The sequence below is a fragment of the Ambystoma mexicanum genome, chromosome 10, assembly GCF_040938575.1.
Source record: "Ambystoma mexicanum isolate Mex_15411 chromosome 10, UKY_AmexF1_1, whole genome shotgun sequence".
Classification (NCBI taxonomy): Eukaryota; Metazoa; Chordata; class Amphibia; order Caudata; family Ambystomatidae; genus Ambystoma; species Ambystoma mexicanum.
This window is the reverse complement of record NC_090932.1, coordinates 616,657,115-616,801,293: the sequence shown is the minus strand read 5'-3', so window position 1 is coordinate 616,801,293 and position 144,179 is coordinate 616,657,115.

The following is a 144,179-nucleotide window of genomic DNA, read 5'->3' as shown; positions in this document are numbered from 1 at the left end:
TAGCTTTCTCAGTTTGGTTTGATACACATTTACGGTAGGACCTGAAATACATACATGGTAATTTTTTTGGTCGCAATCCGCACCATGGACTAAGTGTAATTCTTTCAAAGGGCTTTAAAAGTTCAGAATTAACAGAGGAAACCCATCGACTACAGTGTCAATCATAACATACCTACCAATATTATCCAACAGCTGACATTTAAGACCTAAGCTAAGTGACTTTCTAGCTAACATTGGGACTAGAGTCCTCCAATCGGTGAAAGGCATCACAAACCCATAACATTTGAAGATTGGCCACTTGCTTTGCTAGCAAATGTGTATCTTGAAAAATGCCCACTCCAGTTTTTAGTTGTGCAAAGGGTCAATACTCTCAGCCACTTTGTCAGGCTACCAAAACCATTAAGATTACAAGTAATACATTAAGACCCATTTGGACTGACTCTATGCAGTTATTGTATGCCTGGGGCAAGATTTACCCACTTTACCCATATGGAAACCAGTATACATCATCTATCTTAATGACGTTCATAAGTACTATTAAGGGAGCAGAAAAAGTCATATAGGGAAAAGGACCTACATACATTCTGACAAAGACCGAGATACCAGCTACAATTAGTTTGTTGTTAACTAATGGAAGCATCAAGAGTTAAAGTGTAGACTATAGGCACCCCACACATGCTCTTCCCTGAGGAGATCCAAAGTGCAGAAGAAAATATTTTTGCTGTAAACAAGTATTAATTGGATAACATATACAATAAGACCAAATGAAAAACTTTTCATTGTAAATGCCATATCATATCAAATAACATTGTATGTTTGGTGCTACTTTGCAGCTGATTATTGTTTTACTGAAAACAATTTGCTGTCACATAAAAAAAAATAGCTCGACATTACAATAGATGCACGAAAACAATATTATCAGAACTCCCTTCAATAAATAATATGATCAGTTGTATGAATTATATTAACAAATCAGGTTTTGCATCCTGTATATTAACCTTATCTAAATGTATCCTCAATTACAGCTCTACCTGGGTATTCACTGATACTGATGCAGCTAAAGTGAAGGAGCCATGCTGTGCCCCTCAAAATTGAGGGAAAACAACCTGCTGCCTCATGCTGTTATACATTATCCCCCACCATTGTCACAGGTTATTCAAGCTTAGTCCACTTTGCCCTACCTGCCACCAACTGTTCAGGGTTCCCAATTTTGTGTTTATCTAAATTTAGCAAACCCGGTTGCTTTGGGACAGTATTTCAAGTGTATTTTTTAATAAATATATATATTTGTTCGCTTCCAAACAACTTTTTTCGGCTACCTGCATAGAGAACGTTTTCCAGTGCCGGCATATGGCACACTGTCTTACGGAATACGATCAGGAACAGAGCAACAGACATTGGAACTCATTCAGGGTCCTTCATTCTTTGACCCAACAGGTTCCAACCAACCAACAACGTCATTCAATATGGGTGACAACCATCTCAAACTCAAAAAGAAGTGTTTTAGAACCAAACTTCACAGCCATTTCATAAGGGAATATTTGAAGGCTAGCATAATACCGGCCGGGCTCATAGTGCGAAATGAGCAATGCCCATTTTTGATTGACAAAGAGTACACTACCAATTTTAGTCATGTAGCTACTAAATGCAGTACGGACCTGATGGTCCTCACTATTACGACAGCCCAAATAATTAGTGCGGAAATAAAAAAAGCACTCGACATAGTGGAAGAGAAATTCAATACCAGTACTTTGATAACTAATGCCCAAAATCAACTGTGGGAAATTACAAAACAGTTTGAAGTTTTCAAGACTAACACCTTCAGCAGGAAGACAAATAAACTACAGAAAGATATCAAGGAATTCAAAACCGAGATAATCTATCCATACACAACAGATGACTACATCCAAACATTGAACAAACCTGCATCTCAAACACCACAGAGAACAGGCAATAGTAGAAGGTGGGTCACTTTTTCTGGCTCCAGTAGCAACTTGTCCTCCGATGATAATTCAGGCTACTTGTGACCGTTTTCACATAACTACCCCCTTCCTTCACCACCCCCTTTTCAGGCCGAGGCGCCCAAGGAGAAGGAGGTTGGGGCCCACCACCATAGGCATGCAGTACCAGACAAACCGGAGACGCCCACAATACCACAGGAGAGCAAACATAACACCATTTTTTGCTTTTCTTTATACATGGTTTATTGTAGCAGGAAAAATGTAATTAAGCTGTCCATTTTAGTCAAACAGAGCCATTGGAATTTTCTTAAAATTTTTTGTAGGCAATTCAATTTTTAAGTTAGGGATTGAAATCAATACTTGAGAAGCAGGAGCTAAAAGCAACTCTTAGACATCATCTAGTAAGCAGGGGGACCTCTTGAAAAAGGGGTGCTAGAACATAGCGTGATACAAACCAAACAGGAAAGAGAGAGAGAGAGAGAGAGAGAGAGAGAGAGATTGTGTGTGTGTGTGTGTGTGTGTTCATTCACCGATGGATCCCTGCCCCCTGACATCTACAAATCAATCCTCACACAAGGAATGCCATCAGAATATTACAGATACCTCCTAAATCTCTCACTAGCAACAGAAACTGTACCAAGAGCCTTCAAATCAGCAAAAAACACAAGTGGTGACGTAGAAGAGCCCTCCAACTACAGGCTGATTTTAAAAATGTCCTACCCAGCAAAACTCCTTGAAACCTACGTATACAAAGGAACCCAAGAACACGTAGAAAAACACCACTTGCTAGACCAAGCACTAGTCAGTTTCAGACCAGCAAGAGGAACAGAAACAGCACTACTATCCATCTGGGACGACCTAAAAACTAACGCGGACTCCAACACAACCTCAGCCCTGATTTTGCTCGACCTCTCCGCAGCCTTCGACACAGTTAGCCATGACACCTTAACCAAAAGACTAGAAGACTTTGGCATAACGGACATGGCACTACTCTGGATTAAATCATTCCTAGCAGACAGAACAGAAACCGTATGGATAAAACCCTTCAAACCCACCCCACAAGTTAATGACTGTGGAGTACCACAAGGGTCCTCACTATCAACACTGGACTTCAACATCTATCAGACTCCAGTAATCAGAATCTTCAAAAAATACAACATTACATGCAACAACTACACAGATGACAATCAAATCATCTACAAAATTGAAGACACTCAAACTGATCACTCAACCCTAATCGAGTGTCTGAAAGAAGTCTTTAACTGGATGAATGACAACAACTTGAAAATCAACCCAGAAAAGACAGAAATCATGATTATATCCATAAACCAAGAGAACAACACCTACATTCCTTGGCCAACGGAAATGGGAACTGCACCGACACCATCTAAGGTGGTAAAAAATCTGGGAGTGCTGATGGTCAACACCCTAACTTTAGAACCACAAATAAATGCATTCATCAAGAAATACTTCATCCTACTCCACACGGCAAGAAGAATCCTACCTTTCCTCTCCTTCACCCACAAAATTCTCACAATCATCGCCCTCATCATGTCAAGAATCGACTTTGCAAATAGCCTCTATGTCGGGATACCAGAATACCAACTGAAGAAACTACAACGGATCCAAAATACAGCAGCCAGACTGCTCCTCAAACTATCCAGAAGAGACCACATCACTCCAGCCCTAAAAACAATGCACTGGCTCCCAGTTAAACATTACATCACCTTCAAAACAATGTGCAAAAACCACAGGGCAATAAGCGGACAAGGAGCTGAATTCCTATAAAATAAAATAACAATCTACAAGCCAACGAGACTCCTCAGATCAAGCAAGGAAATCAGCCTGGAACAAAAACCACACCTTAAGAAAAAACTTGGGGGCTCTTCTTTCTCCCACCTAGCTGCAAAAACCTGGAACAACATCTCAAAAGAAATAAGAAACACCTAAGACAACCTACAATTCAGAAAACTACTAAAAACATGGCTCTTCAACACCACAGATTCAAAGTGAAAAACCGAAACAACGAAACGGGAAACACAAAAAGGATGACTAAATTTAGGATGACACTGACAACACCCAGAACCTACCAGAGACACTCTTACAACAAGAGAGACGATGCTAAGTCGAATAGGACACAAGCGACACCCATGAGGACAGAAATCAGCATCCCTAGCCAACTCCAGCCAACAACCTCACCCGCCCCATAATTGCTACCAGGTATCATACTTGTATAGAGTTGTATGAATGTTAGCACTTGCCACACTTGAACTAAGTTGTGGGCATTGGCATGGACCTTGACTATCTGGGCCAGATTTGAACAGACAGGTGTCATGTAGGTGGCCGAGGCCAAACTTCGGTAAGGTTATAAATTTGAGTGGATGTCATGTGTGAAAGGGACTGGGAGTATCGGACAGGCCAGATCAGGACAGAGACACAGAGATGCTCCAGCACCCCACCTGGACAGCATATACAGAAATTCAGCGCCTCACTTCCAGACAGCAATGCCAATTAACCAATCCACCAGCAAATTCACCCCTCTGCATACACCTCTCAAACTCAAACCAAACACAACCACGAGCCTATAACACAACACTCCGCACAAACTTCACTACACTGCAACAACACAAACCACACATAGACTTGCACAACACCACACAACGATTACCGACCGTAAAACACCCCAAGCCCAGCCAACTGACCCAACAAACTGAAGCCGCCAACAACACATCACTGCTCTCTTGCACTTTTCCAGTTTATTCCCACTAACTCACCCCTCTTCCCATTTTTTTCAGAGCCGCCAGAGCGCCAGGGGACCACTCCGGTGGTGATAGTGCGCAGTACAAATATCCAACATTAACATTAACATAACAATCCATCAATAGATGAATCCACCAATTTACCAATATCTAATTTTGCAGAAGTAGAACTGACACCTGCCCAGATCACGATACTCTCAAAAGGACTCTCCTTTGTGCCATTGACCCACAGAGACTGGTATAAAACTGTAATGGAGATACAACGTTTTCTACCCTCAGTGAGACGCCAAACTTTCTAGATATCCAAGTCACCAGTGACATTTTAACATCTGAGAAATGTATTTTGCAGGACCCTGGTAAACTCAAGAAACAAAAAATCAGACTCAACCACACTATATCAAAAGCGGAAAGAGAAGCACTGGCCGCACTATCAATCATCCAGAGTTTATTCATCAAACCAGCAGACAAAGGGGGCTGAATCATCCTTATGTCCGAAACTCAATACAAATGGTGATGTTTCTGTTAAATGACAGAGAAAGCTATAGCTTACTAAAGAAAGATCCCACAAAAGAGATTCGACAAGAAATTGCAGAAGCAGTCTCATATGCCCTACAGCGAGGTTGGATCTCAGAAAAAGAAACAGACTTTCTCAACAGTTCCCATGGACATACCCCTTGCATTTATGCATTACCCAAAATGCACAAGGATTCCCAAAATCCTCCAGGAAGGCCCATAGTGTCAGGCTTCAGATGAATATTAGAAACCATTTGTACATTCGTAGACACCTTCCAGAAACCTTTGAGTATTATGACGGATACTTATCTTAGGGACACTACTCACACCATCCAAACTTTTGAACATCTCGACTTCAATCCAAACACCTAGTTTTTGGTCACCATGGACATAAAATCCTTGTATGCATGTATCCCCAAGATTCAGCAATTGAATGTATCTGTGAACACCTAACCAACAACAACCTACAAACTCGAGTTCCCAATAACTTTATAACTGTACTTATGTCCATATCTCTGTGCAAGACCTTTTTTGTTTTGATAATCAGTTCGATCTCCAGATTAAAGGAACAGTCATGGGGACACCATTCACACCCAGTTTAGCCATCATATTTATGGCCACATATGAGAAAAATGACATCCTAACTGAACAGAACCCCTGTGGCCACACTTGAAATGCTGGCGTAGATACATTGATGATATTCTTTGCATTTGAGAGGGCAGCGAAGAGGAGCTAAAACAATTTTTCACTTGGATCAACACAAGTGATAACAATATACAGTTTACCATGGAATACAATAATCAGACAATCCATTTCCTAGATTTAATTATCAAACACCAGCAAGGAAAACTGGAATGAAGCCTATACTGGAAATGAACAGACAGAAGCCGCTTCTTCATTTCATCAGCAAATCACCCAATCCACATAAAAGAGAATCTATCACATGGACAGTTTTTGATGATACGTAGGAATTGTACATCTCTAGAGGATTTCTACAGCTATGCAACACACCAGGACATGAGACTGAGACACCAGAGTTACCCGGAAAAGCTACTCACAAATTCCTTCAAACTAGCTATTTTCACCGACAGAGAGGTACTAATAAAGCCACAGGACACAACACCGGAAGACAAATATGAACAACTTGCATGTGTTATAACCCATGGCCCACAGACATTCCAAATTAGGAAGATTATACAGAAATACTAGCCAATGGCACGTCTAAATCTACCAGAAGAATTACCTCCCCGGTTTGCATTCAAACGCGCCAGAAATATATGCAAACATATAGTCCACTCTCAATACATGAAGGTGACACCAAGAACTGGCCTTTGGAATCTACGCACCATCAAAGGCCACTATCCATGTGGCAATTGCCTGGCCTGACAATTCGCTACAAATTGGGAGCAGAACATGGATTCTACAACACATGACCAATTGCAAATCAAACCAAGTAGTTTATTGAATACAATGCCCATGTGGTTTGAAATATGTTGGTCAAACCATGAGAACTGTAAATACACAGATTTCTGAACACGGATCCAAGATCCGGTGTAAAAATCTAACTGCCCCCTTTGTGGAACACTACATAGAGGCTCGGCATACACCGGGCAACCTACTTTGGTGGGTCTTATAAAAGTGAAAGTGGGACCCAATGTATCAAGACGTCTTTTGGACCTTGAATGTCACTGGATCCATAGATTAGATACTTTTAATCATGGACTCAATGAACAATTCTTGCTCCTGGCTGTATAAATATCTTTCTCCCAGCAAGGACCCTTATAGGAACCAACCTGTCTTCATGCTAAGGCACACCTGATCCACCACATATTTTTCAGCACGCCTATTTGCCCGTGGAATTGTTCACCTTCTCTTTCCGCCCTATCGCTGTGATGCACAACATTCTTGCAGACACAACCATATTAGGGGCGTAGTTCGCATCCTATACCCTGTACATGTAAATGCGTCCCATTCCCAAGGATGCAGACACAACAGGAGCCCATGGGTGACCAGTCTGCCTTTCGGATGGTGTGGCGTCCATGACACACACACATCCAGAGTACACTCTGCCTACTGTGATCAGTCAGATCACACATGACTTGCAACTACCATCAGGCTGGTCCCCCGTGAATGTGATGTCCTTCTTTTTTGAGATACACTTGCTGGCCCAAGTTTCCAGACACTCTTCTTTCACTTACCCGCACAGCGCAGACCCCGAGTTAAACAATCGCTTTCATACTTTTACTTTGCTATCCCGTTTCCCGGGCATTAGTCACGCCTCTCAGTCTACAACCACGGCCCGCGTCTGTGTCTCCATAACAACGATGCCACCCATTGAAAGGATGAGCTCTGGCACCATGCCAAGCCCAATCACAGAGCAGCATACACGGCACCCATAGCAACCACATAAATACTTTCCTCACGATTGGTTACATTTAGACACACGCAACGTCGCTTCATCTGCATCTGCCTTTTTTCATCCTCTGGACCTGACTGATTTAACTCGCTGCCGGTACACCTTCTAATAGAGCCACATTTATTTGCAGACTAGTCTAAGCGGCCACTTTAAATTTGCACTCGATAGTTGCTGACCAGTGCCTTACTACCTTTGCCTTTTATTGTACAGATGCAGCAGGAATGGATTCTCCGCACCACAGTGCCTCTTGCATGACTTATTAGATGACAACCCACTTCGCAGATCAGTTTGCACACATATCTGCCAGATAAGATACATCACTCCCCACTTTTTATAGGAAGATTCTTTTCTATTTTAGCCAATTTATGAGCAGCATAGGGGTGTTTCGCCTCACGCTGACATATATTTACAGGGTAATGTTTGCCTTCCTTTTCAGAGCCAAATTTTTTCACCCTTCCACCATTGTGCCACATGGGGCTGCTAATTTACTTCCCAAACCCCCCCCCAGCAAACCCTGGCTATCGGCCACCACTCACCACCAGATGTTCCAATAATAAACCGCATGCAGTGGTTCCAGCTCGCCATATCAGGAGATATGGAGCTTCATTTCCTAGGGTAAGTTAATCTCTTGGTGATCTACCAGAGCAGAAACTCCCCTTTTCTGATGATTGATACTTAGCAGTAGACCAACAAGTGCTGAGTCATGCAAATACACCTATATATGTATCTTCAGGGTCCCACAACTCACGGCCTGAGGAAGGTGGCAATGGACTGGTGAACGCCGCCGAAACGTGACCATTGCTGGGTTCTCTACCTTTGGTCACAACATCTTCATCCCAACACATTTTGGTTCCATTACTATCTTATGTCACGTTGGCAGACCCAATGATTATCCACCCTTGAAAGTCCTGCTACAACAAAAGGGACATGTTGACTCAACCCCCAAGGAGATATGAACATTCACCTCCAACCATTAAACCAGTGTTGAACTTCATAAGAATTGTCCCTCTATGTTCTCTACTTGAAGAAATTATCTTTTCTTAAACGTGTTACGTTCCTAAATATTCATTAATTTACATCATAATTTATTAAGTGCCTTTAAATATTTCATGATCAATGTATGTGTGATCAATAGGAACTGTTTTCTGTTAACGACATCCAGCTTGTCCTTTGGTTTTTTATTATTTCTTCATGGGTCTCACCCCTTCGCTCCACTTTTCCCACAATTTATTTTTTTCCTTTGGTCTCTTTCTTATTTTCTGTATGAAAGAAGGTTTAATGTATCAACCATCTTTTTTTAATTAACCACAATAACATTTCTTAATATTCCATATATAGTGTATTTGAGTGCTCATGTGACACAGCGTTGGTCTAAATGTTTGGGAACTTAAATGTCCTAATATCTGATACAGCTTGGTCAAATTAATGATCAATTGTGTATTACCCTTGTTGGCAGAGGTTCTTTTGTTTATTCTTAGTCCACTTTGTATTCATGTTTTTGTCTTGAAAGGTATAGGAAAATGTAAGGCTGGACAAATTATAGAAGTCTGATTTTCTCCTTTTTTTAAATCGCTGATTTAGAATACCTTTAAAGAGTTAAAAATGAAATGTCCAGAGAAGGAACCATGGGGTTGTTAATAAAGATTGAGGTAAATAGGTGTGAAGGCTACATTGATTATAAAACACTCCAGAACAGAATAGGTACCACTGAAATTGTGCTTTCACCAAACACTACTTTACTCTTTTAGGATGCTATCGCCACCTTTACTCAGATGATCTGAATATATTTTATAAACTACTGTACTGAATACCATTTTATGGGGTGAAGGTAATACGGCAAAGATAGGCCCAACACTTCACTTCAAGGATGTGGATTAAAGAGGTTTTGATTCCCAAATTTCAAACTATATAACAAAGCATTTATTTAAGTAAAACTCTGTAAAACTATCCAAAGTAAATTTCTTCCCTCTGTTGACAGTAAACATAATGGTGCTGTAACACCTGTCATGATTATGTACACAATTACAATATGTTAAGAATGATCCTTCGAGGAGGGCAACACCAACTTTACTCATCCCACTGCCTTAGAGAGAGAGGTAGCTCAACAATTTACAAATAAGAATTACAAAAAAATCTCTTCTGGCAAAATCACATAGTGCCTGGAAGACAGACAATACAAGAAATATGTAATGTTAATTGTTTAATCAATTGTTAATTAAAATTAACTACCAAAGTCAAATTCGGCTATGCAAACAGCAGTTCTGAAAGAAAAGAAAGCGCATTATGCCGCAAGAATCTGATTGGCAAGCCCACAAAAAATAAATGTACAAAATATCAAAGCAATAAAAAATCCAACCTCTTGAAACAACAATACTGTACCCTCACAACTACTATGTAACAACATTGCAGACCACCTTAGAGCAAAAATACACTCAATCTAACTGGCCATCAAAGCATCCAGAACAACCACAAATTACACCCTCCCAGAAACCAGGACCCAATAACCACTGCAACTTTTAACCAATTCATACCAATAAGTGAGGAAATTTTGAGCAACCTACAAAAAAAACACAGCACGACCCAGCAACCGATGCTCACCGGATATCTACAATCAGCAACTCACCCATAAAACATCAGCCCTCTACACAAAACTACTAATTAACCTATCCCTGAACACAGGAATAGAATCAAAATCATACAAATCGACCTATATCAAACCACTCATAAAAAAATGAGACAGGAAAAACAGATGACCCTTCACTACAGACCAATACCAAACCTACCCTATGCGGCAAAGATCTTGTAGAATCACATCTACAAAGAACTGCTGAACCATGTAGAAACAAACTGAATACTTGAACAATCCAAAGTTTGTTTCAGACCCATTAGAGGAACCGAATCAGCACTCTTTTCCATATCGGACAACCTAAAGACAAATGAGGACAACAACACCTATCTGCCCTCATACTACTAGACATATCAGCTGCTTTCAATACAATTAAACTCTCAACACCAATCAAAAGACCGAAAGAATCTGGCATTGAAAACTCTGCACTACAATGGCTGCAATCTTTCCTCGACAACAGAACTGATAGAACCTACCTACCACAGTTCACTTCAAACGCAAAAAGCATTACCTGTGACATACAACAAGAATTAAGCATCTCCCCACTTCTCTTCAACATTTACATGTGTCTCCCATTGAACCTCATACAAACACATGGACTGATATCCTAAAACTACACAGATGACATCCATCTTATTTTCAAGATGATGACAAACAATGACCCTGTCAAAAATTCCTCAATAAATACATCACCGACATTAACACCTGGATGGCAAATAACAATCTTCAACTATACGTAACCAAAACAGAATTAAGTATAACCCCACAAGATAACAACCTAACACACACATCTCTTACCTGGCCCCCAAGTATGGGACCCAAACCTCAATCCTCACCAGTAAACACCTGGGACTACTCATGGACAACAGTCTCATCCTGGAACCACAGGTCAATGCAATGGTAAGAGAAAACATTTTCTACCACCTTCGTCTAACCAGCAGGATCCTCCCTTACCTCAAGTTTCCATGCCAAACCCTGTTTTTCATTTCCTTACTATTATAAAGAGTAGACTACACAAGTAGCCTCCATCTTGGAATGCCCAAACGCCATATCAAAAAACTACAATGCATCCAAAACACATCGGAAAGACTACTACTGAGACCAAATTGAAGAGACCACATCACCCCAGCCCTGAGAAGTCTACATTGGCTACCAGTAAAGAAATACATTTATTTCAAAGCCCTATGCATTTCCCATAGATCACCACACAGGCAAGGAGCAGAATTACTCTAAGCAAAAATCACTCAATGAACCTTAACATCTAGCACCAAACATCAAATAGAAACAAGACAATATGAGAAATCCAAACTCTGAGGAACTGCCTTCTCCATTCTCATAGCAACACTTTGCAACTCAATTCTGAAGGAAATGAGGAAAGCGGAAGGCTACCTAACTTTCCAGAAAGAACCTGGCAATTCAACGCACTGGGATGCATATGGGATGCATATGGATTAACACCTACTACACAACAATCATGCTTATGCTGAGGCTACTTCAATCCATATAACACCTAAACCACAACTGGAATCTGCATGCCTGTGCAAAGGTAAACACCCTAAAGTAAGAAAACAATGGCACCACCACACAATATCCTGAGACCACCCAATAACCTATTAACCATTTCCTTTTCTCTTTACCACCCCCACACACCCATCAGACACACCCAGGTGACAAACTGGCATCCCCGTTAAAACATTCAAAACCAAATATCACCCTCTAATCAACTCTAATGAACTCTCAAACCCAAAGAGTCTCCAACACACAACAATAGAACCACTGGACACCGCCCATCCGGAACGAACATCCACCTGAAAATAGCAAAGCACTTCCAGAAAGCCACAAGAGCACCTGGAGACCATGGAAATGGGAGTGGCGCATGGTATAAATCAACCTAATGTAACATAATATCCTTTGATTAATTGATATACACATTTCACCTGTCCAACAGTGAATTTTAAATGTATCAGCTCATTAATAGTGTAGTACAGAGACAAGATAATAATGCATCTTCAAGTATTAATAATGTTGGCACATTCCATGACCCCTTCACAGATTGCTCTTACTGGACAGGCACCAACAGCCATAGCCCATCAATCTGTAGAGTCACAGCAAGTTGAGTTTCAGACTGTCACCATCTTACCTAGTCTGTACCACATACAGCAACACAGGTCATAGGCATCTGGATGCAGGAATCTTGAACTTATGTTGAAGGTCTGAACGAACAGATTAATTGCGACTTTTTATACTAACAAGCCCTTATTTGTTGCGCCATTTGCAGATATTTCACCCTGTTTATGTCCACTCTGTACCCCTCTCTCATTGGGTTCCCATTCAATTGCCTCCTTTTCAACATGGCAGCTTCAGAAACACATTCTGGTCACATACTAGAATCATTTTTTTATTTCATGTATTTGTTTAGCACAAACATGCTAGTCCCCTCTCTTTTGTCAACTCTGAGGTGGACGATCCACTTCATGCACTTGCGCGTTCTCAATGTCACTGGGCCTAGTAAGATCGCTGTTTTGTTCTCCTCTGCCTTGTCGCACTCTGAAACACTTGTGTACGAGCGCGATACAAATAAAATATCAATCAATCAATCAATCAATCAATCAAACACACAGCAGGCACTGCACAGGACAGCTTACCATTTCGACACACATCGCGGCTCAAGGATATACGTCCTTGCATGGTGGTTTACACTGACCGCTAACATCAGTTGCGCCGGTCTGTGTTTTAGGCCTACAGTCACGTAAGTACATCCACAACCTTCCATGACTATTTCCATAGCCACACCGCTGGCTATGTGCTTCCTATAAAGACACTTACGTGGTTTTTGTATCTGTTTTTGTACGTGTTTTTTCATAACACAGAGATATGAATAAACCTCGTCCATGCGATTGCCTAATCCTCCATCACTGTTTCGAACTACACCAGACCTTTTCTACCGAAAAGGGTAAACGCGCAGAGACAGTACAGGCAGTTTCCTTACATCTTTTCCTTGCTCACACACAATTCAGCAAATGTCTCTGTGTATTCTCTTCCTATTTTCCCTCCTTTTTTCTTCTTTTATCCTCAGTTACCTCCCTTCCTGACACTTCACCTCTCTACCTTTTCCACTCTTGTTCTTTTCTCCTTCCTGACAGTGTTATTCCTTTCTGTTCCATACCAGTGGGATGACAAACCACAAATAGCAATCACAGGTTCATTCAGATGAAGTACTCATCTGGGACCCTTTGAATTTGGAAGAGCACAGTAAGTTCCCTAATAACATTCTGTGTTCACTCTGTCTTCCCAAACTGCGAAGCAATCCCCATAGGATTATATTTCCCTGAACAATTGTTTATTTTCAGAACCATGAACTTTTTCATGACTTTCCAGAAGGATTCTGCACAGTTATAACTTTTTCTGTCCTGAAGAAGGTTGGGCCTGCCACACATCAAATACGCCCACTTAGTCGAAAGTCAAAACCCTTATATATATGGGTCGACAGGCAGTTTCCCTGTATGTGTTTTGTCTATATTTATTATCTGTTTTCCTAAGCTCGTCTGGATGTTTCACATCTATTCAGAATAATTGTTGTGTTTCACATTTTTTGTTATTAATGTGTTGACACATCAGTGAAAGCTGTTTACACTCATTTGCCGCCTTTATTTTGTCATACTGTCCATGTTTTACTTTGTCCTCTTCTTTATGCCAACATTTGGCTTTGTTGGTTTGTTGTGAATTCTAACTGCTTTTCTTGAATTAAATTTGCATCTCTTTTTTACTATTGGCCTTCAACCATCTACTTTTTGATAAGCCGATAACCTTGTCTTACCCTTCAGTCTTGCGGCTTCCTTTGGAGTGGGTCTTACTCTTTGAACATGTATCTGATGATTGTTGCGTCATCGTGCCATTGGGCTGTCTGGTGTTGTTTGTACTGACTTCTTCATTTTCAACCTTTGGGTTATTCTTCACACCCCTGTCATTGACCTCATAGGTTTCGAGCTTCCACACCCCACCTTTCAGGTATGCTTCTCTCCTCAGGGAATTTCTTTTATTTGACGTGTTTTTTTTCACTAATTTAATCTTATTTTTTCATGCAACTTCTGGGACTTGGAACTTAGTGTGACTCCACACTACCATTCTGTATCTGCTTTAGGCAGAGAATAAGTGGCACTCCAGAACAGCTGTGGGAGATCAGTGGGTGCTTGCCTTGCAGAAAACTCTGCTTCCTTGACAAATATCTTCCACTCGACTCACCGTCTGTGTCATCATGTAAAGAATTTTGCCTGCTTGAGGATTGTTGGATGCATTTATGGATGGATACGATCTCAGCAACCAAATGGAAATGTATTCGTAGAGATGTTAAACTAACTGATTTGGATTTCTATCTCAGGTATCTGATGTACTGACACAGTTTATAAAATAGTGCGTTGAAACACACTGTTTATAGGCACATTAGAAAAACCCAATAAATAAATGTGCTTGGTCACCCTCTGAAATATTTAATCTTGGTACTGCTGGGGGTATAAGGTGGTTCTTTGGGGGCATATGGTCTGGATGTACTTAATGGTGAATACATTTTGACATGAACTTAATCAGATAAGAAAAACTCAACTTAGTCATTGATGCAGCTGTTAATAAAGGAGATTCACCTTTTGGACCTGAATGATAAATCACTGTCTAATAGCCACTAAATATATACAGCTTGTCTTGTGCTAAGAAGGGAGTCCTAAAGGTTAAACAAAAACATTATTTGTTGGCAAAATTTGTAGTGTTAACATTTTGTCAATGAAAGAGATAACAAATATACTAGTGTGTGTGTGGTTGCTTCTTTATTGAAAAGTATGCATGCACGGTGGATTTTTTTTTTTACTCTTGGTTGTTTTTTGTGGCGGGGACTGTTTTGTTTTGTACTCCTTCCCTCCTCTTTGTTTTTCCAAATCTGGAAAGTAAGATAACTTTCATTTATGTTCTAGCACTTAATCTGGCAGTTTGGGGACTATGTGAGAGTTGTTTTGGACTATCAGGACAATTGTTGGCGCCCGCCTACTGCTTTTTTGAGCTTGTAAATATATCAGGCTTGCTCGTAAATACCTTTGTATTTTGAACTAGTATGTGAACACTTTCGTAGGCGATTGTACATTGTGGCCATCATTCTTGCTTTGTTTGACCTTATTGCTCTTACTTTTAGCACAGATACAGAACTCGAAAATGGTTACAGATGCTTTTCATATAGCATGTTTAACCTTGTTTCATTAGAATTCAAGAACTATTTAATGGGTTTTTACAAGGAAATAAGCTCTATAACACTGTAAATTTACTCACACAGAACATGTCACTGTATGTGATAATCGCCATTTACTATTCTGATCTCCAAAACTCTTCACATTTCAGCATCATGATTTTGACCTTCACTGACGTCCACAGGCTGTATAATTTACTCAGTCCATGTGATTTTCTGTTGTAATGGTGGCGAACATAGTTGATGACTTAAAATGTGACTTTATTTGGGAAATGTGGCTATTTTTTAACATGAGAAAATCAAAAGCTTTGGATTCCACTGGAACATTTGAAAGTAGATACGTTCTTTAATTTGTCTAGTGCTACATAGTTTTGCTCGTCTGTGAATGCTACAGAACATGGTACTCAATATGTGGTCTCTTCACATTGAACCTCTTAATATGATTAAGATGAATAATATTCACAATGTAACAAACTTTCAGTGGATAATCACTTCATCTTCTCAGCATACTCCTAAAACTCTATAGAACCCATGAATTTGAAGTGGAATTTTTGATAACATTTAAGACAAATTAGTTGTTTTCTGTTAAACTTACAAATGATTATTACTGTCTGGAAAGATAACTTAAATGTATAATTTACGTTTTGTAGCATCCTCACATTCCTATACGTGATAACACTGGCGACTAGCTTTAAGTATTTCATTAAATTCAGCGAAATAATGACATTTGGAGTAGTCAATGGAGGTTGAGGTGCTTATTAAGTAATGCTGATTAAGATGAAGAAGATCAGCATAGGAAAATCCTAGACTTGGTAACATTCCTTCTCTGACAAGGAAGACAAGCTGCTCCCAACATTCCAACACTGAAGATGATATGCCATGACCCAGTGATTAAATGTCTGATGGATTCCCGGAACTAGTGGGAACAATTCTTCCCTGCTGTAGTGCACTGACTTGCAATCACAAGGGTTGCAAGTGGCTGCAAGCCAGAATGCCTTGTTGAGAAGCTGTGAAAATCCTAGAAACAGAGACACTTGGCTCAAAAGCTCAGAGAAGTGGAGAGTTGTTGTTTAAATCATTGCACTTTATTATGCAGGCAATGACATTGACATCTGGGGTTTTGATTCCAATGTAGTTAGCACCAAGAGCTATCAGGTTCCAAAAGCCACATAACATTCACAGTTGCATACTTGTGTCTCCAAAATAAGCAACAGGTATGGTTCACTAAGTTAATCCATCAATGATGCATCCTTTGCAGTGTCAAGTCCAGCCATGAGTCCTGACACTCAGAGCTTCTTCAAGACTTCAAAGGCTTTTCACTCTGCATGCTTGATTTGATGTCAAGGATCATTAATTGACCAGTGCTTGTGACAATCACTAGTTGAAGATTCCGGACTTCCTGTTACATCACGTTTCAGCCAGCAGGCACTGTGGTCTAGATGGAGGAGGATTTCCTCAATGTTTGTGTGTTCCTCCAACATTGCTGCCAAAGTGCCATGCAACGTTCTAGTTTCTCCAGAAGGGGCATGTCGAGTGAGAGTAGTTGCAGCCATGGCATCGGTATGCAGTCTACGAGAGGTATATGAGCATAGGAGACAGGAGCCATGGCCCATTGCTACTTTTTGGCAGATCGCTTGTGAGTTCAAATCCCTAGTCTCTGTATCCCGCTTCTATCACTGTTGTATTGTTTCTCACTGTTTTTCTATAAACCTTTCTGTGTTATCCCAGAGTTCAGTCCTCGTAACTCTTACATCACAAGAACCGCCTAGTTCCTGTCCCTCCAGCCCGTAATCCAGAGTACTCAGTAAATATTGGCCTGTCCTTCTAAAACCAATACTGCTTGCTCTAGGCGCTGTATGCTTACCGACGTCTTTCTTGCTTATCTCCTATTGCAGCACTCCGGTCGGCAGACATACTTATTAGAAACACGTAGAGAGCCAAGAGAGGGGCTTCTTGACCATAAACCACCATAGAAGAGCTCCATTTACTACTATATACAGACTGCAAGACTATAGGTTTTCTTTTCCTCAAGATGTTTTCCCCAGAGTTCCTGTCACCTGGGTTTTAACCTTGCAGGGAATGGCACGTGTTCCAAGGAGAGTCTTTCTGGCTTCACTGGCGCCACATCTTAAAAAGTAAGTCCATTGTGATTGCATTATAGTGAGTCTGATACTTTGGTAACATTGTATATAAGACTCCCATAAGGTTTCACTTTTTGGAACTGACAAGTGTATCCAAATGTATGTATTATTTGTACTCACATCTTGTGTCATCCTCACCAAGATACCTCATCCTAGTCCATGCATTTTGGAATACACAGTTTGTACACCTGGCGATGTGGCCTGTCTAATCAGATATTCTGGAACCCTCATCAGGCATTACTTGAAATGCTGCAGACAAAGATCTAAAATAATTCACTGAGAAATTATCTATCTGTTTGTTTAGCATTCATGAATCCTTCTCTCTTCAGCAATTTCAGATGTGCATTCTCTCTTCTGCAAATGATTTGGGCTAAGGGCTACCGATCCCTACTCAGCTTTTGACTTTGACCTGCCTGCGTGCCTGATTTGAGACAAGATTTCCATGACAGAAGGCACATTTTCCAACTTGACAATAGCCCAAATACAGGTCAGCACAGTGAACCCCCACCCACCCTACCACTTCCCTCTAGTGCTACTGCAAACACCCACTTTGAATATTTCAGGGAAAATGTTCAAATCATATAGACCTGCTTTGATCCCATTGGTTTCCATGCTAAAGTGTGCTGCTTTTGCTTCTGTTATGACAGTTATCCCCGGTGAGTTGTCTGTTTTTTTTTTTATTCTAATGATGTATAGCATGAATACATTGACCTCTTATGCTCAAAAGAAGGGGATCATTTTACAGAGATTTTTCAATAAACATTTAAACTCAAACTGGTGCCTCGCTATTATTAAATCAGTATCTCACTCTGCCTTTAGTGCTGAAAACATATCTGTACAGGTAATCTCGAATCACAATATTAGAAAAATGTGTTTAATTACGTTTAACTACTGCAGGCATGGTAACGGAACCGGTGTCACTCCGCTCAATGCTAGTCGAGTGCGTTCGAGTCATTACATTTTTTTGTAAGGTTTGTCTTTATGTAAATTGTATACTTTAGAACGGCTGGCTGCTTTGACTGGCATTTTTAATAGTGTTCTTTGTGCTCTGGGGCCAGGTAGTAATTTGTGTGGAAGTGATGTAGTGAACGAAGAAAGAACAAGTTCTCAATGTTGCTGAAATAGGTGCAAATGCAAAAGCTTTTACCCTGTTTCATCCACCAGTCGCCGCTCACAAGGACATGTCGAGACTGAGATAGACAAGGGTTACGTTCACAACGCGTTAAACTCATGTTTTGTCCTCCGGGCCCCTGTACCCCAGATGACCACAGACAACCATTTTCTTCCACTTGTTGTCCGTGCAGCGCTTTGCGCTGTTTAGTGGTTTTTAAAAAGACCGCTACAAACGCTGTGTGGCGCGTTCCACCTCCAACAAATTCAATGGTGGAAAGACTGCTATGCTGCCTTCTACCCCACAGATAGCCACTTTCTTCCACTTGCTGTCCAAGCCGCATGAGTTCATGTTATTTTGGATTGTGTTTATATATGTGAATAGTTTTTATTATGTTGACATATTTAGTAGTAAGTGAAATTTGAAACAGCACCTTGGTCAAAGGCAATGAAGTGTTAATCAGGCAGGTGGGGGCCACATTAAGGCATTCCTGCAACCTTGCTGATAGCAGAGGTCTTCAGGTCCAAACGAAATGTGTTTTTGTATATGGTGGAGAGCTCTGGGTACACTAGAGTCTTAGCAGTCTGTGAATAAGGAAGAACCATTTTACATGTTTTTAGTTGGTAAACTGGTTTACAAAGAGACCCTTTATACAGGAAATTCAATACATAAAATATATACAATATGTTAAAAGAGTAAAAAAGAAAGTAATAGACAAAAACATTTCATGATAACTCTGTCATGACAATCAATAATGTGAAGGTGACTTAAAAAAGTATGTAAAATTGTGTATTAAAGTGCATACAGCCCAGACACATTTGAACAATATGTTTTTTCTATTTCAGACCAGATGTGCTCGGCCGCTGCAGTGATCACTTCTGCCAAAGTTGGTCAGTTTGTATTTGTTTGATTCTGCAAATAAATTGTGCATAGCCCACAATATAACATTTTCCCAGATTGGCACAAGAAGTTAATAAATGCTGAGAAGTTTCCAACTCTGAATGGCATAAACAGCACATTCTCTGTTCCAGTGGAATATTTAGCCAAGCGCCAATGTGGAAAAATGTAGCGAGCAGGTTAAGACGAAGGCACATAATGAAGCGTCTTATCTGAGGGTTGTTAACTTAAGCAATATAACTAAGTGACTTAGAAAAAAGAAAACCATGCTTTGTAGACTTCTGATAGCAACCTTTGTGGGTTGATGTGTCAGGAAAAAGCAGGAGACCGAGTAACAATACCAAGTCACACAGCCGCTCTCCGTGAGACCCAACTTGGGTTGTAGATTCACTACAGGTTTAAGTGAATTAAATCATGTATCCAAAGTAATGCACTTATGCTTTAAAGAAAGAGTCTTTTGTTGTTTTTCAAAAATTGTAGTTTATCAAAGAAACAATCTCAAGATAGGCGAATCACTAATGTATTCTTAGTGAGGAAGCAGCTGTCACAACTTGTTAGAGAATCAGACTCTATGAGCCAATGCATTTCGGAAAACATTTTCCTTCATCAGGGCTAGTCTGTTATGGTGCAAGTAAATCATGTCCACAATACGATATTATCAGCGTGGCATAAAGAAACATCAAAAACACATCAATGTCATGCATCGTGTAAAATCAAAAACATACCAGGTTTCACAAGCAGGTTTCATTAATAGGTGTTATGCCGGAACGGATAGGGAAAATGAGGGAAATAAGTAAAATGAGTAAAAAGTGTGGATGAACAATACACTGCTTAACATGTTTAGGCAAAAAAAATCATTAATGGACCTTTTACCTGTGTAGTGTGGCAGGCTTTTACACATAAGTAGTAAGCAGTCATGGGGCTCAATCGAGCATTCGTGACGAGTGCCCGATGCAAGTAAGGTCACTCAGTTGCCGTCACTTCTGTGGCTGGATTCAAAAGTAAAAACCATAATCAATGGTGGTAAGTGCATGGAGAATGGAAAAGGCCCCGGTGGGCAAATGTCTTACCATGTCTCTCACGGGTGGTCAGAGATCCTTCGTACGCTGACGAGCGTAGTCTGGGGCTACCACTTTCAAACGTTGCTAAGGCAACAATGCTTTTTATAGACCGGTGACCGCCTCGAGGCCCGATCGGGCACGCGGCTGAGAAGTAATGTAGTTCCTGTGTGCGTATACTTAATGATAAATAAACCAAATATTAATCTGCCTTCATATGCTGATAATACATATTGTCATGAATATAAACACCAAAAAACTAAATAATACAAGAAAGTGACTTACATTCCAAGCGCCTTTCCGTTCCTTCAGACAATGATGGGGGTTGTCATGGAAACGCTGGTTGCCTGTACACAATCGTCCCAGGCTACATTGTGTCCAGTGTCCTGCCGTGCGAGACGTTACATTGATTTAAGCAATGCCCCTTGCTACTAACGTTGCTTCTGAATTTCGTTTCATCGAGCCTTACATACTACAGACTTTGTTGTTTATTGTCCTCGACCCATTTTTGCTTACAGTCTCCTGATTACCTGACCGCTGTTTTGGTATCCTTAGCACGGTTGTTCACTTCCTACATTCTGACCTCGGAACACTGCTTTAACCATTGTCTTGTCTTATGTCCGGATTCCTGTCTTTGCCCGCAACCTTATTTTTTACCTCGGAACACTACCTGGATTTTCTCTTCGCCTCACGTTTGGTCTTCTGCAGTTTTTGGACTGTTGTTCACCTTGGAATTCATGGATCTGACTCGAAACAATAACGCTACCATTGTTTGTTATTCACAGATTTTGGACATTAAGGAAACCACTGAACTCACGTGTGTGGACTAGAGACTGCCACCAAGCACACACAGGCATCCACATGCTGGCGGGTGTAGGTTTGATTCCTGTTTTCTTGGATTGCTACACCATTGACTATCTCCTGCTGGGAACTACCACCACCTTGCATTTCTTGTTTCTCCAGCCTGATAAGAACCTTGGGTAAAACCATTTGTTCACATTTCTGTTTCTGCTTGTGCTATTGTGTAGTGTTATCTTCCACTGCTCCTTACTTAAGACACGTGTGGTTTGTCTGCAGGATCACGCCCTGCTTGTTGCATTTAATTCATTGACTACATAAATACACACACGTGATTTGCAGTAGATTCCATTCTGTTTATTCTTGCATTGTGAATCACTATGAATCCTGAATTTGTGTCTTTCTTTGCAGCCAGCTATGTCCCCGGGCGAAAGTTCTTCTTTCAGGCAATCCTCCGTCCAAAAAGTCCCTTAGTACTTTTGGGATTTGTATTGTGGGGAAGAATTCTACACTTACATGACATGGTCAACTGCCCATAGGCACAAAACCTAGGGGTCCTCATTAGGGTCCTAACATAATGTATCCATACTAGATACTTGATCTCAGAGTATAGCTTTGTTTTTCATTTCCTTATGGGTTGAGCCAAGGTTAAAAGGTGTTACTGCAATGAAATTGCTCACATTCTCGAGTAAACTCCTTGAAAGTGATCATCGGCGGGGAGGTCCCATCAACCATGTAAGAAAAAAGAGTACGCAGGGAATTTCCATTATCTTTATCCGTCAGGAAGCAAATTGCGTTGTCAAGCAGAGTTCACAGCAAATTGCTTCAGCAGGAGCCGAATTGGAAAGGCCAAGACTAGAATGCCAGGGTATACCCTTCAGCAGATTAAGCCATGAGACATGTTCTCCAGGAAAACCAGCAAGGTGGTAAAAGTATGCCAGGGATAACACATGTCTCAGAATTCTTTAGAAGGCCTTCAAGTGAGTATCTGCCTTTGGAGGTGATGTCAGCTTTAATGGCCCATAATTTGCTCCAGGCTTTGGGAATTAAAGCATTAGCAAGAGCTACCTTGCTAGGGAGGCTACTCAGAGGAACTCGAAGGTTAGTATATGCATGAACCGCCTCAATCGTGGTATCCTTGATTTTCCATAAAAAATTACAAGCAGTTTTTTTTTGCTGGAATCTGCTATCAAGTTATTATCCCTAGAATATTTAAATAATGTCTGCAAGGTTCTCTGGAGTCCTAGTGGTGTTCTGCCCATAATGACAGTATCATCCACGTGAGATGGTGAGTACCAATGCATGGGGAAAATGAATCCAAGACTGCAAGGACTCGTGCAGCCCAAGGACATATACATTGTATAACAGGGGTACCAAAAAGCACCCCTGTTTAAGACCATAATTAATTTCTATGGAGGAGTACAATAAACCAGCATCATATAACCTCACAGAGACTGTAGTGTCTTGATAAATGTGCCTAATTAAATTATGAATAGAAGCTTCAAGTCTCCAATTCTCTAGTGTTTGCCAAAGCTTATGGCACACAACACTGTCAAATGTTCCAGTGTGATCAACCAAACATAAATATAATCTTATACTGTGGTAGCAATGAAGTCCCACTTTCAGCTCTTCCTTCTCGAGGGAACTCTACCCTTCCTCACCTTCCCTCAGAGACTCAATATTACCCATGCTCTGGTCCTCATCAGGCTAGTCTATTGCAATAGCCTCTTCCTTAATCTTCCTTCATCCACTCTGCGCCCCCTCCAGCTAACCCAGAATAGGGCAGCAAGATTTATCCTTGGCCTCAGACCAAGGGGCCTCATCTCTCCTGCCCTACAAAGCCTTCATTGGCTCACGGTCTCAGCAAATATTAAATTCAAATCCCTCTGTATCATCCACAAGGCTATCTGAGGCCGGGGACAACTCTATCTTCAATGGTTCCTGACCAAATACTCCCCTTCTAGACCGCTGCATTCATCTGGCACCAACTCCCTGTATGTGAAGCGGTTTTCTAAACAGAGAGCTTGTGGTCGGGCACTTTCCTTGGCAGGCTCCCTTCTGTGGAATAACCTCCCTCTACCTCTGCGACTTGAGCAGGACCTCCTTAAGTTCCGAAAAAGCCTGAAGACCTTTCCCTTTACCTCTTTCTTCTCCTCCTCTCTTCCCTGCTAATCATGCTTATCATACAGTAGCATGACTGATGTGCAGGGCCCTTATGTATCCTCTGGGCCCTGACCCCCCACATCTCTCACCCCAGGTGCTGTCTTATTTTCTGCACTTACTTAGACTCCCATGGGAGGTTGCACTTACATTCTTCTCTTCTTAAGCACTTCACCTCGAGCACTTCTCCATGAGCACCACAGCACCTATCACTAGCCCCCATTGTGATTTATTTAGTATTCATCCTAATTTGTTTTGTATTCATAATTCTTTGTGTATCTACCTTTCTGCAACTTCTTTGTAGGTGATACTTATTTATTGTGGGGTTTTTAAAATTTCAGAACCGGAATGATACAATGAACTAATATATTTAAATCATATTTTCTAATAATTTGATTTGAGAATGCTTGTAAAGTTTTGAGGTTTTGAGCAGTAGAGACATTGGCCCTCATTACGACCCTGGCGGAGATCCATGGTGCAATTTGCACCATGGTCCATGGCGCAGAGCTGCCAACTCCGCCATGGGGGTTGGCGGACTTACCGCCCCATTCCGACCTTGGCGGGGCGGTAAGTCCCCAATCCCCATTTACCCTTCCCCATTCCCATTTTTGCCCCATAGGGCATAATGGGAGTGGGGAAGGCGTTAATTACGCCACCGTAAATTACGGTGGCGTAATTAACGAGAGGTCCCGTAGCGCCATGGATTTTTCCGCCCGGAAAATCCGGGCGTAAAAATCACCATGGCGCTACGGAAAGTCGTAATCTGGCGGAGAGGTACGCCATGCATTACGCTGGCGTAAACCCCTCTCCGCCAGGGTCGTAATGAGGGCCATTGTGATATAATACTAATGTAGAGATGATTTTGGCGTTTGAAAGTTAAGTATTACAATTTTTCATTTTTATGGAGAACTTGCTTTGGAGCTTTGTATTCTTAAACTCATGAACTGTTTTTAAACTTGTGATCCCTACATTCTCCATCTCCTTCAAACTTGGGCTGCCCCTGCATGCGTGTTTCAAGAAGCCGTTTTGACTTGCCTATGGCTGTAAACTACTAGAGTATTGTGGGATCTCACCCAATCAATGGTAAGCCTTCAGACACTCTCCTATTGGGTCCATCCCCGATAGGGTTGTAATTTTTTTTTTTTAATATGACCTTTTGATTTGTATTCTTCTTACCATTACATATCACAGTCCTCTCGGGTTTGGAATGGTTATGTGTCTGTGTCAAGTAAAAACAAATCTATAACTAGATCTCACTACGACACTCAGTTATCAATTGCACACATCATTGAATATTTTTATACAAAGGTTGTTTCAGAGAATCACAAATTTTTTAAATGAAGGCAAATGGGCCTCATTACGAGTTTGGTGGTATCCCGGCAGTAAAACTGACAGAATACACTGGCAAACAGTAATACTCTTACCGGTACTCGGTATGCCAGAATTACCGCATATTTCAAGTGCCGGAAACGTTGGTTAATACCCAGTCCTTGGGGGGATTGCTGATATTACCGGAACCATTAACACTGGTGCCGGTAATACTGGCTATTTTTTTCCAGTGGGGTTGCAGAATTACCTCCAGCTGTTAGCTGGAAGTACTTCCAGCCACCCCACCGGCAAACTTGTTGTTTGCCAGTCTGGAAACGTGCCAGTAAACATTATTACCTGCACTGTTGCGAGTGAGTGACACTTTAATTCACACTTTACAGCACACGATTGAGGAAGAGGAGGAGTTTAGAGGGAGAAAAAAGGGTACAAATAAAGTTAGTAATTGAAGAACACGTCTCTGTGTCATTATTGTTGATTTAGTGAAATGCAAACAACATTGCAGACCACCTTAGAGCAAAAATACACTCAATCTAACTGGCCATCAAAGCATCCAGAACAACCACAAATTACACCCTCCCAGAAACCAGGACCCAATAACCACTGCAACTTTTAACCAATTCATACCAATAAGTGAGGAAATTTTGAGCAACCTACAAAAAAAACACAGCACGACCCAGCAACCGATGCTCACCGGATATCTACAATCAGCAACTCACCCATAAAACATCAGCCCTCTACACAAAACTACTAATTAACCTATCCCTGAACACAGGAATAGAATCAAAATCATACAAATCGACCTATATCAAACCACTCATAAAAAAATGAGACAGGAAAAACAGATGACCATTCACTACAGACCAATATCAAACCTACCCTATGCGGCAAAGATCTTGTAGAATCACATCTACAAAGAACTGCTGAACCATGTAGAAACAAACTGAATACTTGAACAATCCAAAGTTTGTTTCAGACCCATTAGAGGAACCGAATCAGCACTCTTTTCCATATCGGACAACCTAAAGATAAATGAGGACAACAACACCTATCTGCCCTCATACTACTAGACATATCAGCTGCTTTCAATACAATTAAACTCTCAACACCAATCAAAAGACCGAAAGAATCTGGCATTGAAAACTCTGCACTACAATGGCTGCAATCTTTCCTCGACAACAGAACTGATAGAACCTACCTACCACAGTTCACTTCAAACGCAAAAAGCATTACCTGTGACATACAACAAGAATTAAGCATCTCCCCACTTCTCTTCAACATTTACATGTGTCTCCCATTGAACCTCATACAAACACATGGACTGATATCCTAAAACTACACAGATGACATCCATCTTATTTTCAAGATGATGACAAACAATGACCCTGTCAAAAATTCCTCAATAAATACATCACCGACATTAACACCTGGATGGCAAATAACAATCTTCAACTATATGTAACCAAAACAGAATTAAGTATAACCCCACAAGATAACAACCTAACACACACATCTCTTACCTGGCCCCCAAGTATGGGACCCAAACCTCAATCCTCACCAGTAAACACCTGGGACTACTCATGGACAACAGTCTCATCCTGGAACCACAGGTCAATGCAATGGTAAGAGAAAACATTTTCTACCACCTTCGTCTAACCAGCAGGATCCTCCCTTACCTCAAGTTTCCATGCCAAACCCTGTTTTTCATTTCCTTACTATTATAAAGAGTAGACTACACAAGTAGCCTCCATCTTGGAATGCCCAAACGCCATATCAAAAAACTACAATGCATCCAAAACACATCGGAAAGACTACTACTGAGACCAAATTGAAGAGACCACATCACCCCAGCCCTGAGAAGTCTACATTGGCTACCAGTAAAGAAATACATTTATTTCAAAGCCCTATGCATTTCCCATAGATCACCACACAGGCAAGGAGCAGAATTACTCTAAGCAAAAATCACTCAATGAACCTTAACATCTAGCACCAAACATCAAATAGAAACAAGACAATATGAGAAATCCAAACTCTGAGGAACTGCCTTCTCCATTCTCATAGCAACACTTTGCAACTCAATTCTGAAGGAAATGAGGAAAGCGGAAGGCTACCTAACTTTCCAGAAAGAACCTGGCAATTCAACGCACTGGGATGCATATGGGATGCATATGGATTAACACCTACTACACAACAATCATGCTTATGCTGAGGCTACTTCAATCCATATAACACCTAAACCACAACTGGAATCTGCATGCCTGTGCAAAGGTAAACACCCTAAAGTAAGAAAACAATGGCACCACCACACAATATCCTGAGACCACCCAATAACCTATTAACCATTTCCTTTTCTCTTTACCACCCCCACACACCCATCAGACACACCCCGGTGACAAACTGGCATCCCCGTTAAAACATTCAAAACCAAATATCACCCTCTAATCAACTCTAATGAACTCTCAAACCCAAAGAGTCTCCAACACACAACAATAGAACCACTGGACACCGCCCATCCGGAACGAACATCCACCTGAAAATAGCAAAGCACTTCCAGAAAGCACACATGCACAGATGACAGTTACTCCTGATTCTACACTCACAACAGATGAGCACAACACCTGTTTTAGTCCTCCCTTCCTCACTAACCCACCCCATTTTCCGTTACAGAGCCACAAGAGCACCTGGAGACCATGGAAATGGGAGTGGCGCATGGTATAAATCAACCTAATGTAACATAATATCCTTTGATTAATTGATATACACATTTCACCTGTCCAACAGTGAATTTTAAATGTATCAGCTCATTAATAGTGTAGTACAGAGACAAGATAATAATGCATCTTCAAGTATTAATAATGTTGGCACATTCCATGACCCCTTCACAGATTGCTCTTACTGGACAGGCACCAACAGCCATAGCCCATCAATCTGTAGAGTCACAGCAAGTTGAGTTTCAGACTGTCACCATTTTACCTAGTCTGTACCACATACAGCAACACAGGACATAGGCATCTGGATGCAGGAATCTTGAACTTATGTTGAAGGTCTGAACGAACAGATTAATTGCGACTTTTTATACTAACAAGCCCTTATTTGCTGCGCCATATGCAGATATTTCACCCTGTTTATGTCCACTCTGTACCCCTCTCTCATTGGGTTCCCATTCAATTGCCTCCTTTTCAACATGGCAGCTTCAGAAACACATTCTGGTCACATACTAGAATCATTTTTTTATTTCATGTATTTGTTTAGCACAAACATGCTAGTCCCCTCTCTTTTGTCAACTCTGAGGTGGACGATCCACTTCATGCACTTGCGCGTTCTCAATGTCACTGGGCCTAGTAAGATCGCTGTTTTGTTCTCCTCTGCCTTGTCGCACTCTGAAACACTTGTGTACGAGCGCGATACAAATAAAATATCAATCAATCAATCAATCAATCAAACACACAGCAGGCACTGCACAGGACAGCTTACCATTTCGACACACATCGCGGCTCAAGGATATACGTCCTTGCATGGTGGTTTACACTGACCGCTAACATCAGTTGCGCCGGTCTGTGTTTTAGGCCTACAGTCACGTAAGTACATCCACAACCTTCCATGACTATTTCCATAGCCACACCGCTGGCTATGTACTTCCTATAAAGACGCTTACGTGGTTTTTGTATCTGTTTTTGTACGTGTTTTTTCATAACACAGAGATATGAATAAACCTCGTCCATGCGATTGCCTAATCCTCCATCACTGTTTCGAACTACACCAGACCTTTTCTACCGAAAAGGGTAAACGCGCAGAGACAGTACAGGCAGTTTCCTTACATCTTTTCCTTGCTCACACACAATTCAGCAAATGTCTCTGTGTATTCTCTTCCTATTTTCCCTCCTTTTTTCTTCTTTTATCCTCAGTTACCTCCCTTCCTGACACTTCACCTCTCTACCTTTTCCACTCTTGTTCTTTTCTCCTTCCTGACAGTGTTATTCCTTTCTGTTCCATACCAGTGGGATGACACACCACAAATAGCAATCACACGTTCATTCAGATGAAGTACTCATCTGGGACCCTTTGAATTTGGAAGAGCACAGTAAGTTCCCTAATAACATTCTGTGTTCACTCTGTCTTCCCAAACTGTGAAGCAATCCCCATAGGATTATATTTCCCTGAACAATTGTTTATTTTCAGAACCATGAACTTTTTCATGACTTTCCAGAAGGATTCTGCACAGTTATAACTTTTTCTGTCCTGAAGAAGGTTGGGCCTGCCACACATCAAATACGCCCACTTAGTCGAAAGTCAAAACCCTTATATATATGGGTCGACAGGCAGTTTCCCTGTATGTGTTTTGTCTATATTTATTATCTGTTTTCCTAAGCTCGTCTGGATGTTTCACATCTATTCAGAATAATTGTTGTGTTTCACATTTTTTGTTATTAATGTGTTGACACATCAGTGAAAGCTGTTTACACTCATTTGCCGCCTTTATTTTGTCATACTGTCCATGTTTTACTTTGTCCTCTTCTTTATGCCAACATTTGGCTTTGTTGGTTTGTTGTGAATTCTAACTGCTTTTCTTGAATTAAATTTGCATCTCTTTTTTACTATTGGCCTTCAACCATCTACTTTTTGATAAACCGATAACCTTGTCTTACCCTTCAGTCTTGCGGCTTCCTTTGGAGTGGGTCTTACTCTTTGAACATGTATCTGATGATTGTTGCGTCATCGTGCCATTGGGCTGTCTGGTGTTGTTTGTACTGACTTCTTCATTTTCAACCTTTGGGTTATTCTTCACACCCCTGTCATTGACCTCATAGGTTTCGAGCTTCCACACCCCACCTTTCAGGTATGCTTCTCTCCTCAGGGAATTTCTTTTATTTGACGTGTTTTTTTTCACTAATTTAATCTTGTTTTTTCATGCAACTTCTGGGACTTGGAACTTAGTGTGACTCCACACTACCATTCTGTATCTGCTTTAGGCAGAGAATAAGTGGCACTCCAGAACAGCTGTGGGAGATCAGTGGGTGCTTGCCTTGCAGAAAACTCTGCTTCCTTGACAAATATCTTCCACTCGACTCACCGTCTGTGTCATCATGTAAAGAATTTTGCCTGCTTGAGGATTGTTGGATGCATTTATGGATGGATACGATCTCAGCAACCAAATGGAAATGTATTCGTAGAGATGTTAAACTAACTGATTTGGATTTCTATCTCAGGTATCTGATGTACTGACACAGTTTATAAAATAGTGCGTTGAAACACACTGTTTATAGGCACATTAGAAAAACCCAATAAATAAATGTGCTTGGTCACCCTCTGAAATATTTAATCTTGGTACTGCTGGGGGTATAAGGTGGTTCTTTGGGGGCATATGGTCTGGATGTACTTAATGGTGAATACATTTTGACATGAACTTAATCAGATAAGAAAAACTCAACTTAGTCATTGATGCAGCTGTTAATAAAGGAGATTCACCTTTTGGACCTGAATGATAAATCACTGTCTAATAGCCACTAAATATATACAGCTTGTCTTGTGCTAAGAAGGGAGTCCTAAAGGTTAAACAAAAACATTATTTGTTGGCAAAATTTGTAGTGTTAACATTTTGTCAATGAAAGAGATAACAAATATACTAGTGTGTGTGTGGTTGCTTCTTTATTGAAAAGTATGCATGCACGGTGGATTTTTTTTTTTACTCTTGGTTGTTTTTTGTGGCGGGGACTGTTTTGTTTTGTACTCCTTCCCTCCTCTTTGTTTTTCCAAATCTGGAAAGTAAGATAACTTTCATTTATGTTCTAGCACTTAATCTGGCAGTTTGGGGACTATGTGAGAGTTGTTTTGGACTATCAGGACAATTGTTGGCGCCCACCTACTGCTTTTTTGAGCTTGTAAATATATCAGGCTTGCTCGTAAATACTTTTGTATTTTGAACTAGTATGTGAACACTTTCGTAGGCGATTGTACATTGTGGCCATCATTCTTGCTTTGTTTGACCTTATTGCTCTTACTTTTAGCACAGATACAGAACTCGAAAATGGTTACAGATGCTTTTCATATAGCATGTTTAACCTTGTTTCATTAGAATTCAAGAACTATTTAATGGGTTTTTACAAGGAAATAAGCTCTATAACACTGTAAATTTACTCACACAGAACATGTCACTGTATGTGATAATCGCCATTTACTATTCTGATCTCCAAAACTCTTCACATTTCAGCATCATGATTTTGACCTTCACTGACGTCCACAGGCTGTATAATTTACTCAGTCCATGTGATTTTCTGTTGTAATGGTGGCGAACATAGTTGATGACTTAAAATGTGACTTTATTTGGGAAATGTGGCTATTTTTTAACATGAGAAAATCAAAAGCTTTGGATTCCACTGGAACATTTGAAAGTAGATACGTTCTTTAATTTGTCTAGTGCTACATAGTTTTGCTCGTCTGTGAATGCTACAGAACATGGTACTCAATATGTGGTCTCTTCACATTGAACCTCTTAATATGATTAAGATGAATAATATTCACAATGTAACAAACTTTCAGTGGATAATCACTTCATCTTCTCAGCATACTCCTAAAACTCTATAGAACCCATGAATTTGAAGTGGAATTTTTGATAACATTTAAGACAAATTAGTTGTTTTCTGTTAAACTTACAAATGATTATTACTGTCTGGAAAGATAACTTAAATGTATAATTTACGTTTTGTAGCATCCTCACATTCCTATACGTGATAACACTGGCGACTAGCTTTAAGTATTTCATTAAATTCAGCGAAATAATGACATTTGGAGTAGTCAATGGAGGTTGAGGTGCTTATTAAGTAATGCTGATTAAGATGAAGAAGATCAGCATAGGAAAATCCTAGACTTGGTAACATTCCTTCTCTGACAAGGAAGACAAGCTGCTCCCAACATTCCAACACTGAAGATGATATGCCATGACCCAGTGATTAAATGTCTGATGGATTCCCGGAACTAGTGGGAACAATTCTTCCCTGCTGTAGTGCACTGACTTGCAATCACAAGGGTTGCAAGTGGCTGCAAGCCAGAATGCCTTGTTGAGAAGCTGTGAAAATCCTAGAAACAGAGACACTTGGCTCAAAAGCTCAGAGAAGTGGAGAGTTGTTGTTTAAATCATTGCACTTTATTATGCAGGCAATGACATTGACATCTGGGGTTTTGATTCCAATGTAGTTAGCACCAAGAGCTATCAGGTTCCAAAAGCCACATAACATTCACAGTTGCATACTTGTGTCTCCAAAATAAGCAACAGGTATGGTTCACTAAGTTAATCCATCAATGATGCATCCTTTGCAGTGTCAAGTCCAGCCATGAGTCCTGACACTCAGAGCTTCTTCAAGACTTCAAAGGCTTTTCACTCTGCATGCTTGATTTGATGTCAAGGATCATTAATTGACCAGTGCTTGTGACAATCACTAGTTGAAGATTCCGGACTTCCTGTTACATCACGTTTCAGCCAGCAGGCACTGTGGTCTAGATGGAGGAGGATTTCCTCAATGTTTGTGTGTTCCTCCAACATTGCTGCCAAAGTGCCATGCAACGTTCTAGTTTCTCCAGAAGGGGCATGTCGAGTGAGAGTAGTTGCAGCCATGGCATCGGTATGCAGTCTACGAGAGGTATATGAGCATAGGAGACAGGAGCCATGGCCCATTGCTACTTTTTGGCAGATCGCTTGTGAGTTCAAATCCCTAGTCTCTGTATCCCGCTTCTATCACTGTTGTATTGTTTCTCACTGTTTTTCTATAAACCTTTCTGTGTTATCCCAGAGTTCAGTCCTCGTAACTCTTACATCACAAGAACCGCCTAGTTCCTGTCCCTCCAGCCCGTAATCCAGAGTACTCAGTAAATATTGGCCTGTCCTTCTAAAACCAATACTGCTTGCTCTAGGCGCTGTATGCTTACCGACGTCTTTCTTGCTTATCTCCTATTGCAGCACTCCGGTCGGCAGACATACTTATTAGAAACACGTAGAGAGCCAAGAGAGGGGCTTCTTGACCATAAACCACCATAGAAGAGCTCCATTTACTACTATATACAGACTGCAAGACTATAGGTTTTCTTTTCCTCAAGATGTTTTCCCCAGAGTTCCTGTCACCTGGGTTTTAACCTTGCAGGGAATGGCACGTGTTCCAAGGAGAGTCTTTCTGGCTTCACTGGCGCCACATCTTAAAAAGTAAGTCCATTGTGATTGCATTATAGTGAGTCTGATACTTTGGTAACATTGTATATAAGACTCCCATAAGGTTTCACTTTTTGGAACTGACAAGTGTATCCAAATGTATGTATTATTTGTACTCACATCTTGTGTCATCCTCACCAAGATACCTCATCCTAGTCCATGCATTTTGGAATACACAGTTTGTACACCTGGCGATGTGGCCTGTCTAATCAGATATTCTGGAACCCTCATCAGGCATTACTTGAAATGCTGCAGACAAAGATCTAAAATAATTCACTGAGAAATTATCTATCTGTTTGTTTAGCATTCATGAATCCTTCTCTCTTCAGCAATTTCAGATGTGCATTCTCTCTTCTGCAAATGATTTGGGCTAAGGGCTACCGATCCCTACTCAGCTTTTGACTTTGACCTGCCTGCGTGCCTGATTTGAGACAAGATTTCCATGACAGAAGGCACATTTTCCAACTTGACAATAGCCCAAATACAGGTCAGCACAGTGAACCCCCACCCACCCTACCACTTCCCTCTAGTGCTACTGCAAACACCCACTTTGAATATTTCAGGGAAAATGTTCAAATCATATAGACCTGCTTTGATCCCATTGGTTTCCATGCTAAAGTTTGCTGCTTTTGCTTCTGTTATGACAGTTATCCCCGGTGAGTTGTCTGTTTTTTTTTTTATTCTAATGATGTATAGCATGAATACATTGACCTCTTATGCTCAAAAGAAGGGGATCATTTTACAGAGATTTTTCAATAAACATTTAAACTCAAACTGGTGCCTCGCTATTATTAAATCAGTATCTCACTCTGCCTTTAGTGCTGAAAACATATCTGTACAGGTAATCTCGAATCACAATATTAGAAAAATGTGTTTAATTACGTTTAACTACTGCAGGCATGGTAACGGAACCGGTGTCACTCCGCTCAATGCTAGTCGAGTGCGTTCGAGTCATTACATTTTTTTGTAAGGTTTGTCTTTATGTAAATTGTATACTTTAGAACGGCTGGCTGCTTTGACTGGCATTTTTAATAGTGTTCTATGTGCTCTGGGGCCAGGTAGTAATTTGTGTGGAAGTGATGTAGTGAACGAAGAAAGAACAAGTTCTCAATGTTGCTGAAATAGGTGCAAATGCAAAAGCTTTTACCCTGTTTCATCCACCAGTCGCCGCTCACAAGGACATGTCGAGACTGAGATAGACAAGGGTTACGTTCACAACGCGTTAAACTCATGTTTTGTCCTCCGGGCCCCTGTACCCCAGATGACCACAGACAACCATTTTCTTCCACTAGTTGTCCGTGCAGCGCTTTGCGCTGTTTAGTGGTTTTTAAAAAGACCGCTACAAACGCTTTGAGGCGCGTTCCACCTCCAACAAATTCAATGGTGGAAAGACTGCTATGCTGCCTTCTACCCCACAGATAGCCACTTTCTTCCACTTGCTGTCCAAGCCGCATGAGTTAATGTTATTTTGGATTGTGTTTATATATGTGAATAGTTTTTATTATGTTGACATATTTAGTAGTAAGTGAAATTTGAAACAGCACCTTGGTCAAAGGCAATGAAGTGTTAATCAGGCAGGTGGGGGCCACATTAAGGCATTCCTGCAACCTTGCTGATAGCAGAGGTCTTCAGGTCCAAACGAAATGTGTTTTTGTATATGGTGGAGAGCTCTGGGTACACTAGAGTCTTAGCAGTCTGTGAATAAGGAAGAACCATTTTACATGTTTTTAGTTGGTAAACTGGTTTACAAAGAGACCCTTTATACAGGAAATTCAATACATAAAATATATACAATATGTTAAAAGAGTAAAAAAGAAAGTAATAGACAAAAACATTTCATGATAACTCTGTCATGACAATCAATAATGTGAAGGTGACTTAAAAAAGTATGTAAAATTGTGTATTAAAGTGCATACAGCCCAGACACATTTGAACAATATGTTTTTTCTATTTCAGACCAGATGTGCTAGGCCGCTGCAGTGATCACTTCTGCCAAAGTTGGTCAGTTTGTATTTGTTTGATTCTGCAAATAAATTGTGCATAGCCCACAATATAACATTTTCTCAGATTGGCACAAGAAGTTAATAAATGCTGAGAAGTTTCCAACTCTGAATGGCATAAACAGCACATTCTCTGTTCCAGTGGAATATTTAGCCAAGCGCCAATGTGGAAAAATGTAGCGAGCAGGTTAAGACGAAGGCACATAATGAAGCGTCTTATCTGAGGGTTGTTAACTTAAGCAATATAACTAAGTGACTTAGAAAAAAGAAAACCATGCTTTGTAGACTTCTGATAGCAACCTTTGTGGGTTGATGTGTCAGGAAAAAGCAGGAGACCGAGTAACAATACCAAGTCACACAGCCGCTCTCCGTGAGACCCAACTTGGGTTGTAGATTCACTACAGGTTTAAGTGAATTAAATCATGTATCCAAAGTAATGCACTTATGCTTTAAAGAAAGAGTCTTTTGTTGTTTTTCAAAAATTGTAGTTTATCAAAGAAACAATCTCAAGATAGGCGAATCACTAATGTATTCTTAGTGAGGAAGCAGCTGTCACAACTTGTTAGAGAATCAGACTCTATGAGCCAATGCATTTCGGAAAACATTTTCCTTCATCAGGGCTAGTCTGTTATGGTGCAAGTAAATCATGTCCACAATACGATATTATCAGCGTGGCATAAAGAAACATCAAAAACACATCAATGTCATGCATCGTGTAAAATCAAAAACATACCAGGTTTCACAAGCAGGTTTCATTAGTAGGTGTTATGCCGGAACGGATAGGGAAAATGAGGGAAATAAGTAAAATGAGTAAAAAGTGTGGATGAACAATACACTGCTTAACATGTTTAGGCAAAAAAAATCATTAATGGACCTTTTACCTGTGTAGTGTGGCAGGCTTTTACACATAAACACATAAGTAGTAAGCAGTCATGGGGCTCAATCGAGCATTCGTGATGAGTGCCCGATGCAAGTAAGGTCACTCAGTTGCCGTCACTTCTGTGGCTGGATTCAAAAGTAAAAACCATAATCAATGGTGGTAAGTGCATGGAGAATGGAAAAGGCCCCGGTGGGCAAATGTCTTACCATGTCTCTCACGGGTGGTCAGAGATCCTTCGTACGCTGACGAGCGTAGTCTGGGGCTACCACTTTCAAACGTTGCTAAGGCAACAATGCTTTTTATAGACCGGTGACCGCCTCGAGACCCGATCGGGCACGCGGCTGAGAAGTAATTTAGTTCCTGTGTGCGTATACTTAATGATAAATAAACCAAATATTAATCTGCCTTCATATGCTGATAATACATATTGTCATGAATATAAACACCAAAAAACTAAATAATACAAGAAAGTGACTTACATTCCAAGCGCCTTTCCGTTCCTTCAGACAATGATGGGGGTTGTCATGGAAACGCTGGTTGCCTGTACACAATCGTCCCAGGCTACATTGTGTCCAGTGTCCTGCCGTGCGAGACGTTACATTGATTTAAGCAATGCCCCTTGCTACTAACGTTGCTTCTGAATTTCGTTTCATCGAGCCTTACATACTACAGACTTTGTTGTTTATTGTCCTCGACCCATTTTTGCTTACAGACTCCTGATTACCTGACCGCTGTTTTGGTATCCTTAGCACGGTTGTTCACTTCCTACATTCTGACCTCGGAACACTGCTTTAACCATTGTCTTGTCTTATGTCCGGATTCCTGTCTTTGCCCGCAACCTTATTTTTTACCTCGGAACGCTACCTGGATTTTCTCTTCGCCTCACGTTTGGTCTTCTCCAGTTTTTGGACTGTTGTTCACCTTGGAATTCATGGATCTGACTCGAAACAATAACGCTACCATTGTTTGTTATTCACAGATTTTGGACATTAAGGAAACCACTGAACTCACGTGTGTGGACTAGAGACTGCCACCAAGCACACACAGGCATCCACATGCTGGCGGGTGTAGGTTTGATTCCTGTTTTCTTGGATTGCTACACCATTGACTATCTCCTGCTGGGAACTACCACCACCTTGCATTTCTTGTTTCTCCAGCCTGATAAGAACCTTGGGTAAAACCATTTGTTCACATTTCTGTTTCTGCTTGTGCTATTGTGTAGTGTTATCTTCCACTGCTCCTTACTTAAGACACGTGTGGTTTGTCTGCAGGATCACGCCCTGCTTGTTGCATTTAATTCATTGACTACATAAATACACACACGTGAGTTGCAGTAGATTCCATTCTGTTTATTCTTGCATTGTGAATCACTATGAATCCTGAATTTGTGTCTTTCTTTGCAGCCAGCAGTGTCCCCGGGCGAAAGTTCTTCTTTCAGGCAATCCTCCGTCCAAAAAGTCCCTTAGTACTTTTGGGATTTGTATTGTGGGGAAGAATTCTACACTTACATGACATGGTCAACTGCCCATAGGCACAAAACCTAGGGGTCCTCATTAGGGTCCTAACATAATGTATCCATACTAGATACTTGATCTCAGAGTATAGCTTTGTTTTTCATTTCCTTATGGGTTGAGCCAAGGTTAAAAGGTGTTACTGCAATGAAATTGCTCACATTCTCGAGTAAACTCCTTGAAAGTGATCATCGGCGGGGAGGTCCCATCAACCATGTAAGAAAAAAGAGTACGCAGGGAATTTCCATTATCTTTATCCGTCAGGAAGCAAATTGCGTTGTCAAGCAGAGTTCACAGCAAATTGCTTCAGCAGGAGCCGAATTGGAAAGGCCAAGACTAGAATGCCAGGGTATACCCTTCAGCAGATTAAGCCATGAGACATGTTCTCCAGGAAAACCAGCAAGGTGGTAAAAGTATGCCAGGGATAACACATGTCTCAGAATTCTTTAGAAGGCCTTCAAGTGAGTATCTGCCTTTGGAGGTGATGTCAGCTTTAATGGCCCATAATTTGCTCCAGGCTTTGGGAATTAAAGCATTAGCAAGAGCTACCTTGTTAGGGAGGCTACTCGGAGGAACTCGAAGGTTAGTATATGCATGAACCGCCTCAATCGTGGTATCCTTGATTTTCCATAAAAAATTACAAGCAGTTTTTTTTTGCTGGAATCTGCTATCAAGTTATTATCCCTAGAATATTTAAATAATGTCTGCAAGGTTCTCTGGAGTCCTAGTGGTGTTCTGCCCATAATGACAGTATCATCCACGTGAGATGGTGAGTACCAATGCATGGGGAAAATGAATCCAAGACTGCAAGGACTCGTGCAGCCCAAGGACATATACATTGTATAACAGGGGTACCAAAAAGCACCCCTGTTTAAGACCATAATTAATTTCTATGGAGGAGTACAATAAACCAGCATCATATAACCTCACAGAGACTGTAGTGTCTTGATAAATGTGCCTAATTAAATTATGAATAGAAGCTTCAAGTCTCCAATTCTCTAGTGTTTGCCAAAGCTTATGGCACACAACACTGTCAAATGTTCCAGTGTGATCAACAAAACATAAATATAATCTTATACTGTGGTAGCAATGAAGTCCCACTTTCAGCTCTTCCTTCTCGAGGGAACTCTACCCTTCCTCACCTTCCCTCAGAGACTCAATATTACCCATGCTCTGGTCCTCATCAGGCTAGTCTATTGCAATAGCCTCTTCCTTAATCTTCCTTCATCCACTCTGCGCCCCCTCCAGCTAACCCAGAATAGGGCAGCAAGATTTATCCTTGGCCTCAGACCAAGGGGCCTCATCTCTCCTGCCCTACAAAGCCTTCATTGGCTCACGGTCTCAGCAAATATTAAATTCAAATCCCTCTGTATCATCCACAAGGCTATCTGAGGCCGGGGACAACTCTATCTTCAATGGTTCCTGACCAAATACTCCCCTTCTAGACCGCTGCATTCATCTGGCACCAACTCCCTGTATGTGAAGCGGTTTTCTAAACAGAGAGCTTGTGGTCGGGCACTTTCCTTGGCAGGCTCCCTTCTGTGGAATAACCTCCCTCTACCTCTGCGACTTGAGCAGGACCTCCTTAAGTTCCGAAAAAGCCTAAAGACCTTTCCCTTTACCTCTTTCTTCTCCTCCTCTCTTCCCTGCTAATCATGCTTGTCATACAGTAGCATGACTGATGTGCAGGGCCCTTATGTATCCTCTGGGCCCTGACCCCCCACATCTCTCACCCCAGGTGCTGTCTTATTTTCTGCACTTACTTAGACTTCCATGGGAGGTTGCACTTACATTCTTCTCTTCTTAAGCACTTCACCTCGAGCACTTCTCCATGAGCACCACAGCACCTATCACTAGCCCCCATTGTGATTTATTTAGTATTCATCCTAATTTGTTTTGTATTCATAATTCTTTGTGTATCTACCTTTCTGCAACTTCTTTGTAGGTGATACTTATTTATTGTGGGGTTTTTAAAATTTCAGAACCAGAATGATACAATGAACTAATATATTTAAATCATATTTTCTAATAATTTGATTTGAGAATGCTTGTAAAGTTTTGAGGTTTTGAGCAGTAGAGACATTGGCCCTCATTACGACCCTGGCGGAGATCCATGGTGCAATTTGCACCATGGTCCATGGCGCAGAGCTGCCAACTCCGCCATGGGGGTTGGCGGACTTACCGCCCCATTCCGACCTTGGCGGGGCGGTAAGTCCCCAATCCCCATTTACCCTTCCCCATTCCCATTTTTGCCCCATAGGGCATAATGGGAGTGGGGAAGGCGTTAATTACGCCACCGTAAATTACGGTGGCGTAATTAACGAGAGGTCCCGTAGCGCCATGGATTTTTCCGCCCGGAAAATCCGGGCGTAAAAATCACCATGGCGCTACGGAAAGTCGTAATCTGGCGGAGAGGTACGCCATGCATTACGCTGGCGTAAACCCCTCTCCGCCAGGGTCGTAATGAGGGCCATTGTGATATAATACTAATGTAGAGATGATTTTGGCGTTTGAAAGTTAAGTATTACAATTTTTCATTTTTATGGAGAACTTGCTTTGGAGCTTTGTATTCTTAAACTCATGAACTGTTTTTAAACTTGTGATCCCTACATTCTCCATCTCCTTCAAACTTGGGCTGCCCCTGCATGCGTGTTTCAAGAAGCCGTTTTGACTTGCCTATGGCTGTAAACTACTAGAGTATTGTGGGATCTCACCCAATCAATGGTAAGCCTTCAGACACTCTCCTATTGGGTCCATCCCCGATAGGGTTGTAATTTTTTTTTTTAATATGACCTTTTGATTTGTATTCTTCTTACCATTACATATCACAGTCCTCTCGGGTTTGGAATGGTTATGTGTCTGTGTCAAGTAAAAACAAATCTATAACTAGATCTCACTACGACACTCAGTTATCAATTGCACACATCATTGAATATTTTTATACAAAGGTTGTTTCAGAGAATCACAAATTTTTTAAATGAAGGCAAATGGGCCTCATTACGAGTTTGGTGGTATCCCGGCAGTAAAACTGACAGAATACACTGGCAAACAGTAATACTCTTACCGGTACTCGGTATGCCAGAATTACCGCATATTTCAAGTGCCGGAAACGTTGGTTAATACCCAGTCCTTGGGGGGATTGCTGATATTACCGGCACCATTAACACTGGTGCCGGTAATACTGGCTATTTTTTTCCAGTGGGGTGGCAGAATTACCTCCAGCTGTTAGCTGGAAGTACTTCCAGCCACCCCACCGGCAAACTTGTTGTTTGCCAGTCTGGAAACGTGCCAGTAAACATTATTACCTGCACTGTTGCGAGTGAGTGACACTTTAATTCACACTTTACAGCACACGATTGAGGAAGAGGAGGAGTTTAGAGGGTGAAAAAAGGGTACAAATAAAGTTAGTAATTGAAGAACACGTCTCTGTGTCATTATTGTTGATTTAGTGAAATGCAAAGTGATCCTAACAACTGACGACGAGGAGCATAAACCTGTGGTTGCGTGCAGCAGCACTCTGCTGTGATCTGGTGTGGCTCGGAAGAGAGCCGTCCTTTTAAGTCTTCCACACGTCCTGGTGAGAACAACTGGCTCCCTGCGCTTCAGCGTCCTTGTCAGCATGAAAGGCTGCAACATGGATTTTGTGCTGCGGCGCATATGCAGCAGCCAGCAAGAACTGGCACTGTTGTCTGGTGAGTGAATCTGTGGCTCATGGGACAAACGTGAAGGCGATGGAGCAGTCCGCTCTCGCCTAATTCAAAGGAACCACCGAGGGAAGTCCACACACCATAGTGTGCATGTCATTGAGTGTGTGAGTTGAACTACAGAACCCGGTGCGGCTGCTGATGTCAGGATGCTTAGGAAGGGCAGCCCTAATAGAATTTTACTGCATTGCTGGAAAAAAAGAGAGAAATATATAAATCAGAGAATATGGCATCCAGACATGAAGACTGTGAGAAAAGTGGAGAAAAAAACAATGTTTATCTCCCTAAATCACTAATGACACTGAGCTATTTGCCACAAATTGCAAAATAATGAAATTATCAAACATTCAACGCAAAGTCCTAGAAAGAAACCTGAGCTACATCACCATGGTTGATCAGGAAAATTACCTGGAACCACCACAACAGAACAATGCAGGTGTGGCTTTTCTAAGGAAACCATGCCCATTCAACCTCCAACCACAGCAAGACAAGGGTCTGTGATGGCCTGAGTGGGTCGAGGAGTTTGATGACTTCATCAGAGATGCTGGCGAACAGAACTCACCTGTCCTGAAAGACATTTTCATGAATCTTGCTGTTAAGGAAATCAAGGGCATCATCAAGACGATCCCAGCTAGTGAAAGGACCACTTATGATGACCTGGTAGCGTTGTTGAACAAAAAAACTTTTTGAAACTAACAGGGACTATGAAAGATATGTGTTCAATCAGTATCAACAGTCCACGCATGAAATGTTTGAGGAGTTTATCGCCTGCCTCTGCAATTGTCCGATGACGAGGCAGTTCACCTTTATGTCATTGAGGGTTGTGTGTTATCCACGCTAAGGAAACCACTCCTGAAGAAGCCCCTGACCATTGATGAGGTCATAGAAATGGCATGGGTGCAAGAAAGGGCTGAGCTTCAGGCGAATGCCATGGAAATGCCAAAGAATAGAGATGACAACAAAGAGACGGTAGCAGAATTTTTGACACCCAGGAACCTGGATCGAGGGTCAGGAATGAACCAACCCGGAATGAGAGGCGCATAGAAGGATGGATTCATAGAAGGCTGCATGGGCCCCTACATCCAGATACTATGCTACTGCTGTGGCCAGCTATTCCCACACTCCGGCACATGCCCGGCTGTCAGCCAACGTTGTTCGAGGTGTGGCAGAGAGAGCCATTTCCACAATGTCGGGAAGGTAGACCATTGCTGCCTGGACGATAACCTCAAGCAATGTGCAAGAGCTGGCACCCACCAATGAGGCCAAACCCTCAGCAATAGTGGGGACATGCACCATCCTACACGTAGATGCTGAGGCGACTAATTAGAGCCATGAAACAGGGCCAGGACTATGGGGAACCCCCGTGTGAGGAGCTCCTGTCACAGATGGGTTACTACCGAGAGCAATATGGAGGACCATGTGATCCATACTATGATTATGGTGAATACTTACAAGAGCCATACCCTGACTACACTGACAAATTTGTAAACCTGATGCAAGGCGAAGAAGAGGGTGCCAAGGCCTCAAAAGTTATGGTCAACATTGGGGAGCAACACATTGCTTCCTGATAGACACAGCGCCAGTCAGCATAATGGGAGAGCAGGAATTCCTGAAAATGGGTGACAAAAGGGAGCTAACCCGACCCAACATATTCATCTTCCAGTGGGAATCCAGAACTCTAATGACATTCCGAGGACAATTCCGGAGGACCCTCAATCAAAACGGGAAAACAACTGAGACGGTTATCCATGTACTCAGAAGCCCAGTAAACGAGAAGTGCCTGCCTAGCTATCGCAAAGTTAAGGCCCTGGGACTGATCGACATTCACTACAAAGACAGCAAAGTAGTCTGGTGCGGTGCAGAGCCGCCCAAGAACCTGAATCATCCCCTGCATGACTGGCAGGCCGATGGGGAAGGAAGCAATCAAACAGGCATTTCCATAGCATTTCCAAGGGCTAGGAAAATGAAAAGGCACACTGGTCCGGCTACACATTAATGAAAACGTGAGACATGTCCCACAGCACCCTAGGAGAGTAGGGTTTCATCTGCAGGAGGCAGTGCCCTGGAATTACAACAATTAATGAACAATGGGATTATTGAAAGGGCGACTGGTCCCACACCATGTATCTCGCCACTTGTGGTGGTACCTAAAGAGGGAAACACGATCAGACTCTGCATGAACATGTGAATCCCCAACACGGCTGTAGAGAGGTTAACACACCCAGGAGCAAAGATGGAACACTTGATTGTCTGACTAAACTGCGCTAATAAATTCTCAAATCTAGACTTCAACCAGGGGTATAATCAGTTGGACCTCCACCCTGATTCAAGGACCATTACAAACATCACCACTCCCAAAGGGTTATTCTGCTACCGGCACCTCGACTTTGGGGTTCATCAGCTATGGAAATCTTTCAGGAGGCCATCTGACAGTTAGTGATCCCAGTTTAAGTCAGCATTCAACTACTCAGATGATATCCTAATATATGGGACATCACAAGAGGAACATGACCAGGCCATTCTGAGCAAGGCTGAGCTTACTTTGAACTATGAGAAGTGCAATATCAGCAAGGACAAATTGCGCTTCTATGGGAATATTTTTTCAGGACAAGGCAGGCATGCAACCCAACCCAGAAAAGGTTTGCACCATCACTGAGCTCCCGGCACCTACCAAAATGACAGAAGTGAGATCATTTTTGGGGATGGCTGGGTATCGCACCCGATACCTGAGGAGATACGCAATGACCACTGAGCCGCTAAGGAGACTGTTGAAGAAGGAGGAGCCATTTCAGTGGTCACACGAATGTCAAAAGTTATTTGACACTATCAAAAGGGAGCTGGAGTGAGCAACCTATCTAGCGTATTTGAACCTGACATGGCATACAGAAATTGTTGTAGCCACCAGTCCCATAGAATTAGGAGCCATACTAGCACAATGCAAACTACCTGAGACACTGGCTAGTTTTGTTGCGGCCTATGCCAGTCGAGCACTATCACAAACTGAATGTGCGTACTCGCAAGCAGAAAAGGAAAGCTTGGCCGCAGTATGGTTATGCAAGTACTTCCACCATATAGTTATTAGAATGAAGTTTACGCTCGTAACGGACCATCAAGCACTCCTCTCAATCCAAGAACGAAGATGCCACTGAGGATTGAGAGGTGGGGTATCCACCTACAGGAATCTGATTACGATATTGTCCACAGACCAGGAGGTGACAACAACCCTGCAGATTACATATCTCGACTCCTGGACCTGCAACGACAGTTGGCGAGAGAAGGCGATGTTGAGTACCTCCGGTACATCACTTTGCAAGCCATGCCACCAACCCTGACGGTAGACGAATTGGCACAAGAGTCATGTGATGACCCGTCTATCAGCATAGCCAAGGAACTCACCAACACCAGCAAATGGAGGGATTACAAACGTCAGTTCTCGTGTCAGAATGATGCCAACAGGCAGATTATTGAAAGGATTGCAAAAGTTTGAACTGAACTCGCTGTGTCGGAACATGGAGTACCACTGAGGGGATGTTGGATTTTAGTACCATCCAACCTGCAAAGATGCCTAGTGTTGCTGTTGTGGGACGCTGGGGGGTGGAGACTACCAAAAAAATGCTCATGCAATCAGTGTGGTTTCCATTTATGGATGTCATGGTAGAAGAAGAGGTCAGGAAATGTTTCCCATGTCAATGCACAACAAAGTTGGACCCACCACTCCTGCTACAAGCAAAAGTCATATATGAGAAGGTGTGGTACAAAGGGCAGTGGACTTCTACGGACCACGAGAAACAGGAGTCTATGCATTAGTAATCATGGGTGAATTTTCGGGCTTCCTGTTCGAGAAGAAGATCATCTCCACAGAATTCACCCAGGTGATGGGGGGTGGTCAATGAGGTCTTCAGCGAATGGTGCATCCCCAGCACTGTGAAAACAGACAATGGACCTCCCTTCAATGGCCAGGATTTCCATAACTTTGCAAGACATCTAGGGTTCACACAACAGAAAATAATGCTGTTCTGGCCCCAAAAGAATGGCATGGCAGACCACTTTATGTCATCCATAAAGAGGACATTACAGAAAGCAAAGCTAGAAGGAATGTCAATGCAACAAGCGCTAAGCCAAATGCTGCGGCACTATCGCAATATGCCACCCCCTTCGACAGGGGTACTGTCTGGTGATTTAATGAGGGTTTTTCAGGGAAAAACGACACTACCACAAGTGGAAGGAGGGAACCAAGCCCTGACAGGAGAACCAGCAATCCTCAAAGCTGAGATACGTGATAAAGATGCCAGGGGCAAGGGACAAGCCAAGGTGCGAACCAATTGGGCGTGAACGGCAAAAATGAAAGTCTTTAATGAAGGTGACAATGTCCTAGTGAAGCAACGGCTGCAAAGAAAGACTGACTCGAGATATGAGAGCACTGTGATGTGGTTGACAGGCATTAAAGAGACAATGTTCACTGCAACAAAAGCCAAAAAAGAGGTAACAAGAAAAAGCATTGTTCATCAAGCACGTGTACCAGCCAGCGAGGATGACACCATAGAAAAGAATGAGGGAGTAAGAGAAGCACAGGAAGAGAAGGAGAGAGAAATCAAAGATGTGACGCAAGGAGATTCAATATACCTGGGGCCCAATCTGAGAGAAGTGAAGTGGTCGACCAAAGAGCGACGTCAAAAGGCCCAGCAGATTCACTGAGGAAATATGAGATGGATGTAAGGAGATATGTTTGGGGGAGGTGTTACGAGGGAGTGACACATGTAAGAGCGTGCCCCTTTAAAGTCAAGGCACTCCATTGAGGAAGAGGAGGAGTTTAGGAGGAGAAAAAGGGGTACGCATAAAGTCAGCAATTGAACAACACGTCTCTGTGTCCTTATTCTCGGCTTGGTGAAAGGCTGACTGATCCTAACAGGCATGTTCATTCCGGACTGGCACAAATGTAATTAAGTCGAAAATGTTGGTTTTCATCGGCAGCATCTTGATTAGCATCACAGCATTTGCACTGCTTCTCGTTAGTGTTGTTTGTCGCATATGAGGGTACGACACAAATAAGCAGCATCGTACCATTTTCAGAACATTTCTTTGTGCAGGTCTTCATTCCCTGAAACATTAATACCAGCAAAACGTCGAAGGGTTGCTCGTGGCTTCCTCGGTTCTGCAAATGTCAGAAAGAATGTATTGGTTGGCATTTAGGTCTCATCTCAGAGAACAGCTGCATTTGATGTCACCTGGCCCGCCGCCAAAGAAACAAAGCTGCCAGTTAATGCAGAGCTGTCAATATTCCACGTAATATACACCTGATTAAGTAATTGGGTAGGAGATAGCATTTAATCAAGGTCGTGGAAACAGAGAGAAATAATTGAGATTAGTAATCAGGTAAATGCAGGGGGAATATCTCAGGAATAATTCATGTCGACTTGATGAGACGGTGAGTCACCGTATCATATGGAACAGGAATGTTTCATGTCGGCACTCCTCATTATAACTGTGCTCATCTCTGTCATGTTCAGTGTCCCCATGCGATGAGACTCTGCCCCTGCCTTGCTTCTGCTCAGATTGACTATTTAAATGCTCTAGCACTGCTTTTGCTTGCTGAATTTTCTACAGAAAGAACCCATCAGCAGTGAGCATTTCAACACCAATTATATGAAAATGTTCAGATGTGATTTTGAACATAAAGCATTTATAATAGGAACCCCTAAAACGATCAGGGGGCTCATTAATAAAATACGTGCCCCTTCCGCAAACGGCACTTTGTTGGACACCCATTGATGATAATGTTTTACTCTATTGCCTGTACAGCGCTCGGTTGTGCTGAGCTAGGCATGCGCCGCTATAAAACATATAATAATAATAATAATAATAATAATAATAATAATAATAATAATAATAATAATAAGTATTATTATTATTATTATTATTATTATTATTATTATTATTATTAATAATAATATTATTATTATGAATATTATTATTGTTATTGAGCAGCGAAGTGAGGCATCTTCTGTAACTAAAAAAAAGTGTACCACAAACTTTGTAGGTGGACTTTCTCGAGGCCTGGGGGATTCTCAAATACACACATGAGTTGGCATACATGCATACACTTCTAGGAAGTCCCCCACCAAAGAGTGCAGTTACATACTGCACCACCCACCCACACTGGGGTCCCTGATTCTCTTTCAATCTGCACTCAGCTTTCAGTGTGGCTAATGTCCTAGGCATGGCACTCAGATGCCATCTGCAGCAGTAATTGTTTTAGGAACATTTTTATTTTATTTTTTATTTTATTGTACATTTAGTTAACTTAAACTTTAAACACATTTTAATACATAAAATACAGTCCAATACAATACATTGAAATTTAGATACTGTAATGTAACCGTTGGATAAAGTAGTAAAAAACAAATAAAATAAGAAGAAGGCAAAGGGCTTTAAAAGAAGTATAGGGGAGTGCTAAAGGGGAAAAGCAATTACTAAGCGTTCCATAGTTAGGGAATCTTCTCGAAATGTGGGTGGGTCTGTGAGAGGTTTTCCAAGTGGTACTACTCCAAGCAACAAGTGGGTGGTAGATCTCTTTCCTCGGCTGGGGCCTCCCTCTGCAACAGCCTCCCTGCCTCACTGAAACTTGAGGAGAACCATCTCTGGTTCCGGAAGTACCTCAAAACCTTTCACTTTGCTTCTGCTTTTTCTCCTCTTCTCCCTTGCTGAATCCCTTGCTGAACCTGCACTGGTTAGCTGGCCACCCTCTGTTCTCGGGCCCAGGTCCCCTCCACCGCCAGTCACACACACCTGCACTGCCTTCCTGGCAACCCCCTGCACTTAGGACTGTCTCTGTATCCCTACAGTCCCACTGCCAGCACTTGACACCTGATGTCTGCACTTAACCTCGCACTTGCCACCAGCTGGCCGTACTTTACTTACTGTTATTATTCTTATCCCATATACTGCACTTCTCCCCCTCCCCCTCTCCTTCGCACTTTTTCACCCTTCCCCTTTCCCATGCACTTGCGCGATCTGAATGACCCCTGGCCTTGTAGGATCGCTGTCTGACTTCCCTCTGTTCCCCCTCCCTTTGCTTGTCGCGCTTTGAAACACTTGTGTATAGGCGCGTTATAAATGCCATATCATATCATATCTTATCATATCATATCATACTTTGATGTGTTTTAGAGAGAGAGTTAAAACATTAAGGCAGCAGTGTTCCAAATATGGTAGGCTGCAGAAACTAATACCATTGATGTAGCACTGTTGATGTTGGACCAGATTTGGTCCGTTTCTATGCAATCGATATTTGATACAGCGTGTGAATAGCCCCTGAGATAGTGGGATTTTAGTACTTGGCATGAGGTCAGGACGTGTCATTGAGCATCTGTTTATTTTTTGCATAAACAACAGTTTCGCTCCTCGAGTGGAGTTCCTGACCATGCACCAGTTAGTTCTCTGGTGGGGAGTAGATTTAATCTGAGGCACAGAGTAAATTGTTTCAGTTCAGTTGAGTTATATCTCATTAGGTAGCAGCAAGGGGTATTGGCTAAACAACTCTGATGCGAGTATGCCCTATATCTAGAGGTCGAGTTTAACTTATCGACATTGCAGCTCTTATCATGGCCCTTTGCCTAAACTTTCAAAATTGGGTTTCCCCACTAGCATGGCCAAAGCTAGGTTTAGTAGATTAGCCATTTCAAAGGCGTCCTGGCGAAGTTCAATCAAATAATTGTTTTTGTGTCCTGACAGCATCTTTTTGCATAATAGCTTCAGAATGTGATTTGTGTTGTAATACGTTGGCATAAGTTTGATATAAAGGAGTAGGCTCTGTATCCCCAAGTAGTGATAAGTGAACATTGACCGTATTCGATTCATATCGCCTGAACTGGAACGGAAGATGGGAGGTTAATGATGGTTTAGAGGATTTTTGCCTCTATTTTGTCTAGGCCTTCAATGAGGCAATATGGAAGAGCTGATAGTCCATTTGTTATATTCAGGACTATACTGGTATGGTAGATCTCCAGTAGAGCTTGAACATTATGCCCTCCGCTTTTAACAATACATTGTTTTACCACCATCAATTTTTTCCATGCCTTAATCAGGGTGGCATCCATATAATAGTTCAGTGTGTGGTCAGGTTTTATCGAAAAGCCCAAATATTTATATTCCATCACCGTTTCCAGGTTTTGGCTGCCGAGCCTCTAGGGCATTGGTGGGTTCCTACTGGTTTTGCCCATTAAGTGCATGATTTTTGTTTTCCCTGTGATTATTTGCATTTTATTTTTTCTTGCATAATCCATAAGGGCATTTATGGAACGGTGGCGTTCAATTGAGGTCTTGTCTAAAAGGATTGTATCGTTTGCGTATGTGATGCAGGCAATTAGTAGCAATATAGCACATAGCCTTCTGGTGCACCTGATGCAGCCTATGTGCACTGGGGATGTGCGCCCTCGATTTGGACAATCAAGACCCAGACCCTGAAGGGCTCCTCTGTGTTCACTCTTAATTCAATGAATTATGCGTTGGAGGTTGTATCCATGTTCTGGGGCATGATATGGGTCTTTGTTCCCAACTGACTCTAGGAGGAGTTAACTCACTAAAATGCAGCTTCTATATTTTTCTTATGTTTACCTTCCATTGGATCATACATTGTAGTTAGACTGGTATGGTACTTGCATACCTGCCCTCTCTTCCTTTAGAATTGGACCTACATGTGTTTGTGAAAGCGTTGCAAGAGAGGCTATAACTAACAACACAGGGAACCCCTTCCTGTCTTTAGAACACTTGCAGAAGACCTAGGCAAATGGAAGACTCTCGGGTGCTGTTTCTGGATTCCTAATTTTCTAGCCTACCAGTCTTTCTTTTCAAAAGGCGGCACAATGTTTGAAGGAGATCTTCCCGTTTTTACCATGGGTTTTTTACGTAGTGCATAAACGTTTTATGTTATCTTTGAAATTCTTAGACCTGACCCATTTTATTTTTTGCTATTTCAGTGGGACTGTCTGCCCTGCCTTCTGTGGCATGTGCGCGTGTGTGCGTGCGTGTTTGTGTATGTGTGTGTGCACAAGCACGTTCATGTGTGTGTGCGGGTTTGTGTATGCATTGTTGTTGTGGTTGTTGAGACCTGGCAAGCTGCAAAGACCACTTTGGTTTAATGAAAACCTTTTACACCAACTGAACTCTTCTTTGTGTAATTTGCTCAGATGGACTTCTGTAAGGCAATAGAACAGGATACCAGAGAGATGCACTCCATTAGTGCTATTTCCCTGAATATAGTGGTGGGGTATAGTCCGTGTGTTCAAGTACTTGCCCAATACATGCAAACTGTCACACTCACCTGTGTCTCTGCAGGAGCAATGGTAACCACCTCCTTGTCCCGAGTACTCAGTCCCCCTGATTCGGCCTGGAAGATGTGTCTGTCAAGTAAAGAGATGCACACTAAGATCTGGAATAACTAGACCCCTTGAGCTCCCTCCCTTTCGCCTTGGGATGTGATGAGATTTCTTCCCTAAGGCTCACCTTTGCTCTTAGTTGGATGCACTCTCCATCCTGCTCTCCGCAGGGGCCCAGTTGTCTTGGCAGGATTTTGTAGCCTTCCTCATGTAGGTATGATGGATATGTCTATTAAGCCAAAGTTCAAGGTGCGACACTGTTCCGACTTCACAGCGTGTGCTGAATAGTCCAAATGCCAGTTACTTCACTAGCAGAGGTTCCCGAATGGACTCAGGTAAGTGCGCCTCACTATAAACGTAGTGCTAGGATTCAAATTTGTACAGTTTTATAATTCTGTTCTTAACTGTCTTTCAGATGCTGCCAAGTGCTGTAAACAGCAGAAGGTACATTGGGTAAGTAAGCGCAGCGGGATGCAATTCGAAGGTCCGATGAGTATGCGCGGCATTGCTGATTCGCGAGCACCGAGTAATGTTCCTCTTGTCTTTTGCAGGAGCCTTCTGATGAGTCGGTGAGTATGTGCGGGGGTTGCTGATTCGCAAGCACTGAGTAATGTTCTTCTTGTCTTTTGCAGGTGCTGGAGAAGTTGTAAACCTCAAGTCAGAACAAAGAGTGCTACTCAGTGAATGCGTGAGGAAGTATCCGGAGCAGATAAACCCAGGAGCTGAAGCACGTGGACAGATCAGGAGCACGGTGAGTGTATTGCTTATGCAGCCTACAGAAAGCAACACGAAGCGCTGGAGAAACCTGGGGCGTGGCTTATATAGCCAGCCATACCCAAACACTAGAGTGCACATGAGTTTTCATATACTTCCTTTTTGGCAACAGGAAGTGGTTAAGCAATGAGCACGAAGTGACTAAAATATAAACAGGAAACAACCATGCAAGGCTAACTAGAGGAAGCCTACCCACTAGAGGTGTTTGTGTGTCTCTGCCAGGCCTGCCAAGCTCTTAACCACCTTGTCCCGACTACATACCCGGCATTCATGACACAAACATTCGAGCTGTGGTTTAGCTGTATATAGGGATTCTACATCCATTGTGACAAGAATCATTTCAGTGGAACAGGCAATTGTGTGATTTTTATCATTTTCCTTGAGTTCTTGACATAGCTTGGCATCAGTTCAACAAATGGTTTAAGGAAAAACTCAACATATACTGATAATGGCTCAAGTAAGGAGCTTATTGCAGAGACAATAGATCTTCCCGGTGGGTCTGCTTCATTCTTATGGATTTTTGGTAAGATGTAGAAAGCTGCCCTTTTTGGATGAGTTTTATTGAGGAAGCGTCTTTCACCCTCACTAATCCATTCTTCATTTGAAGCGTGGTCAATTGGGCTTTTTATTTCTTCCTGCAATCTTGTGGTCGGATCTTGTATTAAGATTTTATAGGAATTTGTGTCACTCAGGAGTCTCTGACATTCTTTGTCTTAATTGGTGGTTTGCATGATGACTACCCCCACCCTTGTCGGCAGGTTTTATAGTGATACCATCTGTATCACATAGTTTCTTTAAGCTGTTTCTTTCTGCTCTTGTCAGATTATCTGGTTTGAGCATTTTTTTTTATGGCATGTAGAACTTCTTTTGTGACTTTGTTCTCAAATGCCATAATCTCAGGGGGACAGGCATATGTGGGGACGGGGGGTTAAAGGTAGATTTTATCTTCAAACCTGTTATGTTGGCCATATCTCCATTTGTAATCCCTGTTCCTCGTTCCGGATTCTCCTTTTTTGGCAGGAATACTTCAAATAATGTTTTAAACGTATATTTAAAAAAAAACAGTGGAGTTCCAATTCAATAGTGAAAGGGTCTGCTTTGGTGGTAGGAACAAAGGACTGGCCCTTTGACAGGATTTGTAATTCTATTGGGTTAAGTACCATGGAGGATAAATTGACAATGGGTATTTCATCTTTGATAACTACTGGTTCTGATACCACTGCTGAGTTCTCATTCCAGGTCCCTGGCCATAACGTCCTTGATTTTGTCTTGGACGGCCTCTCTGGTTGTCTCGATAAAAACCCCTCTGTTGTTTTGGTCCTCTTCCACCTGTGCCTGCTGTACCCTGATTATCCACTGATGGATCTGAACCGCTCGATGAGCCAGAAGTGTTGCAAAAAGTGCCAAATCTATTGTTTCTCCTATAGTTGGTCAGTACTGCTTGGTTTGGAAAGAACCCTGCTTTTAGGTATGGATATGTGTTTTCTTCCACATAATTTGCCACATACTTCTGTAGCTTGAAAACTTTGCAATCAACATTGATTTTTTAAAATTATTGAATTTCTTCTTCCAGGTCTTCTAACTGCTTTTTTGCATTTTGGATGATTTGGCTTTTCAAAAAAGCTTTTTCCAAGACGGCCAACTCGTCTCCTTGTTTTTTTGTTTCCTCTTCAGCTGTTTCTATTATAAGGATGATCCAATCCCGAGAACATTTGTTGCCAACCCCACTAAAGTTCTTTTGGAATTTGGGGTTGTCAACAAATATTCTCGGGATATTTTTTACTTGGAGTCCCTCAGGGATAATCGCTGCTTTAAGGGACTCCAACATAAATCTGCCGTGGAGGTCAGTTCTTGTTAATTTTTTCATTTTTTGTGTAATTTTCTCAATGTCATCTACTCCTCCACTAATGGGAGCTGCCGCTATGGCATCTGCCAACAGTGCTGGCGTTCCTAGGAGCTTACGGTATGCTCATATGTAAACAGAAAAATATTTATGCTTTCCATTATTAAGGGGCTATAAAGTTACCCAAAATGTAGTGATTGCCCTACAGCCACGGGCTGAACTCAAAATGCAAAAAAGAAAACAAGGGGTACCTGTGATAAGTCCCTAGTCCTACAGGTCAAGAAACAATAATAATGTTGAGGGTTTTGGACTAGTAGACGGGATGAGAGGACACACGAATATTTTTATAACTTGGTTTCTGTTTCCAAGCCTTTCATTTTTCAAAAAAAAACTTTACTTAAAACAATTATTAAACAAGTTTATAATAATACATTGTGGCTCATTCACTATCAATCATTCACATTCATACTCTCTTCAACACACTGTCACAGATACTATCAAAAATTGGTTTATACATATCGGGTAACAGTCTTTTTTGCAAATCCCCCCCATCATGCATGCCTACACGGATTCCACATCTAGCTTGATTCCCTTTTCGGATAATCGCATCTTGATTTCCTCCCAGAATTTTCCCACCTCCGCTCAAAACATGTGGGTTATCCCGGCATCCACCTCCCCGCATTTGGGGCATTTTTGTACTTCTGTTTTCCCAAATCTGGCTATCACTCTGGGGGTCAAGAACGCCCTGTGGGTGACATATAACTGAATCTGATGCAGTGTTGCGTTCCTAGACAACTTTTTATGGTATCTCAGGGTGCTTTCCCACTGCTCGTCTTGCATGGGTATTCCCGCTTCCTCCTCCCAATTCCGTTTCAATTGGGGCGGCCCCTTACTTACTCTAGACATCATCAGTTTGTAAATCCGAGATATTTCGGCCCTCCCTCAGAGATATCATACATTGATTCTATGGCCGTGTCAGGTTGTTCTGCTAGCGCTATTTCAGACCACGTTTCCTTCGCCCATTTAATTATTCTATTGTGTGTGATATATTGTCCCGTATGTATCCCAGTTTCGTCCACTATCGTTTGAAAGTCCAATGCCTCCCCATCCTGCCATATATCTGTTAAGTTCAATTCAGCAATCCCACTAAGTCATTGCCTCGTCTGGGATGCCCAAGGGAAGCCCTTATTTATGTATTTTTACGACAAGATATACTCTGGATGATAAACCCTTATATAACGCCCCTCTCTTTGAATCCCCCTGACCTCACTGAGCCAAGAAGTAGGTTTGTTTTGCAATTTAAAAGGTTTATTGGAATAATTAAACAATATATATATATCACACTTTTATAATAAATTAATATTTGATATCACACTTAAGAATATGACGGTGATCAACAATGGATAATATGACAATTGTATGCTTATTTAATTACTGAGGAGTTGGTATAGGAAGGAAAAGGTAACTGAGAATGCTTTTATGGTTTCAAGGAAAAATAATGATGGAAAGAAAATGCAGTACAGAAATAACTGATAGGGTTTCACAAGAGATAATATGTTCACTTTTCCCCTGGTGGCAATTCACTCCCCCCTATGCAAGATAAGGAGATGGAAGTGAAGCACACGGTTTTCAGGAATACAATCACAATACAAAGTTCCAGTTCCCCCCAGCGAGTTTAGAGGAAAACAGGTATGATTTTAAAGCAGGCAAATCCTTTTAAATGTGGTGGCAATGAAGGGAAAAATATGAAAAATGATTTTAATTCCCTGTTGGAGGTTCAGGGTAGGTGATAGCTATTTAAGATTAGTTCAAGTCACACTGGCAATGCTCAATGAGGGATTAGCAGGTTGAAAATGAATTTTAGCAGTTCAAGCAAAAGACGGCTATCTTTCACAGGAGCTAATTTTTCAATTTTCTGCAATTTTTCCTAATGCGTCGAGCGCGATTACGGAATAACTATAAGGAATAGAAAGTCAGTCTTAGGCTTGTTGGAAAGCTTAGAATCTTAGCTTTAAAATGAAAGTTAAATCTCGTTCCTAGCGCCTACGATTCCAAAGATACGGACGGTTTTATGAAGGTAGTTTTTCAGAAATGAAATAATGATTCAAAATGGCAAAATCACAATTTTACAGGTTTAAAATCGGAGAAGGGACACACAATTCTATGATGCAGTTATAGACAGTTTAAAATGGTTTGAATCAGATTATTTTAGTCTAAGAGATTGGTTCTGGCACAGTTCTAGCTGAGTACTCACACTATCAATTTGAAATAGGCCGTCAAGGTCTGATCAGGTTTGGACTGGACTCCTGGCGGGTGGTTCTGAAGTCACAGCTCTCTGGGTCAGCTCTGCTCTGCACTTCACAGTGGTTTGGTCTGGGTCTCTCTGGTTCTGGTCTCTCTGGATACAGCACGGCTTTCTTTGTCTGCTACCGGTTCTGGATACAGCTCTGCTTTCTGGGTCTGGATATGGTTCTGGCCCAAGGTTCTAGCCAGAATCAAACAGCTCGCCTGGCTGTTGAATAGTTTGGTTGCAAAAGATTTGGAGGCCTGCTGAAGAGGACTCAGCTTGTGGATGGGCCCCTGCTTTAAGTTCTGGCTTGGTTCTAGATCTATCTGGAGTTGAGTTCTGGATTTTGAAGTCGTCCAGCAAAATGCTTCGCAAGAAAATGAAAAGTGAATGTCTTGCCTGTCCAAAGCAGTCTCTTTTTATGTGTTTTGAAAGTGGGTGGGTCAGCTCATTCTGCATGCCCAACCCTCTCATGATTTGATAGGTCAAGGATTCTCTGATTTGAGAAGGGATAGTGTGCCAGAGTGAGTCAGAGTCTTACAATCTATTGAAGAAACGCCCCTTTGCTTTTACTTAAAAATTAATTTTTCATAACTAACAGGTTTCCCAGATACACACGTCGTTGAAATTACATACACATATCACTGATTAATTTAAGGTACACTCTCGCCCAACTCTGATCTTTCTAAGAGCTTGGGTTAAGAAATGACAATATTTATTCGCTTTTGGTAGCTTTAGCAACATTGGTTTTTCATCAAATCTTTACACAGATCTGTACCCTCTCCCTGAGCATATTACAGTAATTTACTATGTCTCTATCCTAAACACAGTGTCTGCAATATTAATAAATAGCGGGGTTCGGTCCCAGAACACCGCACAAGTGGAGTTTGGTCTCAGATCATGAGGGCATTTTCCATATTAAGGACCCCCAAATTGTACATTTCTGTGAGCTTAATACAGGATTTTATAAGCAATTTAACTTAAACATATATTTGCTATAATATGAAAACACAATCCAGTCTGGCCCGCCCCCAGAAGCTTGGTGAGTCATAGATCACAGGCCTTTCCATCTTCCAGAAGACTTGTTTACAGTCCACACCCAAAATCAGCATACCCCATTCAATTGACAGGGTCTATTGTGTTGTGTCCTGCAGGCTGCAGGGGAAACTCCTCCCTCTCAATCAACAGGGCCATGTGATATCCTGGGCTGTTGTGTGTGTCTCTGAGGTGTTAATGGTTCTCAGCAAAAGCAAGTCTTTTGAACTTTTAATTACATAAGACCCCCTTCTGTTCACTGCACAGTTCTGCAAGACAGCTCTCCTGTCAGGATTTATAGAGCGCCAGTGCCGGTCAGTGTCCAATGCCGGTACTGCACCTATTTTTGACAGCTGTCTTGAATTAATACATTTCAAAAAGAAAGGATTTTACTTGATATTATATGATCCTTGCTTGACATGGCATTGATGTGGATCTGCAGTAGAGTAAAGTAAAACACTCAACCATAGGTGCATTTTTATTTGGTGGTTTCGAGCCCATGATCTTAGCAATTTTTGACATTAATAAAAACGGATTTTGAACAGAACCATCTTTCTTTCCCCTGGTGGGTGGCCGGTCAGGGGACCATTTTGGTGTGCACAAAACTGTGCGGTTCTCCTGGATTCTGGCGCAAATGTTGGCTTTTCCGCCATCTTGGATTTCCTAAACCCACAGCACCAAATGTTTCAGCATAATAACTTGAACGTGGGTCAAGACACCCAACATATCTCCCAAGGTTTCTAGGCCCACCGGCTCCCAGTGTTTGCGGATCCCTTTCCTTAGTTGCTCATCCATCCCATTTAGCACCACAAGTGGTGCTTGCGGGGAGCATGGGGCTTGGTTTCCTAATGCCAGGCACACCTTGTGCCATATCTTCCAGCCCAGTTCCAGCAATTCCGATCGCCCATACATCTCTGATTTGGGTAGCCATATCAGTTTTTTTAGGAAGTAGGGGTCGCATTCGCTCCCCAGCAATCTAGATTCTGCTTCCGACAACCACCTAGCAACATATTGCAGTTGCCCTGCCAAGTGGTGTATCTCAAAGTTTGGTAAGTTTATGCCCCTTTGTCATACATATTTTGTAACTTCCATAGGGACACTCTGTTTCTGGAGTTATGCCACAGGAAGCCTCTGCATATACTCTGGAGTCTGGTAAAAAAGTGCCTGGGCAACATGTGCGGGATATTTACAAAGAAATGTAGTAACATAGGCAGGACCACCATCTTGAGTGAGGCCGCCCTCCCTACCATGGCAAGGGGGAGCTTCACCCAAAACCCCATGCTGTTCTTGATTCCTTCTACCGCCCTTTCTGTGTTATGTTTGTGCACATCTGTGATCGTGTGGTAAATGTTAATTCCCAGGTATCTGAATGTTTTGGTCTGCCAGGCTATCTGCAGGATAGGTAGGTTCTCCTGTGGGATTCCTCTGTACCTTCCCAGGGGGAACATGCATGATTTTTTGGGGTTCACTGCTATACACGAGAGAATCGCGTAGCACCCCATCACCTCCAAAATGCATTGCAAGTTCTCCTCTGGGTACCATAAGTATAGCAACGTATCATCCGCATACAATGATATTAAGTGCGGTCCCCCCCTTATGTAGACCCCTATTTCTTCGCACTGCTATCTCAGGCAGATCGCTAGTGGTTCCAGAGCAAGGATGTACAGCATCAGGGACGAGGGGCAACCCTGTCTTGTACCCCTGCTAAGTTGCCATTTATTCAAACTTATCACTCCCATTTTAACCCTGGCTGTTGGGGAGCTATACACCATTCTCACCCACCTCAGGTACCCCGGCCCCCATCCCGTATTCCTTCAAGGCCGCCATCATCCAAGGCCACATCACAGAATCAAAGGCTTTAACTGCATCTAGCAAGACTATTGCTATTTCACTTGGGTCACCCTCTGCCTGTTCTATAATGTGGTGGAGCCTCCTATGGTTATCGGATATGCTTCTGCCTGGAACACATCCGGTTTGGTCGGGGTATATGAGTTTATTTATTATCCGTTTGAGTCTATTTGCCAACACAGACGTGAGGATCTTGCTGTCTTGGTATAGCATGGATATAGTTCTATATAACTCACAATCTGTGCTTGGCTTGTCGGGTTTGAGGAGTGGGACTATAACTGCCTCTCTCAGGGATTCCGGCAGCCTCCCTTTCTCGAAGGCCTTGTTTAACATTGCCAGTAGCGGGGGGAGCACTTCTTGCCTATACGTTTTATAAAATTTGCTGGGGAGCCTGTCTGTCCCAGGAGCCTTGCTAGTAGGCAAGTGTATAACCACTGTCTATAATTCCTCTATTGTGATATCACTGTCTTCCTCGCTCAATTTAGGTAACCCTATGTCTTGCAGCGGCTCCTGGGTCTCATGCTCTCCTGTCTCTCCTGCATCTTCGTAGAGGTGTTTGTAGAATCTAAGGAAACCCTTGTTCACTCCCTCATGAGTGTTCCAGACTTGACCCACTTCTCCCACTATCTCTCTGATTGCTGCTCTTGGGGTCTCATTCTTGTATAACCATGCAAGCAGCCTTCCTGGTTTGTCTCCCCCCACGTGTTGTCTTTCAATTTTTTTTTTGTAATTCAGATTGCATAGCCTCTCCCAGAGCCCACCACATGCCAGTTGTAATTGGCTCACCCGTTCGGCATCCTCCTGTGAAGTGCTCCCCTTGTACATAATTGCCTCCAGTTCCTTTTCTGTCTTCTGTAACTCTCACACTAACCCCGCTTGAAGCCCTCTGGATTTAGATATGGCCACCCCCCTTACTACCACCTTAAAGGCCTCCCACAGGGTGCCCTCTGACTCCACGCTTCCAGTGTTATTTTCGAAGTACCCAATTATCTCCTCCCTTATATCTTGTCAGAATACAGTGTCCTTCAATGCCTCAGCTCTAAGCCTCCATGTTGGAATCCTGGCCCTGGGATGCTGATGTTGCCATGCCAGGACCAGGGAGGAGTGGTTCGATAATATTCTCGCCCTATATTCTGAGCCAGTTATCTCTCCGGCAAGTTCTGGGGTAGTGAACATGTAGTCCAGTCTCGAGTATAGATTGTGTGGGGCGGCATAGTGTGAGTAGTGCCTATCATTCGGGTGTTGTTGCCTTCATATGTTTACGAGCCCAAAGTCTCTCAGCAGGGCTTGTAGAATTTTCGCGGCGGGGCTGGGCTTATCTTGTTTCGTATCTGATATATCCATTTTGGGGTTCAGCGTGCAGTTGCAGTCCCCTCCCCATTTAATCATGCCTCCTATGTAGCGACTGATTTTGCTATATAATGTCTTGAAGTAGGCAACTGTGTCTTGGTTAAGGGCATATGTGTTTATGATTCTCAGTTCTTTGTTCTCTAGCAGCCCCCGAATCACTACCATCCTCCCTTCTGACTCCACCGTGGCCTGCAGCATCTGGAAGGGCATATGTGGTGCCACCCAAATGATTACTCCCCTAGCATATGCCGAGTACGTTGCTCCTATGGTGCTCCCTTTCCACTTTTTTTTTTCACTATCTCTTGTTTCTCTTTGGTGAGGTGGGTTTCTTGCAATAAAGCTATATTTACTTTTTGCCATCTCAGGTACATCATTAACTTATTTCTCTTCAGGTAGCTATTATGTCCTCTGACGTTCCAAGTTACTAATTTAAGGTCTCCAATTGTCATCCATTACCTGTCCCTTCTCCGTCCCTCTTTGTCCTTCACTCCAGGTTATTTGGCTCTGATCAAGCGCAAAGGCGCGTGGGTGCAAGCTCGTTCCCTAACAACTACCACTACAAGCTTCCCAACTCCCCCCCGCCTCTCTCCCTTCCCAGCCCCAACTGTGGCCGAGATGTTTCTTTTGTCTGGGAATTCAACTTGACCACCTCGATATTACTATTATTTTCATTTATTTTTAGAGCAGAACAATTATGTAAATACCTTGGGGTTGAGTCAGAATTCAGATTTTCATTAATTTTATGACACAGCTTCAACAAGATTTTCATGGTAAACAAAATTGTTATCATGAACGACTGAACTGCTGCATAAGAGTCTGCAAGAAGCAACCATTCCTCTAGTGAAGCTGCAGATTCTGAAGGTAGGAAAAGGTTAGGCAAAGCAGATGACCTATTGGGGTCTTTGGAAATATTAACCATCATTGGTGATGTAATTCAGCAGATGCCAATGATTCCTAAGGCTGTGTCAGAGAATTTTCAACAGTCGTTGCAATGTTGTCCTTGAACGAATCCCACAGCTCTAACAGGGAATTGTTATCAATATCCCTCAAGTTAGAGCTCTCCTCCATTCTTACGTTATCGGGTGGGAGAGTCACATTTAATATTGTCATGACTTTGCCTGCAGTATTGCTTGCTTCACCAAATGGATCACTGTCTTGCTTTGAAAAAACGAGGTGATCTTTCCTTTAATGCTTCATTTAGACATAGGTATGTTTGCATTTACAGGATTTTCGGTGATCTATCCCACCAGTGAGTTTGTCCCTGGTTGTGGCTGTTTTTTGGCAGGTAATGGGGCCACCCTACCTTTGCGAAGACTGTATTAGATTTAGGTGGCATTATTGCAGAGTCAAGTTCAGACAGTTACTTAAAATCACCACAGTGATAAATAACTGAATCACAATAAAATGGAAACAAGATAAATTAAGTAAATGTGACTTCCCAGCCACAGTGCTCAGTGTGACAACACTCAACAGGCACTCCACCAGTACATGTGCACCAGTGCGTGCAGGAGCCTGTTTTATGCCGTTTCCGGGTCTGTGGGTTGGGACTGATTGAGACGACCAATGGAATGAATGGGTATCGTCGTTGGTCCAATGAATTAGTTGCTGCACTTCAATGTAGAGAAAGAAAGCAACAGCCCACAGTAAAGATAAGGATTTAGCACATGAGGAAACCAGTGTCTCATACTGCGTGACAGCACTCATCAGGCACTCCCCCAGTGCGTGCCATTCCATTGACTGAGTCAGAGAAATCTGGCTCACTCATCAATTTTGGGTAATTACTAACATAGATAGTTTTATTCTTTCACTTACAGCCAGGAACCATCACTGCTACAGGCCACTAGTCACCAGACCAATTTGAAACCTAAGAACATTCTGGAACTCTTCACTGGGCCTTCCATTAGATGTGTCCCACATCCTGCTGTGACAATAAGCCATTTGTTTCATACTTAGTCCTTTCTCTGGGTATATGTCCAGTTACAGCATCATATGATGACTTCCTGTCCAGCATTTCCTGAGTGGTGTGGGCATTCCTTCCACCATGATGACTTCTGCTCTCTAAAGAGTAATCCATTTTTAGAACAAGAACTCACTAGTTCAAGCAACTGCATGGGCTAAAACTTCCCTGGCTCAATTTCTTGCTTAACAGCAACTTTCTAGTCCTGTCACATGTGCATGCTCAAAGTTTGCTGAAAATAAGTAACAGCAATGGCAAACCTTTAATGATGCATCAAATCCCTAGAGAATCAGCAAGAAAAGAAAGAAAAGTAATTATAAGGGCTTTAAGTGTGATGATGTAGATAGGGGTGTAGATAGGGGTGTGTGGCCTAGATTACATGCTTATTTGATCACTCATTTACTGTCATTTCGAGCCTTTTGGTTTTGATCCTTTGACCTATAACCGAATAAACATTGCAAGGACAATATTGTCTGACCTGACTGAAATCACAGTGTGTGAGGGCATAGACAATCTGCCCTAGAGAAGAAGATGGAAACATGAATATCTTTTCAAGTAGCATCCTGGTCAGAGAGCACAGAAGGAACATAGATGGACAAGAACCACATATAGTGGCACATGAAGGATACAAGTGGGTGACGGTGAAGGGTAGACTGGCAAAGAATGGGCACATGTGAAAGGTTAATCATCAGCTCTACCTCAGAAAAAACACTGGCAACACCCACCATGGCATGCAAATCACCCAAAGACCCATGCACGCTACACGCCTGCAAAGAAGGCACTCAAACTATATACTCAGACCCTACACCAACCAGCATACACCCCAGTACTTCAAAACTGCAAACAGACTTACTGACAACATGCAGCTGTTCCCTCACCCCTCAACACACCACACACCCTGATTGAGACAGTCCTAGGAAGTGTGCACGGTTTCCAGGGTGTACTTGCAACTCACACAGGGAGAACAGATGACAAGCTGTGGGGAGTGGACGACCATACACATGAATGGGTCCCCAATGATGGCATGCAATTTTCACTCACTGATGGTGGCAGATGACATGAAAAAGAAATCAAAACCAAAGAACATGTAACATACCCTGGTGCAGATAACTAACAAAATCAAACACTATAAGAAAAGTGTCCACATTGTGTAACACAGAACCAGTCAGTAACAGGGACACACGTACATATTTGTCTAACCCCACATGCATGAAGTGTGACAAACATTTTGAGTGGTATTAATGCACACAAGAGGCCACAATGATCATCCATAGTCTATGTCAGTAAGTGCTGCAGCAGAGGTGAATGACACATGAGAATCAATATGTGTGGCACATGTTGAACTGAACAGTGGCATGTCTGGGAAGGTCATGGAAGAGTAGAAGGGAGTGGATTGTGAAGTGGCACAAGTGAGAAGTGTGCACAAGGAGTACTCCTGCAGGGCACGGTAGGAAACATGTGGACAGCAGGAGTTGAAGGGTGGCAGTGAAGACACATCATCATGGTTGGTCATGCAGATGCACTGTGAATGCATGCCATCAATCAGTACGTACATCCAGACTCAAAGAAACATTGCCAGTGGGTAAAGTGTGTATAGTGCCGTCCATTCACCTCCAATTATGGAATCAATGATCTAAGTGCACCCACACAAATAATGCACACGCATAGAAGTGTAACTGCACATACACCCACATGCATGTGTACAGACACATCTCTGCCCAGACATTCCCAAAGACACAAGGTTAAGCCACTGATATGTCAAGATGTGTACTGCATGCAAATACCACGGAGATCAATAACACAGGCAAACATGCAAGACATAGCACATGTTTACATGCTGAGTGAGCTGGCATGATGTAATTCCATAATCACCTCCAACAGGAACTTTGCCTCTAAATGTGTGAGAGGAAGGCCAGTGGCTGGCAGAGGGCATGGGGACCAGGGCTGCAAATGTGTGCAGGGGGAACCTCCAATGGAGTGCAGTCACTGCATGATTCTGTAGCACTGCAAAATCATGGGACAATACATTTTAACAGCTGTATTTCACAATCATGCATGAAGCACATATGCGTTAGATTTACTTCACCCAATGTTACCTGCACCAATGTTCCTTCTAATTATTTTTCTCCATGTTTGGAACTGGTTGGCTGTTGTGCGCACATTATTTTCCATCTGCGTTACTGACTAATGAGGTAAGCCACTTTGTGAGCATGTGTATTTAGTGAACTACCATTGCAGAAGAGTTTGAAAAGGAATGTCTTCTTCCGAGCCACTGCAATTCTTGACAAATCTTACAACACTTTTTCCAAACACATAGGCTAAAATAAAATATTGCATAGGTGATTATACAGAAAAATCATCAACCAGTCCAAGACTTCAACATCTGTCACAGTACCTTGCAAACCTCTTATGCCACTGGTAAATCACACATGAGTACTACAAAACACAAATATCTCTTGTCATAACTGATGTGGCTGTCAAGAAATTCAGAAAGAATACAAAATTTGCCGATGGATTAATGGCAATTAAATGAAATGTGTCAAAAACATGTTGATAGGATTTAAAGTGCCACTTTAATGAAGTAATTCAAGGGCCAGGACAACACGCATCTAATAATTTGTGGAAGGATGATAATTACATCAGAATGACTGCACCTCAGAATATGATGATCATAAATTCCTGCGCCTCTGCTTACTATCCACATTATGTTCTTCTGTGGGTAGTTAGAACACCAGCCTACTGCTAAGAGACATACGCACCATCAATTTTTACTCCCTAATGAATGAAAATGTGCCTAACAAAGATGAGAAACAATGAACATATCGCTGTTTCACCCTTCTGCACCATAGCCTAGACAAAATTAAACAAGAGCCTTACTGAGGTTTATTATGGAGCCTTGCTGAAGAATATATATGCCTTTTACGTTAATAGCATCAATTCATCAGAGATACAACTGATTGAGTGCCTTCCTCAGTAACTATGGATCCCTCTTTTGTAATTCTTTGGTATCAGTTAAATAAGATGGAGGGGGATGCTAGAGACGATATACATAACACATGGTTATATTGTAAAGCCCTTGGCAGCTGAGCATAGAAAGAAAAATAAGGTGCTGTTGTCTAGACAGGTACTAGACTTTCCTATCCTTTAGCAAACAAGCAACATATTTCCTTCAGTGTGCTGCCGAAACGTATGACCAGGTTTTTAAAAGTGGTGCTTTGTTCATCATCTCCAAGGAGTGATGACCTGTGCTCTTCCACCCAAAGCCTTCCCCAGCAACTGTACTAGCCTCCAGTACTAGTTGAAAGAGCACTGCAAAAAGTGAGGGATTGTAGTAGTGAACACTCACTGGGATATTTGCAGACCCACAATACTTTGTAAGCAAGGCATATTTATTTCCTCAACATATTATGTGCATTTTAAGAATGTCAGGACTCTGCATGTACACAATTATTTTGCAGTGCATACAAGATTGTTTGCAGCATACCCCATCCTTATATCATTGTGTAGGATTATGCAGTGGTCAGTGAAACCATTTTTATATAGCAGCGAGTTGTCATATAATGTGTGAAGGTCTATAACCAAAGGAACTCTGAACATGATGCAGATTGTGTGAAAATCATTCTCCTGTCTGAATATCCAGTGTTGTGATACTACAGACAAGTAATCCCAGGCATAGTCCAAACCCATTATCCATTGTAGGCAAAGAAAATGATATTGCAATGTTGCTCTCCACTTATAGGGTAGTGTTAGTGATGCCAAAGTAGGACACGCCGAGCATCACATTTGTCTTCTCAAAATCCTAAGAGGGCAAATTAATATTTGATTTTAATAATGCGTTAACTTGCAAGGGGGCCGCTTCAAAGCACTTGCGTGACATATGTACAAAGAAGAGGAAGTATGGGATAACGTTACACATCCAAGTAGCCTACTTACATACAGTCATTATCCAATATTTGAGCTAGTAGTTCGATTGTATAGTGTGGGTGACGCTTTTGGTAAAACACAATGAGTAACAGAAAGGCTGGCACGTGAATGTTATTCATATTACAACAAACATAAAACATGTGGGTGTAGGTACACGTCTGCTAACCTTTCACAGAGCCAAGAGAGGAAGAGTCAGGGTTGTTTGGTATGTATCATAATGTGTTCTGGGGCAGAAGTTAGAGTCATAAGGTAAAAGTGTGGTAGAGTCAAGTTTAGGAGTCATGGGTGACGAGTGAATGTTATTAGTTAATGGGTGCAGGCATATCTTGGTTAGATCCTACTGTTCATAGAGACAGTTTTTCTTATTAGTTTTTAACCTCTTGTGTGTGTATTTTGCTGTTAGAGATTTTAGGTGCTTACGGTCACCCTTGCATAATTGTGTAATGCAAATGAGCAGAATATGAAGACTAGTTGCTTATTTTAAGAGAAAGAATATTTCAGGTAATTACTGTGGCTTGTGCCTTATTAAATCTTTTTGAATAGGTGAGAATTGTCTGTGTGCGCTGCTAAAAACCTTCTGAGCGGCACCCAGAAGGAAGTTGGGCAAGGGCACATGCGCACAGTTTAGAGGGAACATTGACCTGCACATGCCCTCCTGTTTCCCATGATGCAACCATAGCAGTTGACGTCACTGTGCATGGCTGTTTCTCCACAACTGCATCCATCATTCCCCTGAGAGTGCAACTGCACATGTCAAGGAACCCCAAAAAATAAAACTGAATAAAATCCACCTTGGAAAGGGAAAAACAAAAAAAAACACACATCGGGCCAGGGGGAATAGAATAAACCACCAATATGTGCCCATGCAGAATCAAGGGGAAGAAAACAAATATGAATAAACTCTGCTCATGGACAACAAAAAAATAGAAAAAAGTCCATCAGGGACGGTGGGGGGGAATCCACCCTGGAGGCGGTAGGGTGCATATCAATGTGGACCAAAAATTAGACGAAAATACAAATGAAAATAACCCTCCATGGGGTCATGGACCTCATGGCAACAGTGGGCAAGGAAGATGGTATGTGCTGGGATCCCTATCCTGCAGTTGATCTTCAGGAGGACGTGGTGTTGGAGCCACACCACGTATTGTCAAAATCTGGTCTACACTGGCCATGGCCTGCTGTGACACAGTTGAATGCACCAGCAGAGTGAGGTTGTTGAGGTCTCCATGCATTCCCTCATGGAAGGCTGCATAGTCTGTATTCATGCTGACCTGTGATGCATTGAGTTGCTGGAGAGAGTCTCCCTGAAGGTATCCATCTCCTCATGGATCAGTGTCCTAGTGGCTGAGAGTTTTTCATAGATAGCAGTCCTCATGGTGAACATTTCATGTCTCAGGACTTCAGATCAGCCCGTCAGCCCTTAATGTTCACCTCCATGCACAGTCTGTGTGAACGGCATGAGGACCGCATGGCCTGCAGCTGTTTCTCTACCCCGGGCCGCTGGCGGGGCCATGGACTTGGCCATTTTATCCATCCTCTCAGATATCTTGCCCAACACATTCCCATGTCGGAGGGCAGCAGGCAACATCTGCTGCTCCCATTCTATCTCCCACTCTGTCTCCCCACGCTGCACATGTCCCCCACGTGTGCAGGGTCCACGATATCCAGATGCAAGGTTCCATGCCCATTGCTGTGGTGCCCCTGTTGTTGGCTTCAGCCCTTCCCTGGACATCAGCCCGAGGACCTGAAGCCAAATCATGGGAGTGTGACCTTCCAGCCATAACCAACGCAGACAGGGGACAACCACTGACTGGCCTTGTAAAGCCAGCTGCCCCACTCTAGACTCACGTGCCCCAACTGATCTGCCCATTTGACCACTCACATTTGCCCTCTTTGAGGTATGCACATCAGGTTCAGCATCAACGTCAGGATAGTCCGAAGAGTGTGCAGCATGACTCAGGATGGACTGGTGCACCAGGTGGTTCTCACGACCTACCACACCACATCCCCCTAACTCTTCCTCAACTGCAACTGGTGCATTCTCCCCTCATATGGATAGAGAAAGTCTTACTGATCCATGTTCAAAGAGATAACAATGCACTTATGCTTCAAGGTGCACTCTAACAAGAAATGGCAGGACACGCACACATCAGACATTGTGCATTCACACACCTGGTCCAGTAAGCAACAGATGCATGGATTTGCTGACAAGTGACCCCCCCAACCCATCATGCCAATGCCAGCAGTGGGCACATTGACATTCAACAGTGGTGTGAACGCAAAATGAGGGGCAATTCAACTGTCAAGTTGCCACAAATAACAGGGTAAAAGTAATGCACATGTGACATTTGAGTGTTAAATTACATCACATGGGAATAGCCAGACATCCATATCCACAGAAAACATCACGGTCAACACATGACACACTAATAAGGTCTTGGACAGGGAATTGGAGACAATCAGGACCTGCATGAAGGCATGGAAAGGGAAGAAGCCCATGAGTACGGACATCCGAAAGTGTGTCTTCTAGTCAAGGTCCTTGAAGTGCATAGAGACAGAGATTGCATTGGGCAATGTAAACAAGGTCCACTGATCCACAAGAGAGTGAGGGGGGTGGCCCGATGGAGTGGGGCCAGAATGTGGGAGGGTAAGTGGGAGCATGCATCAGAATGAGTAGGCTCTCTGTGTCCCTGGAATTGAGTCAATGTGTATGTGGTCTGTGGATACTTATGCAACTACACTCTGGGAACACAAGAAGGTGCGTTGACAGACAGCTCAGATATGCATCGTGACATGGAAACCCATAGGAGCAGGTGACAAATGGAACATGTAACTCTGCATGACATGGCGTGAATGTAAAACTGTGCATACATGCACTTGTCTAGCAGTGCAGGGTGACACACAACAAGAATGTAGCACTCAGCAGTACATGCAGGTGCCACATGGTACACATGTTCTGGAGTAGGAGCCTGTGTGGGGTTGGGTGTCCTGTCACACAGACTTGTGACACAAATGGCATACACGCAGTGTACTCCCAGTTTGATGGCCATTTGGCATGAGTCTGTACTTCACAGGACATGCTTTACCCATGGCTCTCATACAAATGCAGCCAGATGGGCCATTACAAAAATGATGAGGGTGATGCATGACTGGCTTAATACAGGAAGCGTAATGACGGACACTCACCTGATGCGTCCTCAGAATTCTCCAGGCCTCTCACACCTTACACCTCCTCAAGAAGGATGAATTGGCTTGTGGCTTCTTCATACAGTGTCAGCTGCTCCTCCTCTGCTGAACCCCCTCCGGTTGCCAGTGCACTCAGAGTGTGCTTGGTGTGATGGGTGAGATCATTCCAGTGCTTCTGAACCTATTCAACAGTGTGCATCTCCACCCCTAAGGCATTTATCTGGTCCGTGACACACTGCCAATGCACCATATGTTGTGCAGCTGTATGTGTGCTCCCCGCATACACGCACATGTCATGATGGTGATCAGTCATGTAGTCAATGAGGATCTGGTGCTCCTCAGCAGTGAAGTTTGTGTTCCTCTACGGGCCAATGTCCTGTGTCGTGTCTTGGGATTGAGCCTGTTCCTGCTGTGTAGGGCATCTCTTTCTGCCATGAGTGGCACGGGGTGTTGGTGCTGCCCCTGTCTGGCTGGAACTAGGTTGGCATTCAGGTGGCTGCCATGCCCTCCTGGGGCTGGAAAAGATGTCTCCACACCACGTCCCTGATCCCCTGGGGATGGGGCAGGTGTTAGAAAAATCGGGGGGTGGGCGGCACTACTGGATGTTACAGGTATGTATTCAATAGAAAGTAGTACTGGCATACAGGATGATAAACTGATATGTCTAGTTGAGTAGGGTAAAGTTCAGGTGCAGCTGAGAAGATCTCGAGGCCACTCGGGATCCAGAATACAAAGGCACAGAACACACCCTGGACGTTGCCGACCAGGAACCCAATGCTGCACTCCTCACGGAATAATATCCCAGGTTAAATATCTCAACTTAAAAGGGGGGGTCCGTTACTCTCTGCCCCCCTCCTGCCCCCTAACACCAATATTCACAATGACATTTTGTTTTAATTTGTCCTACTTATTTGTCCTTTGTAGTCTCAAAATCCTCCTGGTCACCTCGTGACAGGCATATTTACACTGGAATGAGAACATTGCTTAATTACAGTAGGATCCGTGCTGCTGCGGCTTCCTTCGCAACACCGCTCATTGAACGGCTGTATGCCCACGCCAACATGGCACCCGTGGCGCCAACGCGTTTTCGTGGCATCCTTAACGACCACCATATTAGTGATCATTTTTGAGCGACCCGTCTTGGTGACGGGCCTTTGTGGATACATTCTCCTCGCGGATATCAAGTAAGTTCCACTGACACTTATCCTGTTACGGCCTCAGATACGGACACGTAATTGTGCCCAGACTTGCATTTAACAGCCGCGAGCACTAGTATATTTCATTACCTATACCTGCTATAGTTGTCACATGTGTACGAATAAGATTTTAACGTTAGACTTTAGGGGCTTTGGTCTCACTACCTCATTTCTGATAATAATCCGTTTGTATACCACTTTGAGGTTGTTAAACTGGTTCACAATGGGTTCCTCTACCGGCTCTGACTCGGGCTTTCCCTCCTTCTCTTGCAGATGCCTGAAAGGGGTTTGCATTCCGCCACTACTCCTCTGTGGTCTGGTTGTTAGGAGAGATCCAGACCCGACAATACTTATGAGTCCTGTCCTCCGGAATAATTAGGTTATTGCATCTGTTAGCTAATCGCTTATTTTGAACTTTTGTGCAATACACTCATTGATTAGTTTATTTTAATTATTCTTAGGACCCAACGACAGAATTTATCACAAATATATCATGAAATATGAGCACATCCAGCCCTGAAGATGGATTAATGTAATCCAAAACGCGTTGGCACCAAACATCACCTACGAGTGGTTTTTTATGTTGAAAACTCCAAAAAGTTATTACCAATGATGTAATTGTGATATAACTTTATACATTCTTTTGATTGACCTGGTTTGGTTTACCCGAACATCTCTACAGCTCAAATTGTATCATTGTTGTTTTTGAATCACTGTCTTGTGACAGTCTTTACTGTCTATACACTGCACTGCACTGTAGAGTTAACAGTGCAATACAGAGAGACTTTTATATATAAACACTTGCGTTCTCTGTTTAACCTGTCTTGAGTCAGTTTGGTTGATTTCCTCTCTTTACTCCAGCAGGCAGACAGAAATATTGAAAGATGATTATACTTTAATGACTATGAAATTATGATTAATTTATGAGCACATGCGTATAGTGCTCGCCACAAACTTACAACTTTACTGCCTCAACTATTAGGGATGACTGACTCAATGGAGTAACGGATCCCCCCTTTTCAGTTGAGATATTTGACCTGGGATATTATCCTGTGAGGAGTGTAGCATTGGGTTCCTGGTCGGCAACGACCAGGTTGTGTTCTGTGCTGGGGCAGGTGTTCCCACAACACGTCCCTTACCCGCTAGGGCTCAGGCAGATGTGTCATCACCAAATGCCCACTCGGACCCTGTCTGTCCCCTTTCCCTCGTGGGGCCTTTCCACTCATGTCACAGGTGTAAGGGATGAATGGAAGGAATGCCAAGTTATTGTCTGGGGCAAAATGAGTACGAGAACAGTCTACGTGATGTACGACGTAGATGTGTGGTACAGCAAGGCTAAAATTTGCCCCAAAATGGAAAAATAAGCAGTACCCTTTTTGCAGTGGCACCCAAAAACACAAAAAGTGTATATGCGACCCGCCGGAAAGCTTCCGATAATTAAAAAAGTGGTACATGAAATGCAGTGGTACTCAAAAACAGAAAAAGCGCTTAATGGGTGTGGCGTACGCACCAATGCAAAATGAGGTATGTGATATGCAATGGCACACACAAATAGAAACATTGCGTATGCAACAACCACAGGCTTTAAAATGGTGATTGAAAATATGCAAATATGCGCAGAGGCATAACACCCTGCCCCCAAAAAAAGGTACGCTACCTCAAGGGAACGGATTGTGTGGCACCCCAAAATGTGCATAACCAACACTACTCCATTTTCGTTCCTTCACGTGCACAGCCAGTGATGCTTACACACACTTATGTATCCCCGTCAATGCCTTGAACAGCGTAGGCATGCTGTGTGCAGCCCGTGTCATGTAATCTACGAGCTGAGGGCCTTTAGTATGTTTTCAACTGCCGTTATAGTGAGACACGGCAGAGCCACTCTCCTGCCTCCATGCCAGTTTGCCTGCCTCTCCTGCCCTGAGCTGCCTCCCACGTTGTCATCTGCTGCTGGAAGTCCTATGCATGTGCCTGCTGCCCATGTGCACTGCGTTGTGAGTTCCTGTCATCCTGCCATTACCTGTGCTATCTGTCTCCAGCCCTATGACCACCTCAGCTGCTGTTCCGGACTCCCACCTCAGCGTACCACCACCACTGCTCCATGGCCCATCTCCAGGACAACCTTACTCACCCACACCTGCCTCGGTTTTGCCATGTCCGCACCATCTTCCTGAGTCCAGAGTGGCAATCCCTTGGCAGCGAGGCAGAGGGCTGTCAACGTCAGCTACAAATAAGTTGGCATCCTGGTGTAAATGGTCCTGGGGACTTATGAAGTCCTCTTTGACCCAGCGAAGCAACGCAGCAAGGAAGGACGTCACCGGATCTGGGAGGACAAAATGGCTGCCATCAATGTGGAGGGGGTGGCAGTCTGCTGCTTCAAGACCGTCCCCAAGCACTGGGAGGACTTCAAATCCAGGACCCACGCCAAGGCCCTGTGCGCCATGAAGCACAATGCAACCGTGGAGTTGCACCATGTGCACAGATTCAGGCTCTCCACAAACAACATGCAGGTCCTGACCAGGTTCTACCCAGCACTGAATGCCCATGTCTGCGAGTGAAATCAACGTCTGGAGTCTGCTGGTGAGTGGGCATATGGTGAAATGCCCAATGGGACATGTGTATGATTGTTTGTATGTTAACCCTTGTGTTGGCTACATGTATTTATCAGCGTTCAACAGCAGCATGCAGTCCTTGGGCCATGCACCCCATGTGTGAGGTGGCTGTGGATCGAACATGCACTGATGTTTGCAGTGTGTATCATACAGTTGAGCCAATCATGCAGATGCCATGTCACTAGTGGATGAGATGTGCTTGGATGCCAAGTGTGCCAGATGAGTATGTGGTGGCCATGTCATGTGCATGCATGATGTCCATGTTGTTGTGCCGACATAGGTACTGTGTGACTATTAATCCCACATGTTTGGAGATGACACATGCATTTGGATGTTTGGCGTTGTAACATTGCAGCATTGGTTTTGCCGGGACTCTGATGTGATTGGTCATAGCGCTGCTTGTGCACTCAGAGTTAAAGTGTTTGCATGCCATGTGTATGGGCCTGGGGCTATGGCATGCCAATGTGTGGCTGTGCTATTGAGGCATGTATGTGTTTCATGCGCACCCGACGGGTTGTGACAGAAGCATGTTGTTTGTTGCGATTGTGTGGAGAGGCGCCCATACAGGTGTTTGCATGGCCATGCTCGGTGCAGTGCAATTATGGAAGGCTACTGGTTGTCAGGATTCCACTGTGTGTCTTGTCCACAATGTGTCAACGACAGTGGGCTTGCACATCAGTGCTTCCATGTATTTTGTGTTTGTGCATCCTACCAGGTTTATCCCTACCGACCCTTGTGTCCCGGTGGCAAGTCTCCCATGGATGTGCATCAGGTTGCATTTGTGTCACCTTCACTTTCCCATTGGTACATGTCATTCATCTTGGTTTGTGTCTGTGCAATGCCCACATTTTGCAGCCTTTACATGTGCATGTGTCATGACTGAGGTTTGCATCGTGCTTGGGTTGTTGTGTCTGTTCGGATGTCCATTGAATGTCCTTGTGTGGGGTTGTGGAATTTGTTGGTTGTGCCTTTGACTAATCGTGTTCCTGTGAATGCTGTGTCTGCCGCACCAGCTTCAACTCAGTGCAATGATGTTGCTGTTCTGTTTCTCCTTTACCACAGTTGCTGATGTAGAGGGTGGAAGCGGTGCTGTGGGGCATGGATGCGGGGAACCTTCCACCAGACAAAGGGGCAGGCCCAAGCCACTCTCCTATGAGAGCTCATCTCCATGGAGCGATGTGGCTGAGGTAGCACCTGTTACTTCGGGCGTGGCTGCTAGGGGTAAGACCATGGAGGTGAATGTGGGGACTCCTCAGCAGCGGTGGGACAGGGTGATGGAACACAGGGGCCATCCATGGCAGAAGACAACCTGGAGGCATCCAGTTTAATGGAGGGAGAGGTGGAGGAGGTGGCCGAGGCAGCACAGCCCATGGGGTCAGGTGAGTGTGTTGAGGAGGGAGTGCATGCTGCAACCCTGTCCCAGGGGCATGGGGTTTTGCAGGCCACTGACTAGATGCCTGTGCAAAATACTGTCCCTGGGCCATTTGATGCAGCAGTGCACTCCTTCCACGATGCCCACACCCAGACCATCATCCCATTGCTGGCTGGTGTGTCTTTCAGGGATTGTGTGCTACTCCTGCTGTCGGGCCTGACGAGACGCACTGTAGTCATGCGTGATGTTGGCCAAGCTGGTCACGACCTGCTTGCCCATCATCAAAATGAGCTGTACCATGTTGTGGCCTTGCTGGCAGCAGGCCTGTTACCTCCCCCTCGGCTTCCTCCTTTGTACACCAGTCGTACTCTGGGGTGCCTTCGGGACCACATACCAGCACGGCCCCCTGTGCACCCGTCCCATCCCCAACGCCCTGTCTGGTGGAGCTTGTATCCCTGCCCAAGGTGGAAGTCACAGGTACGGCAGCAGAGGTGGTTACCATGCCTACCCAGGCACCGACAGGGAGGCAGGCAATGGGGGGACAACAGGCACCTCAGAGCAGTGCAAGTGCTGTATGCCCCCATCTGGTCAGAGTGCGTACCAATGCAGTGTGCACAGGGTTCAGCAGCTGCAGGGGGCAACTAGGAGGAGGCAGAGTGTTGCAGGGCAATCCACCCCAAGGAGGCAGGCGGTTACTTCAAAGCAGGAGGACCATGTGGCAGCGCTTAACGCTATAAAAACAAAAGGCTGAGTGTGACCACTCAATACGCCAGGCGCTCACAAAATGCTCTGGCAATGAAGTTGCAGTGTTTGTCATATATTTTTCATTAATAGCTTAAATTATGAAATTAGTCCATGAGTGCTTTAGTTTAAATGCTCAAATTGATTTTTAATCAGTATTCCAGTAGGCAACAGCATTCTCAGCAGCGTTAACTCATAAGCCGATGCATTTCAGAAAATGTTTCCATCGTCAGGGCTGAGCTCTTTGTAATAATAACACATAGATTGCAAATAAAGGGTACATCCACATGGTAATGTGTGCAATATGTATATGACATTCAATGCAAACAGTATATATACAGTAATTAAGACCATGGGACAAGAAAACAATGTGAAAAACAAAGTAAAATAACCAAAAAATAAACAAAAACACAGACAACGTTATATTTTCTGTAATTCTACACTCATGCTGGTGAAAGTCCAAAAAAGATTATCTAAATACCTTAGCTGATGGGGCTGTTTATCTGAAAATGTAATGGTATGAGTCAGAACTGTGTGCAATGTAAAATGTAGTTACTTAAGAGTCAAGGTGTATACGGGTACGATCCTGATTGAAAATGTGCTAACGCCTTTGTGAAATAATAACAGTGGTAGGCTACATACTCCAAAACTCTTAGACCACCTGTATAGGCCTATAACACAGTGAGCAGTAGAATATAACTGGTATGGTGTATCTGCGCTCTGCCTAAAAAGTCTAATAATCAAGAATTACTATTCATTGGTTCTTCAAGTAACATTATGAGATTATGTTGCTTTATTGGTATCCTAATTTGGTGTTCAGCCGACACGTGTTTCGACCCTTTGGGTCGTCCTTAAGGCTGGCATTCAATACACAATTAACATATTCCAATAGAGAAATAATAATGGACAAAGTATAAGTAATAATACAAAATGATAAACAAATTGGTGTTATCACCACCCATGTCAAAATATGAAAAGTGAATTGTAAAACAAATGCAAAAAGGATATGATTAAACAAAAAAATATATAATTACATCACATGATTACATCCCCATAATGAGGTTATAGCACATAGTTACATACCCGTAATTAAGTTGTCCATGGAGGGTATTACAGGAGCGGGAAAACAAAGACACAGATATAGCAATATTGCTTCATAAGTTAATAGATGACTCACTCTGTGAGAGGATGTTTCGAAAAAATAGTGCTAGGTGACTATTGATTACATTAATACTCTAGTGAGTGTTCAACCTTGATTAACCATGCGCAGCCTGATAGCGCCAAAGAATTGGAAAAGGATGGAAATCTGAGTGAAATGCCAAAAGTGCTCTTCAATAAGTGATGAGCTTGTAGATACGAAGCAGTGATTTCCACCTAGAAAAGGTTGCTATATCATATCCCAAATCATCAGTGATCAACACTAATCTTGAATAAAGAATTGGTGATGCAAGTAAAAAATAGATGAATTGCCACACCAACTTTCACTCACCCATTTGTTCTCTATAAGCAAAATGTTGACCTATTGGGTAAGTTTGGGTAAAATATTAATACCTTGGGGGTGAATTTTTTAGTATTGATGAATAATGTACAGTAACATACCGTGTCAAGGTTAGCACGTTGTTTTGTAGCATATGAGTCTTAGTATCTCATTCTCATCATCGAAGAATCGTATGAGGTTAGAAAACGTATTTGAATCTGTGCAGGAATACCAAACACAGATATCATTAAAGAGATGCTTTTGATAGTAGGCTGCTTCATAACTACGTGCAAAAAACATGGTATCAAATATCTAATAGTAGTACGTACCCTAATCCTAATGGCTGTGTCCAGATGATTGAAAAGGGTATGGATAATGAGTTGCCCAGTATTACCTTACAAATGTCTGTTATTAACAGGTTCAATACCTATATGGGATAACCAAAATAACATATTATTGATAGTGTCACCAGAAATAGAAGCACACTTGAGGCCTACAAAACAGGGGTTAGCCACCTCAGTGAACTTACCTATTTCTTCAGCATTTTCGTGTTCAAAATACTCCTTGGCGGTTTGCGGGTGTGTAATATACGAGCGCCATTAGTATAGTCCTCCTGGTGCATCTCCTTAGCGTGTGAGGTGTCACGTGCCCAAAGACGTCAGTGCGCGCGGCGTCACACACATCTTACTAGTGACATTGTATGTTTACATATGATTCACACATGCGCAATGGGGATTATAACAAGTTATTTAAATATCCTCATTCTAAAAGATAATTGAATAGTATCCATCCAATACATGTTTAAGGATACTTGCAACAATGTAGTTCTTAACTTAAATTGCTTTTAAATATGTAAATACATTCACAAAACGTATAAAGTTGCAACACACTATTTATCACTTTGTAAACCATAATGCGATGAGTAGAAACGTTTTGAATTCTAGCTGGTAAGTTCATATGTATTTAAATACAGTTCACACATAAATTTGAGGTGATGGCACCAATTATGTGTAACATTAAACTCTGAGTTAATATATTGGTAACCTTAACAAGGTGCTTCTGTTATACTGCCAATCTGATATTGATCGCAATTGAGAATTTCATTAAGTATGACGAAATAAAAAGAGCACAAGTGTGCGTGATGTAAATTGGTATTGGAACAACAATTTCATTCAGTTGAAAGAGTATTGATAGCGTAATCAGAAAAACAGAGTATTTCCGAATGTTATTATCTAACCCAGTCCAATGCGAAGAAGAAGCTAGTGAAATAATGGATGTACTTTCAGGGGGCTGGCTCGGGTAGTGTTGGAGGTGAATGGAGCTGGTGGGTGGTGTCCGGGCTTCAGGGGGCTTCCTGGGGTAGTGTCAGAGGTGAGTGGGGCTGGTGGGTGGTGCCTGGCCTTGAGGGGGCTGACTAGAAGTAGTTTTGGAGGAGATGGTAATGTGGGGAGAGGAGTGTACTGTCAGGGGGCTGGCTAGTGTAGTGTCAGAGGTGAGGGGCCTAGTGGGCGGTGTCTGAACTTGAGAGGGCTGCCTGGGGTAGTGTCAGAAGTGAGGGGGGCTAGTGGGTGGTGTCTGGCCTTGAGGGGGCTGACTAGGAGTAGTGTTGGAGGAGATGGCAATGTGGGGAGGGGAGTGTACTGTCAGGGGGCTGAATGGGGTAGTGTTGGAGGTGAGGGGGCTGATGGGTGGTGTCTGGACTTGAGGGGGCTGCCTGGGGGTAGTGTTAGAGGTGAGAGGGCTGGTGGGTGGTGTCTGTACTTGAAGGGGCTGCCTGGGGTGGTGTCGGAGGTGAGGGGGGCTGGTGGGTTGTGTCTGGAATTGAGGGGGCTGCCTCGGGTAGTGTCAGAGGTGAGGGGGGCTGCTGGGTGGTGTCTGGTCTTGAAGGGGGTGCCTGGGGTGGTGTTTGAGGTAAGGGGGGCTGGTGGGTGGTGTCTGGACTTGAAGGGGCGGCCTACGGTGGTGTCGGAGGTGAGGGGGGATGGTGGGTGGTGTCTGGAAATGAGGGGGCTGCCTGGGGTAGTGTCAGAGATGAGGGGGCTGGTGGGTGGTGTCTGGACTTGAAGGGTCTGCCTGGGGTGGTGTTGGAGGTGAGGGGGGCTGGTGGGGGGTGTCTGGATTTGAGGGGGCTGCCTTGCAGTAGTGTCAGAGGTGAAGGCAGTGTGGGGAGTGGACTGTAGTGTCGGGGGCTGGCTGGGATAGTGTCAGAGGTGAGGGGGGCTGGTGTGTGGTGTCTGGACTTTAGGGGAATACCTGGCGGTAATGTCAGAGGTGAGGGCAGTGTGGGGAGGGGAATTTACATTCAGGAGGCTGGCTTGGGTAGTGTCGGAGGTGAGCGGGACTGGTGCATGGTGTCTGGACTTGTGGGGGCTGCCTGGGGTAGGGTCAGAGGTGAGGGGGGCTGATATGTGGTGTCTGGACTTGAAGGGGCTGCCTACGGTGGTGTCCGAGGTGAGGGGGGATGGTGGGTGGTGTGTGGACTTGAGGGGGCTACCTGGGGTAGTGTCCGAGGTGAGGGGGCTGGTGTCTGGACTTGAGAGAGGTGCCTGGGGTGGTGTCGTAGGTGAGGGGGGCTGGTGGATGGTGCCTTGACTTGAAGGATTGATGTGCAGTAGGCCTATATGCCGCCAGTTTGGGTGCCTAGGGTGTTAAGCGATGGACTCGCAGTTTTGCAGGGGTGCCGCCTTGATTTACGGAGGAGCCCGCACGTTTTCATAGGAGTTGCAGCCTAGACTTACGAGGTAGCTCTCGTGTTTTTTCACAGGAGGTTCTGCGTTGACTTATGTGGAAGGCTGCACGTTTTCGCAGGGGTGCTGCCTCGATTTAGGAAGAAGGCCACATGCATTCACAGAGCTGCAGCCACGCTTTGTGAGGAAGCTCTCACATTTTTGCTGGGGGTGTTCCGCATTGACTTACGTGGAAGGCCACACGTTTCCGCAGGGGTGCTGTCTCGACTGTTTTTTGCCTTGCGTGGGGGCGTGTTGTGGGTATTCCTTGCGCAGCTCATTTTGAATGGCTGGTCGGCTAGATATGCAAGTTTGGATCCATGAATACTCAGAGCACGCAGATTTATTTATGAGCGCAGGCTCGTGCAGTGTAATTCTCTTTGCGTGGCCCTTGTAGGATTAATGAACTCTTTTCCATGAAATGGGTCCATAGCGTTTTTGGTACTGCTCTTGAGCAATACGTGGATATCTGCAGATGACTGTGATGCCATTTCTGTGCAACTATTATTTTTCTGAAACAGAATTAGAGTGGAACCCTTTGTATAGCCCACTAGCACACTTTAGTTCCGACTAACAACATCTGGCCTTTAGCTTACTTGCTAAGACATTATAGCTGTTGCTAATTGTGCCTAATCATATACATATCAGGGGGTGATCTGGGATTGTGGTCAGGTGTTGAGCTGGGCTACCAGGAGGTTTCACCGTCAATATTTCAGTATGAGCAACCCAATCCTAGTTACTATTCACCTAGGGACCTGGTACAGTCTGACTTGTTGGAGCCCATACAACATCGATTTGGCCCTTTGTCTGAAAGGTGCACATCAGTCTTTGACACCTGCAGATGCTATATTTCCATAGGTTTCTACATGGCCAAAGATCTTCTGCTATACCAGAATCATTTCAAAGTTCCCATAGCCGGCCATGATGATGCACATCTTCTCATTCTTATGGCTTATCTGGTCTGGAAGTCTGGCAACGAGGCACAGGTAAAATCCCACTCTAGAGCTGTGCCATTAACTTTGAGCTGGAACAAAACTTCTCTTGTTGTCGAGCTGAGAGCTGTACTCATTCTGAGCTGACCCATGTTGGCATCTGTGTTCATGAGTTGTGCCCTAGTAATATTCCTTGTTGCTCGCTGTAGGTGAGCTAAACGATAACTGCTGGACCCATGTGCAGACAACCTTACCTTTGTTGTGTTGGGATGTGGGTGTATGTCTGGTAGACCCCTTCCCTCACCATAAATTATTACACCACATTTGGTCAAGTGTTAGCAATGAAAAGGCAGTTGGTTTTTATTGTTACAGATATGGTTATGGAAACATAAAAAATATTTGCATATCAGTAATCATATATTACTTTTGGGAACCGGGTTCTGAGGTTACCCCCTCAGGCCTGTGCCGCCTTCTTTGACCCACGACTTGTGGTCACTGTATGGTGTCCTGGTTTTCTTTACATTGTTCTTCTCCCTTTTTCTAGGGTGGGAGGGGTTGCAGAAAAGAAAAGGAGAGAGACGCTGAGTACACAGCAAACTCTCTAGCTGTTTGAGTCCCTGTGCAGGGTCCACAAACAAGCTTGTATCTTTCTGAGCTGAAACAGCTCCTTATGTAGGACCCAGGGCTGCCCCTGGGTCTTTGTAGTGTGTTTGTGGGAGCTGTAAAGCCAGCCCCCAGTCCAGCTTGCTGCCAACTGTCTGAGCCCCTGGGGGGCTCCTCTTTGTTGTTCCCCTGCCTGGCTGACCTTGCTTCCCCAAGGTGCTTAGCACCCATTCGTTATTGTGGAAGGGTGAGGTGTTCTTTCACACCTCACCCTTCCTGCACTTAGGAGGGTGGAGACTGCTTGTCTCCTTGCTGGAGGATGAGAGAGGGGAGCTGTGCCCTGGGGTATGGTGCTGCCCCTCTCTGGGGCCTGCTACCATGAGGCAGCAGTAACCCGGCCTCGCTTGGGGAGGCCCTGCAGCATTGCCCATCACTAAGGGACTGGCCCCTATACATGCTCCATGTTGCAAGGACTGTATTTGTTCCATCCAATACCTTATCAGAAAGTTCTCTCTTCCCCCTCCCTTAACCCCGCCCTTGGCAATAATAGTTGCTACTGCAGTTCTAGTCGTATTCTGTAGGTCATAGCTTAACATACGAACAGGGAAGTACAGGTACACATGTCACCCTTCTGTAATCAACAAATTGACTACCAATCAAAGAGATGGTTCATAGAGCAATGACATTGAGGTAGAATGTACAACAGCAAAACAATGTTTTATTTTACCTATAGTGGAGCCTATTGACATAAATGTCATTCACCTGTCCCCAATTAAGTGTGTGAGAGGAATAGGTATTTATGGGCATTTTTGAGAAATGAGACGCGTTTCCTTTTTTTCTGTGCGACTGAGAACAGAAAGGTTTCTGACTTCCTGTTAATGGTTAAATGTGTGTTAAAGTCTCATCCAACGGCACCCCAATATACTTTCCTCCATTTACACTAGCAGTATTACCTCCCTTGCTCCCAACCATATAATGTGCTCACTGAGGATCGACTTTTCATGGCCCTTGTTTCCTGCGCTGCTCTGCAGGAATTCTCCATAGTGCTGCTTACGCAATGGCATATTTTGAATATGGCTTTACTGGCCCTGCAGCACAGTACAAGGAATAAGGCATAACTGAGCGCTCTGACATGTTTCTGCCAGCGCGTCCATCATGCTTGCAGCCGCGCTGCTTCCATGCTACAGAGAAACAAAATACGATTGAAAAATTGACCGTCAGAACCATGGATTGAATAGACTCATTAAGTTATCGCTATGCAAGTAAATGGGAGAAATGTGATCAAGTATGCAGCCCGCCCCAAATTACTGCTTGACTGTAATAGTTAAGTACAGATTTTTTCTGGACGCTATCATACATAGCCTAATAGATCAATGAGCTGACGTCTTATATTGGCTTAATGTGCATGCCTTGTAGGTTCAAATATGTGACATTGCTAATAGATGTTATGCAGGAGCGATAGAAATCTACACATTTTTTGGCACAGCAAGTAGTCGAAATGCAGGCGTTCTGCAAAAACATGTGCATAGGCACCCACCAGGGTCTTCGTGAGACGGCGTGGGCCGTTGCTTTGAAAATTGACGCCCAACAAACGCAACAAACATTTCTAAATTGATCAATATTGAGAAAAAAACGGAGTGCTAAAACGCCAAGAAAATCGAGCTGCCTGCCACTGCGGGCCTGCGTTTTCCCTAAATGCACTGTATACAACATGTGTATGGCTGACTCGTTCTCTGCCACCACTGAAGACGTACACACTGAAAGCCTGCATTCTTGCTTAGGTAATTACTAGGTAAATAAACATGTTTTATTAGCTACTGTTCTTTGTCACCCCGGAGGATGCTATGGAGTGGTTGGATGCACACAACTGCCCTCAGGAGTCAGATGTTCAGACGGCCGGTGGAAAATAAAGGACGAGATAAGTAACGCTGTAGGCCCGGTCGGGCCATGAACATTGGGACTAGATTATAGTCACTGAACTCGCTTAAGAACATGCGCGCGTCAGGGGTTATGAAACGTGGTCCTTGCGCGGACATGGTTGCGAAGTTGTGGAGCCGCCTGAAGCCACCCTTTACACCCCCTTTTTGTGTTTAGTTTAGTCACTGTTAGTAGGGTGACACCCTGTCGGGTTCTCTATTTGGGTTACCAAGGAGGACCGAACACAGGGATGCCTGAGATCCAGGGATGGAGCTGGGCAGTGGTTGGGGGTAGGGGTTTGGGGGGGAGTTTTAGTTTTTGTATGAGCCTGAGGGTGGAACCGGGAGTGGGGGTTCGCAAAGTGGGGAGGGATTGCCTTGGATGGGGGGAGGAAACTACTGATAGGCCATGGGAGACCTTAGGATACTAACGTGGAACGTTAGGGGGCTTAACAGCTACCTTAAGCGAAATAAAGTCATGTTGTATCTCAAGAGGCAGAAGATAGACGTAGCCCTGCTACAGGAGACACATCTAAAGCGAGAGAAACTGGAGCTGGTAGGGAGGAAGTGGAAGGGAACAGTGGTAGGATCAACGTACTCCGCCTATGCCAGAGGAGTGCTGGTGTGGGTGGCGCCACACGTCCCATTCAAGCTAATTGAGGAGGTTGTGGGGGAGGATGGGAGGTTGGTTATGGTGAGGGGGCTGGTAGAGAACAAAGTAGTGTGCATTGTAAATACATACGCGCCTAACCAGGAAACGGCGACATATTTTAGGACGCTGTGCACCAAGCTCAGTGTTGGGATGGGGGGCACGGTGATATGGGGTGGTGACTTTAATTGCGTGTTGAACCCCAAGAAGGATAGGTCGGATGACAAGATGGCTGGGCCCGGTCCGGCGGCTAGGGTATTGCAGACGCTGCTGGCGAATTTTGGCCTAGTTGATGTGTGGAGAGCGAAACACCCGAGCGCGAGACAATACTCGCACTATTCGGCTCCGCATCTACTGCACACGAGGCTTGACTACTTTTTCACCACGCCAGACATAGTCGCGGAGTGCGACCATATAGAATACAGGGCGAGGGTCCTCTCTGACCACTCACCCCTGGTCATGCGATGGCAACTGTATCCCCCACGAGCGCGTATACCAACATGGCGCCTAAGGGCGGAGGCGCTCAAAGACCCCGCCTTCAGAGAGGATATCAGGGAAGAGATAATTGCTTATTTTGAGGTGAATAAAGGGAGCGTTAAGTCGGCTGGCACCTTATGGGAGGCCTTTAAGGTTGTAATGCGGGGGATCGCCATTGCGAAGTCTAAGGGATTGATGGGGGGAGTCCTGGCGGATTTGCATAGAGCTGAGACCGCGCTGGAGGAGGAGTTGAAAGGTGGTGGGACAGATGCAGAGGCGGTCTCTAAATTGCAGCAAGAGTGTGCGGAACATTGGGACAGGCTCTGTAATTTGAATTATAGAAAGTATACTGAGAGACTGCATGCGGGGGGAGATAAAACGGGCCGACTCTTGGCTTGGCTGTACAAGAGTGAGACCCCACGATCCCCGATCAGAATGGTAACCAATGAAAAGGGGGAGGAGGTAGACACCCAAGAAGGCGTGAACAGGGCATTCGTGGAATACTATAAGGTCCTATACGAAGATTGCGAGGGGGGCAGCCAGGAGGAGATAGACGAAGTGCTGGAAGATGTAGGCTTGCCCAAGGTCAGCGATGAGGAGCGAGAGGAGCTGGATGCTCCGATCACCCTGGAAGAGCTGAAGGAGATTGTGAGACAGTTGCCCACTAGTAAGACCCCAGGGGCAGATGGGTTCCCCAGTGAATTTTATAAAGTTTATGCAGAGGAAGTGCTCCCGCCCATGTTGGAAATGCTCAACGAAGCGTACGAGATGGGATGGTTGCCGGAGTCACTTAGGGAGGCGATTATAATACCGCTCCCCAAGCCAAATAAACCGGGACATGATTGTGGCTCCTACAGGCCCCTGTCGATGTTGAACCAAGATAGTAAGATCCTGACAGCTGTCCTGGCTACTAGAATGCGTAGAGTGATCGGCAAGTTGATCCACCCTGACCAGACGGGCTATGTCCCTAATAGGAACATCACTCACAACCACAGGCGCCTCCACAGGGTGGTCGAGTGGGGTGGTGGTGAGGACGGCGAAATGGCGATAGTAGCATTGGACGCGGTTAAGGCGTTCGACTCTGTTCGATGGCCTTGGCTGCTAGCGGCTCTGAAAGGGTACGGGATGGGACCAGGTTATGTTAGGTGGGCCGAGATGTTATACAGTGCACCACTGGCCAGGGTCCGTACGGGCGCAGTGGTGTCAGAGAGATGGCAGTTGGGCAGAGGCACTAGACAAGGGTGTCCTTGGTCCCCTATGTTGTACATCCTGGCCCTAGAACCCTTGGCGATTTACCTCCGGCAGCAATATGACCCGGTCGGCATCGAGGTAGGAGGAGAGTGTCACCTTATATCCCTGTATGCGGATGATATGCTGTTATACCTAAGATACCCAGAAGAAAATTTGCAGTATGTCTTAGAGGTGATGGGGAGGTACGCCTGGTTGTCCGGTATAGCGGTGAACCCTCAGAAATCCACTCTATTTCCGCTGGGGGGCTATGTGGGGACTCCAGTGGAGAGGTTGCCAGTGTTGCAGATCCCGTGGGCGACGAGATCCTTTAGATACTTGGGGATTGATGTGTATCATACGACCGTGGAAGAGCACAAGTATAACACTGAACTTGCTGTGGGGAAGATCGAGAAATGTATGAGGTTCTGGGAAAGATTGCCACTAGCGATGATGGGCCGAGGAGCCATGCTTAAAATGGTGGTGCTGCCCAGGCTTCTGCATTATTTTAACAACATCCCCTACATGATTCCTAAGAAGTTTTTTGTGAGGCTACACAGTGTTTGCAGAGAATTCCTGTGGCACGGCATGCGCAACAGAGTCGCACTGTGGAAGCTGCAGAACTTCTATGAGAAGGGCGGAATCAAGCTGCCGAACTTTGAGGCATATTATGTAGCAGCGCAGCTACAATATGTGTCCAGGTGGCTCTCTGATGAAGAGACCCCTGAACACAGGCTGTTTGGGAGGGATTGCTCCCCTTTTTACTTGAGAGAGGTGATCTGGGTGGCTAATGCATGCATGAGGGAGCGGCCTAGTATGCTAGCTTTGGGACGGAACATGTGGAAACGGGCCTGCCGGATGATGGGCAACCCTCTGCCGTGTGTATTGCAGTTCCCATTGGTCGCACTGGCGAGGGGAGATGGGCAGCTCAGGGCAACCATTCGGATATACTGGGAGTCAGTGGGGTTGGTCACCATGGGAGATATTTGGCAGGATGGGATCATCTTGGAGTTCGAAGAATTAGAGGCAGGGTCGGGACTGCACAGGGGTCAATATATGACATATCACAGGATAGTGCAGGAGATCCGGAATAAGTGGCCCGAAACTACCCTGGCCGATGAACCGGATGCCCCGGTGGAGATACTATATGACACATCGGAGGGCGGGCACGAGGTCTCTAGGTTGTATGAGATGTTGATGATGAAGGCTGGGAGCGATTTAGGGCACTTGAGACTGGAATGGGAAACGGAGATGGGGGCCCCGATGACAGATGGGTTGTGGGAGCGAGCCCTTGGGTATCATAAAAAAGTATCGAGAAATGCCAGGTTCAAGCAAATACAGCTTTATATAACGCACAGAGCATACCTGACCCCTTTGAGAATATCCAAATTTCGGGGTGTTGGACGCCAGGCGTGCCCCAAGTGCGACGAGGAGAATGCAGACATGATACACATGTTTTGGGCGTGCCCAGTAATTGCAAGCTATTGGGGCGAAGTGGCGCAGAAGCTGGCAGGAAAGGGTGTCACACTCAAAGTGGATTCAGCTTGGGCCTGCTTACTGGGGGGATATCCCAGAGCGCGTAAACTTAGACATGTCGATAAATTGAAAGATCTGGCTTATGTGCTTGCTAAACGTAGGATTGCCATGGGTTGGAAGGAGTGTCATAAACCACGAACGGAGGTCTGGTGGAGGGATCTCCAAAAATGGGCGGAGGCCGAGACGGCTGTGTGGCGAGATGCCAGTATCGCAGGGGAGGACGAGGAAATGTGCTCTCTTGCGGCATGGAAACTGTTGATAGCTGAACTGTTTGGAACGGGGTCAGCTTCAATTGACTCTGAGAGTGCTGACGCCCCCTCGCCCACAGCGGATACCAATGGCGAACACCATACAGGCTCATAGGGGGGAGGGATGGGGATTGCAGTGTTGTTTGTTGTTAAATGTGTTTATCTATGTTCAAGTTGTAATGTTGTGTGGTTTATATATATAAAATAAAAATATATTTAAAAAAAAAAAAAAACATGTTTTATTATTATTAATGTGTTACAGTTCATTACAAACTATTCACATAATATAAAAAAGAATCATGTAAACCAAATTAAAATTAGAACAGATTAAAATTAAAACAGCGAAGAAACACACTACACGCATACATTTCAAGTAAACAACAGAGAAATATATCCTAAACGTAAAGATACAATAGGTCCTTCTCAATGCATATCATTGTTTGTAGAATAGGCGAGCAGGCCATGGTAATTTCTTCGGGAAACGGGACTTAGATATTTAGTATAATGATATGCTTTTCTCGCTGCACCTTTTATCGTGTTTTTCAAAATAAAGTCGGCTAAGCTAGTGACTATTCTTTCCTGGGATGTAGACAGAGAGCATGCCAGGCACCGCATGGGCTCCGTTTTAGCTGCTCTGTGAAGCTTTCCCGGTTAAAATGAAAGATGCTGACATGTGTCAGGTCGGATTTTCTCAGTGAAGCGAAATGAGCTTCGAACCTCACAATGCAATGATGTAAGGGTTGCTCGAGGGCAGGGTCATCAAAAAATACTTACCATTTTATATATATTGCCCTGCCCATTGTTGCTGGTGTTTTTTGAGTCTCCAAGATTCTCCAATTAAAAGTCTCGCTCTGCCTCAAAGGGACTGCTGTTCTTTTGTTTCCTATTGTGAGCACGGGCAGAGCAGGGTGGGCCTCGTTGCCTCACAGCTTGCTGCTGCGTCTATCTTCAGTCTGACACATTCCTGCAAAACCCCTAAGCTAATACTGTGCAATGCATCTGAAGAAACTGAAAAGCCAGTGCTGGAGAGCGTCCAAAGCGCCTGAAAAATGCAAATCCGTTTTTTTTTCACTTTCTCCTGAAAGACATTGTGCTTTATTATGTGGCTTAGATAATTCACGAGTCTGAATTTTTAAGCAAAACCCGATCTTAAGAAATATCAAACCATGGTAAAACATGGTGAAAAATGTCTGCTCTTTTAAATGTATGATTTGTTTTAGTCGCATGAATTTCAACGGTCATGACTTGTCATCATCTTTCTACATGCATCGTTATGCAATGATATGATATGGCATTTATAACGCGAGTATACACAAGTGTTTCAATCACACCCACCTATGTGTCATATTAATATAATTATGGCTACTGTAGAAATAAGTGTGTTGTCTTAAAGATTATGGATGGCTGTAGTGATCATGCTTGATGATTGCACCCAGTTTTTAATTTGCGGGGGTGTTTGCCAGGGCTCAGCCCTGACATTTATTTTTGAGCCGTGGCACTTATTGTCTCAGACTCACTTTAACTATGCGGTGGTAATAGTTAGTGCATCCATCAACCACAATGAGCATGTGCGACGGGGGCGTGGCTAGTGGCAATGAAGTGAGGGCAGCTGTCTGCGCAGCTCCAGCATGATCCTGCTACATCAATACTTGGACAAGCCCGATTTCACACAAAATCACAAGAAAGTGGGGTCTGATGCTGTGGGGACCAGCGCCGCATGCAGGGTGACTTTGAAACATGACACATGTAGGAGTACGGATCAATTGAAGATTGCTGCAAGAAGGCCCAAGATGGCAGCCGCTGTGTCTCGATGATCTGTCACCGAGGCAGAGACTTAACGGCTCTCTATTGACAGGCGAGTGTAGTGTTGAAGTGGACCAGAAGGCGGCAAAGTCAGCACGATGCAGCCCGTGCGACCGAGAACCTGGGAGCAGTGCGGGAGAGCTTGAGGTGGAAGTCGGCCGAGGGTGCCAGCCTGTTCGCACCGGTGTTGACCTGCGAGCTGTGGCTGCCAGCACACCACTTTGTGGTGCACCGTGAAGGCCTGGAACACCTGGCAAGTGAGTGGTTGGTGCCCGGGGGCATGGGGCAGGCATGCAGCAGCAGCGCAACCCCATAGTCCTGGATATCCATTCTTGGCTAGCCTGGGGCATGCCGTCAGCCTGGAGATGGCGGGGTCACCCTGGGCAACACAGTGCTAGCAGTATTGGGCAATGTAGATGGCCTGTTCTCCCCTGCTAGTGACCACACCGCATTTACGATAATTAATGATACTGGTCACACCAGGTGACAGCTGGTGACATTCACGCAATATACACACGTGGATTGGGGTGAAAGTGGAGGGTAACATTGGCGGCCGGCACCACTGTGGCCCGAGGGACAGCGTGGCTACATGAGCACTGGATTACTGCGCTGTTGGAGGGGTGAACTCGGCAATACCGATGAGAAGGCAAATGAAGGGAGAATCGAGCGGCACTGGGCCTACATAGCTGGATTTGACCTGGTCGGTCCAGCTAGGCCTGATAGAAGTGTGTGCAAGGTGTGTGGGCTGTGTCCGTTCTGGGCACTGAGGCACACTGAAAACGCCCTGAGGACAAGACAAAAATACAGAAGTACTGGGGCTGGAGGAGCGTTGCTGGCATCCTCCCTTGCTGGAGGTGGTGAAGACAGAGGGGGGAACAGTCCACCATTAACAGACCAGATGGGCTGGGTGACTCAGGCTGCTGATGGACATACCCCATACAAGCCTCCTCGAGACGGAACGCACACTACCCAGACAGGTAGCCACCCGCAAGATGTGAGGGCAGGAAGGGACGGCGCAGCACCAAAAGGAAGACATGGAAGAGTTCTTCCTGCAAGTTCCTGGTTGTGTTCCTGGAATTTGAACACAACCAGAGGCACTCTGTTGTGACACCCACGCCATTCTTCAAATCCAGATGCCTGATAAGAGTCTTAAGGAAAAGGCCAGACAGACTGGTATAGAAGCCTACGTGCGCAAAGAGGAAAATAACACAGCACAGCGGGGAAACCCGGAGGAAATGGCTGCACCATTGTAGGTGACCCTGCAAGAAGAAGGCCCTATCCTGGCAGGTAGTATATAAAAGAAGGTGTAAAACATGACGCACAATATATCCACAGGAATTGCACCTACACGTAAATCCGTATATTCCTTTAAAACATGTCTTTATTTAATTCATTATAACACTCTTAAAATGATCATATTACATAAAATTCATCATCCAACACACAAGATATAAAACATATAAAAAGACTCAACTTTACAACACATAACAATCCCAAAAAATCGGGTTAAATCTGCTAATTTTTACATTGACTCCGTGTGGGACTCCACACTGAAGAAATTTCTTTTCAATATCAGTTTTATTAGTATTTCCTCAATAACCCATTATTATTGAGGAAATACTATTGAGGAAATACTAATAAAACTGATATTGAAAAGAAATTTCTTCAGTGTGGAGTCCCACACGGAGTCAATGTAAAAATTAGCAGATTTAACCCGATTTTTTGGGATTGTTATGTGTTGTAAAGTTGAGTCTTTTTATATGTTTTATATCTTGTGTGTTGGATGATGAATTTTATGTAATATGATCATTTTAAGAGTGTTATAATGAATTAAATAAAGACATGTTTTAAAGGAATATACGGATTTACGTGTAGGTGCAATTCCTGTGGATATATTGTGCGTCATGTTTTACACCTTCTTTTATATACTACCAGTCTTATCCATGTGGTAAGGAGTGTGTTTTGTGATCCATTAATGCATGGTTTTTGCCGTTTGAGAAAAATATGGCCCTATCCTGGCAGCAATAGCCACGCTGAAGACAACATTAGAGCAGAACATTGAGGCGGTTATAACAGATGTTGGTCTACTGCACCAGGATGTGCTTGCATTGGCATACTGCTTGGGCACTCTGGATATAAGAGTGCAGGACAATACGACCAACATTGCCAGCAACCAGACCTAGGTGGTTGGCATATGAGTGATGATCCTAGAACAGTCAGCAGAAGATGCAGAGGGGAGAGTATGCAGGAACAATGTCAGAATATTAGGGCTCCCGCAGGGAGAGGATGGCAGAGAGCAGCGCTTTGGTATAAAGCGCTAGATAAGCCTAATAAATACAAATACAAATACAAATCCTACATCTTATGTTGAGACCATGCTCCAGTAGGAAGTGGGCCCAGGCACACTGATGCAGGGGTTCACTGTTGAGAGAGCACATCTCTGAGGCCCGTCATAGAGAAGATTATGAACTACAAGGACATTTGAGCCTTCTACAGAGAAGGAGGAACTATACCCAGGGGATTGTGGGATGTTTCAACCCACTGGTCCAGGCCCTGTAACATTACTGTGCATTGCTGGCAGCAGAAACATCGGAAATGGCACTGGAAAGCATGCTGCTCGCTAAAAATCACCCAAAATTGCGCAGTAAAAATCTGAAAAATAGGCCGCCATCCACTTTTGCCTATCTCAGTGAACACAAGAGACCACTGCCAAAACCCAGTATTGGGCTACCCACAAGTAGCCTGAAACCACTTGAAAAAGCAATGCTGATGGCCAAAACAAGCACAGAGCTGTTTGGAAATCCATTTTCTTGATTGTAAAATTTGCAAAGATCTTGGCTCACAAACCATCCAAAATATCCAACCACCTTGTTGGGTGTTAGACAGTATTCTTCTGCAAGAATCCACACAATTACAATGGCCCTCATTACGACCCTGGCGGAGAGGGGTTTACGCCAGCGTAATGCATGGCGTACCTCTCCACCAGATTAGGACTTTCCGTAGCGCCATGGCGATTTTTACGCCCGGATTTTCCGGGCGGAAAAATCCATGGCGCTACGGGTCCCCTCGTTAATTACGCCACCGTATTCTACGGTGGCGTAATTAACGCCTTCCCCACTCCCATTATACCCTATGGGGCAAAAATGGGAATGGGGAAGGGTAAATGGGGATTGGGGACTTACCGCCCCGCCAAGGTCGGAATGGGGCGGTAAGTCCGCCAACCCCCATGGCGGAGTTGGCAGCTCTGCGCCATGGTCCATGGTGCAAATTGCACCATGGACCTCCGCCAGGGTCGTAATGAGGGCCAATGTCAGCAAGAATCATATGTTATCAGAGCAAAATCCACTTTTAAAGATACTTGATGGAAAGACATCTGTCAAAAATGGGTGCAGTACCATTACTCACCTCCGACAGGCGCTGGCGATTTCTAAATCTGACAGGAGAAACTTGTGTTTTCAAAGCTAAACATGTCAAAGAAGGGATTTCCATCAAATGCATAGAGTGCCACACATTGATTTTCATGTTGAAAAAGACTGGAATTAAAGATATGTTTGCTTATTTTAAATGTATAAATGTAATGTTTTCACAAGGAACTATGTTACAATTGACCATAAGGTAACCTGATTTAGCTAAAACTTCCAAGAGGCTTTCTTCCCCTGAGAACCTCCCACCTTGTTCATTCTCACCAAAAGGAGAAGATTTCGCATTGGCATGTTAATCAGAAGGGGAGGAGATTTCCTCTGCCGCCCGGAGAAAGAAACAATGCGTTCCTTGAACTATATAGAAAATGCTAATTCGGGTGTGACTGACAACAACTGCTCTGGCAGGAAGGCAAGCCATGTGACCCTCTGACTTAGCCCAGCTTTTGAGGCGGGCCAGACTGAAAATGTGTGGATTGAAGTTGAAGTAAATGTATGTTTTAGAAAAATGCTTATAGCAAATTGTACTGAACTGACAAAAATATGATACTTATAGGTTGTTAAAATGAAAAATTTGCTCACAGTTTAAAACTAATCTGAAATCTGTGCAATGTTCTGAGACTGAACCCCAGAAATTATTCATATTCCAGCCAGTGTGTTTATGTTAGGAACATGAACAATTTCAGGAATATGCCCAGATGGTATGTGTATGCATGTATAAAAATTGGTGCAGAATTAACTTTGAGAAACCCACTAAAAGTGCGAAAAAGTTTTTTATGAACTAAAGCTCGCAGGAAGATGAGAGTTGGACAGCAATAAACCTTAAGCAATTTGTCATGTAATTATGTATTATTAACAAGTTGTGCATCTTGGGAATATGTTTTTGGGGGAAATAGATTTCCTAAGTAAAAGCAAAGGGGAGGGATTTCCTTGGGAACATAAATACAGTGTCACTCTGACGCATGTGATACACTGCTCCTGTCTCAAATCAGGAGAGGGGAAATTCTCTGACCTCTCAGATCCTTAGAGGGTTGGGCATAGATAATCAGCCTCCCCACCCACTTTGAAAATGGATAAATAGGGACTGCTGAGGACAGACAGGACACACACACTTTCCACTCATCAACTGATTTCTTGGCGAAGCACCCTGCAGGAAGACATAGATCCAGAATCCAGACTCTAGATCTTTGAAGCAGAAAGGCCCAACCCAAAAGCTGAACTCTTCTCAGCTGGCCTTCAGAATCTTAAGCAACCTGATTCTAACCCCTAAACTTCCAAGGGGCCCACAAAATCCAACAGCCTGGCTGAGCTGTTTTGCTGTTCTAGCTAAGAACCCTGTGCTAGAACTAAGATCCAGACCCGTAGAGCAGAGCTGTAACCCAGAACCCGTCAGATCCAGTCCAAGAGGCCGCGCAGACCAGAGTGCCTTGCTGAGAGCAGAGTCCAGGTGCCCTGAATCCTGTCTGGTGGTGAGTGAAGTCCAAACCTTTGACCAGATCTTTGACAGGCTCATTCATTCCAAAGCCATAGGAGTGAGTATTTAGCCTAGAACTGTCCATAGCCATCTCTCAGTTTAAAGTAATCCAATTCAATCCATTTCAACCTATCCAGAACTGCAATTTAGAATCTTGTGTCCATCCTGAATTCTTCTCATTATATAGTCTGTGATCATTGTAGCGATAATCATCTGTGCGCTGATATTTTCTGAAGAAAGTCAAGTGTCCTGGCGCACAACAATCAGAGTGGAAGGCGCCCTGTTCTGGTGGTTGTGCCGTTGGGTATCTTGTACTTTCATAGCTCCTTAGTATAAGTCCATCTTGGTTCCTAATCTTTAAAGCGCATCTTTCATTTTGAATCTGTTTCTGAAAAATCTACCTTCACAAAAACTTCTGTAACATTTGAACCATATGTCCTAGAAACTAAATTTAAATGTCATTTTGAAGCCCAGACATTCGAATTCCTTATGGGTTTTCCGTAATCGTGTTTCCCTCATGAGGAAAAGTTGCTGCGACTTCGCATTTGGCTCAATTTCACCACATGTAAAAATAACTATTTCTTGATTTCAACTTCTGAATTTCGTTTTCCATCTGCTAATCATTCTATAATCATTGATAGTGTTGACCTGAACCAATCCAAAGCAACTCTCACTAGTTCTGAATCCCATTTAGCAAATTAAAATCATTTTAGCATTTTTCCCATTCAATTCATATTACATTTAAAAGCATTTTGACCTGTTTAAAATCAGCCCTGTTTCTCTCTGCTTGCTGGGTGGAAGTGAGATTGAAACTGTAATTGTTGATTGTTATTCCTGATCCCTGTGTGCCCTCATTCCATATCTTCATATTGCATGTTGGGGGGAGTGAGTAGTAACAGGGGAAAGAGTGATCATATTGTCTTTTGATTGAAGTCATATCAAGTTTTATTTCTGTGTTGCATTTCTTCCTATCATTGCAATTTCTTGAACCACAGAAAGTGTTCTCTGCTAGATTATTCTTCCTATTCCTACTCCTAATTGATTAAAGAGGTTGTTGATATTGTAATATTACCCATTGCTGATCATTGTTTATATTCATAAGTGTGATATTCAGATATTATTCATATTCATAAAAGTGTAATCTATCTATTGTTCAATTCTTCAAATAAATCTTCTAATTTGCAAAACAAACCTATTTCTTAGATCAGTGAGACCGGGGGAATTCAAAGAGAGGGGCGTTATATAAGGGTACATCATCCAGAATTAAACAAACTTTTGACATAAAAATATATAAATAAGGGTTTCCAGTGGGCATCCCATACTAGGCATTGACTTAGTTGGAGTGCTGGATTGAAATCATTTACAGATTGGGGGCTTGCGGCCGGGATTTCTAAATTAGAGCTACCACTTGTGCAGCTTAACACAGTGTGCTAACTAATAGGATACATAAATCCTGTTGGGCTAACACACTGTGTTACACTGTAAAGGCACCCCTCAAAAGGGAATGCTCTAAGGAAACGGTCTGTTTCGCAAAATAAAATAAAAACCTTCTGTAAGTCAGGAAGGCAATTAATATTTCCAAAATGGCGACATTGGTAGACATCAAGATAGCTGGAGAACACCTTTTACATAAGTTATTTGTGAGAGGTGAGTGGACTGAGAAGGACCATAATGTGTGCTTGCAGGCAATCATACAACAGATCACTGCAACAGGGTTAGATATCTGGAGAGATCAGGGTCCCTTACATGTGGCCCTGAGTGAAGTATATATGGCCCCTAAGGCCAAGGATGAACAAAATAAGATTGCCAAGATAGCGGCATATTTATATTTATCTATGGGAGCCATACAGGACAAATATGCTGAAGGCCAAGATCTGGCAAGTAGGCAACTGATGGCATCAGAAAAGGCCCAATCTGATCTGCACTCTTCTGAGCAGAAGCTGCAGAGGAGCCAGGAGTCAGAAAATGAAAGCAGGCAGTATATAGTTAAAATAAAAAGAGGACATGGGTATCCTGCAACAGGAAAAGGCAGACCAGGATACCATAATTCTGGCCTTGCAGAAGGAGTACCAAAAAGGTTTGGACTCTCTACTGCAGAGCCAGAAAAAGCTGGAGCAACAACTTGATTTCAACAGGACATGCACAGAGCAGGTAGTCACCCTGCAAAGCCACCTAGATAGAGAGAAGGCAGAGCGCAACCAATTAATTCGGAAAGACCTGGACACCCAGGCAGAGTTTGATGAAGAGCGCCAGAAAGCTGGTGCCCTTCAAAGACGGACGACCTGGCGGCACAGAGGCAGGCTCTTGCTCAGGAAAGGGACACCTTAGGCCAGGAAGTATGTCACTTAAAAGGGAAACTGGAAGAAAATCACCTGGCCCTCCAGGGACTGGGTGACCTCCAAAAAGAGCATGATAGATTGTTAGAGCACACCAGGAGGGTGGAAGATGCTCTGGCAAGAAAGGTGCAGGCCAGTAGGGATGGGACTCGGGAGGTAACCCTCCTGAAGCAAAGACTGGCCCAGTACTCAAAAGCAGCCCAGGAAGCACAGAGAGAAAACAAGGCTCTCTGTGAGAATAATGACAAGCTCCACAGGCAGGCAGCCATGCAAGAGAGACTGATAGAGACTAGTAAGGCCTTGATTGAGGAACAGAAAGCTCAGGTTCTTTCATGGCAACAGGGAGCTGGTAGAGATGAGGTTTGCTGGGAAAGGGAAACACCTGAGCATAACCTTAGGAACCATAGTACCAGAAGCCTTCATCTCTCCCAGTCCCTGGACTCTGTCACCCCCATGTCCACTGGCGCACATGAGAGCCCAGGGCCACGGGGATGCCAGATTACTATCCAGTCAGAAGTATGGGGCTCATAGGCCAGCACCTCCCAGGAATGGATGGGCAGTCACCTGGGTATGGGTACCCAAGCACTGTGAAATTTAGTGGGGAACCCCATGAGAGTAGGCCCACTAAGGGCATCTTGAAAACCTCTGCCCAGTTAGGACAGTGGGGGGGTACCCATCAAATCCTGGGAGCAAGGAGGAATCAGAAGACTCCTCTGAGCGCCCCAGGACACAGGAGACTAGGTCCCCACATTCTGCCAGCCATTCCCAGGCTCGCAGAATCCGGGAGAAACTAGAAGATCAGACGGGCACCTCTGGGAGCAGTGCCTCTGAGTCAGAGGATGAATGGACCAGGGTTACCCGAACTAAGAAGGCCAATAAGGCAAAACAGGGCCTTGCTTAAGGACCCCTTAAAACAGATCAAGGCCATAAGGAGCGTCCTTATCATAAGAACGCTAAGTATTCTGTTTGGGAGCACTTAGAGCTATTTGAGCAGATGATGGAAACTTTCCATTTTAAAGATAGCAGTAGCTGCATTCAGTATGTGAAATGGATATTCTCACCAGAATACTCCAGTTTCTTTGCGGGGCTGGAGGACCAAAATCATTCAAGATGCTCCACATATAGGGCGGCCATCTGGAAGCATTTTCCTGTTCACAGAAATCCCCAAGAGGCTCACAAGGCAGCCTACAACTTACAATGTGGGGAGGATCAGGCCCCACAAGAATGTGTGCAGGAGTTAAAACGTGCCTTTGCGCAGACTACCAGAAGGGTGCGCAAAGACAGCCGAGAATTTGTTAATACTTTTTTCCATGCTCTACCAAAATACATCATGACCCAGCTAGTGAGAGATTTTCATGAGAAAAGATCGCTAGATTGGGTAATTGAACAGGCCACCCGGATCTATGAGGTGCAAAAGCCCATAGACAACACAAATACTCAAAAAGGCTCCAAAACAACCAACCCCCCTGCTGCTGCTATGGTGGCAGAGGTAAAGGTTGCCCCCATTTTAGATATGGAGATGGGGGGGCCTAAAAACTTGCCTGCACAACAGAATAATTCCAAGCCCAGAAGGCCCTTGGGCCAGTCACAGACAGGGAGCCAAGGAGGTAGTCCCACCAATGGGATCCCTCACTCCCCTGACTATGTAAGTACCCGCTACAAGGGGAACAGACCCATCCTGGGTTATGTGTGGACTTGTCCAGCCCAAGGGGGGATCCAACCAGGCACCTAACCAAGGGAACTTCCCTCCTAACTTCTCCCAGAAGGGCAGAAACTCCCCAAATCCTGGACAGAACTTCTTCCCCAGGTATCCACAAAATTTTCAACCCCAAAGTCATCCATCTTTCTTTCCCCAATTTCCTGAGCCCAGACAATCTAATCCGGGAGAGGGGAGGCCAAGGGTGGAGGGTTACCCATATCTTCCCAACCCGGGGTATTACCAGAGAAGGGATAGCTACCCTTCCCGGGATCAGCCCAGGGGAGAAAACAGAACCCTGTATCAGCCTGAGCGGGTTTCACAGCTAGAGCACAAGGTCTAAAATATGGCACAGGATCTGGGTCACGTGCTGAGGGCTCAGCAGAACACTCAGATGGGCATGCCGGCACAGAATGCCTCCAACTCTGGACCTGGTGCTCCAGAACAATGACGAGGGCAGCATCCCGACAACTCACCGGTTCCCAGGGAGGAGGCACAAGGGGAAGGGGGGTGTGAAGCCTTGGAGGAAGCTTCCTTCCCCACTTGTAAAAAGCCCCTGGAAACCCAGGAACCGGAAACGAAATCTCCTGCCCCTGAAAGCCTGCCACCCAAGGAGCAGAGGAGGGGTAGGAGAAACAAAGGACCCAAACAGACCCATTTTGTGGAGGGGGTACAGATCTTCCAATTTGAAGGAGAGGGGTCCTCAGAGGATTCTGGGAAAAGGATCTTCTCCTTCAGTGATGGGGGAACTCCTCCCAAGGAAAAATTGGTCCCAAAGGATTCAAAACCAGACTGGGTAGATGTGGGGACTGAGCTAGCACTGCCCATCATCCAACCCTAGAACCAACAGCATGAACATCTTCTGGTTCAAACCCATCCTGCCTCCAAAAAGGGGGGGGAGTGGCCCAGAACCGGAACCAGGGGAACTCAAAACTCCTCCCATATCTAGTTGCCACATTTCTTTCAGATTCCCTAGACTCCTCACAGAATTCTGCCCAAATATCTTCTCTCTCAAGGTCCAAAACTAAAAAACTAGCCCACCCGTGGTCCAAAAATCTGCATTGTCTGTGCCCCCTTGAAGAGAAGGCGGGAAGATACTATGTCCCGGGTCAAGTACAGAGGCAGGGTACAATTTTGGCACTGGTGGACACTGGATCCCAAGCTACCTTCTGTCCAAAAAGGCCTTTGATGAACTGAATTGAGGAAGGGGGAGAATTACCAAATTCCTCTCACCTCTCTTCCTGGACAACTTCAGAACTTTGACGGGAAGGAAATTCCCGTCGAGGGGACTGCAGATTTGGACATTAAAATTGGACGACACAAGGTGAAGCACCCGGTCATAGTTGTGACTTCAGAGGGCACCCCTTGTTTACTAGGGAATGACCTCCTGAGAAGGTTGTCACCCCTAATAGACTGTGTAAACAAGGTCTTCTGGACCCAGACTAGCCGACCAATAAAATTGAAACCGAGTGTCAACCATGGTAGTTAAATGGCACATGCCACATGGATGAACAAAAATCTGACACAAAAAATCCACAATCAGACATTCCTACTCCTATAGTTCAGAAGATGTGAAATCAGCTCAGAGCCTGGCTGATATTCAACAAATTGGAGAGCAGTTGTTCATCCCTGTTCAGTTAAATGAAGAGAAGGACTCTGTTCTCGCCCGAGTGTGTGTGAACAAAGGTAAGAGCTTCATCAGCGAAGCCATGTTCCGCCAACTCCCAAAAGATCCAACCATTCCCACATTTAGACTGATAGACAAATGGGAAACGGATCTGGAAACACCCAACTCCAAACATCTCCTGCCAAGCAGGTGTATGCTCAAAATCTCCCTAGGCAACAAGAACATAGTTCATAATTGTTGGATCGTGTGGTGTGAGACGTCACTGCCGCCTTTTACTTAGGCAGTGTTATTCTCAATCGCTTTGCCAATAGTTTAGACCTAATAAACTTCAAAGCTTGGTCCCGATTAGCCGATAAGCCCATGGGCTTTGATGATCCAGAGAAAGCATTTAGGTCAGCTCAACTGCTGCCTTATGCAATTGAAATTCAGATTGGAGAGGAAGTCACCATCCCAGAAAGGACCCGACAATTTTCCCTGGAAGTGAAAGTTAAAAGAGGACAGAAATTGAAAAACCCTGATGCTTATATTCATCTAAATGCTTCTCTTCAACAGCAAGGGTTGGGGGTAAACCCAACGCCATTAGTCAACATAAAATATGACACCATTCCAATAGAGGTGGATAACAGCGACTTAAAAAGTTTCACTCTAGCCGCAGGCATCATTATTGGAATGGCGGTTGATGACCAACATTTTTCCATTGATTTAGGAAATGAACTGTTAGGACCAATCCCCAAGGACTGTTTTGACAGTGACAGTGATGACAACACAATACCAGACAGGATCTTTACCCGGCATGGGGGGAACTTCCTGGTGTACACTTCCTGCCCTTATGGTAAGGAAGATGTGACTTGTGACTTCAGAAGGGATGAGGTGATTTTCCAGGTCCGTGAGGACTACCTTCTCCACCTGAAGCCACCAGTCCAAATCAGCACTTTGACCAGGGACTTCTCCACCAAGTTGGAGGTGGCCGCTCAGATAGGAAACCAGAAGTCTTTCCAGGCTTCAGGCAGATGGTTGAAGAGAGAGTCAACCTAGCTGATGTCTGTGAGACTCTGGAGGAGAAGCAAAAGTTGAAACAAGTTTTCTTGGACTTTCAAGATCTCTTTGCAGTGGACTCATATGACTGTGGTCGCACCGACATCCACACAACCACAATTCCCATGGACCCTGGCATGACTCCAGTGTTTGTGAAGCAATGTTGCTTGCCTCTCACATCAATGGAGTCCCTTACTGAAATAATTAAGAACCTTGAATCCCGTGGGATAATCCGTCCAGTCCACAGCACCATCAATAATCCAGTGCTGGGGATATTGAAGCCAAACGGTCAGTGGATACTCTGTGCTGACTTTAGGGAGCTCAACAAACGGGTCCATACTTTCCGATGGCCACTTCCCTACATTGACCAAGGGCTGGCCGAGATCCATGGGTCACAGGTATTCACTGCAATAGACCTGACCAATGGATACTGGACTGTACCTGTCAGTAGAGAGTACCAGTACAAGCTGGCCTTTACCTTTGGGGGCCAGAAGTACACATGGACCTGGACTCCCTTCGGATACATCAACTCCGGCAATGAGTTAAACATTTTTCTACATAAGACCATGCCCAACCTGGGTAAAAGGGGTAACCTGGCTTATATAGATGATGTTCTCATCAAAAGCTCAACTGTGGAGGAGCACATAGCGGAGATCCGTTATGTTCTGACACAGTTGAGGGCCACTGGAGCAAAACTTTCCTTCCAAAAGGCACAGTGGTGTAGAACCTGTGTGAATTTCTTGGGCCATGAGATTACTCCTCAGGGTCTCTGTCCCCAGGAAAAGAAAGTGGAAGCCCTCCAGAAATTGAAAGACCCCACAACTCTGCGGGAACTCAGGAGCCTCCTTGGACTGAGTAACTACAGTAGAAAGTTCATTGAGGGCTACGCAGAGATCACAAGACCCCTGATTCATCTTTTGAAGGGGGGTTCACGTGGGAGTGGGGTCCAGAACAAGCCGAGGCAGGAAGACAACTCAAAAGATGCCTCTCACAAGCGCCTTTCCTAGCTTACCCTGTCAGAAACAAGTTCTTCTTCTTGGAGACAGGGTTCTCTAATACATGCTTGACTGCAGTATTATACCAAAAGCATGACAAGGTCAATAAAGTAATCTCCTATGCAAATAAAACGTTATCCTCTGTGGAGGTAAAATTCAACGATTGTGAGAAGGCACTCCTGGGAATGGTGTGGGCATTCAAGAATTACCGCCCGTTTATCCAGGGGGAACACATCATAGTGGAGACTCCACACCAGCCTCTGCAATATCTCCAAAGTGACAGAATCTGGGCCGGTAATGTGAGTAATTCCCAAATTACTTCCTGGATTCTGTCAATGCAAGGCTTTACTGTGGAGGTCAGATATGACCAAAACAAGAAGAGTCCCCTCGCGCAAGTTCTGGCTGACTTGCATGATTGTGCCAGAGAAAACTGTCTCAAGGACAAGAGTCTAAAAATCAAGGAAAACATGGAGGCATACCTGTATTCCCCACACAAAGTCTTTGAAGAAGACAAGTGTGAGGGAATGCCCACTGTCTATGTGGATGGATGCTCTTACCATGTTGACAACAACGGGGAAAAAGAACTTGTGGCCGGCGTAGGGAATGCATGGGTGAATGAGTCCCCAGAACCCTCAGCTGGGTACAAGATTGGTCCCCGAAGTAGTCAAGTGGCAGAGGTGATGGCTGTACATCAAGCCATCCTCACTGATGTCCAACATCAACTCCACGAACTGGTCATAATCACTGATTCGGATTATGTACGGAATGGGTTTGTGGAGCACCTGGTTAACTGGAAAACCAGAGACATGTTATGTGCTAACAACAAACCATTGAAACATGGGACATTAATTCAAAATATTGATGATCTGGTCAGCTCAAATGGGATGACCGTCTACTGGAAAAAGATCAAGGGTCATTCCAAAGTGGAGGGACCAGACAAAACTGGAAATCCAGGTCACTGCTATCACTAGGTCCCAGACACATGCTCACAATGACCTCTCAACTGCACAATGGAGTAAGGAGACCCCAGATGCTGATTTGATTAAAGCTCAAAAAGGGGATCCAATAAATGGTAAGTTTTATCAACACATTGAGGACCCTGAGAACTATCCCCTGACGGATACTGATTATATAGGGAAAGAGGACCTCAGTGTGTTGATGAAATGTCCAAAGATGTTCCGAATCCAAGACGGTTTGTTGGTAAGGAGATCCCTAGCTGGCCATGATCAGTGGGTGGTTCCTACCTTATTCCGAAGCCTGATGTTAAGTCACGCCCATGATGCGGCCACAGCCGGTCATAGGGGGTTTCATACAACACTTGAAATCTTAAGAGAGGTTGCATACTGGCCACACCTGGGCAGGATCTCAACCAATACTTCAAAGGGTGTCTTGTGTGTGCACAACTTCAGCCAACATCCCTCACACACAGTGTGCCTCTCCAAAAGAGGGGGATGACACTGCCATGGTCAGATTTGCAAGTCGACTTTTTCGGGCCCGTGGTTCGCTCCTCTAGAGGAAACAAGTACAAGTTGACCGTGACATGCTTGTTTACTAAATGGGTGGAATGTCTCCTGGCGCCAAACTGCAAGGCAGAAACAGCAGCTGCCCTGATGATCAACCACATATTTTAGCGTTCTGGACGACTCCAAAGGATTGAGTCAGACAGAGGTAGCCATTTCACCAGCGAAGTAATGACAAAGATGTGGGAGATACTTGGAGTTAAAGTGAAGCTACATATTGCATACCTGCCAGCCTCTAGTGGTGCAGTAGAGAGATATAATAGAACAATTGTGAGCATATTAAAAAAGTTTGTGGCAGATTCTGGGCCAAGTTGGGATATTTGATTACCTCTTGTCCTAATGGCCATCATCTGCAACTAAAATGTCACCGTTTGAGCTGATGACTGGACGCAGGATGGTGCTTCCCCATCATCTGCTCTACAGAACCCAAGAGCAGACATTTATCAATGCCTCCACAACCCATGAGTATGTGTCACAATCCCTGCCCTAAGCCTGGATAGCCAGGCCAGGTGGGCTACTTCTACCCCCATCAGGCCCTCAAGGGCCTTGACATTTGCCCCCAGACTCTCTTGGAGTCAGTCCTGGCGCCTTTGGCGCCATGCTCATATGCTAGAGCAGTAATTAGGTCCATAAGGGCATTGCGCAACAACATGGATGCCTCCACATGGCTCAGTTCTTAAACTGAACCATGCGGTCTAGCATTTTGGGTGTGACAGGCCCAGTGATACCTGGGATGCCTGAAGGCTATATAAACCACACCCGAACTCTAGTACACGCTTTGTGTTACTTTGTGTTCCAGCAACGTGACGCTCATCGTGTTCTGCAGCATCTTCGAACCTCGAAAAGTCTGCACCTGCAAAACAAAGGGACATCGTTATTTTCAGCAACTTACCTGAGATTTCACCGCAGACGGCAATCAGCATCCAAGGAACAGCAAGCTTCTTGGATCTTCGAACCTGCAAAAAGATTGAAAAGAGACATTACACATTTACATCAGAGCCGACAACTTACCTCTCAAGTCGCCCATCGGCCAGCACTGCTTAGGAGCCTCTTGCTTCGGTGAACGCAGCGACCAACGGGAAAAAAAGACAACAGGTTAGCAGAAGCATGGCACCATAGCGCTACGTATAGCGCCCACTTACCGCATCGAGGCACTCCCGAAACATCATCACTTGCCGGTGAGCCCAAATCCAGCCAACGGCCCACAGCGGACTCTCGCACACCTAATGGGAGAGAAAAGATGTCATTAGTTCAAAGAAAGACTTACAGAATAACAGTAATAAGACCTACCTGAGAGACTCAAAGCGGCAGCATCAGTGAAGTAACTCGATTGCAATTGCCCACAGAGGACAACGCGCCCCTGCCAAGAAGGCAGGACGGAGAGCTCGCCAAAGCCCAAAACAAGGTGAGGAAAGGCCCGGGGAGGCGCTGCGGGCATACCGGGTGTTGGGTGGTTATTTCCACAGTTGCTCAATCTTGAACATTGCCCACCTGTTTTCCAGAAAGAACTCCCCGCTGATAATACCCGGGAGCGACCGAGAAGGGCACCAGGGTTCCGGCAGCTGGGTGGCGTCCCCGTGGATACCAGGTGAGCGTAACAGTATGTTGAAAACCTAAAAAAACACCTTCAACATGCTTTTGACTATGCTCAGCGAAATCTAGAAAGATCAGCCGATAGCATGAAGACCCACTATGACTTAAAGACTACCAGAAAGGAATACAATGTAGGAGACCGGGTCTACTTATACAATTTCCAAAGGAACCAGGCCAAACAGCAAAACTTTCTGCCTACCTGGAGGGGTCCTTTTGAAATTGTAGACAAAATCTCACCAGTCGGCTACAAAATCCGCATCCTCAAAGGCAGTTCGGCAAAGGGGGAAGATAAGTGGGTCCATATTAATCAACTAACGTGTTGCCATCCTAGGCACACTCTGCAGCGACTGGAGGAGTCTTCTGGAACCCCAGAGAGGGCCACTCCAGATCCATAAAATTCCAACTCTGAAATATTCCACATATCACCTATAAAATACAATAATAAAAATGTCTCCTGATTTATAAAAAGTATATGTCCACCCCACTAAATCAATAGTGGTGGGGAAATGTATACAAATATGTTTTTGCTTTGTCATCCTAGGATAACCTATAGGAGAGAGAGATAAACCATGGAGACTAACCAAGGAGGATTACCCGGGGACCGGGTGGAAAGATCGAGTGGCCCAGGGTATCGCTCAATACTCACATCAGGACTGGCGAGGAGATCCGATCGATCCACCCCTGATGGAGGAAAAGATGCTGAACTTGCCATTTGTGGAATCAGAAGAGATGAGGCTGACATCCCAGTTTGAGAGCTTCCATTGATGGACTTTCAATGCTAATCGCAAGAGGGGGGCTTGTGGGATGTTTCAACCCACTGGTCCAGGCCCTGCAACATTACTGTGCATTGCTGGCAGCAGAAACATCAGAAATGGCCACTGGAAAGCACGCTGCTCGCTAAAAATCACCCAAAATTGCGCAGTAAAAATCTGAAAAATAGGCTATAGGCATCCACTTTTGCCTATCTCAGTGAACACAGGAGACCACTGCCAAAACCCACTATTGGGCTACCCACAAGTAGCCTGAAACCACTTGAAAAAGCAATGCTGATTGCCAAAAGAAACCCAGAGCTGTTTGGAAATCCATTGGGCCTCATTACGAGTCCGGCGTTAACCGAGGCGGTAAAACCGCCTGGTTAACGCCGGACTCGTATTACCATTCCGCCTCCGTGATTCCCGGAATTACCGGGGCATCACAACCCCGGTTTACCGGGAATCACGGAGGCGGAATGGTGTAAATCCCCATTCCCATTGAGTCCTATGGGACTCAATGGGAATCGGGATCATGGAAACACCGGCAGCATCTTGTAATGCTGCCGGTGTTTCCTCGTCCGCCTGTAGGCGGGCGGTGTTAAACCCGCCAGGACAGACCTGGCGGGAACATCACCTCCCGCCTGCAGGGGTCGTGATCAGGCGGTCCGGAAACAACGGTGGCGGCGGGTTTACCGCCACCGCTATTTCCGGACCGCCACGGTCGTAATGAGGCCCATTGTCTTGATTGTAAAATCTGCAAAGATCTTGGCTCACAAACCACCCAAAATATCCAACCTCCTTGTTGGGTGTTCCACAGTACTTTACTGCAAGAATCCACACAATTACAACGTCAGCAAGAATCATATGTTATCAGAGCAAAATCCACTTTTAAAGATACTTGATGGAAAGACATCTGTCAAAAATGGGTGCAGTACCATTACTCGCCCCCGACAAGCGCTGGCGATCTCTAAATCTGACAGGAGAAACTTGTGTTTTCAAAGCTAAACATGTCAAAGAAGGGATTTCCATCAAATGCATATAGAGTGCCACACATTGATTTTCATGTTGAAAAAGACTGGAATTAAAGATATGTTTGCTTATTTTAAATTTATAAATGTAATGTTTTCACAAGGAACTAGGTTACAATTAACCATAAGGTAACATGATTTAGCTAAAACTTCCAAGAGGCTTTCTTCCCCTGAGAACCTCCGACCTTGTTCATTCCCACCAAAAGGAGAGGATTTCTGTTATAACCAAGTCAAATTGTAAAGATATGCACCAATCACCTCCACAAGTTATCCACAAGTGTCAAGATAAGAAATCCTACCTGCTCTTCAACTGCAACTGCTTGTAGATTGGGGAGGTCTACCCCGGTGCCTTTCCACCGTGCAGAGGAATAACGCACTGTGTGAAAACACCGGGGAAACCCTCAAGGGGAAGAAAACCCCAAAGATCGATTTAGTTGAGAGTAGGATGTGGAGAACTCAGATGGGGGTCTTCCGGGGAAAGCTGGTCGAAGTCGAGTCGTCCTTGGATGGGAAGAGTCTTTCAGGTCCCGGAATTTAGCTATAATGAAAAAGGACTGTTGGTCTGGGGAAATGAAGAAGAAACAGGTAAGTAGCAAAACTATGGGAAATCCTATCCTTGGAGTCTAGAAGAGGAACAATCTATTGTTGATTGGAGTCCAATGGTGGGAGAGAGTGGGTATCTAATATGGGAAGATAAGCTTTTAATCAAGTTGATGTCCGAAATAAAAAAGGTTAGAACAGTTATAAGGCAGTCTTTGTACCGGAATCCTGACTGACTGGAGGAAAGAGAGGTAAGGGAAATATTCCCGCGATCGGGTAGGAGTGGTGGTTAGATCGTTGAAGTTCATACCAACCGGCGTAACTGGAGTTGCTAAATAAGCGGAAAAAACAGAAGGGTAAATGTGTTTTGGGAAATACTGAAATTGGGAGGAAAAAGGAGGAAAAAGGGGGAGGAAGATATGTTTGCCTAAGCGACGTGGAGCTTGCGAGTGTGACGATCACAGACTTCCTGAAAGAACGAACAGGGATAGTTTATCGAGGTGTGTGTGTTCCTAAGAGTGGGAAAAAGAAGTTAGAAGTCTGAATTCAAGGATAGCGAGTTCGTAGGATTCTAGGATAATCTACTAGCGATACTCACGGAGCGTAGAATCTGAAAACAGAAGCAACGCGAAGCCGTCCAGCTTCTGGTGCCGGAAATACTTTCCCGTCACAAATGGGCGGAGTCAGTTCAATCACCTTCCGAACCTCTAGACTGACATCCGGTAGTATAGCGGCCATTTTCGGGGTAGTATTCTGGATGTTTGCTATGTGACGCCAATGGCTCCATAAGGAAATGCGGCGAACAATCCCGTAAGAGGGAGAGTTCGTAACAGTATGCCCCCTTTTATAGGAGGCAAACCCTGGAAAAAAAGCCTGTATCAGACGAGGGGCATGCACCGCCGATGCAGGTTCCCAGGATCTTTCCGCTGGCGAGTAACCCTTCCAGTCCACCAAATATTGTAAGGTTCCATGCCTATAGCGAGAATTACAGATTCCCGGAACTTCGTATTCGGGATCCATCATCCTTTAGGATCGGTAGAGGTTTCCTGACCGTGTGTGGATGGAAATTGTTTCAGAGGTCAGGCTTCAGTTGAGAGACATGAAACGTCGGATGGATGCGTTTCCATGAGTTCGGTAGTTGTAATTGGAAGGCTGCCGGACCTTGTTGTTTAATCACCCGAAAAGGACCAAAGAACTTGGGTGAAAATTTAGAGCAGACTAATCTCCTAGGGAGGAATTTGTTTGATAATCACACTTGGTCACCTACGTGAATCAATGGGGCAGAAGTTCGGTGTTTGTCTGCTTGTTTTTTACTACTACCTTGTGTTTATTGTAGGGCCTCTTTGACTTCCTTTTGTCCTTCTTGTATGGTCTTTACCATACTGTCAATGTTGGGAATGGAGGATGAAATGGGGCCCATGGTTGGAAACAATGTAGGGTGGAATCCGTAGGTACATAAAAAAGGACTGTACCGGGTAGATGAATGGGTGGTGTTGTTGTAGGCGGATTCTGCTAAGGGTAGAAGTCCTTTCCAATTATCCTGTGCGGCTGAAATGTAACACCGGAGGTAACCCTCCAGTGTTTGGTCGAGATGTTCTGTCTGCCCATTTGCCTGTGGATGGAAACCGGAACTTAAGGCTCTGGAGATCCCTAAAATATGGCACAGTTGTTTCCATTACTTTGAGGTGTACTGTGGACCCCGGACGGAAATGATCAATTCCGGAAGACGATGTAGAGATAATATACGGTCCAAAAATACACAAGCCATGACCGATGCAGAAGGGATTGCCGGCAGAGGAATGAAGTGAGCCATCTTGGTGAGAGAGTCCACAGTAACCATGATGGTATTACATCCTTCTGAAATGGGCAAGTAGACTACGAAATCCGTTGAGATGATTTGCCACGGTCTTGTCGGTATTCGTGTACTGACTAGTTTCCCACTGTGTGCTTGTCTGGAACATTTAGTTTGAAGACAGATGGTACATGAAGAGATATAGTTCCGGATATCTGATATGATAGTAGGCCACCAGTACTGTCTCTGAATTAGGTCTAAGGTTCCTGCGAAGCCCCTATGACCTGCACACTTTGTATCATGATAAAGACGTAGTACTTCCTTCTGTAGGGCCTCGTCTGGTATAAAGACCTTGTTCTCTTTACATAAGGACCTCAGTGGGTTGTCAGGTGATACTTTGTTACTTGTTCCCGGTGTGAGGCTTCCCAATGTTTAGTTGTTTCTTCAATCTTATGCAGGAGGTTCTGTACAACGGGGACACAAATTGTTTTGGGGAAAATAGGTTCGGGATGGAATGGTGTATCTCCCACAGGGTCTCTTCGAGATAAAGCGTCAGCCTTTAAATTGGTTCTGCCAGGGATAAAAGAAAAAGTGATACGAAACGGAGAAAAAAAATGAGCCCACCTGGCCTGACGGCTGTTGCACGTTTGAGCATATTGTAATATGCGTAGGTAGTGGTGGTCAGTCCTAACCTCTATGGGGAATCGAGCTCCCAACAAGAAATGTCTCCACTCTTCAAAGGCGCGTTTTATGGCCAATAGTTCTTTTTCCAACACTGTATACTTGATCTCCGCCGGTGACAGTATCTGAAATAAATAAGCCACTGGTTGTTCAGTGTTGTTGGTCCCCGGTTGTAGGAGAACGGCTCCCAGTGCCTGATGGGATGCATCTGATTCAACTATGAATCTTTTTTGTTGGTCTGGCATGATCAATATTAGCGCCTTTGCAAATAACTTCTTTAGTTGATCAAAAGAGTGTTGTCCCTCAGAGGTCCATAGGAACGGAATGCGTTTTTTAAGGAGATGTGTTAAGGCATGAGTAAGGGAGGAAAAATGGGGGATAAATCGTCTGTAACAATTTGCAAATCCCAAGAATCTTTGAATGTCTTTGACGGATTTAGGAGTTGGCCCCTCGGTGATGGCAGAGATTTTGGAGGGATCCATCGAAATACCTTCTTCTGACAATACGTATCCCAGGTAGGTTATAGACGTTTTATGGAATTCACATTTCTTGATTTTGCAAAAGAGATGATTTTGTTGGAGACGGGAAAAAACTTCTTGAACGTGGGAAACATGTTCAGCCAATGAAAAAGAAAAAACCAGTATGTCATCGAGGTAGACAATTCCATAGTGTAGGGATATATCGGCAAATATGTGGTCCATAAACCGTTGGAAGACGGCCGGGGCGTTGGATAATCCGAACGGCATAACTCTGTATTGGTAGTATCCAAACGGAGTACGGAAGGCCGTTTTCCACTCATCTCCCGTTTTTATACGGATTAAGTGATACGCTCCGCACAAATCAAGTTTAGTATAGAGGTTCGACCTTCGAACTGCTTCCAAGATATCCGGAATGAGGGGCATCGGATATTTGTCCGGCACAGTGATCTTGTTTAACCCTCGATAATCAATGCACGGACGGAGCTCCGTAGTGTTTTTCTAGGGAATGAAGAAGAGGGAAGCCGCTGCCGGGGATGTTGATTCCGTAATAAGACCGTTTTGGAGATGTGTTCGTAAATATTACTTTAGCACTTCTTTCTCCTTAGCAGAGAGAATGTACATGCGTCCGAATGGAAGAGGAGTGTTTGGTATCAGTTCGATAGCACAATCGTCCCTTCGATGTGGGGGTAACTCAGAATACTTGCCATGAGAAAACACTGACTGAAACCATTGCTATTCTGTGGGTAGAGTGGTGACTTGATTTAGCAGAGCACTCCTAAGACCTGAACCATCAGTACCTCGGTTCCCATTGGATTGAATAGAGATCTTATTTAGGCAATGTCAGACACAAGTTTCTGAGCTCAAGAATAGGGTACCTGCTTCCAATTGATATACGGATTGTGTCTTTTTAACCAGGGTAGACCTAGAATGATGGGGTAATGCACAGTCCGTATTATATCAAACTCTAGGGGTTCTTGATGGGAGGCAACAGTCATGATGAGGGAAGCCGTTTGGTTCTTGATGGGACCGGAAATTAAAGGATTTTCGTCCACACTTTCTACTGGGACGGATACGGTCTTTGGATTTCTGGGAACGCAATATCTTTGGGCCTAAGAATCATCAATAAAGTTTCCTGCGGCTCCACAGTCTACTAATGCAGGCACGTTTTCTAATCGGGAGTTTTCCCAGGAGAGGGATACTCCTAAAAAAACCATCCCGTTGTTGGTTGGTTGAGTTTGGGATTCAGAAAAAGCACTAAGGAGGGAACTGTTTGTAGACATTGTACCCTGCACCGTTGTTCCCCTTACGGCCGGGCACTGGCATTTCCCGCCTTCTTAGTGGGAACTAAAAAGCACTCTTTGACTGTATGTGTACTGGCTCTGCAATACATACAGAGTCCAAGAGATTTACGTCTAAAGCATTCCTCTGGGGATAGAGGACCGCGAGTGGCTCCTACCTGCATAGGTTCCTCTGATGACACCGTCTTACTGGAAGTTGTATGTCCTTCCAGTGGTGGTCGATAGTGTTTCCCTTTTCTCTTCTCACAATTCCTTTCCTGGAGTCTATAATCCACTTGCATGACCAATGAGATGAATTTGCTCATATTATAGGGACGAGGTACTCGTGAGACCTTGTCTTTTAATTCTTAAGATAAGCCTCTCCGAAAAATGGTTATCTGAGCATCATCCACCCAGGTGATATCAGCTGCCATCTGCTTAAAACGGGTTATATATGATAAGATATCTAGGGAACCTTATTTGAGGTCTAATAAATGCTCTTGGGCGGCTATAGTGACTTCTTGTCTTCCAAACATGTTTTTTATGCTGTTGCAAAAGGCGGGGTAGGAATCCTATATCGGGTTACTTTTTGTCACTAATGGAGTTGCCCAAGCTAAGGCGGCTCCAGTCATTTGGGAGATCATATGACCTACTTTGTCCCTGTCGGTTGGGAAGAAAGCTGCATTGAAAGCAAACTGGACGGTGCAGGATTTGAGAAATTCTTTTACCTGATGGGGATTGCCATCAAACCTGCCAGAGGGGAGAGGACCCGGAGGGACCTCCGAGCTTTGAGCAGACCGACCAACCTGATTCTTTAAGGACAGGTTTTCCTGTTTAAGAAATTGGACTTCAGCCGATAGGTTTTGCATGGCTGCCACTAGTTGTTGGACTTGCTGTTCCATTTCGTATCTTGGCTACCTGTGTAAGGAGGTGAGCTGTGCATATCTGTAATATCGGGCGTTGCTTGCTGTTATAACCCAGTCAAATTGTAAAGATATGCACCAATCACCTCCACAAGTTATCCACAAGTGTCAAGATAAGAAATCCTACCTGCTCTTCAACTGCAACTGCTTGTAGATTGGGGAGGTCTACCCGGCGCCTTTGCACCGTGCAGAGGAATAACGCACTGTGTGAAAACACTGGGGAAACCCTCAAGGGGAAGAAAACCCCGAAGATGGAGTTCGTTGAGAGTAGGATGTGGAGAACTCAGACGGGCATCTTCCGGGGAAAGCTTGTCGAAGTCGAGTTGTCCCTGGGATGGGAAGAGTCTTTCAGGTCCGGAATTTAGCTATAATGAGAAAGGACCGTTAGTCTGGGGAAATGAAGAAGAAAAAGGTAAGTAGCTAAACCATGGGAAATCCTACCCTTGAAGTCTAGAAGAGGTAGAATGTATTGTTGATTGGAGTCCAATGGTAGGAGAGAGCAGGTATCTAATATGGGAAGATAAGCTTTTAATCAAGTTGATGTCCGAAATAAAAAAGGTTAGAATAGTTATAAGGCAGGTCTTCATACCAGAATCCTGACTGGCTGGAGGAAAGAGAGGTACGGGAAATAGTCCCGCGATCGGGTAGGAGTGGTGGTTAGATTGTTGAAGTTCGTACCAGCCGGCGTAACTGGAGTTGCTAAATAAGCGGAAGAAACAGAAGGGTAAATGTGTTTTGGGAAATACTGAAATCGGGAGGAAAAATGGGGAGGAAGATATGTTTACCTAAGCGACGTGGAGCTTTTGAGTGTGATGGATCACAGACTTCATGAAAGAACGAACCGGGATAGTTTATCGAGGTGTGTGTGTTCCTAAGAGTGGGAAAAATAAGTTAGAAGTCTGAATTGAAGGACAGTGAGTTCGTAGGATTCTAGGATAACCTAGTAGCGATACTCACGGAGCGTAGGCTCTGAAAACAGAAGCAATGCGAAGCCGTCCTGCTTCTGGTGCCGGAAATACTTTCCCATCGCAAATGGGCAGAGTCAGTTCAATCGCCTTCAGAACCTCTAGACTGACATCCGGTAGTATAGCGGCCATGTTGGGGTAGCATTCTGGATGTTTGCTATGTGACACCAACAGCGCCATAAGGAAATGTGGCGAACAATCCCGTGAGAGGGAGAGTTCGTAACAATTTTGCATTGGCATGTTAATCAGAAGGGGCGGAGATTTCCTCTGCTGCCCGGAAAAAGAAACAATGGGTTCCTTGAACTGAATAGAAAATGCTAATTCGGGTGTGACTGATAACAACTGCTCTGGCAGGAAGGCAAGCCATGTGACCCTCTGACTCAGCCCAGCTTTGGAGGCGGGCCAGACTGAAAATGTGGATTGAAGTTGAAGTAAATGTATGTTTTAGAAAAATGCTTATAGCAAATTGTACTGAACTGACAAAAATATGAAACTTATAGGTTGTTAAAATGAAAAATTCCTCACAGTTTAAAACTAATCTGGAATCTGTGCGATGTTCTGAGACTGAACCCCGGAAATTATTTATATTCCAGCCAGTGTGTTTATGTTAGGAACATGAAACATTTCAGGAATATGCCCAGATGGGATGTGTATGCATGTATAAAAATTGGTGCAGAGCTAACATTGAGAAACCCACCAAAAGTGCAAAAAAGTTGTCATTTATGAACTAAAGCTCGCAGGAAGATGAGAATTGGACAGCAATGTACCTTAAGCAATCGGTCATGTAATTATGTATTATTAAAAAGTTGTGCATCTTGGAAATATGTTTTTCGGGGAAAATAGATTTCCTAAGTAAAAGCAAAGGGGGGGGGGGTTTCCTTGGGACCATAAACACAGTGTCACTCTGACACATGTGACACACTGCTCCTGTCTCATGAGAGGGGAAATTCTCGGACCTATCAGATCCTTAGAGGGTTGGGCATAGATAATCAACCTCCCCACCCACTTTGGAAATGGATAAATAGGGACTGCTGAGGACAGACAAGACACACACACTTTCCACTCATCAACTGATTTCTTGGCGAAGCACCCTGCAGGAAGATCCAGGCTCCAGACATAGATCCAGAATCCAGACTCTAGAACTTTGAAGCAGAAAGCCCAACCCAAAAGCTGAACTCTTCTCAGCTGGCCTTCAGAATCTTAAGCATCCTGATTCTAACCCCTAAACTTCCAAGGGGCCCACAAAATCCAACAGCCTGGCTGAGCTGTTTTGCTGTTCTAGCTAAGAATCCTGTGCTAGAACGAAGATCCAGACCTGTAGAGCAAGCTGCAACCCAGAACCCATCAGATCCAGTCCAAGAGGCCGCGCAGACCAGAGTGCTTTGCTGAGAGCAGAGTCCAGGTGCCCTGAATCCTGTCTGGTGGCGAGTGAAGTCCAAACCTTTGACCAGATCTTTGAAAGGCCCATTCATTCCAAAGCCATAGGAGTGAGTATTTAGTCTAGAACTGTCCATAGTCATCTCTCAGTTAAAGTAATCCTATTCAATCCATTTCAACCTATCCAGAACTGCATTATAGAATCTTGTGTCCATCCTGAATTCTTCTCATTATATAGTCTGTGATCATTTTAGCGATAATCATCTGTGCGCTGATATTTTCTAAAGAAAGTCAAGTGTCCTGGCGCACAACAATCAGAGTGGAAGGCGCCCTGTTCAGGTGGTTGTCCCATTGGGTATCTTGTACTTTCAATGCTCCTTAGTATAAGTCCATCTTGGTTCCTAATCTTTAAAGCGCATCTTTCATTTTGAATCTTGACTCAGTGTCTGAAAAATCTACCTTCACAAATACCTCTGTAACTTTTGAATCGTACGTCCTAGAAACGAAATTTACATGTCATTTTGAAGCTAACATCCTCAGATTTCAAACAAACCCAGACATTCCAATTCCTTTTGGTTTTTCCATAATTGCCTTTCCTGCACGTGGAAAAGTTGCTGCTATTTTGTATTTGGCTCAATTTCACCACATGTAAAAATAGCTATTTCTTGATTTCAACTTCTGGATTTCGTTTTCCATCTGCTAATCATTCTATAATCATTGATAGTGTTGACCTGAACCAATCCAAAGCAACTCTCACTAGTTCTGAATCCCATTTAGTGAATTAAAATCTTTTAAACATTTTTCCCAATCAATTCATATTACATATAAAACCATTTGGACCTGTTTAAAATCAGCCCTGTTTCTCTCTGCTTGCTAGGGGAAAGTGGGATTGAAACTGCAATTGTTGATTGTCATTCCTGATACCTGTGTGCCCTCATTACATATCTTCATATTGCATTTTGGGGGTAGTGAGTAGTAACAGGGGAAAGAGTGATCAAATTGGGCCTCATTATAACTCGCCCGGTATGGAAACAACAGTGGCGGTAAACCCGCCGCCACCGTTGTTTCCATGCCGGGCTTTCACAACTCCTGCAGGCGGAGGTGTCAAACCCACCAGGTCTGACCTGGCGGGTTTAACACCGCCCACCTGCAGGCGGAGGTGGAAACACCGGCACCATGACGAGATGGTGCCGGTGTTTCCATGATCCCCATCCCCATTGAGTCCTATGGGACTCAATGGGAATGGGGATTAACACCATTCTGCCTCCGGAATTCCCGTGACACCGGGGTTGTAATGCCACGGTAATTCCGGGAGTCATGGAGGCGGAATGGTAATAAGAGTCCGGCGGTAACCAGGCGGTTTTACCACCTCGGTTACCGCCGGACTCGTAATGAGGCCCTTTGTCTTTTGATTGAAGTCATATCAAGTTTTATTTCTGTATTGCATTTCTTCCTATCATTGAAATTTCTTGAACCGCACCAAGTATTCTCTGCTAGATTATTCTTCTACTCCTACTCCTAATTGATTAAAGAGGTTGTTGGTATTGTAATATTACCCATTGCTGATCATTGTTTATATTCATAAGTGTGATATTCAGATATTATTCATATTCATAAAAGTGTAATCTATCAATTGTTCAATTCTTCAAATAAATCTTCTAATTTGCAAAACAAACCTATTTCTTGGTTCAGTGAGATCAGGGGAATTAAAAGAGATGGGCGTTACATAAGGGTACAGCATCCAGAAAAAACAAACTTTTGACATAAAAATATATAAATAAGGGTTTCCATTGGGCATCCCATACTAGGGATTGACTTAGTTGAAGTGCTGGATTGAAATCACTTACAGGATCTTCAAAGCTGGCAATCTATTCAGATTACACTGTGCTAGTCCAACGGCACAGAGCAATGTTTGGGCTGACTAAGGAGCGTATGAGATGAGAAAACATGCGCTACATGTTGGTTTATCCGGCCAAATTGAAGGTTTTGCATAATGAAAGGTCTCCCTTTCTGAAAATACTGTGGCGGCACACTCCTGGATCGATGACCAGGGGATACCGCAGCTCCTGAGCAGGAACAACATCGCGTCCTAGCGTGGTGGCAGGGGAGCAGCCTTTGGTTTTTCTTTCCTTTTCTTCACCCTACAGTCTTGCTGCAAAGGCTGGAAAATATGAGAAAGAACGGGGGAGAATGCAGAACTGAGTCACCGACCCTATATGGGCACCCAGATGGCCACTGCAGAAGCGATTGTCACAAACCGTAGTTGTACTTTAGGGTGCCAGTTTTGAGGTGTCAAACTACTCTACGTCGCCCGAAGGTGAGGAGGTGGGGACGAGAGAGGCAACTGGGCCTGAGCAGACGATTTACTGCTGGGCTGTTTGGTTTGGTTGGTAGTTATTTGGTTGTTTTTACAGTTGTTGGGGTTTGGGGGATGGAGGGGCGGTAGGGGGAGGAGAGAGGGAGATGTAAGTGATTTCAAACCAGCACTCCACCTAAGTCAATGCCTAGCATGTGATGCACAGCTGGAACCCTTAATTATATATTTATGTCTATAAGTTCTTTTATTTCTGAATGATGTACCCTTATATCACACCCCTCTCTTTGAATCCCCCCAGTGTCACTGAACCAGGAAGCAGGCTGTTTCGCAAAGTTAAAAAATGTATTTTATGAACTTGAACAATATATATATCACACTATTTAATATTTATACAATGATCAGCGTTGGAGTGATGTTACAATCAACAATCTCTTTAATCAGAAGAAGTATGGATAAGAAAAATCATGCAGCACAGAAAAAAACTTTGTGTGGGTTCAGTCAAATGCAATGTCACTCTTTCCCCCTGCACACTACTCAATTTCCCCCAATATGCAATATAGAGATGGAAGGGGAGAACACATGTTTCAGGAAATACACACTCAACAAATACAGTTTCAATCCCAATTTCCCCCCAGCGAGCATAGAGAGAAACAGGAATGATTTCAAACAGGTCAAATGCTTTTGAATGTGCTTTCGAATGAATGGGAAAAAAACACTGAAAAATTGATTTTATTCCGAAATTGGGTTCAAAACTAGTGGGAGCCGCTTTGTATAGTTTCAGGTAAACACTAGCAATGATGATTCAATAACTAGAAGATAGAAAACTGAATTCTGAGGTCAAATGCAAAGAATAGCTATTTTACACGTGAGGAAATTGAGCCAAACGAAGAATTTGCGGCAACTTTTTCAGCGTGCGAGAAACGCAATTGCGGCAGAACTATAAGGAGTTGCGGTATTACATTCATCTGAAAGCTGAGAATGTTAGGTTCAATTTGACACTTAATTTTCGTTTCTAGCATGCACGGTTCAGAAGCTATGATGGTTTAGTAGAGGTCGATTTTTCTCAGAAAGAGTCAAATTTGCAAATGAAAGATGCGCTTTGAGAATTACAAACAGGATTTTCTTTACACTAGGGAGTATATGAAGCCACAAGCTACACGACAGCACAGCCACCAACCCAGTGACGCCTCCAGGTGCTTTCTACCTGCAGAGACGCTTGTCTTTCTTCAGAAATTATATTAGCGCAAAGATGATATTATCACTACAATTATCAAAGGACTACATGGATAAGGGAAAGATTCAGGAAAACAAAAGAGATTTTCTACAATGCAATTCTGGATATGATAGAATGGTTTGGATAGGATTACTTAAGGATAGGATACTGGCTATGGACAATTCTTTGCTATAGATACAACTATGGTTTGGAAAAGGCCTGGTCAAAGATCTGGTCAGAGGTTTTGGACTGGAATTCTGCTAGCCCACCGGACAGGATTCAGGCACTCGGTTCTGCACTCAGCATGGCACTCTGGACACTGCAAAGCCGCTCGACTGGATCTGACGGGTTGGTTCTGGATTGCAGCTATCAGTATATAGCTCTGCTGGTTTGGATCTCTGGGTTCTAGCAGGAGTTCTTGGCAAGAAAGTAGAAACAGCACAGCCAGGCTGTTCTTTTTTGTTGTGCCCCTTGGAGGTCTGGGGTTAAAATCAGGTTTCAAGATTTTAAAGGACAAGCTGAGAAGGGTTCAGCTTTGGAATTGGGCCTTCTCTGCTTTCAAAGTTCTGGAGTCTTGGATCAGGGTTCTCCTGCAGAGTGCTTCACCAGTAAATCAGTTGATGGATGAATCTGTGTGTGTCTCTAGGTCCTAAACTGTCCCTATTTATGTATTTCCCAAAGGGGTGGTTAGGCTGAATTATACTAAGCACACCCTCTAGGAATACTATTGGTTAGGATCTGTCCTCTCTCCTGATTTGAGAAGGGACACATGGTTTCATGATGATGCGGCATTTTACAATCCAGGGAGTACCTCTCCTTTGTTTCTGTACAGTAAGTCACACTTTTGGTTGGCTATCCAGTGTCAGATCTGTACACAATTTTCTACATATACGCGCATGACATCTGGGCATAATACTGTGAAGTTTCATTTTTCTAGCATCATCACAATTGCTACAAAATCTAATGATCTGTAGTCCTGTCTCTGAACATAGCACAGAGTTCAGAGTAGTTTTAAACTGTGGGCAGAATGTTCATGTTAACAACCAATAATTTAAGATTTTTACAATTTTTTCACAGTTCTCTATGAGTCTTTTTCAAAAAGATATTTCCTTGTGGTTTACGATACACATATCTGTCTGGTCCCGCCTCCATGGTTTTGTTGGGTCCAGAGCACTCCTGGCCTCTTCCTGCTGGCAGTTGGTTTCTGTTGACACCCCAACTTGCATTTCCTTTCAGTCCAGGAAGCCTATTGTCTCTCTCTCCCAGAGAAGCAGAGCAAAATCCCCTCCTCCTTTCATTAACATCTAAATGACAGTTCCTGGGCAGAGAGCAAAAGGAAGGCACCCTTTGTTGGAGCAAACTGTGGAATGTGCTTTGAAGTCCTCTGTGGCCAACATCAGTTCACTTTAAAACACTGTTTAAAATTGTCTTTTCGAAATAAACTTTACATTTTCAACAAATATACTCACAGATCTCTTAATTCCAGTCTTTTTTAAAACATAGAGATTGCATAGTAGCAACCTATATTGCTTTTGATGGCAAATCTCTTCTTTTCCACAATTTGATTTTAAGACACAAGTTTTAAACTGCCAGTATAAGTAAATGACAGCTTTGACACAGGCGGTGAGCGGTACTGCGCCCATATCTGACATATTTTCCCAGAGAAGCACCTTTTTTGAATGTGGATTTTCTTGTGATGAAATGTTCTTCTCCTGACATCGTGCTTATGGGGATTCCTCAAACAAGGTGATGGTTAACACCCAACAAGGATGTTGGATCTTTTCTGGTGTTTGGAAACAATTATTTTGCAATTTCAACAGCCAACGAAAAACAGATTTTAGAGCACTTCTGGGTTTTCCTGGCACTGAAGCACTGCCTTTTCAGGTATTTCCATTTCACTCTGTGGACAGCCCAATGACAGGTTTTGGCAGTGGGGTCTCCTGTTCTACCACTGACACAGGCAAAGTAGATTTGGCAGCCTATTATTCCAGTTCCCCTGCGCACTTCTCAGAGATTTTTAGCGCGCATATGGCTTTTCGGCTGCCATTCTGTTGTTTTTGATGAAAGCAGCACACAGTGATGTGGCAGGGCAGAGCCTAGTGGGTCAGAACATCCCACAGAGAGGAGGGAGTACAAACAGCTGGGGCAGGTGGGAAGGTTGTGGTTGGGGCCTATTGGGGAGGGGGAGGGGCAGGGGAGGGGAGAGGGTGAAAGTGCAAGAAGGTCAGGTGTTAGCAGACAAGTGGAACCATACACATTGGGTGTTCGAAGAGGAAGGCATAACAGTGAAAGGTAACAAAGATTGGAATTGGCAAGGGGGAGTGCAGACACACAAAGAGCTCTTCAGCAGACTGTTAGGGGATGTGAATGAAAGGGCCCGAATGTGCGCAGCTTTGGCAGGGCCTAGGGGAGTGAACATAATCACCTGGAATGTGAGAGGCCTCATTAACTATGTTAAGAGATTGCAAGTACGTACATACCTGGCTAGGAAGGGCATTCAAATAGCACTGTTGCAAGAAACACACCTGACTGCAGACAGACAGGTCACCCTGGCTAGAAAGTGGGAAGGCAAGCTATACGGCTCGCCTTTCTCACATATGCAAGGGTGTCCTTGTTTGGATCACCTCGACGGCCCCCTTCCAACTGTTGGAGTTAAAAAGGACGATGAGGGGCAAATGGTGGTTGTGTGTGGACTGTGGGAAAGCAGGAAAATCTGTGTTGTAAACACCTACGTGCCAAATTACGATGCCACAGTGTTTTTCAGGTCATTATACTCGAGGTTGACCATGTATTGAGAGGTGACATGGTTGTGGGGAGGAGATTTTAATTGAACCCTTAACCCGGTATTAGACAAATCAGACACCAAACACACGAAACCAGCACCACCGACCAAGACTCAGAATGTGAGACTGGTGGACCTATGGCGAGTGAGGCACAGGGAAGAGCAGGCCACTCACACTTCTCGGCTCCTCACACAGTTCACACGCGGATAGATTACATTTTCACAAGAGAAGAAAGGCTGGGTGACTTTGTGCATATAGAATATGAGGCCAGAACACTATCTGACCATGCCCAACTGATAGCAACATGGCAGAACATGGGCTCAAGACCCCGGATACCTACCTGGCACCTGAGGGTGGAAGACCTGTAAAATGAGTTGTTTAATGACTACCTGAGGATCCAGATAGCAGAGTACTTTAGTATTAGCACAGACAGCGAAGCGAAGATGAGTACAGTATGGGACACATTTAAGGTGGTCACGCGGGGAAAGGCGATAGGTAAAATGGGAGGCCTAAGAGCAGATGTACTAAACACCCTGGGAGACATTGAGAATATCAAGTGCAGCAAAAATTGTGGGAGTGTTGCCTGCTGTATAAGGGCGGGTGACAGAACGGAGTCAAAAATGTGTGGGAGCATGGGAAAGACTGGGACGCTTTGACTATGCAAAATAAACTCAAAAACTGCATGGAGAGGGGGACAAACCGGGGATACTGCTAGCATAGCTATGCAGGCAGGAAGAACCAAGAGACGGGATTAACGCCATTACTGATGTACAAAGGGAGTTAGTCAGAATGCAGGAAGGGATAAACAAGGTGTTTTTTAGATTCTACAAAACCCTGTACACGGACGAGACGACAGAAAAGGGTGAGGACATAGAGGAGGCCTTAGGAGAAATAGACCTACCAAAGCTGTGAGAAGACCAGGTGGACACACTAGACACCCCACTGACACTAGAGGAAATCAGTGAAGTGATAAGAGAGCTCCCGACCTCCAAGACCCCAGGACCGGATGGACTCCCAGGAGAGTTTTACAAAACATACGCGGGAATACTGGTGCCCAGATTGCTCCAGGTTTATACAGAGGCATACAAGCTGGGAGTACTACCCAGCAGCCTACCGGAAGCCACTATCATACCAATCCTTAAACCGGGTAAATCACTGCAGTGCTGCACATTGTACAGGCCCCTCTCAATGGTTAACCAAGACTGCAAAATCCTACCAGCAGTGTTGGCAAACAGACTGAGGAGAGTTATAGGGGACCAAGTGCACGCAGATCAAACTGGGTATGTCCCAGGCAGAATAACAAATGGAATATGCAGAAATTACACCACATCATAGACAGCACTGATCATATGACGGGTCAGAGTGCAGGGGCCTCATTAGATCCAGTTAAGGCCTTTGATTCGGTCCGCTGGGGCTGAATGCTTGCGGCCCTGGTGCACTTCAGAATTTGCAATGTTTTCTTGAGATGGGTAAAGCTGATCTACATGGCGCCCGGGGTCTATCTGAAGACATGCAGACAGATCTCTGAGGTATGGGAAGCATAGAAGAGCTGTATATTCTAGCAATGGAGCCACTGGCTGTGTTCAACTGGAAGGATTATGGGGAGGCGGGGATAAAGCTAGATGGAGTAATCTCCCTGTACGCCGATGACATGCTGCTGTATGTAAAGAGGCCAGATGACAACTTACCGCACTTGTTGGATTTCATTGACCAGTTCGCTTAGCTATCAGGTTGAACAGGGAGAAGTCCTGCCTGTTCCCGCTAGCAGGGCTTAGAGACCTTGACAAATAGCGTCTGCCTCGACTGGGACTTCGGTGGGAGACAAATAAAATGTGCTTTCTAGGCATTAACGTGTGGCACGACCCAGTGGCATCACACAAGAAAAATATGCAAACAGCCATGGATAACTTGGCCGTATCCATGAAGTTTTGGAAGAGGCTGCCCCTGGGACTATTGGGAAGAGTGGCCCTCTTGAAGATGCTCATACTCCCCCAGCCTCCTGTATTATTTTACCAATGTCCCTTATAACATACCTGCAATCTTCTTTCAGAGGCTAAACACGTTGGTGAGCAACTTCTTGTGGGAGGGAGGGAGAAACAGAATTGCTTTGAGCATTTTAGAGAGAGTCTATGCTGCGGGTGGGATGAAAGTACCCCAATTCAAGTGCTACTACCTGGTGGGCAGCTACAACATGTGGTGCTCTGGCTGGGGGATGAAGCTTCACAGGAAACTTTGCTATTACAACTGTTGCAGAAGCAATATTTTTTGAAGGAACTCCTAGGTGACTCAGATCCTTGCTCGGTGCATTTTCTTCTGGTGGGAATCATGGGTGAACTGCTAGGGGCACTGGTGCAATATAGAAGACACTGGGAGGACAAGGGGACAGCTGCGATTGGGGACCTAGTAAGAGAAGATAAAATAATAGCTTTCCACGCCATAGTCAGCAAATATGGTATACATGAAGGGCAATTCCTGCAATACTTAGGCATGGCCAAGAGAATTGGGGAAAGATGGCTTGGTCCGCAGAGTAAAGTGGGGACCAATGAGAAATTAGACACCATGAGTGACATGTCAAAAGGAGGATATAGGGTCTCTGACTAGATGATTTGTTCCTGGGCAGGTTGGGTGCATCAGAGCTGAAGGTTGGAGAAAGACATAGGGAGAGCATGTACAGATGTGGAATGGGTAAGGGCATGGCTCTAAACCCAGGGATGTCATTTAGGGGTTGCTCGAGGTTGCAACTTCGACCTCTGCGGTCTCCCTTGCGACCTCTGTGGTCACCCTTGTGACCTGTAGAAAACAAATAGAAAAAAAAGGTTTTTGTTGTATTGCAAGCTCATGGGCTGTGGCTCTTTAGTTCTAGAGTGGCTGGCTTTCTTGTTAAAGCCCCTTAAAAAAGAAGAAAAGAAGTGACTCAAGTCTAACACTTTCAGCACTGACCCTAAATAAGAAGGATTAGGAATACCAAATAATGTGTCTTTCTGGAATTCTATACAATAATTGCTAGACTCATTAAAGGTTTATTTCAGGCACACTTCAGGGGGTGAGTCACTGATTTAGTCTGTTGTTAAACGCCTCTACTTAGCCTTTCATCCTTGTGAGGTCGACAAATGAGTACCAACACAGGTTGGGTGATATTGGGTGTATATTTTTTCTATATAAAGCGCTTAAGCGTAAGTGCTATATAATAACACATCATTATCATTTGGTCATGGACGTCTGCTTGCATTCACAGTAATTTGGTAATATGGGCCTATACACACTGATCTTAATGATAAATATGGCGATCCATTCTTGCATGAAATGTACATCACATTATAGTGATATCGTAACCATATTTTTTGTAGTGTACAATGCTATGTGATAGCACTTCCTGTTTTGTCAACGGGTAGAAGGTCTCATTACATCGCATCCCGCGATATCACTTCGGTGTGGGGTCAAATGACATCACTTCCTGTGATGCCACCAGGGGTCAAGGGTCATGTGATGTCACTTCCGCTACCCCTGGCATTTTGGTGAATTGACGTCCCTATATAAACCAAGCCAGTATCAAGAAACACCAGGTTCAAACTCACCCAATTGTATGTCACTTACAGAGTCTATATAACTCCACACAGGGTGTCTATCATGGTGAAACAGGTTGACCAGGCCTGTCCGAGATGCACACAGGAGAGGGTGGACCTGATACACATGTTTTGTGCGTGCCCGATGATACAGACATTTTGGGGGGATGTAGCGGGGAGGGTGGCACGGGGCAGCATCCAGATACAGATGTCGCCCGAGATTATTGTCTATTGGGATTGTTCCCCAAGAAAGGGAGACCAAAATGAAGGATCTGGTTTGTGTATTAGCAAAATGAAGAATTGCCATGGCATGGAAATCATCTGAAGGCCCTAAACTAGATGCCTGGTGGGCAGATCTAAGGCAATGGTCACTAGCGGAGCCATCTCGTGCAGGAAAAAATATCCACTCAACACAAAGCCCAGCCCACTCCAGAAAGTCCACCTCATCGCTTCCCACCTAAACACCTCTCTCAAACACCCCTCTTCGTCTTCAGAGATGTTACTGAGCTGGAGGTTTCCAATCTTCTTAAACATATCAAACCCTCAACCTGCAAGGGAGATATCTGTCCCCGTACCATCATCAAACAATGCACTGACTCACTCACTCCCATCATCACAGCATTCATCAATGCCTCATTCTCTTCCAGAATCATGCCACAAAACCTAAAAGAAGCTTGGGTTTGCCCGCTGATAAAGAAACCCTCCTTAGATCCCACCTGCCCCAACAGCTACCGCCCCATCACTACTGTCCACTTCCTCCTTGGATAAAGTCGCCCACATCCAAATTCAACAATTCCTGGAAGCCAATGCCATCGTAGGCAGAGGACAATCAGGCTTCCGCAAAGGCCATGGTACAGAGACCGCCCTCTTAGATCTAAAGAACCAAATAACAAAAATAATGGACACAAGCAAGCATGCTCTCCTGCTCCTCCTCGATATCTCTGCCGCGTTTGATCTTGTTGACCATAACAAATTCACCTCACACCTCACCAATGCCGCCCATTTCTCTGACAAAGCCACATCCTGGATAACCTCATTCCTTGAAGGAAGGGCCATGAAGGTCTACTCTGACCTAGCCAACACAGACCCCACCTCCATCAATTGCGGAGTCTCTCAGGGTTCCTGTACAATCCCCACTCTCTACAATCTGTTTACCAAACCTCTGTTTGACCTACTGGATGCGCTCAGCATAGCTCAAACTAACTATGCCGACGACACTCAGATGCTCCTCCCCCTTACTGGCGACTATGATCTTGATGCCAAAGCCCTACTCCAAATATACTCCACCACACAATCCTGGATGGCAATCAACGGCCTCAGTTTAAACAGAGACAAAACAGAAATCATCATCCTGGGACCCAAGGAAATTCTAGCCAAGCTCAGTTCTAAATTCTCCCACTTCATCATAGACCACACTAAAATAGCAGTTTCCACCTCAGTAAAGACCCTCGGAGTCTATTTAGACTCTACACTCTCCATGACCAAACAGGTCACCACCATCTCTTCTGCTTCTGCCCACACCTCTAAACTTATCACGGCAATAAAACCTTTTCTAACCACTCATAATTGCCTCTCCATAGCCAGAGCCACAATCGGAGCCAGATTAGACTACTGTAACGCCCTCCTGGCAGGCACCTCCTCTAAAAACATCAACAGGCTACAAATAACACAAAACAATGCACTACGTGCTGCCCTTCACATTCCCAAAGGGGACCACATATTCCAGGCCAGATGCCAAGCCCACTGGCTCCCAGTCAAGGAAAGGATCAACCTTAAAATTCTCACCCTCACACACAAATGCATCAATCACTCAGCCCCTTCCTACCTCTCAGATACTATATTCAGAAACAACCCCACACACCCTACCAGAAGCCACAATGCCAACCAACTCTGGGTCCCATCCATAAAAAGAGCGAATGCAGGAGGCATCAGCTTCCCATACATAGCTCCCAAGCTCTGGAATGCACTGCCCCATGCTCTTAGAGATGAACCCTCTATAATGGTTTGCCGCAATTCCCTCAAAACTACACTATCTGTATAAACCTAGTACACACCTTCTCGACTACATACACACACTTTACACCTACACATACAACATTCCCGCTTTGTACCTCAAATTGAACTGTAATTGCCAATTTCTATGTAACTTAAATTTCTATGTAAACTACTAATTTCTATGTAATTTCAAAGATTTCTTGCAACCAGACACGCTGATGTGTAACAATGCCACGATGCCCTCGGGCTGATGTGCGCTTTAGAAATATAAATAAATAAATAAATAATAAATCTGTATAGTATAAAGCACTGAAGAAGGGAATGCATGAAGGGAATTAGGGCATCGAGGCCTGGAACACGCTGGTACAGAGCATGTTCAACCCTGGAAAGATGAGTCTTAGAGGATGTATGTACCCGGGAGGAGGTTGATTCAGGAGCTGGGAGTTACTGACGTGATAGGGGAACATGCAGATCGGTTGTCAGGAATTGCTGTGGAGGTTGTTGATCTGCCGGAAAGCTGAGATTGGGGTGTAACAATAACCCCCCCAGGGGGAACACCTGGACTAATATATGTCTGTATTGCTGGAATGACATGGGTAAGCTTGTCTGTGTTTGTTTGTTTGTTTGTTGAATAAATAAAAACATGTTTAAAAAATGAGCATGTGCAAGCTATAGTGTAACCCCAAATATGTCCACTGTGTGGGGAGCAGCTATGGTTGGTGGAAGCAGTGGGTTGGAACTGCTCACCCATAGTATTGCAGGAGTGCTAGAAAATATGTGGGCCCAGGCACTTCTTTTTTTAAAGAAATTAAGAACAGATTACACCCCTATCTTCTAGGGAAAGGAAGGGAAAAATAAGCGCAAATATCTCTTTTCCATCCTTTTTAATGTCCATCATCAATGATACAGAGGCAGTTAGGCATGCAACCTATCAAATGTATACAATGTCTGATCAAAGGCTGCCTTGAACAAACTGCTGTAAGAATTCTGATTTTCCATACATACGTTACAGAAGTCATAATTCTATTAAAGACATAGAGGCAAAGGATTATGCTTTCTCTCAACTTTACTGTTCGAGCAGCATCATCAAAAAACACAATAACAATGACATACAAATGTGAAAAACTACAAGTCCCATATGTTTATAGTCTTTTGTAGTTGATATGTTATTGGACTTTCAAACATGTGACTTTAACCACCAATCATCGTAGTCCATCCCTATAAATCCAGTCCAACATTTTGACTAATCCTCTTTCTTTGTCTGGTCTCTTCTGAACCGTATCATCCCAACCAGTCGACACTCTAAACTAATCTCTTGCACAACATCATGATCCTGTTGCTTTGTTATCCACCGTAGAACCTGAAACACAAATCATATTTCAGACTTCTGTCCCAAGGGAGGGTAATCGACATGAGCAACACCATTCAAGATTCACTTTTAAAAACATATGATCGTAACATCATAATCATCACAGAAGATATAGCATTAATGAATCATGACATTGATTACTGGGTGGGATAATCCTTCACCTCTGTGTCTTTAATAGAATTATGTCTTTCTGTAACGTATGTATCGAAAATCTGAATTCCTTGTCAAGACACAGAGGCTTGTATTATGCTTGTTTAAAGCTTACTTACCACCAACGTTGCCACTTTTTCCACTGGCTTGAAATAAAATGTTGTATACGTTGATTCTTTTGACCAGTCTGCTGACTTCATAACTTCTTCCAGTCTGGCCACTGCCTGAAAGGCCTTAGAGGCCATTGCTCCTCTCACTGAGTGTGCTCCATACCAATCTGTATCTAATCCCGCCTGAGACATAACCCACCTAATCCATCTAGCTAGCATGACTGACGCCATGGCCCTGACTATAAATAACTGAGTCACCCCCAGGAGTCTCATTTCCCTGGTCATGGATTCGTAGGTTGAAATGCATCTCACTGGGCATAGCTAATTTGTCTGATAACGCCTACCTTGTCAGCTGGCCGTTATATACCCATGATAAGAACACTCTCAGCACTTTGTCTACGTTCCATACCTGATCATATTTTTGTCTTGGGTCTAATTTTTCTAACCACTTTCAAAAGTCTGCAAATTACAGGATGTTCTCCCACTGTTATCCCTTCTATTCTCGGGTGCCCCACAGAAATAGCTGAGCGGGCTATGTTGATCGTCCTGTATGCTACAGCCATGCACCCAAGAATCTAGGCACTGGCCGCAACCAACACAGCATAATAAGGCCATGCACCCAAGAATCTGGCCGCTGGCCACAACCACCACATCAAAACTTGCCCTGGACTTCCCAATTCAAATGACATCTGCAGACATCGAAATGGACCGCCAACCCTATTTTTCACCTATGCCAATATCCCCATATCATCTAGATTCCATTCCCCTACCCTGACCAAGCCCTCTTGTAGTCACTGAATAACCCCAAATGTGTTTCTCAAACTGCCTGCCCAACACTTATTAATACAATGGTTGTAGCCAGTGGACAGATTCTTGGGGACATGGCCAAATAACCCCAAATGTGGTTCTCAAGCTGTCCACCCAAGCCCTCTTTCAGTCACCGAATAATCCAAGCTGTCCGCTCAAACCCTCTTTCACTACCAAATAACCCCAAATGTGTTTCTGAAGCTGCCCAAGACTCTGGCCGAGGCACCCACACGCTCCTCTTCCGTCTGAACAAAGAGCCCCATATCATCTTTTTTTCTCTCCCCCACCCTTCCCAACCCCTCTTTCCGACACCAAATGACCCAAAATGTTTTTCCAGACTTTTTCCCCAATGCGCTGTCTGTGGTCAGTTGTGGCTGTCCGTGGATACAACATGGCAGGTGTTTCGGAAATTATGATGCACAGCACGCTTTTCAGCATCCAATCAGCGGGCGAGTCTGATGTCTGCGGACATCACATCGGCTCCTAGGTCAATCGGCTGCCAGTCCACGGAGCAAACAGGGAAGTGAGTCCACAGACCGAACCCAGATATCACTAATTTATTTCAACCTACTTTTGACCCGTTTTAAAGAAAACTACTGGATAGATTTACACAAAATTTACAAAAGCATGCTTGTGGGACCAAGCCACCGCTCCTGCCGCAAATTCGGTGAAAATCCGTGAAGCGGTTTGCACAGTAGACATGAGCAAAACATGATTTCCATTGCGTCAATGGAAAAAAACACGTTTTTGGGACCCCTCTACAACTTTGCCCCCCTTAATGGAACCTCACCAAACTTGGCCAAAAAATTCAGACGGGCCATATACATTTTTGACAAAGTTTCATAAGGATTCATCCAGGGAGAGCAAAGTTATAAGCCACCCAAAAAGCACTCTTCCTATGAGTTGAGCAAGTTAACCATAATTACAGGTCCACTACCACTATATTACAGAGCCTGGGCTAGCAGCCATGTAGTTATGGTTAAGTTGCTCATCTCATAGGAGGAGCACTTTTTGGACAGCTTATAACATTGCTTCCCCTGGACCAATCCTTGCCAAACTTTGGAAATAAGGTATATGGCCCACTTTGAATTATATTGACAAGTTTGGTGAGGTTCCGTGAAGGGGGGGCAAAGTAGTAGGGGGGGGCCCAAAACCTTTTTTCCATAGAAGCAATGGAAAGAAATGTGCTCACACCTACAGCCCAAACCGCTGGATGGATATTCACCAAATTTGTGGCAGGAGCGGCGGCTTGGTCCCGAAAGTTTGCCTTAGTAAATTTGGTGGAAATCCGTTCAGTCATTTTTTTAAAACAGGCAAAATGTAGCTCCCAAAATATTAGAGATACACTCCGTGAACAGGACTCTGATTGCCCCTGGTGGGCCATGTGATGTCTGTGGACAGCCAATGTGCCCGCTGGTTGGCTTGAGGAAAGCGTGATGTGCGTCATATTCTCCCAAAACACCCTAAAGTTGTATCCGTAGATATATGTGGATAGCGCGGTGGCGAACAGGGCTGGGAAACATATTTTGGGGCATTCAGTGTTGGGAAGGGAGGCTGTGAAGTGTGGGGGAGTGAAAGATGGTGGATATGATGTATTTGGTTTGGTGGAAGAAGACCGTGGGGTGTCCACGGCAGTCCACGGACACTGCGGTCGTCTGCGAACAGGGCGTTGGGCATGCAGGTTATCTGGTGACTGCAGGCAGGCTTCTTTAGGATAGGGGAGTGGAATGTAGATGATATGAGGATGTTTGTATAGGCTATACTATGCTGCAGTGGTTGTGGCCAGGCCCTAGACTCTTGGGTGTATTGCCTCTGGCCTCTGGCCATGCACCCAAGAGTCTACCCACTGGCTGCAAGTACTGTAATGGTATGTGACAGAGTACTGAATATAAATACTAGTATGTGGGTTAAGCTGGACAGTTTCGGTAACTACACTGACTCAATACCTACTACTAAAGACTTAAAACAGGGCTGTAGACTGGCTCTAATTCTCTTTAACCAGTTTATGTCGGACATCCCTTCAGCCTATTAAACAACAAGAGCTTTTCCACCGAGACTGGTCGGTACAGCTGTGGGTCATCTGCTATATACAGATGACCTTATTCTGCTTGATCAAACCAAAGTTGGCCTGCAAATACAGCTGGACGCCATCTCAAAATACCTAAACAGTAATGATCTAAAGGTGAATGTCTCGAAGTCAAGAACTCTCACCTTGGGAGGGAAAACAGCAAATAAACATCGGGAAAGGAAAGATGGTACTTCAAAGGAGAAACCATTCCTGAAGTCGCAAGCATTGTTTACCTGGGGATTACTATTAATAATAGCAAAATGGAGGCGCTGCAAGAACTGAGCCTCAGAACAAAAATGCGAAATTTAACTTCGCAGGGGAGAATCATCCTCAGAAAACACTGCAAGTTCACATTACAACTGATAATGGACTTTTACAACATCAAGGTCGTCCCCATCATAACTTATGGCTCAGAGTCCACTGTTTTGATATCTATGGACCTATGGCTGAAGTCAAAGGGGATGTATTGGTGAATATTACTGGGTCTCCCCTTATGTACCCCAAAGGACCTTATTCGTGAAGAGCTAGGCTTGACCTCTCTTTTGCCATAGTACAATGGAAAATCCTTGCATTCTTTAGGAAATGCATGATAAATATTTCGAGAAGAGGTTTTAAGTTACTACATCACATCTTATGTAAAGAGTGCAAACACAACCTGAACATCTGGAAAAGTAATTGTCTGGCTGTTCTATCGGAAGTTAGTGTCTCAGTTGAAGTACTAAAAACTAATACTTCCAGAGTTAAACATAAATTGTTAGACCTGGATTGGATATACACAAGAGAAAATGTAAGTACTTTAAAACTGTATGGTCATAAAAACTCAGTCCGTAGAACTAGAGGAAAAATGAGACAATACTTGACAAATTTCTCTGCAGACTTCGGAGAATGGAATTTATGAGACTCAGAATGAACTTAATGCCGGCGAAAGAGATAATGGAAGCAAGAAAAATGAAGACCTTGAGGGATCTTACCTGCAGGTGGTGCGATGAGCAAAAGGAGACCCTGAAACATCTGATTAGGCAATGCCTGGGCTTCACCATGAAGAGAAATAGATGGATGGGCAGATTTGTTGGAAAATTCATAACAAGATCATAGTATGACTGGTGGTCTGAGATTTTAGAAGGTGAAAACACTACATTGGTGCTATCTGTGCTGGGTTTTTTGAGAGAAATGTTTGAAAACATAGACAAGGCAAACAAGCCCACCAAGACATGAAATTAACTTCTTGAACTGAAATAGGTCTACTAAGAGATGAAACAAATATTTTGAAATGAATTAAGAAGAGAATGGTTAATTATTCTCGATCTTTCTTTTCGGCCTATATTTTTAGGTTCAGTTTCATCATCATATGAACTTTAAACAAATGTCTTAAAGTGGGCTGGGATGTGACATGGTTTGCTTTTATCTTACGTGTTTCTTTTAAACTTTTTTGTACAAGCTAAAGGTTTTTGTTGCATTGTAAAACCAGATGCTTAATAAAAAAATAAAAAAATAAAAGTATGTGTACAGAAGTGAACAGGGCCTCGGTGGCTGGTTTAGGAGTGTGGGTTGTGGTCACTGGCCAGATTCTTTGGTGCATGGCTGCATTATGCTGTGGTGGTTGTGGTCAGCCACTAGACCCTTGGGTGCATGGTTGGAGGCCATGCACCTAAGAATTGGCACATTGACTGCAAGTAGTGAATAGTATGTGTACAGAAGTGGGCAGAGCCTTGGGCGGCTGGGTTATGCATGTGGGTTGTGGTCACTGGCCAGATTCTTGGGTTCGTGGGTGTATTACGCTGTGGTGGTTGTGGCCTGCCCCTAGACTCTTGGGTCCATAGGCAGAGGCCATACACCCAAGAGTCTGCTCATTGGTTGCAAGTACTGCAATAGTATGTGTACAGAAGTGGACAGGGCCTCTGGCGGCTGGCTTATATGTGTGGGATGTGGCCAATGGCCAGATTTTTGGGTGCATGGCTGCATTATGCTGTGGAAGTCGCGTTTGAAGTCGCTGTTATGCTGCAGAGCAAGCTGAAGGAAGTATTCTTCACGTGGACTTAAATGAGGATTTGCATGGACTTGGGTAGCCACGCCCCCTCCTCCCAGAATCCACAAAAAGGGACGGCTGCGCGCTTCTGCATGCGCACTTCCAGGAAGTTGTTTTTGAAGTCGTTGTTACGCTGCAGAGCAAGCTGGAGAAGTATACCTCACGTGGACTTATACGAGGATTTGCCTGGTGAAGTACTTGGTATGCAACAAGGATCTAAAGAAACACTGTTTGGACCATTGGATTCATTTAGAAGATATATTTACAAATATAGTCCCTAAATACTCTGTTTTATAATTATTTTTAGGGTAGCCCTGCCCCCTCTTCCCAAAATCCACAAAAAGGGAAAGCTGCGCGCTTCTGCGTGCGTGTTTCCAGGAAGTTGCTTTTGAAGTCGTTGTTACGCTGTTAAGCGGTTCAGCGTAACGGAACGCAACCTGAAAAAAACGTCAATAACCTTGTGAAGGAGTTTAAACTTAGCCCGTTAAAACTTGGGTGTGTAGTGTGGATGCGCTGTAATAATCAAGTATAAGGTATAAAGGTGAGTTGCATAGGCCCTTGTGAGAACTTGGGATTTGCCTAAGGTGCTCACCCCCGCCTGTAATGCTGCTGTGAAAGGATTTGTTAATGACATTACCATTGAAGTAGGGTGTGTAAGTTCTAAGTTGTTTGATGATGTTCTTCGTAGTAACTTACAGAAAAAAATAATGAAAGTCCCGGATAACCTGCATAAGGTGGGTGATGTTGGAAATGTACGAGTAAAAGGTGATGCATATGAAAACAAAGAGATATTGATAAAAGATGCTAAACTTCAGGAAGTGAGCAAAGCTGACCGTAAGATCAGAACCTTAAAACATACTAGCACATCTGATAGTGAAAAAATAGTTGGTGATAGCGATGTACCGCCATATACAAATGTGCTGTCAAGTATAATAACGCAAAGTGAATCTAAATCTATGAATACGGAGATACGAGCTCAAATACACACTATTGATGTGAATGGTTTAGATCTAGTTGAAACGACAACAGATATGAAGCGTGATGATCTAGATGAATGTGCCATTGAGTTTCTTGGCGGTGTGACAGATATGTCTTTCTCTAATGTAGCATCCATGCCGTCTATCCAAATGAAAACCTCGCCCATTCCAAATATAAAGATATTGCCACCTGACATCCACACAACGAATCAGCGGAAATGGGAAAAGGGAACTGATCAAAAGGAACAGGGTGTGTCTAATTCTCAATTATTACATCACAACAAGGTGGTGCAAAATATTGGGACAAAAGTAAAAGTCGATATTAGTAAGTGCGCAAATGTGTGGCATGATAAAGACAGCATGTCATCAGATGAGTTGTTTTGTGCATTTGAAAATCTATTTTCTACCCTTATTGCGAAATGTGAACGTTTTGAAAGTGAAATAGACGTTCAAACATTACTGGTATTTAAAAACTTGAAAGAAAATAGAAAAAAGTATGTAGTACTAGTATGTCTGAAGATGACTTTGGAACAGAAGTCAACAAAGATAAAACAGATGTCATCTTGTTAAGTAATAAACTGAATCCCTTGGGTAAAAACACGCGAAAACAGGTAAGGAAAGGTCTTACCCAAAAGAAATTACAACCACAGATCAACCATGCATTTATGTACAGTCATAAGAACAAACTGCGCAAAAATGCGACAAAATTATTAAAAGTTGCATCAGTGAAAACTGTTGATAATATGGTGAAGGGTGACCCTGTAACATTGATAAATACGGTAACTACAGATTGTAAGAAACCTGCATTTGAACATAATGAAAAAACCAGGAAATTCCCAGAACATCATGAGTGTATTATTATAGATCCCAGTATTCAGAATACCACCGTTAGTGATAGCATGCAATCGAAAGTGGCAAATTCGCCAGAGGCCATGCACCCAAGAGTCTGGCCACTGGTTGCAAGTACTGCAATGACTGCAATAGTATGTGTACAGAAGTGGACAGGGTCTGTGGTGGTTGTGGCCAGCCACTAGACTCTTGGCTACATGGCTGGAGGCGGCTAGATTTTGTGTGTGAGTTGCGGTCACTGGCCAGATTCTTGGGTGACTGGGTGTATTATGCTGTGATGGTTGTGGCCTGTTCCTATGATTTTTGGGTACATGAGAGTCTGTCCACTGCTTGCCGGAACTGTATGTGAACAGAAGTGGACAGGGTCTCTGGTGGCTGGTTTATGTGTGTGGGTTGTGGATACTGGCTAGATTCATAGGTGAATGAAGGCCGTAGGCCGTAGGCCATGCACACAAGAGTCTAGGGGCTGGTTACAACCACCACAGCATAATACAGCCATGTACCCAAGAATGTGCACACTGGCATAAGCATTGCACAAACGTGTATAGAAATGCAATTTGTCCATTACAAAGAGGCATAACACAAATAAGCGTATACTCACTGTACATATTTTTGAGGCATACTTTTTGGAACACAGTGACAGAATACCCATTGAAGTGGAAATAGCACATTTCAATATTGTGCCTCTGCGGACACACATTTTGTTTGTTGCATGTGGAAATGCAGGAGAAATATTTCTTTCATTGTCTGTGATAAACCAAAAAACAAAACCTGTTAGGGGAGGTACTTCATAATGTCGTATTGTACGATTTTTGAGACATTCATGTACTTTGTGGACCCTCATAATTAGTACCTTACAAGTACTATGCGTTAAACAAGTGTACTATGCAATGTGTTCACTTCCTGTGTTTGGTTGCATAATCATTGGGTCTGAGGGAAAAAAAATCGATACAGAATTAAAACAAAACCCTAGAACATTTATTTGATGTTACGTGTCACACTATGTTTCCTTGACGTGTGCAGTACTTACAGGAATGTTTAAGGTGCACTTCTATGTGGTTTTGCTGTTACAAGCACTGTTGCAGTAGGAGGAATTGAAATGGAATATGTGTTTTGCTTTTCAGAAGTGGGGGTGGTATGGTTGCAGTTAGATACCAGTTGGCGTATTTTCACTGTTTATCCGTTTCCACTTATTAACACTATCCGTTTATACAGATTGATTCCTGTTGGTGTCTTGTAAGTACTGTACTATTCAAAAATAATATTGCAGTATTGTGGGGGCAGTTAGATACCTATTGGTGTATTCTTACTCTCGTAAGTTTCACAGTACTAGAGGGTATCTTTTGAAGCAGTTTCATTTTTGAAGGTGGATTTTACCAGTTTGACTGCTGGAAGTAACATTGTAGTACTGTTGGTGAACTGAGATACCAGTTGGTCTATTCTGCCTGTTGATACTTCACAAGGCTTGGAGGTCATCTTCAGAAGAACTTTCATTGTTGCAGGTGGATTTTAACTTTTGTAGTAATGGGAAATAATATTGCAGTATTATGGTTGCAGTTAGATACCAGTTGGCGTATGCTAACTGTTCACAGTTTAACAGTTTTGCAGGGTATGTTTTGAAGCACCTTCAATCCTGTTGACGGATTTAAGTTTTCCACTATTGCCAAGTGACATTGTTGTATTATGGGTGCAGTTAGATGGCAGTTGACATGTCCATTGCAGTGGTATGGGCACAGTTAGAGAGCAGTTGGCTTATTCTAACAGTATTACAGGTAATGAGGACAGTTTGTAGACCCTCATACTCAGTACTTTTTAAGTACTATGGGTGAAACAATATTAGTGTTTGTTTTCCAGGGTTGTTGTTTCTGTGTGTATAATCATTGGGTCATTGGGGAAAAAACTGTACAGCAGTTGAAATGATGTACTCACGGGCCAGTTGGTGTATGCTAAATTGTTATAGTTTCACAGGGTAGAAGGGTATTTTTCCTTTACAGTTACATACCTGTTGGTGGCTATTGGGCAGTAGGCTATGCTATTTCTATAGGTCAGTGAGTACATTTTGGTTTCAGGAATATTAAGTAGTCATTTGCTAGATTTGCTGGTAATCTCTACTTAAGAGTAATAGAAGTATCATTACATTAAAATCACCCACATTTCTTTTTAATGTATGCAGTATAGTGACCTGCACTGGTTGTGACACCTGTGTGGTAGATTATGCCTACTGTTGTAAAGGTTTTCTTGCCAGGCGATACTTGCCAGTGTGTGAAGCTAGTAAGCTTGCAGTTGTTTTTGGTACCATCTGCATTGTATCTTAAATGCATTACTATGATGTATTGGCTATGTGAGCTCATGTGTAAAATGGAACGATTGTCTGAATTAAAAACAGTGCATAATATGGGATGATTTGCATTTTGCAGCAGCTGCTAAAATGGAATGGATTCGCAATTGAGTATAGATACATACACAAAGCACTCATTAGGGGCTTGCTCCTGGGCCACATGGCTGCAGAGAGTGCATGTATTTTTCCACATATATGAAATCTGGAAGATTTCATTTATAGGTATGTTTTTACTTTCGTGCAATTGTAGTAAGTATATTAGACATTCCTGAGGAGCTTCTTGTGTATTTATGGTGAATCTCACCTTTCCCACAAAGTAGTCAATTTCCTGCCTTATTCCCGAGACACTGGACCTCATTACACGGAAGGCGGTAAGGGTTAACGGTCACCGGTAATGGTACCGGTGACCGTTACCCCTTACTGCCTTACTACGAGGTCCCTTTGCGGGTTGGTACTTTAACACCTGCTTTTTAGCAGGCGTTAAAAACCAACCCGCAAAGGGACCAGGGTGCTAATTACGGTACCGCAATTTGCACCTTCCCCATTCGCATTATGCCCTATATGGCTAAAATGGGAATGGGGAAGGGCAATGGGGGAAGGGGGAATTACCGCCCCGCCAACCTTGGAATAGGGCGGTAATTCCCCTTTCCTCCAAGGTGATGCCGGTATTTTAGGTATTTTACCAGTATGGACCAAGGTGCTAATAGCACCTTGGTCCACCGCCTACCGTGTAATGAGGCCCACTGGGTTGTCAGGATTGTTTGTTGCATTTCTATGAAGGAGTAGCATTTGCAAACCCAACTGGTCTGCGCTGTTCAAGTAAATGTTTTCAACAATTGGTGGAAATTGCAACAGAATATTGATTGCTGCATTTGCATAGCAATTTACACCAGTTGTGTTGCAAAATTTGAATGGACCTGACAGTTCTGGGTCTGAGTCATTTGCTGGAGCTCCACCTGTTTTTTTTTTAAGACATACTTCTCTTTGGTTGTGCTGTTGGATGTGCATTTGTGTTTTCACTACATCGTTTTTTGTGGTTGTGCTATTTGATGGAGTAGTAGTTGTTTTTAATTTCTTTGGTGGTACTGTTGGGAGATCTCTTATAAGTTATGTTTGCATTTATTTTCTTTTAACAAGTTTTCTTTTTTGAGGAAGAGGGTACATATCGAGATTGGGTGTGAACAGTGCACATAGTCTGTTGTACTCTACGATGCAAGGAATGTCAGCTTTGACTTTATTTGTATCAACATTGACTAGAAATAGTCCTTCAAGTGTATGTAGCTGTGACAGTGTGATGTAACTCAAACCTTCTTTAAAGACTGTGCTGCCAATGTCAATCAAGAGTTAGACCTTGCGATTTATGAATAGTGACTGCATTTGCAAGAGACAAAGAAAACTGTTCTCTGCATAGATACATGTCTTTAAAAAGAAGGAATCAGGCTGTTGAGTGTGCTATCCTTTTAACTTCTGAAAGTTTGTCAAAGTGGATGTTGACAAACTGAATGTTGTTGTCTCGTGGATATGTCTGGAAGCTAACAACTCTACCAAGAATTCCATTAAATAAACCTTGCTCCATGTCAAGGTTCCGTTTTAGCATTACTCTACAGTTCAAACACAATGTTAACATTTTCTCCAAACCAGCTATGTTGGAGATAGAGGCAGTGTCATACCATTCACTTGCAGTTTGTCTGAGGAGTTAATTTGCACTACTGGTTGCATTTGTTTTTTTTTTTAACATTATTTCTTTGAATTGTGCACAGCTTGTTAGGGTTGGCATTAAAGACATACATTTCACATTTTTGTGTGCTAATTGTTCCATGACATCAGTAGCTACTATGTAATATAGACTATGCATCCTGAGAAAGAACACCCATCGAATGCTTCTCAAAATGGTGAGGTCTGCAGACTGATGCATGTTTTTAGTTAGTTCTCTGTATTGGAAATGTTGCCAGAGATGTACATTTCCTATGCTGCCAAGTGTGCTTCGGCACAGTTTGTGTCCTAAGGTTTTAAAAATAGGTTCACCTTTCACTGGTGTTAAGTGAAGAAGATCTCCGAAAACAATAACGTGTTTTCCTCCAAATAGTTCTTCGTAGTTCGTTTTAAGGACCTCTTGCAATGTGAGGTGAATCAAAGCCAAAATAAGGTTGGAGACCATGCTCACCTCATCTAGTAGGAGCATTTTCATTTGTATCAGAATTCTGCGTAGCTCCATAACAGCTTCTGCTGAAAGTGTGTAGTACTCCAATTTGTTTTGGTGTTCTACTGGAAGGAGTAGCAATCAGTGTACAGTAACACCACCTATGTTGTAGGCAGCTATACCTGTGGGGGCTGTTATAATAGCTGAAAGATTGTTGTTTGTTAATTTTTATGAGGAACTTGCTGATGATTTTTATTAACCCCTTAACTGCCAAGGGCTCCTCCCCCCACCCCCAGTGCCAAGGCCTTTTTTGGTGATTTTGGCAAGTCACCATCAATCCCTTGTAATTTTTTTGTTACATGAGATAGCTTTCCACATGTAGGCGGTCATAATGCTATCAAGGAATCCTAGTTTGCTGTATTGGGGTGAGAGAAAATAACCAGAAAGGGAGCAAATGTTAATTTTTTTTCAGAAAATGGCAATAGAATTATGTACAAAGAAGCCTGTGTTGTTTTCCTTGTAAGAGCTTGTAACAAATAGTTTGCTCTGCTGTATTCACCATTTTCCAGGCTTTCAAGAACAGGTTGAGTGAAAACCCCAAAAAAATATTTTCATAAGGTTACCATCCATTTTGAGAGGCAGGCGATTTTGCCCTTTTTTCCAATAGGACATGCATGGACGGAATGGAAGAGGAGGGTAGAAAAGCTGATTTGCGAAAACAGAAAGGCATACACTTCGGAAAAGTAGACAACATTACAAGTTTAGGAAAGGGTGATTTGCGCAGGTCAGGCAAGAACTGTGTAGGGAAAATTTCCATAGTTTGGGGAAACATCAGAAAAATGACAAAAAAAAAGTTATATTGTGGACATGGTTAGCTCAGTAAGGCAATGGCTTCTGTGAATTTTGAGAAAAGAAATGCTCCAATACATTCTTCCAGTTAGGAAATTACACATTTTTCATAATGTTTCACAAAACAAGCATTACCACAAGCCAAAAACGGAGCCATGGTACACAGGATGTTTATGCTTACAGCCTAAACAGACGTATTTAGCATGTGTAAATAAGGAAAACAAATATGGTGAAGAATGGCAAGCATACAGTTTTTAAAAGAGCACATGCAGACGTTTTGAAGGGTAGGTGACTTGTGCAGATTACAAAAGCGTATAGTGCCTAAAGCAGCAACTAAATGTAGGTCACAGTTGGGAAATGAAAGGGTTGTTTGACAAAGTGCAGCAGCAAATGTATGAAAACGTTATGAAAACCAAGCGAACACAACAAATGTCCTACCTTCCAGCATTTCCACAGGTGTCCCAACAAAAACGGTACCTTACATGTGTGGGTGCACCTACCTGGGCGCAACGGGAAAAGGCTAAACCACTGGTAATCCCAAGTCTTTCAGCAGAGCAGATTTTGATGGATTTTGCTCTTGTGGACAACCTACAGATTTGGCCTTAGGGTGTCAAAGCCACCAAGGAAAACAGGGAATTCCATGTATTTCCGAAAAGAAGTCACCCATGGGAATCCACAGAGGTATGACTAGCGCAAATCGCCCCAGAATTTACTACCCACAATCCCCGGCAAATTCCAAAATTTGGCAAAAAATACATTTTCAGACATTTCCCCCTGCCAACCCACCGAAACACGCCACCAACAACACATGTCCTATATTCCCGCATTCCCACAGGTGTCCCAACATAAAGGGTACCTCACATATGTGTTTGCACCTACCTGGGTGCAAAGGGAAAAGGCTAAACCAGTGGTAACCCAAAGTGTTTCAGCAGAGCAGATTTTGCATTTATGGACGACCTACAGATTTGGGACCACAAAAGTGATGGGTGGAAGGTTTTGAATGAATCTGAACCACTGGCAATTGCACTGGGCAACCTTCCACACCACCGTTTTTTAGCCCATCTGCACCATTGCAAAAAGGGTCCAGCCATGTGCAAATCAGTCAGCTGCCACCACCAATGGTAGCAGCCCAGCCCGAACTGCTAGGCCAGGTCCCCTCTGCACAGAAAACCAAGCAACCCCAGACATGTTTCGGCCTTGTTGGACCTCCTCAGTGAGGTGCAGCCTGGTTCCCTATGGCGCAGCGAGTAAGGGACCCACGTCTGGGCATACCCTCTCTCACATGGAGAGACAAACTGTGACCACAAAAGTGATGGGTGGAAGGTTTCGAATGAATCTGAACCACTGGCAATTGCTCTGGGCAACCTTCCACACCACCGTTTTTTAGCCCGTCTGTGCCATTGCAAAAGGGGTCCAGCCATGTGCACATCAGTCAGCTGCCGCCACCAATGGTAGCAGCCCAGCCCAAACTGCTAGGCCAGGTCCCCTCTGCACAGAATAGGAAGCAACCCCAGACATATTTCGGCCTTGTTGGACCTCCTCAGTGATGCGCAGCCTGGTTCCTTATGGCGCAGCGAGCAAGGGACCCACGTCTGGGCATACCCTCTCTCACATGGAGAGAAAAACTGTGACCACAAAAGTGATAGGTGGAAGGTTTCGAATGAATCTGCAGCACTGGCAATTGCTCTGGACAACCTTCCACACCACCGTTTTTTAGCCCGTCTGCGCCATTGCAAAATGGGTCCAGCCATGTGCAAATCAGTCAGCTGCCGCCACCAATGGTAGCAGCCCAGCCCGAACTGCTAGGCAACCTACAGATTTGGGCCTATGGTGTCAAAGCCACCAAGGAAAACAGGGAATCCCATGCATTTCCAAAATGAAGACACCCATTGGAATCCACAGAGGTATAACATACGCAAACCGCCCCAGAATGTATTACCCACAATCCCCAGCAAAGTCTGAAATTTTGCAAAGAAAACACAATTTTCAGACATTTCCCCAGGCAACCCACTGAAAAACAGCACCAACAACACATGTCCTACCTTCCCGCATTCCCACAGGTGTCCCGATGAAAACAGTACCTCACATGTGTGGGTGCACCTACCTGGGCGCAAAGAGAAAAGGCTAAACCACTGGTAACCCATTGTCTTTCGGCAGAGCTGATTTTGCGGGATTTTGCTCTTGTGGACAACCTACAGATTTGGGCCTAGGGTGTCAAAGCTGCCAAGGAAAACAGGGATGCCCATGCATTTTTGAAAAGAAGACATCCGTGGGAATCCATAGAGGTCTGATTTGCGTGAATCGCCCCAGAATGTATTACCCACAATCGCTGGCAAGTTCCAAAATTTGGCAGAAAACCCCACAATTTTCAGACATTTTCCCGTGTCAACCCATCGAAACACGCCACCAACAACACATGTCCTAACTTCCTGTGTTCCCACAGGTGTCCCTGTGTGCCCCACAGGTGTCCCGACGAATACGGTACCTCACATAATGTGGGTGCACCTACCTGGGTGCAAAGGGAAAGGCTAAACCACTGGTAACGCCAAGTCATTCAGCAGAGCAGATTTTGAGGGATTTTGGTCTTGTGGACAACCTACAGATTTGGGCCTAGGGTGTCGCAGCCACCAAGGAAAGCAGGGAACCCAGTGCATTTCTGAAAAGAAGACACACGTTGGAATCCACAATGGTATGACTTGCACAAATCGCCACAGAATTTATTACCCGCAATCCCTGGCAAGAAATTTCAGACATTTCTGACCGCGACCCCACTGAAACATGCCACCAACAACACACGTCCTACCTTCCCACGTTCCCACAGGTGTCTTAATGAAAACTGTACCTCACATGTGTGGGTACAACTAACTGGGCGCAAAGGGAAAAGGCTAAACCACTGCTTTCCCCCAAAGGGTTGGGGAGCCAACCAACAGATATGGGCCTGGGGTGTCACAGCCACCAAGGAAAACAGGGAACCCGATGCATTTCTGAAAAAAAGACACCCGTGGGAATCCACAGAGGTCTGACTTGCACAAATCACTGCAGAATGTATTACCCACAAGCCCCGGCAAAGTCCCCAATTTAGGAACAAAAACTCCCACAAAAACTACTGAAACACACAGCCAACAACACATGTCCTACCTTTGCATATTCCCAAAGGTGTCTGGATGAAAACAGTACCTCACATGTGTGGATGCACCTACCAGGGTGGAAAAGAAAAAGTGTCGACCGTTCACAAATCCAACAGCAGTCCCAGGGAGACCCGGCAGTGTCCCCATCCGTTCCCTGAGGGAAATTCTGTAATGCTGCCTAGCCAGAGCTCCAGGCAGGTCAGGGGTGATGTCCCTGGGATTGGGTGGCATTCCCTCATGTGGGTTGACCATCCACAAGTCCAGCAGCGCTTTCAGGGAGTCTCAGCAGTCTCCCCATCCTTTCCCAGAGGGAGAAGGTTTAACTCAACCCAGCCAGAGCTCAAGGATGGACGGGGGTGATGTCCCGGGACTTGGACATCCGTCACCCATGTGGGTCGACCATCACCAAGCCCAGCCTGGAACCCTGATTGGCTGAGTTACAGCATCTCCATCCAGAAAACGTTGGGGACCCTGGAACTTCTGCTGGGCATGGGTGTGGTCAAACCACATGGCAGACAGCCGCCCAAGGCCAGGGAACTCACCCCCCACCTTCCAGGAGCGCTGGCTCGGACATTACAGCTTCTCCCTCTGGGAAAGGTCAGGGACCCCGCTGGGGCTCCCTGGAACCGCTGATGGGCTTGGAGATGGTCACACCACATGGGAGACAGCTGCCCAAGGCCAGGGACATCACCCACGACCATCCTGGAGCACTGGCTGGGCTGTGTTACAGAATTTCCCTTGGGGGAGGGAAGGTGACTCTGCCGGGGCTCCCTGGAGCTGCCGCTGTGCTTGGGGAATGGTACACCCACATAGTAAATGGATGTTTGAGGCCGGGGACATCCCCTCCAACCGTCCTGGAGTTCTGGCTGGGCTGTATTGCAGCTTTTCACTTCAGGGAGGTATTGGCACACTGCCGGGACTCCCTGGTGGGGAAAAGCTGTAACATATATTCACTGGTGCTTTAGTGTCCCCCCAAACCACCTTTTTTCACTCCTTTCCAAGGGGCAGATGGGCACATAAGTGTGCCCATCTGACCCCAGGGTGGGAAAAGCATACTGCCCCATGCTTTAAGGCCCCATTCAAATGTTTCTGGGGCCCTGTCCCCCCCACCCCAAATGAATGAGGGGGGATCTCATGTACCCCTTCATAGGAGCAGATTATACTAGCAATCTGCCCCCAGGGCAGGCTACATGAACTTTCCACTATCCATTAGGGGTCGGGGGGATGGCCACCTCCCTTTCCCCAAAAAACATCTGTGGTGGTTTAGTGGCCCACCCTCACCCCCAGGGGGGCAAATCATACTGCCCCAATGTTGGGGGGGCTGTGCAAAGATTTCTGATGGCCCTCTCCTCTACCCCAAATGGATAGGGGGGCATCTCATGTACCCCTACGTAGGGGAAGAAATCTGCCCCCAAGAAGAGCTACATGAGGTACCCCCATCCACTTAGGGTGGGGGGAGAGGGCCATCCCCCTTTCAATATATAAAATAGCTGGTAGTCTAGTGCCCTCCACCCCAACCCAAAACATCATTTCACATTACTGGTCCCACCCGCCCTCACGGGGAGGGCAAAATGTGCTGCCCCATGCTTTGGAGCCTGGGGGTGAAGGTC